At 45.7% G+C, this 143,145-nt stretch overlaps 5 protein-coding genes across 12 annotated transcripts in view; all 5 read right to left on the bottom strand.

The window, feature by feature from the left end:
- Window positions 1–38,304, bottom strand: part of Pcbd2 (pterin 4 alpha carbinolamine dehydratase/dimerization cofactor of hepatocyte nuclear factor 1 alpha (TCF1) 2) — a 49,734-nt gene extending 11,430 nt beyond the window's left edge. The window contains exons 1-4 of one of the 6 annotated variants that reach the window (XM_006517399.4): window positions 37,927–38,257; window positions 32,334–32,465; window positions 31,592–31,681; window positions 24,821–24,945 (exon numbers count right to left, since the gene is read on the bottom strand). In XM_006517399.4, the coding sequence (XP_006517462.1) occupies window positions 24,874–24,945; window positions 31,592–31,681; window positions 32,334–32,465; window positions 37,927–38,028 (396 nt within the window). In that variant the 5' untranslated portion in view covers window positions 38,029–38,257 and the 3' untranslated portion in view covers window positions 24,821–24,873. Of the gene's footprint in view, window positions 1–24,820; window positions 24,946–31,591; window positions 31,682–32,333; window positions 32,466–37,926 lie in introns of those variants that run through there. The other 5 variants (XM_030247422.1, XM_006517398.3, XM_006517401.4 and 2 more) reach the window with 5 other exon arrangements.
- An 869-nt stretch (window positions 38,305–39,173) lies between these two features.
- Txndc15 (thioredoxin domain containing 15) lies at window positions 39,174–50,751 on the bottom strand. Its single transcript, NM_175150.3, has 5 exons — window positions 50,557–50,751; window positions 47,134–47,609; window positions 43,659–43,822; window positions 40,763–40,893; window positions 39,174–39,734 (listed from the first exon to the last, which is right to left on the bottom strand). Exons 1-5 carry the CDS (start codon window positions 50,621–50,623, stop codon window positions 39,538–39,540), a joined length of 1,035 nt encoding a protein of 344 aa, NP_780359.2. The 5' UTR covers window positions 50,624–50,751; the 3' UTR covers window positions 39,174–39,537.
- Window positions 50,752–61,900: 11,149 nt separating this feature from the next.
- On the bottom strand, window positions 61,901–72,277 carry B230219D22Rik (RIKEN cDNA B230219D22 gene). The gene is made up of 2 exons (NM_181278.2): window positions 72,054–72,277; window positions 61,901–66,328 (listed from the first exon to the last, which is right to left on the bottom strand). The coding sequence occupies exon 2, from the start codon at window positions 66,323–66,325 to the stop codon at window positions 65,759–65,761; it is 567 nt and encodes a 188-aa protein (NP_851795.1). The 5' UTR covers window positions 66,326–66,328; window positions 72,054–72,277; the 3' UTR covers window positions 61,901–65,758.
- An 11,856-nt stretch (window positions 72,278–84,133) lies between these two features.
- Window positions 84,134–130,426, bottom strand: Ddx46 (DEAD box helicase 46). 3 transcript variants are annotated; one of them, NM_001282055.1, is made up of 23 exons: window positions 130,206–130,402; window positions 127,187–127,375; window positions 125,467–125,610; window positions 119,934–120,030; window positions 117,609–117,774; window positions 114,835–114,986; window positions 113,244–113,357; window positions 112,323–112,488; window positions 111,679–111,799; window positions 111,222–111,397; window positions 110,271–110,392; window positions 106,303–106,381; window positions 104,602–104,684; window positions 102,018–102,182; window positions 101,460–101,622; window positions 99,021–99,214; window positions 95,552–95,689; window positions 95,048–95,197; window positions 91,284–91,460; window positions 89,287–89,505; window positions 88,487–88,631; window positions 87,807–87,880; window positions 84,134–86,617 (listed from the first exon to the last, which is right to left on the bottom strand). In NM_001282055.1, the coding sequence occupies exons 1-23, from the start codon at window positions 130,220–130,222 to the stop codon at window positions 86,570–86,572; spliced, it is 3,099 nt and encodes a 1,032-aa protein (NP_001268984.1). In that variant the 5' UTR covers window positions 130,223–130,402; the 3' UTR covers window positions 84,134–86,569. The 3 variants fall into 3 exon arrangements, 2 of the variants coding, with proteins under 2 accessions (NP_001268984.1, XP_006517265.1); XM_006517202.4 differs by having other exon boundaries at window positions 84,140–86,617; window positions 91,287–91,460; window positions 130,206–130,425; XR_873437.3 differs by lacking the exons at window positions 84,134–86,617; window positions 87,807–87,880; window positions 88,487–88,631; window positions 89,287–89,505 and adding an exon at window positions 104,932–105,048 and having other exon boundaries at window positions 91,426–91,460; window positions 130,206–130,426.
- Window positions 130,427–132,984: 2,558 nt separating this feature from the next.
- Window positions 132,985–142,396, bottom strand: Caml (calcium modulating ligand). The gene is made up of 4 exons (NM_007596.2): window positions 142,145–142,396; window positions 140,230–140,690; window positions 136,759–136,824; window positions 132,985–133,592 (listed from the first exon to the last, which is right to left on the bottom strand). The coding sequence occupies exons 1-4, from the start codon at window positions 142,308–142,310 to the stop codon at window positions 133,401–133,403; spliced, it is 885 nt and encodes a 294-aa protein (NP_031622.2). The 5' UTR covers window positions 142,311–142,396; the 3' UTR covers window positions 132,985–133,400.
- Between the last annotated feature and the right edge of the window lie 749 nt (window positions 142,397–143,145).

The following is a 143,145-nucleotide window of genomic DNA, read 5'->3' as shown; positions in this document are numbered from 1 at the left end:
TGTATCTGTGTGTATCTGTGTCTTGTGTGTGAGGGAGGCCTGAGGACCATTCTCTGGCCTTGCATCTGTCTGGAGGCAGTTACAGCTCCATCAGTCCTGGAGCAGCAGTCTACCAGCCCTGTACCTAATCTGCTACGGAGCTCACCATTTCCAACAACCTGGGACAAGAATGCCCATCTCTAAAACACAACTGGCTTTCTCACGCAATTGTCTCATGCCCTCAGGTAGAGCCAGCCACTCTACCCCAGTGAAGCCTCCCTTCCCCAGTAGGCGGCTAGCCACAGAAGCACCCAGCTCTAGCCACAGAAGCACCCAGCTCTAGCCACAGAAGCACCCAGCTCTAGCCACAGAAGCACCCAGCTCTAGCCACAGAAGCACCCAGCTCTAGCCACAGAAGCACCCAGCTCTAGCCACAGAAGCACCCAGCTCTAGCCACAGAAGCACCCAGCTCTAGCCACAGAAGCACCCAGCTCTAGCCACAGAAGCACCCAGCTCTAGCCACAGAAGCTCCCAGCTCTAGCCACAGAAGCACCCAGCTCTAGCCACAGAAGCACCCAGCTCTAGCCACAGAAGCACCCAGCTCTAGCCACAGAAGCACCCAGCTCTAGCCACAGAAGCACCCAGCTCTAGCCACAGAAGCACCCAGCTCTAGCCACAGAAACACCCAGCTCTAGCCACAGAAGCATCCAGCTCCCAGGGCAGCAGTCTGAAGACATTCAGTCCTCCACACGACATCCACCTTCACTTCTATCTATTCAGTTAGAGCTCTTCAGAGTCCAGGAAACTGATTTGTACCCCAAAAAGACATTCTACTCAACTTGCTCTTTCCTCAGAAAGACCACCACTATTGCTGGCCTCCTCCACACACAGACCCACTCCTCCCCTATATCCCCTGTGGCTACTCTTGAGCAGACAGCTGCCCAGTCTGACTAGGGTCCCCTTCAACTCTCAAGTTTGCACTCTTCGAAGCAGTGCATGCCACCAGTCTCCTGACCACTCTCGTCAGCTAATGCAGACCAAGGCACAGCTCCAAAACCAGCACAAAAAGAGCGCGAAAAGAGCACTCAGTGGAGTTGTCTAATGTCACAACATTGACTGATACTGATACCCTACCGCTCACTGCCACATGCAGCCCCCTACTGGGGCTTCCTTACAGGATCCTCTGATATAAGCTGATTTCTAAGCTTCAAGGTCTTATGAAGTGAGAATTATTACAAAGATTTCCAAGGATCTTTGGGGTCTTTTGGTTTTCATTGTTGCTTTTAGCAATTTCTGAAAAAAACTGAACCTTAAGCTCCTTGATATTCTCATCATTATAAAAGTCCAGTGTTCTACAGGAAAAGTGTCTCTCTTCACTGCCAGGCTTCAAACCATGTGAATTCACAGTATCATGCCAAATACATTAAAAAGAGAAGATGATGCAAAAGTAGCAGTCTGTTCCTGATTGACAGAAACCCTCCTTTGCCTCAGCCTCCCAAACACCAAGGTCACATGGCCGGCTGCATTTTCCTTTTCTGAGACAGGTCTCATGGATCCCAAGCTGACTTTGAGCTCCCGTGGCTGACTATGACCTGCATCTTCTGATCCTCCCACCACCTCCGTCTCCCTGGTGTTGGGATTACAAGCATGCACCACCACGCCCAGTTTACTCAATACTAGGGACTAAACGTGGGGCGTCATCATCCATGACTCCGCCAAACGAGCCCCAGGTCCACCCCACTTCTCCTCACAATCAATTAGCCACTTTCAAGACACCACTAACACTTGTACGGTCCAGGGCTATAAGAGGTGAAGCCACAAGGAGTCTCCGCACTCTCTTTTCCAGGAGACAGAAAGGGCAGGCTTCTACTTCCTCTAGCACACGTTAAACGGAAGACAAGAGCTGAGGGAGACAGTGGGGGAGGAGAACATATCTCAGGCAGACAGAGCACTCAGAGCAGAAGGAGGGTCACAAATATTTGAAAGAAAAATAACACCAATTACCAAGTACAGTACATACTTCCTGTGGGTGCGCATACAGTATACATTACAGTATATACATGATGTGGATGTATGTACATTATACATCATGTTCTGGTCTGTAGCCTCACACTTCACATCACGGATTATCTGGTAGCACAAACATGTCTGCAGAACACTCACAGATCGACAGATATTCTTTCTTTTACTTTGTTTTAAACCAAGAATCCAATTCCCTCAGGATTTTTAAAGTAGTTTCTACCACATTTGCCAATATTTTCTGTAAGGAAAAATACATCAATCAAGTATCGGGCATCCTGATAACTTCACAGAGGAGCACCAGAGACCGATGATGGCAACTCATTGCTGGAAGGAAAACGGCCACCAGAACCAAGTTCCCGGCGGCAGTGCCAAGCAGACAGCAACCAGGAAAGAGGCGGTCTCAGAAGGGGTAGGCATGTGTGTATGTGTGTGTGCGCGCGCGTGTGCATGTGCATGTGTGGAGGAGCACGCCACAGCGCTGACCATGGGATGGCACTTCCACCTGCCTTCAGACACTGACCTGAAGCAAGCCACCGTGTAGTCAGAATTTGTCACCACCTGTTAAGGTGAAGCTGAAGGAGAATTGAAGTCCCGCCCTTGTGGAGTGGAAGAAGGAACATGGAGTTTTGTGTGTGTGTGTTTCAAACAGCATTACTAAGCAAGTCAAGAGAAAGGGCTCCCGGCCACAGGGAGTAAGAAAGCTTAGCACTCGCTTTATTTTTGGTATCGAAGACTTGGCATTCAGATGGGTAGTGCCACCGTCGTACCCTGAAAAGTTTGAATTCTGGGTATGTCTCCTCCCAGGGTCCCGAATAAACTTCATACCCCTACTAATCACTCTGAATCCTTAATGCCTGTGAGTCTCTTATTGTCACCGTGGGAAGGAAGAGTGCTCATAACGACAGGACTTCAGTGTGCAGACCATGTGCCACGTTCACGGGACCCCGTCATACACAAACTAATTTTTAAGCTAAAACATGTGTTCTTTGTGACCAAATAAACTTGGTAAAGTACGGCTGACAGCAGACCCACATCAAAAGTTCAGAGATGCAGTGTAGCTCAGAAGAGAGTGAAGAACGGAGGAAATACTCAGGGAATGTATTTTTAAGTCATTACTCGTCAATATCCATACATGAATTACTTTAACATCCGACTCTGAGTTAGCAGGGCTTCAGCGTGGAACTTACTTTCTATTAACCATGTATTTGGAGAAAGTGTTTTCCTGACTGTGTACAAACAACGTTTGCACGCCCTTGGGCCTGTCACATCTCTGGGCAGCTGAGGATACGGGCGGGCGGCAGGCAGAGCAGAGGCTAGCCCAGCAAGGAAGGAGCAGGCACGAGTGCCCTGCAGTGCGGACAGAGGCCGGAGGGAGTAGACTGCCGTCCATCCAAGTGCAAGGGAGAGATTCCTCCCTCTTGTTTCGAAAGCTTATTATTTCATATCTTATGCAAATCATATTTTACATATTAGGCAATAATATCTGAGAAATACCGGAGTCAAATTAAAGGCTTCAATAGTCCTGACTGAAAGCACTGTGATTTTCCTATAAAAAAAATTATTCCAATTTGTTGATCTTACATAGGATGAAACATACTGTAACAATCTTCATAATTTATGTCCTGTTGGGACACAATGATTTAAAGTAACATAATACAGAACCGCATCACAGCTAATCTAAACCACCTGACTAGATAAACACCAGCTCTCCTCTTCTCTTCAGCAAAGGCATTTCTGTTTATTGTCATAGCGTTTCCTCCTTCTAGAGCACGAAGAACAAATGCAGCAAACCCGCCTTTCGGTGGGAGGCCGAGCCGGCCCTTCCCTTGTTCAGGGTTTGCGAGCGCACAGGTACCGTGCAATGTCAAGGGCTTACAAGACAGAAAACAATACAAGAATTCCACCCTCAAAATCATTTACAGTGAAGCAAAGGCGGATTCAACCAGCACAATGTGGACCAGGTGTAGTGGTAGGAACCACAGCCTCTCAGCTGGCTTTGGGTTTTAATGTCAGCAAAGAAAGTAATTCTTTTTTTTTTTTTTAAATTATGATGAGACTTACTATGAGCCAAATTTTTACAAATGCCTCAATCATGCCTCTTGTAATGCTTACAGGGGACGCATGATTTGATTAACCAGATGCCCAAGCTAACCACTGTCTTCTGCAGTGAAGAATCCTGGTAGAAGACAGACAAACAGTTGGGCACGGCCTGGCCGTGTTCCTGTCTGGTTCACAGCTACAGTTGAGTCGCACACTTCAAATTCCAGGCTTTCTCGGAGGCCTGCTTCCCTTCACCCTCCAAACACAGGAGAGCCCACGGGCACCAGGTTTCTGGGAGGAGGTGAGGAAAGGGTTTAGAGTTTCATGAGTGAAAGAAAAAGTGCGGGGGTTGCGCAGGCGCCGCCGCCGGGCAGATAACGAGTCACTGAGAATATCTGAAGTCAGAATGAAATGCTTGTCTGCCCGAATCTTTATAAACGTGGTTGGGGAAGAGGAAAACAGACAATAGTCCTAGGGTGGTTTCAAATGTTGCTTTCAAAGCTTTCCACGCTCCATTGGAAACAGCTCTGCCTCACAGGCCGTTCTGGTCGGCCCTGCCAAGGAAACGGTCTGATGCACTTTATTACAAGTTTATCAATGTGCTTACCCAGGCAAATACACATAATAACCTCTGCCCAAAAAGACCAGTGTGAAACAGCTCTGCCATAGAATCACTGGATCGATGAAACACAACGGAGTAAGACAGGACGTCGATGCCCTGCCTGCTTCCCCATCCCAGCTCCACTGTGGTCCACATGACATCACCACCCAGTCCTGCCTGGAGCTCACTTCCTTCCCCATCACCACAGATTGACTGTCACAGGTATCTGTGCAGGAATAGAGGATATAGGTGGTGGCATCTCTATTTTTCACAACCTACAACTTGCTGCTGTGGAAATTCAAAGGAAAAACACAATTTGGGAGTGCCTTATCGCAAGTAACAAACTTGTAAAAGTCTAAGGCAGTCTGCAGTTCTGGTGGCATTTCAAGTTAACACTTACCAACAGAGTGCACGGTAGGACGTGCCTGTAATTCTGTTTTCTGTTTTCTTGAGACAGGATTTCTTTGTGTAGCCCTGGCTGTCTTTGAATTCACTCTGTAGACCAGGCTGCCCTCAAACTCACAGAGATCCACCTGCCTCTGCATGTCAAGTGCTGGAACTGAGGCATGCATCACCAAGGCCCAACTACACCTGTAACACTCAAGAGGCTGAGGCAGATCCCAGCACTCAGGAGAAAGAGGCAGGTGGATCTCCGAATTCAAGGCCAACCTGGTCTACAGAATGAGTTCCAGGAAAGGCAGGGCTACACAGAAAAACCCCATCTCAAAAAAAAAAAAAAAAAAAAAAAAACCAGAGATGGGGAAGGCAAGGAGGGAGAGAGAAGAGAGGGGAAGGGGAAGGGGAGGGGGAGGGGAGGGGGAGGGGAGGGGAAGGGGAGGGGAGGGGAATGACTCAGTGATTAAAAGCAATTGTTACTCTTGCAGAGGAGTTGGGTTCAGTTCCTAGCATCTACGTGCCAGCTCACAACTGTCTTTAACCAAAAATCAGAAGAACTAGAAGAGGAGGAAGAAGAGGTGGAAGAGGAGAAAGAGGAGGGGGAGGAGGAGGAGGAAGAGGAGGAAGAAGAGGAGGAGCACCAGTAGCAGCTGAGGCTGAGGGGAGGACAGGGGGTAAATTTTGAGCTCAAAACCAAACTTGGCTACACGATTCTAAGTCACCTTATTTACACAGCAGAATTCTCTGTCACAACAACAACAAAAAAGCTATGACTTTCCATTACAAGTTGGTTTTCTGAGCCAAGAAAATGGCTCAGTCAGTAAAGTATTTGCCACATACATGTAAGAACCTGTGTTCAATCCCCACCACCGTGAGGCATCCCAGCACTGGGGAAGGAGGGACAGGGGGACCCCTAGTGCTTTTGAGCCAGCCAGTCTACCCAAACAGGCCAGCTCCAGGTCAGTGAGAGACCTGACAGAAAAACAAGGTGACTTCTGGCCTCCACATGCTTGCATGTGTGCACATGCATGTAAACACATATACATGGAGTGAGCTCCCACACACACTTGCTACTTGCTTCTGTGATGTTTTCACTGCATGTGCACCTGCACATATGTTTAGAACCAGTTCAAAACCAGCTAGCGTTGCTCTGACAGTGACAAGGGCTGACGTCACCACTTTGTGTTCATTCTGTGCATCCAATACCCAAGCAGACCCTTTTCCGATCAAGTAGCCCCTGCATCCTCTGGACAGACCTGCTTCTTCCTGGCTGTGGATTCTAACTCGTGCACTCTAGGGCCATCAATCACTCTGACCCCTGCCTGATTCTCCTTGTTCAGTTCTTTTTTTTTTTTTTTTTTTTTTTTTTTTTTTAAGATTTATTTATTATATGTAAGTACACTGTAGCTGTCTTCAGACACTCCAGAAGAGGACGTCAGATCTTGTTACAGATGGTTGTGAGCCACCATGTGGTTGCTGGGATTTGAACTTCAGACCTTCGAAAGAGCAGTCGGGTGCTCTTACCCACTGAGCCATCTCACCAGCCCCCTTGTTCAGTTCTTGTAAAGAAGAAAAAGTCTGGTCTAGGACTGGGGGTCTGCTGGTGGCAAAGAAAGCCCTTGCCTAGCAAGCACATTGCCCTGGGTTTGAGTCTCAGCACTGCTGTGTGTGTGTGTGTGTGTGTGTGTGTGTGTGTATGTGTGTGCAGCACCAATATGTGTATATGTGAGTGTGGTTCATTTGTATTTGTGTATGTGTGTGTAGCGCCTGTGTGTGTTTATAGCATCAGTATATGTGTTTAGTACCACTGTTTATGTATGTGTGTGTGGTATATGTATGTGTGTGTACATGTGTGTATATGTGTGTATAGCACCTGTGTTTGCAGCACCTGTGTGTGTTTACAGCAGCTGTGTGTGTGTGTAGCATTACTGTGTGTGTATGTGGTATGTGTGTGTATGCGTGTGTATAATGTGGAGGGGTGAATGTATGAGTGTGTCCACACGCTCTCTGCCCGTGCCTTACTATTACAGCCTCCACTTACCTGTGGAGTGTACCTAAGTACACACCTTCCTCATGGTCTATGAAGCAGCATGGCTCTCTTTCCCTTACGTAGAAGCTGCACAATCTCACACACAGTGGGGAACTGTTTTAGAAACTATCCCATGCATACGGTTCCCTCAGGTACAGGGCAAAAGGTGCACAGCAAATACATCTCAAACGCATCGTATTTTAAAATTTGTTTTTCCTTTTTTTTTTTTTTTTTTTGCTTTTTTTGTTTTTTTGTTTTTGTTTTTGTTTTTGTTTTTCGAGACAGGGTTTCTCTGTATAGCCCTAGCTGTCCTGGAACTCACTTTGTAGACCAGGCTGGCCTCGAACTCAGAAATCCGCGTGCCTCTGCATCCCAAGTGCTGGGATTAAAGGCGTGCGCTACCACCGCCTGGCTTGTTTTTTCTTTTTTAACCTTTTATGTGCATGGGTGTTTTGCCTGCATGCATGTCTGTGCACCATGGGCATACAGTGCCTGCAGAGGCCAGAAGAGGGCATCAGGTCCCCTGGGACTCAAGCACTTGTAAGTCACCTTGTAGGTGCTGGGAGTGCTCTTAACCCAGAGCTCTCTCTGCAGCCTTAAAGCCAGGCTTCTTCAATGTAAACACTGAACTCTGCCAACACCTGCTGCAGTGCTTCAGGGACAAAATTAGAAGCATAATTGATCATTGGGTGTTTATGGAATAAATGAAAAGTCATTTTAAATCTTTTTTTTTCCCCAATGCCTAGAGAAAGCATAGTATGAAAAAGAGCTCTTTATGGGAACACTAGGAACTAGTCATTTCAGGTGATAGCGGTCAACTGTGCCAAAATGACAATTATTTCTCAGTTTCTAATATTCCTCGAGCAGATACCCCACCAATTTGAACTAGTGACAGCACTAGCCGCACGCTCCATGTGCAGGCAGCACACAATGCACAGACATGCTCCTCTCCTTCCTGAAGCGGGCTTCTCAGGGGACCGCGCTCTTGTGCTCACAGTATTTCCAAATAACGTGGATTGTGGACACGGCCCCTCCCCAACCCACACTCTGCCCATGCACTAGCCTATAAGAGAACAGCTCACAGAGGACGACAGAGGACGCTGTGGAAGTGAGGAGACAGGACACAAAAGTGGCTTACGTCTGTCTGTCTGTCCTGTGCTCAGAAGACACAGTGCTATAACACGTGTCTAAGTCTTCATAGTGAGACCAGCACCTCCTCTCCCCGTTAGGCTGATCCTACACAAGCACCCTGTGCTTGGTGTGCTGGGGTGTACTCTTCTTGAAACCCTGGGGGCTCTGTTCCCTGGTGAGTTCTTCTCCTAGACCGGGAAGGGGGAGGGGCCTCCTCCATAACTCAGCCCACACTGTTCAGGAAACAAGCGTTTGCTTCCAGGGTAGCTGGGAGAGAATCTTGAGTCCTCCGTCTGGCTTACGGGGCTGATTGGGACCTCCGAAACCTCAGAACTGTTTTACAAGCACTAGTAAAACTTTAAGGTAGTCGAGTGTCCAACTTTTCTCAGTTTCAAAGCCTGTGAGGCCAGCCCCAGTCACTGCCCGCCTGCCTGTGTCTGCTTCATTCTCTCCAGAGTCTGGCGCTCTGAGGATATTTCACTTTCACGCAGGCTGAGGGCTGAGCCTCCCACGGATGCACTTAGCGCTGAAGGCCTAGAGTCTGCTTACACCTGATGGTTGCTGCCCCACAGCATTTTTCTCCACTTGGGGTTTTTCTTTGTTTTGAAGACTGGGTTGTTCTACATCATTCTTTCTCCTCACTGCCTCAGGTTTCCCTAAAAGAGGCCTCCCAAGTGCCTTCCTTCCCAGGAGACTCCCCACACACAGACACGGGTACACAAGTCGTAAGTGTAAAACCCTCATGATCCTAGAATTAATTTAAAACCCAACAAAAACTTGAAATTAAGAAAATGGCTGCATTAATATAAGATTTTAATAAAGTGACTGGTCCAGTCTGATATCGCTAAATCATCATTTTAAGGTTAAATTTTTAAGGTTAAAAGAGACACGGGGGTGTGATGGAGAGACGGCTCATCGGGGAAAGGTGCTTGCTACCAAGCCCAAAGACCTCAGTTAGATCCCTAGGACCCAAGGTGGGAGGGGTAACTGACTGCCACAGTTGTTCTCCAGCCCCCACACATACACCCTGGCATGTGTGCAGGAATGCAAACACTCGGTTGCACACACATGCACACAAACAACAAATAAAATCTAATAAAAATCAGGTATACTCGGTCTCCAGTTGGAGTTTTCTCTCAAATTTTAATACTGTTGAGCATTTCTTTAAACAGTAAACATGGTCAAAAAAATTTTTTTTTCTTTACACTAACGGACTTAAGAAAAAAATCTGCTCAGAAATCTGACGACAAGAAAAATGAAGGCCGTTGTAATGCAGCCAGTGGTTGCACTATTTCATTCCAGTAAAATTTCTACATTTTGGATGGGAAAGTAGGCCTTACTTTATTAAAACGCTTAAAAAATTAAAGTTAAATAGATTTTGGGAGTGCAATGGCTTTCTTTTGCCACTTGTAACTTTATGAGTTAGTAATAAATGAGCCCAGCTACGTCAAAACAAATGGGAAACAGTTTAGGTTATAATACAGTATTTTAGAACCTGGCAATAAATCCCTTTAATGGTATTCTAAATGTATACATATATATTTAAAGTAATTAAAATTTCTCAAGCTCTCAGACACCATTCAAGTATTTCGGACTTCATCGCCTTCCAACTCCATTCTGTCCCTTCTGCCGTCACCACCTCCGTGCCAGCCTCCCAGGCTCGGTTCTCACTAAACCAAGTCAAAGACCGAGTCACACTCTTAGCCTAACTCAGTCCCCAAAGGATCCCATGCAGGGTACAAGCTGCCAAGGAAAGACTTTCTCTAGAACCCTGTGCAGGGAATGTGACGTGCAGGGAAATGCGAACAGGCCCGCTGAGCCCACATCACAGGCAGATAGAAAACAGAGTTGGCAGAGAAAGCTCCTTGTGTCTCTGCAGCCATTTTGTAGTAAGAAAAGGACAGTTCTGAAAACAGGGAGCCAGGAGATCCTGAGCTAGGGAATGCTGGCCTCACTTCCAGCTAGGACAGCCTGAGCAAGGGGATGCTGGCCTCACTTCCGGTACCCAAGCTCACAGCCACAGTGTGAGAACTGGAAACACAGGGTCCAAAAATGGCTGAAAGGCCGTGTTTCAGAGGCACAGAGAGGAAGGCATGGCAGGCCAAGAACCAAACCCTCACTCCACATCCACAACGCTAAAACATTTCCTCACGCAGAAACAGAATCGCCACTGACAATTTTTGGAAACAGTAATTGTGTCCTGGGTCCCAGCTGGATAATTCTGTTCTACACCAAAAATAAGTCCTGTTCACAGCCCCCCAACTCTCCAAACTGCCTCGCACCACTATCAGGACACAGCTTCCTCCCAGCCCCAATAAATGAAAGGCAGAAACCGGCAGAAGAAAGAGGATTAAATAACATAGGTAAGGTTGCTTGCCGCTTTATGAAAGACAAATGACTTGCACTCACATCCCACTGATAACTAGGGAGGCTGCCAGCGGCTCTCAGACAGATGTAACATTTTAACAAATGTGATTGTTTGTGAACGAAATAATTCTGATCAAAAACTTAATTGCAGTCAAAGCGAGTCCTGGGCTGTGTCACTGTAATCCGTTGTGACAGGAAGCAATGAGTGGAGATCCTACTGTGAGCGGGGCACATGTGAAAGGTCAGCACTGGCCTGGAACTTCAAAACCGTTAGCGTGTAAAACAGTGTGCATTAGAGCCCGGAACGGCTACCCACTGGATTAGCGGATGTCCGCTGTGCGGGTCTCATGTGCTTTTTGGCAGGTAAGAGTTAATTGGTAAGTAGGCAACGTATTGTAACTTCCTTTTTTCCCTCTTCCTCAAATTTACCCTAGAAACAATTCTTTATAGCTCTACAATACTGCAATATTCCATTGGTAGTACGGTCTCAGGAGAACAAAGTAACGTTTCTTAAATAAAATTCATCTTTAATGATTTACTGAATACTGGCTGTATTTGACAAATAAATGTGTGTGGATAGAATGAATGAAAATTTTCTTTTGTAACATGGATATATACAGACTTATACATAAGTGTGTGTGTGTGTGTGTGTGTGTGTGTGTGTGTGCATGTATTTGTTTAGTCAACTGTGACAGCCAATTTTTTTCCAAGTAAGGATTTCATTAGAGGAAAATATATACTTTGCTCATATACAATAATCCTAAAAGCCAATTATATGACAGAATTTTGCATGGCTTAAAACAAAATTCTAAATAAAAATGCAGTTAATACCACAGTTTTCATTTCCAACATGGGATGTTATTTATGAAAGAACCAAGCTAAATATTACCTTATAAGTCAATGCACGCACAAAATACTCTGCGACTATCCAGCACTGTAAGCTGATCTATTTAACTTTAAATTATAGTCATTTTCCAACATCTAAACTACTTAAGGTAATACAACATTAACTCATGGTAAAGGCAGTTACTGGGCATCGCAATGATTATTTTAAAATTTACTCCATTTCTGTGTTGTGTGGAAATAAACGTCCACTTTAAAAAATAATCAATTCTTCTAAAGCTTTATTTCTGTTCTCAAAACCAGCCTTCTAAAGAAATACCTTGGGCCACTGGACAGATATAGTGCCTGGGCACTTTGTATGGCTGGGAAGGGACTTCTTCAGTGACTTCGGAGTTCCTGCCCCCCAGCAGAACATCAAATGGAATCTTGGGGATAGACATAGATTTGCTTCCAACTGTGACAGACAACTAAAAAGAAGATGGGAACTGGACAGAGAGGCAGGCCATGGTCTCGCTCGTGTCTGCTTTCAGTATAAAGTGTGAAAACTTAGGTGGATTTGAAAATGCCAGTGTCTACTCCCACCCCCAACTGTTCCTGCAAGTCAGAGATGCCCACGGTTACCATCACTGCTCTGTGTCTCTCAGGCATCTCCAGGCTCCCAGTCCTGGATCCCAGTGGCCGCCCCTCAAGGCCAGTGACGCAGAGTCCACAGAGGAAAAAGAGCCCAGAAAAGAAGCAGGCCGAAAGGACAAAACAAGGCTGTCTCAGAGTTACCCATTTTTTCCACCAATAGCCACATGGAAAAACAACCTACAGCACCCAAGGAAATCATCTTATTCTGGGGACAAAAAGAGATGCCATAATTCCCCCCAAAATGTCTGATGGCATTTATCATTAAGTGATTATTTCTACCTGATAAATTTTACCCACTACAAATGATCACTTCTCCTATGATAGTTCACAAAATAATTTAATTTCTATTACATTCACTCAGTATGCATGCATTCGGGCATGTGTGTATGGGTGTACGCATGTGCTCATGCATGGGTATGCCCAGGCTGTAACTCATGTAGAGATCCCTGGACAACTTGTGAGAACTGGTCCTCTTCTTCTACCACATGGCTACCAGAGATTAAACCCAGGCCCTCAGGCTGGGCAGCAAGCACCTCTCTACCCACTGAGCCATCTCACCAACCCTCAGCACAGTGTAATTTGTGAATGCTGTTTCGCTTCCTCGGTGACACGCTTCTTTCCAAGGGTCAGGGATGTAGCTCGATGGCAGAGCACATGCCTACCCCGAGTTCAGTGGACAGTAACAAAACCAACCAAAAACCAAACCAAACAACAACTTCAACTCTGGGGCTGGAAGGAGCTCAGCAGTGAAGAGCACTTACAGGGCCTGAATGCAGTTCCCACAGACACATAGTAGCTCACCCACCCAAAACTAACTCCAGCTCCGAGGGCAGCCCCTATATATAGTTATATAGACATACATGTGTAAATTTTGTTTTGTTTTCTAGTCAGAGCTTCTGTCTAGCCCTGGCTAGTCCTGGACTTGCTTTATAGACCAGGCTGGCCTCAAACTCACAGAGATCCACCTTCCTCAGCCTCTCGAGTGCTGGGATTAAAGGCACTTGCGACCACACCTGGTCATAAATTACACACACACACAATTTGTTTTGTTTGAGACAGGGTTTCTTCATATAGCCCTCGCTGTACTGAATTCACTATGTAGACCAGGATAGCCTCCAACTCACAGAGATACACTAGCCTGAGAGCTGGAAGTTGCCTGGCTAATAAAATAAATCTTTAGAAACAAATAAACAAACCAAAAAAAAAAAAAAAATCTCTTCCCTCTAGAAAATTACCTGAGGGGCTGGTGAGATGGCTCAGTGGGTAAGAGCACCCGACTGCTCTTCCGAAGGTCCAGAGTTCAAATCCCAGCAACCACATGGTGGCTCACAACCATCTGTAATGAGATCTGACTCCCTCTTCTGGAATGTCTGAAGACAGCTACAGTGTACTTACATATAATAAATAAATCTTTTAAAAAAAAAAAAGAAAGAAAGAAAATTACCTGAGCTGGTTGCACATGTCTGTAATCCTGGAACTTCTCAGGTTGAGGCAGGTTGAATGTGAGTTCTAGGCCAGCCTCAGATACACAGCCAATGTGCTGCCAGCTAGCACCTAGTGAGAAGCTGTCTCCTGGAGGGAAGGAGAAACTTAAGAGGGAGCCACAGATGGTGTGGGGGTGGGGACACCTGTTACCTCAGCACTTGGGAGGCAGGAATAGGATGGGCCAGGCCAGGTAAGAATGCATCAGCCGACAGCAATGGTGTGGTTTTAAAGATATCTCAGAAAACTGGGGCGTCTGCTCTCACCCCATTTCTTCCTAAACTGCTAGAAAAAAAACCCTGTGTCAAAAATAAATAAAATAACGGTCTGGAGATGTGGCTGAGGGGTTAGGGGCACTGCTCGCCTCGCCTCACAGAAGAGGCAGGTTCTTTTCCCAGCACACATAGGGCAGCTCTAACTCCAGACCCAGGGGATCCGCCACCCTCTTCTGATCTCCTCAGGCACTCACTAGGCATACACACGGTGCATAGACATATACGCAGACAAAACACCCATACACATAAAGTAAATACATTTTTAAAATAAATAATAAACATCTTTAAAAAGGTCAACCCAGGCAGGAAGCACGTCCATGCTCACTGTAATCAAAGCAAGTGTGTACACCCAGGGTCACGACCCTGCACTAAGAGGCTGCGCACTGCCCAGCCTCAGCACCAATGCTAACATTAATCCTGTCTCATTCAGAAGGCAGGGCTATTGCCAAGGTAATCGCAAGTCCTAATCAAGAAAAAGACTTCTGTTTATTTCTTAATTGGATCATGTTTTTGCTTACATATTTTAGACTCTAAAATGTCCAAAAGGTTGACTTGAATGTTTAATTCGGTTTTGTGCTACGAACTAATTTTTCTGCAAACACAAACACGCTCCTGGTTTCATGCTGAGGAGTCGCTGGAAACGGGAAGAAAATAAAAAACCGTCATTCACATCTCATTTGCAGGAACAGGTTTTCTGTAACTTGTAAATAATTTTGATTTATGGAGAATCATTATTGTATTCATAAATGCTGGAAGGGGGAACAACCTGACTCAATAGCACCCCAAATAATTTTATAACTGCAGGTGTGTAAACCAGGACATATGGAAGAGACTCGAAAGACAATGGGTAACAGAGCAGGTTAGAAAGGGACGGGGTGAAGGCAGGCACCCCAGTTCTCTGAGATGTCTTTGAAACCACACCACTGGTGTAGGCTGGTGCAGCCGAGTGATCCGGTTACATTTAAATAAGCCAACGCAGAACACTTCGTAATTTACAACAACCCCATCACACTGCCCACTCTTTTGAGGTTAAACACTACTGACATGAACTACACCTGAATCCAATCAACGCAGAGACGTGGAGAAGAGTCACACGAAAGGACTAAATTTGTCACAAATGGGTCGGTTTCCGATCTTAATGTAGCCGGGTTGCTTCGTCCTAACCTCCATTGAGCAAATCAACTTAATGGGCGCTGGGGGGGCCGTAAAAGTTAACAATGGACTGATTTTTTAACTTTTAAAATATAGTTATGAAGCGAAACGTTGCATAGCTTCCACGATACTGGAAATCAAATTAAATCTAGATGCTTTTTAGCAGTCCTGACAGATATAATCCTAGTTACCATGTAAATTTATGGTAAGCCGCTCTGATATTAGCCACAGGTGCTACTTTTAATATATGAGCCGCATCTGGCTGGGAATAGGATTTCTCAGAGGACTGAAAATGACCTCGCTATCAGACAATGGAGGGGGGAGCAAGACCACTGTGGCATATAAAAAGCTGAAGATGTGGTCCGCAGCTAAATATCTCGCATAAAACCCGTTTTACCTCTGCCGTCCAGGTTAAAGGATACTAGGCTTTCAATACTTAGAAGGCATAGATGTATTTCAACAAAAACAGCCAAAAGATTCAGAGTGTGCGGACTACATATAATTCTGGTTTTCCAGTCTTTTGATCAGTGTTGGAAAAAATGATGTACTGGGACTTGAAAATAAATTTTTCAGGATTCCCAAGCAGGCAATGTGATCAGACACCACGGAGCATGCCAAAGCAAGATGTCACCGTTACCATGTCTATGGTTCCTGCGCTGCAGCTGCTTGCCAGTGCCCAGGCAGCAGTTCTGGTGCTCTTTGTAAAGGCCACAGACATCATTAACATACCCAAGGAAACCACTGTTTCTTAAAAATCTCTACAAGTGATCATCGTTCCAAGTTTAAGAACACATAACACCACCCAGAGCCTAACAGAAAGGGAAAGCCCTGAGCCCTCCACCTACTTGACTCAAAACTGAAAACACGGCTAAGCAGGGGAACACAGAAGCGTCTGCCTTTAAGAAATCCTTTCCCAACCACTCCAAAGCCGTCATTTGCCAGAGAACTGACACGTGTGGAAATGCGGCAGAGGATTTACAAATATTTAATTTCCCACGAAATAACTCTTCCCGAATTAAACAAGCCCTCTTTATCTGGGGGAAAAAAAAATCTCAGAAAGAGAAAGCTTTCTGTGAAAATATCCCATGGCCCCTTGTGCTAAGCCAAGCGAACAGTAGCTATAAAGCCCTACAGCATGACATGTTCCTCCTGGGCTTCTCCAGTAACTCAAAGGGCGAGATTTGCTTTTCTTAGCTCTACCAGATCAATCCTATCTAGGTGATGATTTCCATTCACTTGTTTCTAAAGGCCGGGTCTTGCTATGTAGCCCACCCTGGCCTTGAATGTGCAATCCTGCCTCAGCCTCTTGAGTCCTGAAATTACAGGCACGTGCCAACACAACTGGCTGGATTTACTTTCTAACTGGATCCGAGCCTAGCCTCGAAGCAATGGGCACCGAGATCCTAAGAACGCAAAAGGGACACGGTCTGACTTCCCGACGTCTCTGTGCTGAGCTGACGGTGTATTACTACGGGTCATTTGGAAAGGGAGGCTGGGAAAGTCTCCCTTAGGAGGACTGTTACTGTATGAAAGTCCTGTCTAGGCTAACTGTGACCTTCCAGTGTCATGAGACACTACTGTCTATCCTACCACTAAAAATCTCCAGGTGGGTCCCGGCAAGGTGACTCAGTGATTAGGGTTACTTGTTGCCATGGCAGAACCCCTGCAAGCCAGCCCTGCTGGGCCAGACAGTGACCCCGTCTCAAACCAGATGAGACAAAAATCACGAGGAAATACAGAAAGTGCTCACAAAGTGGAGGAAGCAACTGAGGTTCCTGCAGCACAGCCCCAGAGCACACGCACACGCACACACTTGCTTCTAAAAGGGCAGGAGGGTTATTTCTTATTTGACTCTTTTGTTCTCCAAATTATAAGATGCATTTTGCAATCAGAGAAAAAAAGCATGCTCATGAGCCAGCCAAATGCACAGTGATGGCGCCACTCCTGTAAGTGTCCCAGGTGAGCCCTGCGGGGCCCAACAAACCACAAAGGCTATACACTTCTGTTGAAAGCTCACACTTGTAAACATATAGAAAGGGGAAGGAATACAAACTCGCACACTTAGGCTGTATAATTACAGATTAAAACATTCCAAACGCAACGGTGACCTTCTCGTCTGCATGTCGGCATCCACAGCCGTGTGGTCAGTGACCTAGGGAGCTGGAGTGTTAGCCAGGCTTCATGGTACACGGCCTTCCCCCAGCACTTGAGAGATGGAAGCAGAAGGATCAGGAGTTCAAAGTCAGCCTTGGCTACATGGTGAATGCCCATAGATTACATGAGACCCTATTGCCTCCTAAACACACACACACACACACACGCATACACACACACACGCACATGAACACAATCACACTCACAGAAATTAGAGGGTTTTATTTCTCCATGGCCCTTCCATTTCTTTTAATGAAGCAGCTTACTTCTGCTCTTTCTCTCCAGACAGAAGCTGAGCTCAAGTCTGCAGAAGATTCAGGACTGATAACTGATGACAAGCATTTTAAGTTAATGCTTTCTGGGCATGGCATATGGAACCAGGTACCAAACATCAGGTCAAATTCCTCCCAGAAGCCGATAGATAGGAAAACTGGCTGCCTTTTCCTTCCAAATCTGCAAACACCACCAGCTCCTGTGGGCAGAGACACTCTTTTTTAATTTTTAATGTCAGATTTGTGCTTCCTGAGACACCCCTGGACAAAGCCATTGCCTATCTCTGAGTTACACTACAGTTCCTCAGAACACAGATGAAAAGCTGTCTCTTTGGCTAGAGGGTCTGGATTAGTTATAAGCTGTATTCCACTTCCTCTGTAAACGAGCCAACCCTTAGCTCCTCTAACTTTTCTGCAACAAGCAATATGGGATTCTAAGAGCCAGTCTTACAAGACTGTTGGGCTACTCACAATGAGCTGTAGAAAAATATATAATTGTGGGCCTCTAACACTTACTGTCCATAAACTACTGTGACAGGCTGGGGGCCATATCAGCAGATTAAAGAGCTTGCCTTGCAAGCATGAAGACCAGAACCCACATGTGAAATAGCTAGGGGTGGTGGTATGGGTGTATGAGCTCAGGACTGGGGAGGCGGAACTGGCAGAGATCTGGGGCTTGCTGGCTGGCTCCACCCAATTGGGAAATGCCAGGCCACCCTGAGGCCCTGTCTCAGAACCAATGTGGATGATTTTCTATGGAATGACACTGGAGGCTGACATCTGGCCCCACAGGCTTTCGTGCACACAGCCAAGGGCGTGGTCAACCATCTCTGATATCTGTTACCTAAAAAATGTTTTCCATCACCTGTGATTGGTTAATAAAGAGCTGATCAGCCAATTAGCTGGGCAGAACACAATTTTAACCCAAAAAGCCACATCTGTTATTTGTGAGGGTTTTTGACCCAAGTCAGGGGTCTGGGAGAGACCAGAGAGGGACCACAGGGTCAGAGTAAAGGGAGAAGGACAAAAAAAAAAAATGTAGAAAGGCCACGTGGATGGATCAGGAGGATTCGCCATAAGGTCTCGATGAAAGAGCAGCCATGAGGATACACATGGACCACAGTGAGCCAGGGCAAGCAAAGGGGCATTCGGCTGGTGTTAGCAGCCTAGCCGGGTTAGAATGGCTCAGAACCTGGCAGCTTAGTGCCAGCGGCTTGCTAATAAAAATACCAGGTCTATCTGTCTTTATTCAGGAACTAAAATAGGCTACAGTGGGTCTAGAAATGTCCTGCGGTTATTTAGGAGCAAAAAGGAGCGTAAGACAAACCCCCAAAGAATTACTTTTACACCCACAAACCTGTGACTCTTTACCCTCACAAATAACATATCTGGCTGTCTGGGTTAAATAACACAACATGGAGAGTCCCTGGCAACCTGATACAACAGCATGCATCTGTAGTCCCAAGCACTAGGGAAGCTGAGATCGGAGGACAGCTTGAGCCCAGGAGTTTAGGACTAGCCTGGGCAATAGAAAAAGACTCCTGCCTCAAAAATCAATCAAAAACTTAAAAATAATTCCTAAATAGAAACACATACTCTTTTTCTTTTACAGAATAAACCTAGAGCCACTAAGCCACATCCAGAGCACTTGAAAACTTTTACTCTGAGATAGGATTTTGCTAAGTTGCTCAGGCTGGCCTTGAACTTGTGACCCTCCTGCTGCAGCCTCCTCAAATTGCTGGGAGTACAGGAATTTATCACTAGCCCCAGCTATCTCATGTACTATCTTTTCTACAGAACACCAGCCAAGTTACTGATTTATGTGTGTGTGTGTGTGTGTGTGTGTGTGTGTGAATGTGTGTATGTGTGTGTGCATGTGTGTGCACCATATGTATGCAGAAGCCTAAAGAGGCCAGAAGAGGACATCAGATCCCCTGGAACTGGAGTTACAGGAAGTTGTGAGACTTCATGTTGGGGCTGGAACCAAACTTGGGTCTTCTGCAAAAAGCAGTAAATGTTCTTAATGCTGAGCCTTCTCTCCAGCACCACATTAGCCAAGTTATGATGGACAGATGGATGGACTGACAGATGGATGAACAAATGGAAAAAAAATATATATATATATAGAGAGAGAGTCCTGGACCAGTGGTCATAGGAAAAGAAAGGAAAAAAAAGAAAGAGAGAAAGAGCAGAAGGAAGGAAGGAAGGAGAGAGAACAATTTCTTTTAAGATTTATTTTATATATATGAGTACACTGTTACTGTTTTCAAACACACCAGAAGAGGGCATCTGATTCCATTACAGATGGTTGTGAGCCACCATGTGGTTGCTGGGAATTGAACTTAGGACCTCTAGAAGAACAGTCAGTGCTCTTAACCGCTGAGCCATCTCTCCAGCCCCCGAAAGAGCAAATCTTACAAGTCAGAGAGAGGGGATAGAGAGATGGCTCCACAGTTGAGAACACTGGATGCTCCTCCAGAGGTCCTGAGTTCAATTCCCAACAACCACATGGTGGCTCACAACCATCTGTAATGAGATCTGATGCCCTCTTCTGGCATGCAGGTGTACATGCAGATAGAGCACTCATACACATTAAATAAATAAATAAATAAATAAATAAATAAATAAATAAATAAAATCAATCTTTTTTAAGAGTCAGAGAGCTGTGTGGGATGAGAAATGAATGCCTACAGGTAAGCAGACAAGCACCCGTGCCAGCCTCCGGCATGGTGCTTTGTAGGGTCTTGGAAGAACATACCACGGGCCCACAGATCACCAATATTCACTACAGGTGAGTGGCTTTAGTGACACTCTGCATTACCCTCATCCTCCCGCCCCCGTGCTTGCGTCACTCTGGCAGAGCACATCACTCCTCCGTCCTGGTCCTCTCCTCCTTTCTAGCTCTGACTTTGCAGAGTCAACACCAAAGCACCAAGAGGCAAATGCTTGGCCTCCAAAAGAAGGTAAAGGATGACATCAATGTGGAAGGATAACTCAAGGACTAAAGCCTAAAAGGAGAAAGAGACAACAGACTCCGAGGATCCAGAGCAGGTCCAATGTGCTCCACGTTGGCTCACAGCTGCCCTCACCCCTGCCCGTCCTTGCCGTGCTCCTCGCTGACAGGCAGCTGCTCCACCCAGCGCCATCCTTTGGTGGTCACTTTTCGTGTGCCTCAAGAGAACGGGTCCCTCCCTTCCTTCTCACTTTGGTCTTTGCTTAATTATCACGTTGTGAGGGTTGGCACATGCTGTGATGCACAGACAGAGGTCAGATGACATCTTTGCGGAGATGGCTCTTTATTTCCATGTCCACGAGCTGTAAAGGTGTGAATGAGAAGAACCCTTGGTCCTCGGTTGGTGGCGCAGCCTCGCTGGAGGAAGTGTGCCACCGTGGGTGGGCTCTGAGAGTGAAAAGCCTCATGAACTCCCAGTTCACTTCCTGCCTCTGGCTTGTGGTTCAGGATGTGAACTCAAGGCTTCCTGCTCCGCTGACTGCTGCCACGCCTTCTTAACCACTACGGCCTCTCCCTCTGCAACCATAAGCCAAAATAAACTCTTCCTTTTGTAAGTTGCTTTTGGTCCTGGCGACACAGGAGAGCAACAGAAAAGTGACTGATACACATGGGCTCCAGGGGCCAAGTTCCTATGGCAGACAGCCTCTGTCAACTGCATTGCCTTGGAATCACAGTATAACCCATGTTGGCTTGAAGTCTGCAGCGGTTCTGTTAGACCCAGATTCAGTCACCACACGGTGGAAGGACGGAACCAATTCCAGCGGATTAACCTCTGACCTCCTCACACATGCAGTGGCATACCCAGGCCCATGCAGGCCCAAATCAGTAAGTGCAATTGAAAGAAAATTTTAATTCTCAGCAATCATTGTGCCTCAGCTCCCCAGCTGCTAGGATTTCGGGTGTAGGATTTCATGGTGCTAGGCTACCACCACATCTGGTTGCTTCCTCCCCTCTTTTGGATCGATGCCCTCTTCAGGATTCTGTGATATGCTACGAACCCATCTTTCTCTATCTCCTGCAAGCTCCTCTTTACCCTGCAGTGAACAGACGGAGTCCCGAGCTCCCCTCGCACACTACAGTTCCTCCCTGGGTAGTGGTCACCTTTTACCCTGGCTTTTTCCCACACATGCCTGTGACTCCCCACTGCGATCTATGACCCAGATCTCATCTGAGTTCCAATCTCAGACATGAAGCCATGTTTACAGCGCTGGCACCTGGACATCAGACAGCAGCTCCTACCCAACAGTGTCCAAACCAGGAAGCACGATCGCTGTATCCAGCTCTATCCAGTTCTTCCCCCAGCTCGGAAAACAGACCTGCAACTGTCTGGTCCCCGCAGGGCCACACTCTGGACGTCACCCCTGATGCTCTCTGTCCCTCTCCTCCCCAGTCAGAGAACTGTGGGGATTTCCCCTAGTTTGCTCTTTTTGTTGTTGTTGTTTTGTTTTGTTTCTTTTTTATTACCCACTTTATTTACTTTACATTCATTTCTTTATTTACATGGTTTGGGGGCACAAGGTCTTGTGTAACTCAGGCTGGCCTCAAACTATGAGTGTAGGTAAGGCTGACCTTGAACTCCAGTCCTCCTGCCTCCACCTCGCTAACTCTGGGGCTTCAGGCACCTGCCACCATGCCTAGCTGCACTTCCCCTCCTTCCCCTCCATGTCAGCGCTGGGACTGAGCCACACCCCAGACCCGTAGCTGCCTTCCCCGCACACGTGTATGGCACCAGCTCCTGCTCACGCCATTCTCAGGATATCCAAGCTCCGCACTTGCCACTTTCCCACCACTGCCCATCCACTGTCCTGTGCTGCGTCCACCCCGGCAGCGACCTCTCCCATGGACAAATCCAATGACTTCCCTACTGCCTTGCTGTTCTTGCCACTGACCCTTATCCCACTGAGCAACTAGGATCTTCCTTCCTCAGTGGCCTTCACCTCAACTTAGGATTCTATATGCATCCTTTCCTATCTGTGCCTCCCTCCCACCACACTGTAAGCTCAGAAAAGACAGGGAAACATCAGCCTTGAGCACTGCTGCACTCCAGGGTCTGTTATGTAACGTAAGTGACTTGTGAATTGGTTACTACGGAGTAGGTAAGAAGATTCTAGAAGTGGGAGGATGTGGACAGATGTGGACAGATGTGGACAGATGTGGGCAGGTGGGTGGGGCAGGAACTGTAGGAAGAACAGCCTGAATACAAGTAACACAACCCAGCTTCCACACATCATTAACTTCCAGTGGCCTCTAAGGACCATATGACCCTGCACGGAGAGGACAACCAAAGGACATTGAAGACCACAATTCTAATCTCTAAACAGCAAGGCTTCTTACGGGGTTTCATGAGCACAGCAGGGTCAGAGCAGGACCCTGGGCAGCTTTAGGAATCTCTGAGAAGATGAAATATGCCCAGGAAGAAACAGTAGGAAGGCACTGGGCACAGCACTGCGGCATTCAGGCTGAGTAAATACGTGGGGAGCCTGCAGGGGAGAAGCAATCAGAGCTGCTGCTGTAACTGCCTGTGTCAGAGGCGCTCGCCCACGCTCGCTCATGGAGGAGGTGGCGGCAGCAGCAGCAGCATGGTCCTGAGGATGACTGGGGCAGTTCCTGGTGTCCTCAACTCTGATCTGGCATTTGAAATGGGTGGTGCTGCTGAGGAGAGATACAAGCAAGTGACAGGAGTCTGCTCTCAGTCACCCAAAGCTCATGACAGTGGGAAGCTGTGTCCCGCAAGGCTCCACCTGTAGCCCAGCGCCCTGAGCCACTCTCAGGGTCCTCGCATCCTCCCTGCCTTCACCCATCCATCCTTCCAGTCCTTGAAGGACAGGCTCCAACCCACCTCTACAGGCACACCTTCTCAGCTTACCAGAGCCCCATGCAGACCCCAGTAAACAGAACAACTGTATAAAATTCACCTCTGTAAAATGTGGACATCCCGCCTCCCCAGCAAATGTGGGCAGCCTCGTGGACAGAGATGAAGCCATGAACTACGTGCTCCATACAGTTTCATCCTTCCACAGCCTGGCTGGAAGAGGCTAGCCCCTCAGTACTTGGCATACAGTGCCTTGTGACACTCACTGAGCCAGACGGCCTACTCATGTGGCCCCCGTCCCATCTGCCAACTGGGTGCCGTTCCAGGCACCTGGGCACTCCCACACACAGGGCTGTGATGGTGGAAGGTGGTACATTCGAGGACAGTTTGATGACCAGCTTGGAAGAAGACACAGCCCTGCCCTTCTGGCACAGAAGCAAACAGACTCAATCATCGTGGTTTGTTTGTCTGATAGGACTAATTGTAACAGTACAACTGAATGACCTTTTATTGTTCAGTGGTGATACGCAGGCTACTCCCAGATGAGTGTGGCTTTGTTTATGTCACCTGGTAAGGATCCCTTTCTCAGGAAGGTATGGTGCAACCAGCTTAAGGAAAGTCATCCAACAGGTTGTCCTTGGAAAACAAGATCCCTGCTAGAAAATGACCACAGTGATGGAAAAAGGAGGGTCTGAAGACATTGATACTGGAGCTGGAGATGTAGGTCTGGCACCTAGTGTGACAAGCCATCCCATAACCTCAGTTTGGCTGGATTCCATGAATGAGCCAGCCAGTCCTATACTACCCTCCCTCAGACAGGCAATACGAGGCAAGGAGGGGATGCTAGCGTGTTCACAGCGAGGGCTGAAGAGGCGCTCAGTGGATAAGAGCATTGGCTACTCCTGCAAGAGGAGTCAGGTTCAGTCCCCCAACACTCACACGGTGGCTCACAGTCATCTGTAACTGTAGTCCCAGAAGATCTGAGGCCCTCTTAGGAGGTCTGCAGGCACCAGGAGTGCACAGTGTGAACATACATACATACGTGTAGGCAAAACACTCACACACATGCGGTGTTTAAAGTAAACAAACCTGAAAGGACATAGCAAAAGGTAAAGACCGCAGGACGGTCAAAGCCGGGAAGAACCTCCCCTTCCTGCCCACACCAGCGAACCAAGTCAGTGGCCAGCCACGACCCAACCCACTGGACTGCAGACACGGTTCTGTCCTGCTGCTGCGAGGATGTGGCTGGCTGCACAGCTGCTGCACCAGCACCCCACCTCCATGTTCTGACACACATGAACCCACGATCCGGTCACAGTTGTAAGGCACTGGAATTCCACACAGACTCACAGACAGCCTGGGGGAGGGCAAGACCCAATTCTGGGGAGGCAGCAGGAAGGGCCTCCTTCCAATTGCTACAGACCAGCCCGCTGTCCCAGCGACACTGTCTGAAAACAAACGCCTCCATAATTCCCTAAGGCCTAAGCGTTATTGTCTTGTCCGTTAAACTTAACGCAAGCCACTCTTGCCCACTTCATCCTGCTAATGTCAGCGCAAGCACTTTACAAACTCTCAACTCTACACTTAGGCCTTAGACAAATAAAAGCAAATTACAAATGTGAAATTTGTGTCAATGAGCTTCATGACAATTTTTTTTTTAATTTGGTCATAATTACGGCATTTCTAGAAGAATGTCTGCTGACAGGATTGTGACCCAGTGCCTCCCGGGCGGTGTGGACATTATCTGCGGAAAGCAACAGAGAAGCAATCAATGCATTCATCTCAGCAGAATCATCTGCAAAGCATAAATCTGAAACGCTGTTCCCGGCGGCTCAGGTTGCTTTTTTTTTTATTCTTCACACACCTGATTTTACACCATCTGCAAGAGGGCAAGACAAACGCTGTTGAGGAAATTATATTTCTTGGCTGTCTGACTTTTATAAAATGCTCAGGCTAATTTCTGTAAACATAAGATTTACTGCACGAGCAAGAAAAACTGATACAGTTAAAAGTCCGTTTTTATTAAAGGGCGGTGTGGTGACCACAGCATTTTTTTTTTACACTGTGCGGCATCATAGTTACCTTATTGACACCTGTTTTACATTTACCCCCGACGAGTCTGTGTGCTTTTACTAATACACACGAGCGCTACACCTGTTCTATGGCGCCAAGAGCAGACTCAAGAGCCCAGGGACGACACTGTTGGCTGGAACTTCCCCTTCTCGGGGGACAGTAGACCAGTGTTCCCGCCAGACAGGCCCTGAAACTGCAGGGAAGAAAGTCCAACGTGAATGCCAACAAGCAGCACAGACAACCTCCATCAGCTTACTGAGTTTGGGGTCACACTGGCTTAAGTGCAGCCATCTCTATCGCGTGCTGGGACCTGTGGAAGCCAGAAGGGGGCGTGAGACCCCCTGGAGCTAGAGCTGCAGGTGCTTGTGAGCTGCCCTGTGTGGGTGTGAAGACTATACCCAGGTCCTCTGCAAGAGCAGCACATGCTTTAACCGCTGAGCCAGATCTCAAAGGACACTCCTCTGCTTCTGTTCTACTTTGGTCACAAAAGCCACCACTGGCCACTTTAAACCAAAGTACTATCTGGGACAACCATGAATTTTTAGCTTACCCTGTCAGAAATTCAAACAGCAGCCTATACTTTCAAACAAAAATGACACATACTACCTACACGGGAAGAGCATCTCTGTGGCTGGGGGCAGAAGATGGGGTACAGAGGGGGTACTATCAGCATCGGATATCCTCTCAGGTGTAACAACAGACTCGAGCCTTTGATGTGCACAACAAGGAGCAAATGGCTGCCAATTCTCCAGCACAATTTTTTTTAATTATCATTTTACTTTTATGTGTATAAGTATTCTGTATATATATATATATGTGTGTGTAAATATATATATATATATATATATATATATATATATATATATATATATACATACCAGATGCAGGCCTAGTGCCTGCAGAAGCCAGACAAGAGCACTGGATCCCCTGGAAGTGGAGTTACAGATGGCTGTGAACCACCACGCAGATGATGAGACTTGAACCTGGGTTCTCTAGAAGAGCAGCCAGTGCTCTCAACCACTGAGCCATCTCTCCTGCCCCTCTTCAATGCACATCTTTAAAAAGAAAGTATGCCACTGTAACATTCAGCGGTGCTCATACCCACTGTTTTGGCCCAGCAAGAGACACATGTTACAAACCTCCAAACCACTGCTGGGTACCCAAAGCACCACCACCACGGAAAGCATGCCTGCCATGAAGCAGGCATTCACTTGTGCTCCCCCACCCCCACCCCCACCCCCACCCCCTCTACAGCTCCAGCAATCTCTCAAAGGCCACAAAGGCCAAGGAATAGGTCGAGAACAAATGAAGCTCGCTGCTTGCCTTGCAAAAGGTGTTATTCCCAACTACTGGGTCAGACAACATAAAAGCGTCCCCTTTGGGAGGGAAAGCTAGGACAAGCCAGTTCGTGGGATTCAACCTCTGGAAGCCAACTGCTATAGCTGGCTGGCAGGCCACTAAGAAGCAGTTTGATCAAGAGGCACGGGACGTCATCCAGCAAGAAACCCCACGGAGCCTCCACCTACAGTGTAGTGCCTGGCCAAGCGGCTTGCCCATTCCTGATGCTGAGTGTGTGACCCACCACAAGGATGGCCCCAGGCACCCAAGGGTGAGGGAGCAGGGACAGCCTGCCCAGGGCCAGCCTGGGCTCCTTCGCTGCAGACTCCACCTGCTGGTACTGACAGAAGCTGCTCCCTGGGTTCTGAAACCTCACAGGCTGCACTTCTAAAACTAAAACATCCTCATGTTGAAAGTTTCCTGCTCACCTCATCATCCATCACCCAGTTTCACGGTCTGGAACCTACACCGACATTTCTAAGTGATATCTCTGTTCCTTCAGGCCTCTGCAGGTGACAGATGCCCAACAGGTTTATGTCAGTTACAGACTCTCCCTCCTTGTGTCTACAGCCGAAAAGCAAAACTCCTTCGGAAACGCCAGCCCCACCCTCTCAGAACCACAGCGCTCTGAACATGGCAACTCCTCGCCTTGAGACCAAAATGTCCCAGAGTGTCACTTACCAGCACCATCATGTGACCACAGCATACCACAGAGCTGACAAAACACACCAAGGGGTAGACAGACCAAAGATGGATGCCTGTGGTCACTTCACTAACTATACCGGAGAAGCGGGGGAATTCTCACATTTACAATCAGCAAGTGTTTATCCCCATTTAAAATAGCGAATGAGTTCAGATTATACAGGACTAAGCACCTTTTAGAATAAAACCTCTGGGGGTGGGGGTGGGGGAATAAGATCAAGTGTATTCTGCTGGCTACTTATTATAACAAAGCCTAGAAGAGCCCTAAGCTTAGCAGAACATGTTTGTATCCAAGGCAAGATCACTGAAGGCACTCTGAAAGTGTGTAGCTCATCTTCCACAACAATAAATGAAACAAAGAACAAAGCTTGTGGTACCACTTGACACACACTAATAAGCAAGCCACTTAAAATCTGTAACCCTCAACCAGGTGTAACCCTCAAAGGCTTTGTTTTGTTTATCGTTTTGAGACATAGTCCCATGTGGTCCCCACTGGTCTTGATCCTTTGGCTTCCGGCTCCCAGCTACTGGGGTTACAGACTGCACCACTGCACCTGGCTAAAAGGCTTCGTGTGGAGCTGCAAGGACAGTTCGGCAGTCAAGTGCACACTGGCTGTTCTTGCAGAGAACCTGGTTCAGTTCTCAGCACTACACAGACGCTAACAACCGGCTGTAACTCCAGTTCCAGGGGATCCATTGCCCCCTTCTGGCCTCTGTAAGCCAGAATGCATATATAGGTGTAGTACACAGACATAGCACACAGCTAAAACACTCATACATATAAAATAAAAATCTTTTTAAAAGATTTTTTAAAAATAAAGTCTTTTTAAAAGACTTCACATAATAAAATGAAAAGACTATTTAAAGAACCAAAACAAACAAACAAACAAAACAAAACAAAACCGTAGGTGTTGCACACCTGAAATCCTAGAACCTGCGTATCAGGCAGCTAAGACAGAAGGATCAAAACTCTAAGATTAGCCTAAGCTACCTGGTGAGATCCTGCCTTAAAAAATTAAAATAAAAATGATGAGTTGTTAAAAATCTGGAAAGTGGAGGTAGGCAGATGCCTCAGTGACTAAGAGTGCTTGCTATGCAAGATCAGAACCTGAGTGGTACATGTGTGGTGGTGTACACTCGTGCACATGTGTGTGTGTGTGTGTGTCTGTGTGTGTGCATGTGTGTATCTGTATGTGTACATGTGTGTGTTTATGTTCGTGTGTCTGCTCTGTGTGTGTCTGTGTGAGTGTGTCTATGGGTGTGTCTATTTGTGTGTATTTGCATACTGTGCATGATGCAGGTACGTCCATAAATACCCATGCAAAGTCCAAAATAAGAATTCCAATGTCTCTCTCTCTCTCTCTCTGTTTCTCTGTCTGTGTGTGTGTGTGTGTGTGTGTGTGTGTGTGTGTGTGCGTTTGTCTTGTGTGTGACTTTGTAAGAGAGTGTTTCTCACTAACCCTAAAAGGCAGGGCCTAGATGCTTATGCCTGTAACTCCAGCACTATGGGGCAGATGGAGAGACAGGTGGACCCCAGTAATTCTCTGGCCCCAGCCAGCCTAGCCCAAACAATGGGCTTCCAGCTCAGTGAATGACCTTGTCTTAGACAATAAGGCAGAAAGAAAAAGAGAAAAACATCCGAATTCCTGTTTTGGCCTTGTGGCACATTTGTATACCCACACCTGTACCTTCACACACATACAATACAAACACACACACACACACACATACACACACACACACACACACACACACACACACACGCCTGAAAGCAGCAAAAACAGCACAGGCCCACGGAGCTTTGAACGACCGAATACCAAACTTGCACATAAGCAGCACTGTATCTAGTAGCTAAACTTCTAGGTTAGGACCACAGAACCTAGGTTTGAAGTTCACAGGCCTAGAGTAAGGCCAACCAGAGACAGTGCTTAAAGTATGCAGAGATAGGATGGCTTAGTGGTTAAGAGCATTTGCTGCTCTTCCAGAGGACTTGAGTTCAGTTCCCAACCCTTACATCAGGGGGTTCACACCCACCTATAATTCCAGTTCCAGAGGACCTCAAGACCATTTTCGGCCTCATCTGGCAACCACACTCATATGCACATACCTCTACAGAGAGGTATTTTATATGCATATTGGCATTACTCTAGGCTCCTCTGCCTCCCAATTCAGCAGAGAAGGCAGGCGATAAGCTAAAGAACAGGCCCATGGTGTGAGCTAGTGAGGATGCCGTGAGAAACCAGGGAGGGGGCTGAATAAAGGGCAAAGGGCAAGGCATTCACTTTCTTCTTTTCTGCTGGGGTTTGAACCTAAGATGCTGAACATGGTAGGCTTGTGCTCTACCACTAAACTATATATAAAATTTAAAAATAAGTCTTTTTTTAATCAAATGTACTTAAAGATATTTAACAGTATATGCAGACACCACACTGTAAATACATATTAGACTTGTGGGAAAAGACTAGAGCAATAATAAGAAGGGGCGTTCTGGTAGAAGCTTCCACATTACATCATCTTACTATCACGTTACACTAACACTATTCCTACAACTCAAAAGTGCCCTGCCATACTCTGTCTCAAAAAAAAAATATATATATACACACATATATACACATATACACTTTTGTATATATATTTATATATGTTCTATATATATAGTGTATGAGTGTGTGTGTGTGTGTATGTGGTGCACTATGGGGTGCAAGTGTGTAGGCCAGGAGACAACTTTAGGGAGCCAGTTCTCTCCTTCCAGCATGAGGGTCCTGGGGACTGAACTCGGGTCATCAGGCTCAGCGGCAAGTGCTCTTACCTGCTGAGCCATCTCACCAGCCCACGTTTTGGATTATTCTCTGAGTCAGAGACCAGGCTGATGTCCCACTGGTGGTCTTCCTGGCCTAGTCCCCGAAGGCCTCCTAAGGTCTCCAGGTGTGCGCCCCACAGCAGATGCTGATCCGCTGTGAGCATAACAGCAACAGCAGCAAAGCTATCCTGTGACCATCGTGAGATAGGAAAAGCAGGAGACTGTGATGATATCCACCCACAGACAGGCATGAGAGGGACCAGTGCCACACACTGAAGTCCCTGCATACCGGCTAATGCCTCCTTCTCTATTTAGCCCTATCTCCTCCTTTGTCTAGCCTCCCTGAAGACGAGATTCATAAAGTGCTGAATCACAGACCTGCCCTTTCCCTAGCAACACCAACCGAGGGCAAAGCTGGTTCCTCGAGATGTTCCGAACCTGCTGGTGCAAACTGAATTTCACCACCAGGTCTTTAACGCTCTTCCTAGGATGCTGCACACAGTGTGTCCTCTCCCTCTCAGTGACCATGAGTGACAGGGTCCTCCTTGCTAGTTCCAGGTGTGTCGTGGTTGTGTGTGGGTAGGGATAGGGTGGTCACACCACCAGTGGCAGCTCAGGCCACTCTCCAGGTAGAAGTCACAGAGCCTGCTGGGAAGCGAGTCCCAGATGTGTGACTGACGCTGGCTCCCCTTCCTAAAAGCCGAAGGAACCATGACAGTGAGCGATGACACAGTCAGTCCAAGATGCCCTGCCCAGCTTTCCTCCCACACCGGCTTCAGTGCACCCGAGGACCAACTCAGGGCAGAGCCCCAGGCAACACCACTCGGTACTTTAAGCCACATGTTCAAGCCCAATAAATTAGCCCAGGCTTAAAGGAGTCAAGCTGTACACATGTAAGAATTTTAATAAGCTCGGAAAAGGCTACCTGGAGCTATGTACAGCTTACTGTACCAGCGAGGCTCCCAGCCACCAGCCAGCGCGCTAAGCCCCTGACGAGAGCCGCAGAGCTCATGAGGTGGCAGGGACAGGGAGTAGTTTTGGTCCATGCTTTCTCAGGAGTTGGGGACTCACAGCAAATGGCTGGCAGCCAGACAACAGAAAAACAGAACAGGGCAGACAACTCAGTAGAGCCTTGGGCATTTACCAGAAAAAAAAAAAAAAAAAAGTTGCTCACACACCCTTTTGAAACCAGCAAACACTGTAATCAATGTCTACATGGTAATCAACGGCTGTTTGCGCTCAGAGCCAGCCATGTTACGCACGATGGAGAGCTAAGCAAACACGGTCTCTGACTTCTAGATGCCAACACCTGACATAAATAAAAACAATAAATCTGTCCAAAGGATTACTAAAGTAACTGGGCAAACATGAACCAGCCCAAAGCAATGACCTCACACAGAAGCAGCGAAGTACTCGCGAAGGCTAGGTCATGGGAGACGACGCTCTGAACAGGGTGGGGCCCGAACAGAACAGTTACCTGTGAAGGCAGTCTCCAAGGCGGAGGCCAGAGTCTGAGGAAATGTTCAAGGGCTGCGGGCCAGAAGGGGGCGGGAAGTAGAGAGTGCAGCTTAGAAGAGAATTTAGAGGCACAAATAAAAGGAGATTTTTTTAAGTGCCCTGAAAAAGTAGAGATAGCAAGCAGGTTATGTTTCTCAACTGGCCTTATCCACACACCCTTCTAATATATAGAAAAACACTCATATGCTTATTTATTGATATTGAAAATTTAGGAAAAGGCTAAATATCTCACCCATCCCTAAATCAAAACTATAGCAGCTTCAAGATCTGATATTCACTCATTCTCATTCTGTCTGTCTGTCCCCCCACCCATCTGTCTGTCTGTCTGTCTGTCTCTCTCTCTCTCTGTGTGTGTGTGTGTGTGTGTGTGTGTGTGTGTTGGATAGAGTCTTCCATCTCGGATAAGGCCAGAACTCACTATGTAGTCCAGGCTAACCTGAACTAACAATCCTGTCTCACTTTCCCAATTGCTGGGATTACAAATGTATACCACCACCCAGTACTGATTTTCTATGTAACCCAAAAATCAAACCTTGCCCAGAGCTAGAACGGCCCGTCAGCAGAGATGGTCTCTGTCATCAACTCATAAGGAAGAGAGGATATGGATCGTAGTCCACATGCCACCAGACAGAAAGGAGCCACAGAAACAGTAACAGGACATGCAAACGGAACCTGGCACATCAGCGGTTCGCAGGAATTACCTGATTGAAATTTTTGAAGGAGAACTCTTTGTAGATGGCATCTCTCTCACTCAGTTCCGACCACCCTGCTGCTTTCAAGCCAGGAATAAGTTGGTCCCTCTCCTCTGCCGTCAACCACTGTGCATCTGAAGACTAGGGAGAAAACATATTTCCTGTCTGCAAGGGTAGGCGTTTATTTAAACTCTTTCCATAAACGGATACCTCTTTAGATTATGATGCTTTGTAGGAAAAAAAAAATCTCAAGGGAAACAAATTCTAGCTATCTCTCATTCCTTTTTTCTCAAGACAGACAAACTGTGGGCTGTACAGAGGATGGCTGGTGTCCTGTCTCCTACTCCAAGTGCCGCCTCAGACGCCACAATTCAGCAACTCTGGTTTATTACAGATATGCCTAAGACTGTCACGAACCTTCCTAGATGTTACATGATTCCAGGATGCACAAAAGAGGCAAACAGCTCTTTAAGGAAGCTGCTGGTGGGACTTGTTTTAACTGCTGGCTTGATGTTCTGTGGATGGACTTCTAGCACCTTCCGTCTCTGCAGCTCACTCACATGGTGAACTACTTAGAACGTTGTGGAGGTTTGAACATGAATGGCCCCCACAGACTCATGTATTTGAATTCTCATCCAATAGGAAGTAGCACTATTAGAAGGTGTGGCCTTGTTGAAGGAAGTGTGTCACTGTAGGGAGGTCTCATATGCTACATCCAGTTGGCTTACAGTCTCCTGCTGCTGCCTGCAGATGGAGATATAGAACTCTCAGCTCCTGCAGCACCTTATCTATCTGCAGGCCACCATGTTTCCCTCCATGATGACAATGAACTAAACCTCTGAAACTGTAAGCCAGCCCCAATCAATCGCTGTCCTTTATAAAAGTTGCTGTGGTCATGGTGTCTCCTCATAGCAATAGAACACTAACTAAGATAGATGCCTATTCTCTCTCTCTCTCTCTCTCTTTGGGTTTTTTTTTTTTTTTTTTTTTTTTTTTTGGTTTTTCAAGACAGAGTTTCTCTGTGTAGCCCTGGCTGTCCTGGAACTCACTTTGTAGACCAGGCTGGCCTCAAACTCAGAAATCCGCCTGCCTCTGCCTCCCGAGTGCTGGGATTAAAGACGTGCACCACCATGGCCGGCTCTCTTTCTTTTTTTTAAGATTTATTTAGTTTATGTCTATCAGTACACTGTAGCTGTCTTCAGACACACCAGAAGAGAGCATCAGACCCCATTACAGATGGTTGTGAGTCACCATGTGGTTGCTGGGAATTGAACTCAGGACCTCTGGAAGATCAGTCAGTGCTCTTAACCCCTGAGCCATTTCTCCAGCCCATCTACTCTCTCTCATATATAATGAAAACCTTCTATGGGAGGTGGGGGGGACCAAGCATATACATCCATGAAATTTCGTGTAAGAGCCTCTGGAGTCCACAGCCCCTCTACCACAGGCAAAAAGGCTTTGCCTTGCTGTTAAAAGCACCTGTAAAACAAACTCCCTCTGTGTGTCACCGGACCAGCCAGAGCATCCACGGTACCTGCCTGCACTGTCCCCTCATTCCTCACTCATTTCTGGTAGTCACCACTCAGACCTTTGGCCATTTGACCAGTGTCTTTCATAGCTAACTTAAAACACTGAACACCATAGACACACTACTATAAACTGTGAACACAGCTTCTCATTCCAGCTTAAGAGCCTCAGCTCCTTACAGGGCAGCTACCAAGCTCCAGTTAGACATTCTTTTTTTTTTGGGGGGGGGCGAGTGAGGGGGTGGGAGGTTGGTTGGTTTTTTGGGTTTTCGAGACAGGGTTTCTCTGTGTAGCCCTGGCTGTCCTGGAACTCACTTTGTAGACCAGGCTGGCCTCGAACTCAGAAATCTACCTGCCTCTGCCTCCCGAGTGCTGGGATTAAAGGTGTGCATCACCACTGCCCAGCCCAGTTAGACATTCTCATCTAGACTCTCTCTGAAAAGACTGAGCTAATGCCGAAGGCCCTGGGGGTGGAAGACAGAGCTGCATGCTCCAGATTCCATATATGAAGCTGCAACTCACTTCTGCTTCTGGACTCCTCAAACTTCTGATCACAGACATTAAAACCGTCAAGGCACAAAAACTTGTCCTGTGCCAACGCCCGTTTTCTAGTTTGTTCTCCCTGATTCAGCAGCTATTGCCTCCCACTACAAAGGGAAGAATGACAATGGATCGTAAGCAAAAACATTCAAAGGCCTGGAATCCAAAATAAGCACTTAATGTTCAGAATTAAGAGCCAGGCGTGGTGGCACACGCCTTTAATCCCAGCTTTCAGAAGAAAGAGGCAGGTGGCTCTCTGAGTTTGAGGCCAGCCTGGTCTACATATCAAGTTCTAGTACAGCCAGGGCTACACAAAGAAATCTTGTCTCAAAAAAAAAAAAAAGAAAAGAAAGAAAGAAAAAGAAAAGTTCTGAGTTCTCTCTCTCTCTCTCTCTCTCTCTCTCTCTCTCTCTGTGTGTGTGTGTGTGTGTGTGTGTGTGTGTGTGTGTGTGTGTGCGTGTGTCTTTGGCTGGGTAGCCGTGGTAAGTTCTCACTAGCCCAGGTTTCACCCTGCCTCAGCCTCCTCAGTACTAGAATCATAGATAAACACCACCAAACCCACGGAGTTCGGATATTTTCCACACAGGGGTCGACTATAGAAAACACTCCCACCTGTCTATCACTTAACTACTTAAGGCCACTCAGAGCATTTCAGGAAAGAAACAACTGTTAGATTTTCACAGGGATCTGACATCAAGGAAAACCATGAAGCACACTATGGGCTATGCCAATGTTATTCAGAGGCCGTAGAATGGACCGTACTGTGGTCATCCAGAGGCCATAGAATAGACTGCCGTGATCATCCAGAGACTGTAGAATAGACTATGCCGTGATCATCCAGAGGCTCTAGAATGGACTATGCCGTGATCATCCAGAGGCTCTAGAATGGACTGTGCTGTGGTGATCCAAAGGTTCTAGAATAGACTATGCTGTGGTCATCCAGAGATTGTAGAATGGACTGTGCTGTGTGATCCAGAGGCTCTAGAAGGCACTGTTTTTCTCTGATGCTAGGCTATCCACAAGCTTATGGAGATCAAAGTATGCAGGCTCACTCATACAGGATGTCCACCCAACAACAGGGATCGTGGAAAGGACTGGAATGGGGCCGCTTCGGCTACATAACACCAAGGGCCCTGCAAAGACGTGCCTTCAACAGAACCCTTTGCTTGCTTGTTTGTTAACTGTTTTATCTTCTAAAGAGTTATTTACTTCTATTTTATGTGTTTTGCCTGGGCATATATATGCACTGTGTTGCTGATAGAGGCCAGAAGAGGACATCAGACTCCCTGGTACTGAAGTTACAGATGGTTGTGAGCCACCGTGTTGGTACTGGAATGGAACCCAGGTCCTCTGCAAGAGCAGCCAGTGCTCTTGACTGCTAGGCCATCTTTCCAGCCTCCAGCACAGTCCTTTGTAACAGTCTGGGAATGCTTTTCACAGACATGGAGGGAGATGTAAGGAACCACAGGAGGTAGACAGTGTAAGCGATTGGCTTTCTAACTTATTACTGTTGCATGCTAAGCTTGGCCTCTCTGGCTTCCAGGTTCCTTGAGTCTATACAGGGTTGGACAGTATCGAAATGCTAAGAAATGGTTTGGTTGGTTGGTGGGTTAGGTTTTTTTGTTTTGTTTTATTTTGTTTTGTTTTATTTTGTTTTTCGAGACAGGGTTTCTCTGTGTAGCCCTGGCTGTCCTGGAGCTCTCTCTGTAGACCGGGCTGGCCTCGAACTCACAGATCCACCTGCTTCTTTCTCCTGAATGCTTGGATGAAATATTTGGTCTTTGAAAGACTTAAAGAGATCTTTCACGGGGCTGGTGAGATGGCTCAGCGGGTAAGAGCACTGACTGCTCTTCTGAAGGTCCTGAGTTCAAATCCCAGCAACCACATGGTGGCTCACAACCACCCATAATGAGACCTGATGCCCTCTTCTGGCTCATCTGAAGACAGCTACAGTGTACTTATATATAATAATAAATACATCTTTAAAAAAAGAGAGAGAGATCTTTCACTAAGCACAGTAGTATATGCTTTAGTCTCAGTTCTCAGGAGAAAGAGGCAGGGGGATTTCTGTGTTTAAGGCCAGCTTGGTCTACATCCCCATTATTAGGTGGAAGGAAAGACAGGGATGAGGAAGGGAGGAAGAGCTGAAAGGAGGGGGAAAGGTCGTAAATGTGATGGTGCCCAAAACAGACTCTGACACACAGCAGCCATTCCAATCAATCTGTCTACTCATTCCTTCCCAGGCACCATGGTTTTGTAAGGTCACCAGCACCTTAGGCAGGAGCAGGCCCTAAAACTCACCTAGGTTGCAGCAATCGAGTTGTACAGAAATCTGAGCTAGTTTACATGTTTTATAGTAAAGCAATTTCACATCGAGGGTGGTGGCACAGGCTTGTGTTCTCAGGACTTGGGAGGTGGAAGCAGGAATGTATCTGAGTTCAAGGTCGGCCTTAGCTACAAGAAACTCATCCATTAAAAACAAAGCAAAATGAAATGTCATTCCTTCTTTTATTGGAAGAAAAGAATCAGGTAGGAAAGGGAGCAGAGTTTAGTGTACCTGAATACATCTGTATGAAAATTATTTTAATTAAATTAATTTTTAAAATGTTAACCAAATGCAATGACTAGTCCTGGATTACACCAGGAAACAAAAAAATCTCTAAAGTCATTAGTCAAAAACAATGGACGTTATCAGCATAATTTTCTGACTTCAACAATTCTACTGTGTAATATAAGAAAAATATTTATTTGGGGAAATTCATTATAGAAATTTTACAGGAAAATAAATTATGTCTACGAGTTCTTCATAAAAACGTTGTCAAATAGGCTCTAGTGAGCGCCCGTAAAGGAAACGGTGAGTTTCATGCTGCATTTTCCACTAGATGGAGCTGCGTGTTAAAAAAAACTTACCCTCGGCTAACTCTCTCTCCCCTCTACCCCTCACACTCTCAAAGTACACCTCAGACGGTCTCCCAGCACTCCTCGCCGGCTGCGCCGTAATCCTCCTGCCTCAGCCTCGCCAGATGTAAGAATTACAAGCCGCAACGCACAGGCAAAATTCTAAAATCTGACAGAGTAAGAAAACGAAATGTCCTCTTTAAAAGTGGTGAGGGAAAAAAAAATCGATGTGCCCTTCAAAAACGGGAAAAGGGCGTGGAGGGGTTACTAACTCTTCTAAAGCCCCCTGACCAAGAACAACACGGTTAGCTGGTCACTTAGGTCCTGGTCACCCCAGGACTGCTCGCAGCCCACAGAATGGCTTCGCAACTAAACGTCACATTTGGATTTGTTTTTTCCCACGATAATGTTTCCGGTGAGCACGCTCAAAAACTACGGCAGAAGCTGTCTGGGTGTTCTGTTTTGTTTGAGGCAGGGTCCACTACGGAGCCCTGGCTGGTCTCGAACTCACGGATGTCTCCCAGCCTCGTCCTCCCCCGCGCGGGGGCTATGGCGTGTGAGCTGCGGGTCTGCGCGCGCAGTCGCCCCCACGCAGCAGAAGGAACGAAGGCCCGGTGGCTCGCCCGGGCCGCACTCACCATGGCCGCCCTGCTCGCGCCCGGGCTGCGCAGCGCCGCCAGCCACCGCCCCGCGCTACGCGCTCCCACCGCCGCTACAGCCACCGCCGCTGCCGCCACCATGGTCCCGGGCTGCCCGGCGTGCTGCCTGACGCGGCGCAGGCACCGAAGGCCCCCGAAGGGGATGGCCGCCGCGCCCGCGGGAACTCTTTGCAGACCGAGCGCCCTCTGCGCGCCGGGCCACCGCTGCTGTGCTCAGGGCTTAAAGACCCGGCTGCCGCGACCCGGAACGCCGCGCTGAGCTCGCTCCTCTCTGCAGCTCGACCATGCTGCATGCACAAGTGCATTACCCACCCAGGACGGGTGGAGACAACTCTGTTCCCTTACATGCAGGTCCTATGTGTGTATATTGATCTTTATTATTCTTTTGTCATTTTTTTTCTTGCGATGTAACTGACAATAAAATTCATTTTAAAACCCATGCTGGGTGGGGGGGGTAGGGGCGGGGCTTAACTTAGTGCTGAGTTTTGAGTAAAATGTTGCAGCTTTTAGCTCGATTTGTATCTTTTTGGTTTTGGGTTTGTTTTTTTTTTTTTTTTTAAAGATTTATTTATTTATTATATGTAAGTACACTGTAGCTATCTTCAGACACACCAGAAGAGGGCGTCAGATCTTATGACAAATGGTTTTGAGCCAGCCACCATGTGGTTGCTGGGACTTGAACTCAGCAGTCAGTGCTCTTAACCACTGAATCATCTCTCCAGCCCCCTCATTTTGGTTTTTTTACTAGGTAACTTTGTTGTATTCCTTTCCTGAGACAGTTTCATGAAGCCAGGTAGAGTTGCAGAGGCTGGCCTGGAACATCCATCTCCACCTCCCAGAAGCTGGGGATTTTGGACGTGTCACCATGCACTATCCTGTTAGTTTTTCTAAATTAGCACATTAATATTACCAATTTGCCAGTTCTCTCCTCCCACCGTGTGGAACACAGGGATCGAACTCAGATCTTCACACTTGGTGACAAGCACCTTTATCTGCTAAGCCATCTCAGCGGCCCATGTCATCTCTTTGCTGTGTCCTAAACTAGACCAGACTCAACCTCCAGGCAAGGACAGGGTTCTTAACTTCCTTTGGATCTCAATCTAGCTGTGTGCTAGTATATGACTGGGCAATGTCTGTGCTCTAGCACAGAATTAACATGTTTTAATTAGAATTAGGAGTTTCTCCTAAAGTCTGCCATTCCCAGAAACAAGCGAAACCACTTTGAATTGTTTCAGTGACTTTATTTTTCACCTGGTCCTGTAGTAGACCTGCACTTCCCGTCCTAGCCCATACTTCCCATCTTAGCTCCTCTTCTGAGACAACACTTTCCTGTTTGACGACACTAGAAAAGAAATTCATTATGTTCAAGTATTAAAAAGCAACAACAGTCAATTCTAGTGGACATTTTTGTACCTGCTAGTTGTCATAGGAAAAACACATTTATATGAAATCTTTTCAGCTTTTCAGTAGTCCAACAAGAACATGATTCTTGAATCTGATTTCCGTTGCAAGTCCACACATTTAGCGACTGTAATGCTAAGTCCACAAAGGAGGGGCTGAGACCCCTCTTGTTCCAGTTCAGTTCTGTCTTTACTCTGCGTGTTCCTGTTCTTGTCCTGGAATCAGCCACCGAATACTCTCAGTGCGGATGGTAGCATACATAATGAAACTAATTAAAAAGAACAAGGAAAACACCAGCAACCAATCCACAGTCTTTATCAAAGTGCTGGGGAGAGGGCCCATCTGGTCAGCCTGCGTTACCACCACATTTTTCTTGGCTTCTATACCTGAAAGAGAAATTAATTGTTTCAAATCAGAAAGAAAACACATCTGAGGCTTGTCTGAAGTATGATGCACGGCATGCAAAATGACAAGCGACCCTAAAATAAACACCATCTCAAGCATATCTTGGAAGGATTTCACTTGTGTGTCAGTGTGATTTTCTTTCCTCCCACCACATCAAAGGATCGGGAATCCTTCCAGCCTTTCAAAGCTAAAACTCTAGAATTTCTGACTCCTTGGAGCTTTTCTGGTCAATGTACTCTTAAGAGTCACCTTCTGTTCTCTTAAGACCAAAGTTCAACAAAATAAAGCTACTCTCAGAAGTTCCCACAGGTTATCAAGATGCCTTTAAATGAGTTCATGGAAGACAGTTACCCACCACTGGACAGTGATCAAAGATGCCAGGCACCTAGAACTCCTCTGCAATCACCAAACACAATGGCTTTCTCTCCCAGTGGACTGGTGAATCAGGGCCCAGCATGAGGCTCAGAATTCCCAGCAACCCTAAGGCACTCAGTTACTCTGAGATAACCTGAAATAAGGAGAGTCTTTGCTCTTTGGTGTCAGAAAGAAATGAGAACACCATGCCCTGAGGAGCGTTCCAATCTGCACTCATTTCTAGTAAGTGCCCCTCAGGGGGAAGAGGGAGGCTGGAAGTCACGGCTAGACAGCTGTGAGAAAGAGGAGTTTCCCAGGAACACAGTTCTTCCACTCACCACAATCAAGCCTTTACAAGGAAGAAACAATAGGGCCATATGTTTTGGCAAACACTAAGGAATTAAAGCAACTTCTTCAAATGGATTAAAAAATGGAACTCAGCATAATAAAAATAACTAAGTCATAAGCACGCCCAACAATTCAGCTAAAGTTTATAATCACAATAGCTAGCTGCAGTGCTGCAACTAACAAAGATCCTCATGAGTTCCAGGCCAGCCAGGGCTACACAGAGAAACCCTGTCTCAAAAAACCAAACCAAAACAAAACAAAACAAAAAAAAAAAAGCCTTCCTCCCCCGGATGTTATTTCTACATACCCGTCTGATTGAAAATGAAGATTTTCAGTGTTTCCAGGGTGCGATCTGTATGGTTAAACCTTGCCATTGGTTTAGCTCCTTGAAATAACAAAATGTTAGGGACAGCTACAGTGCCAAATCTGGTAGAAAGGCTGTAAGACAAAGAAGGCAGTTAAGTTAGAAAGCCCTACAACGAATGTCCTCACGTGGCTTCCCTGGGAGAATTGGTAGATATCAATGAAAAGTTCCTTATGACCTGTGGTTTTGGAAGTCAAACTTTTGACTTTTGCTCTGTTCCTTGCCACAGCCTTATGGTTCGGGGCTGGGGCAGTCCTGTTCTGCAATCCAAGTCAGTTGGTATTAGCACATAATTCCAGCCATGACCCAGCAATTCCAAATGTCAAAACAACACAGACCAGAAAATTCTAATTCATGGATGAAGCACCGTGTGTCAATTTTCTTGACAGGAAAAAAAAAAAAACAAACTTCAAACTTTAGAATGGCCATCCCTTCCTTCCAAAAAGATCAGCATACAGTAAGCAATTCTTTCCCAGATTGGTGCAAAGAAATTCTGACTCAATCTACACAGCGGAAGGCTCGAAACTAGGGAGGGAGGACTTAGCAGAGGTGGCCTGCAGGCTTCTTTTGCCTTCACTTGGCCAGTCCGGGTTCTGGCAGTGGTCTGAGGACAGAAGCAGCTATGACCTTTGGGGACACTGCTTAACCCCGCCACGCCTCAGTTTCTCCCAGCACTAACAAGCAGTGTTGGATGAGCAATGTCACTATGTCATTCTGATGCTGCCATACAAGCAAGCACGTGGTCCACCCCCTGTAATGACAGTGTCCTCCATCATCAAGGCGAGAAGAGGATGCCAAAAGCTTTAGGAAGGGAGAGTGGGGAAGAGGGCGACCCAGTCCCAGAGGAGGGCTCACTTCTGAGCTTGACAAACAGTGCCATTCCTCAGGCCGGCCCACGCACACACTTTCTGGAAGCAGACAGAGGAGTTACTCAGGACGAAAGAGACTGCTCAGGAGTTCAGAGCACACACAGATGGCGCTCCTGGAGGACCTGTATGGGGCAGGTCACCGCTTCCCGTCACCTCAGCTCCGAGTATCTCTGCCTCAACATACATGCAGGCACTCACATTCCGTGTGTGATGGCTAATCTTGGTTGTCAATTTGACCACATGTGGCATCAACTAAAACCCAGGCAGCTGTGTGAGGTGCCTTCCCGTCTGGATCATTTGAAGAGAGAAGACCCACCCTAAAACTGGGTCGTACCTTCTGGTGGCCGCCTACATGAAGAACATGGAAGGAGGAGGCTTTGCTTTTTTGCCTGCTTGCCCTCGCTCTAACTAACAAGTCCTTCCAGCCTGCCTGGGAGCCATCCCTTCACTGACGTTTGCCTGCCTGGGAGCCATCCCCTCACTGACGTTTGAACGGACTTCTTTGGGATTCCCATGCAGGCTGGAGAGCAGCTGAGACATCTAGCCCTGGAGACTAACAATTAACGGATTCTTGGCCTTCCTATCAGGAGAGTGTGTGTGTGTGTGTGTGTGTGTGTGTGTGTGTGTGTGTGTGTGATATATATAATCAGCTCTGTTCCTCTAGAGAACCCTAATACACCATAAATGAAAAAAAAATCTTTAAAAAATGATAATTACTTGAGGGACAATTGATTTCTTCATAAACAATAAAAACACACAAATAAATAATATGAAAAAAATAAGGTTAAAAGGCAAGGCAGGCATATTGATGAACAGCATATAGCTGTTCTCTTGTCTCCTGGGTAACAGTGCAAACTCACTGATCTGCCTAAGGAAGAAGAGATTAACAAGCTCTGTGAACTATATAGACGTATAAGCAAGGATAATGTCACTACAAAGGGATACATTCATTTATTAATATATTAAGTGCGTGTTATACTAATACATAACCTGTAATATGCACACAAGAGTAAATACACGCGTGGTGGCTCACGCCTGTAACCTCAGCACTTGAGAGGCTGAGGCATGGGGACGGCTGAGAATTCAAGGCCAGTCTGGGATGCAGAGCGAGCCTGTCTCAAAAAAGGAAGGAAGAGCAGATGGATGGATGGACGAATGAACAAAAGAAAGAAAGAGAAAGAAAGAGAGAGGGAAAGAAAGAAAGAGAGAGAGAGAGAGAGAGAAGGAAGGAAGGAAGGAAGGAAGGAAGGAAGGAAGGAAGGGAAAGAAAGAAAGAAAGAAAGAAAGAAAGAAAGAAAGAAAGAAAGAAAGAAAGAGACAGAGAAAGAAAGAAAAGACAAGACAAGACAGGGAAGAAAATGAGAAGCTGGAGAGACAGCTCAATAACTAAGCACGCATTCTGCTCTTAAGAGAAGCAGAGCTGGGTAGGAGAAATGGCTCAGCAGTTAGGAGCACTGACTGCTCCTCCAGAAGTCCTGGGTTTGATTCTCTGCATCCCACACAGTAGCTCACATAACTCTAGTTCCAAGGGATCCAGCACCTCCTTCTGTCCTTCATGGTCATATAGCATGCAGCCATCTATGCAGCCAGAACACCCACATACATACGTTAAAAATAAATAAAAGTACTTTTAAAAGATGACAATTAAAAAAAAAAACATGCATAGGCACAGCACAGCACAGGGCTGGCAACTGCACTGCAGGCTATGGCACAGACAGATGCCCTACTGTGGTACCACGGGTACTAGTTTAGTCTGGTCTAGACCATCCAAGGTCCTCTGTCCCTGTGACCTGCCACTCTTCCATCCACCAGAACTGATACAGAACTGGACGCCACCAGCTCCCAGGAGCCTGATGACCAACAGCCTGTTACAAAGCTCCATGGCCGTCCCTACTTGCAGCTTAAACAACCAGGGCTCCCCCTAACCACGACATCAGCTGCAAAGACAAGCCACAGTCTGCCAAGGATACCTGCTGTGCTGAGATGCATCCAGAGCCAAGAAGCCAAGTGTTGGAAACGCCCGGGGCAGGGAGTTAAAATGAGGAGCCAGGCTGGCAGAAAACCGGCACCACGGGGTGTAGAAGAGGACCAGTGTACAGTCACTACCATTTGGGTTTAGGAAATCCATGAGGTCCTACAAAGAAAAGCACAATAGTTAAAGTCAGCATTAAGTACACATGTGCCGGCTAGGCAGGGAGTTGGGAAGAAACTCTAGGTTCAAGGCCACCCTGGTCTACATAGCAAGTTCCAGGACAGCCAGGGCTACAAAACAAAAACAAAGCACCTGTGTGTGTTTCTGAAAGGCTCCCCCATAAAGAGGACACACTGCTGCTCTAGGGAGTGGTCAGCAGGAGGGCAGAGAGGACAGAGACTGATGAAGACCACAAGTCAGCAGGAAAGCACTCTGAATGACAGGGCACGCTCATCTCTAAGCTTTCCCATGGATACCTGATACTTCGGTGTTTTCTTAAGCGGTCAAGTCAAACACTAAGCACTCACAGCACACACAGACCACCACAGCACCTGTGCATCGTGGCATTGAACTGTACATCTCAGATGCTATGGTTTACAGATTTTTTTTTTTTATTTTTTTTTTTTCCAAGACAGGGTTTCCCTGTATTGACCTGGCTGTCCTGGAACTCACTCTGTAGACCAGGCTGGCCTCGAACTCAGAAATCCACCTGCCTCTGCCTCCCAAGTGCTGTGATTAAAGGCGTGCGCCACCGCACCCGGCTGGTTTACAGCTTTTAAGATTTATTTTTGTTATGTGTTTGTGAGTATGCATGCACGTTTGCACATATATATGTGCAGGCAGATGCCCATGGAAGCCAGCAGAGAGCATCAGACCCCTGGAACAGGAACTACAGGCAGTTGTGAGATGGCCAACCCTGGTGTTTGGAGCAGAACTCAGGTCCACTGGAAGAGCAGCAAGCATCATAACTGCTTAGCTAGAGACGTTTGCTGGAGGCTCACCCACACTCTGTGGAGCCACTGAAAAGTAGTTCCAGCATTAGAAAGTAAGCTCTCCTGGAAGGTCATATAGATCACTGGAGCACGACCAACTGCTATGAGTCTTCTGCTGCGTGTTCATGCACCACAAGTGTACCTGGTGCCTGTGGCAGCCAGAAGAGGGCATCAGATGCCCTGGAACAACAGTTACAGACGGGTGCTAGAAATTGAACCTAGGTCCTCTGTAAGAGAAGGCAAGACTCTTAACTTCTGAGCCATCTCTCCAGTCCCCGGAGCATGAAGGGACTGTTGGACTTTGATCTCGTTTTGTTTCATTTAAAGGGTCTCACTGTGTAGCTCCAGCTGACTTGGAACTCACAAAGATCTGCCTGCCTCTTCCTGCCTAGCACTGTGTGTGCAGCCGTACAAACCTTGATCTCTTCATTTTCTTTTGACTTCCCAGTCCCCAGGAGGCGAGGGATTTTTCCAATATGAGTTCTACCAGGGTGTGCTGCCTCATCACAGGCCCAGAAACAATGGAGCCGAGCAGTGGCTCCAAAACTGTGAGCTAGAACGAGCTTTTCCTCTTGTTAAGTTGGTTACCCCAGGTATTTTAGAAGTGTGTTACAGTAATAAAAAGATAACACATCTGAGGTGGGTTGAACAGGTTTGGCCCCTGAAGACCCATGTGTTTGATGCCTGGCCCAAAGGGAGTGACATTATTAGGAGTTGTGGCCTTGCGGGAGGAGGTGTGAAACTGTGGGGGTGGGATTTAAGGTCCTATGCTCAAGCTCCATATGGAATTCCAGTGCCCTTCTGCTGCCTTCAGATCAAGAACTCTCAACTCCTCCAGAGCCATGTCTGCTTGCACACCACCCGCCATGTTGATAATGGACTAAACCTCTGAACCTGTAAGTCAGTGCCATTTAAATAAGAGTTGCCTTGGTCATGGTGTCCCTTCACAGCAATAAGACCCTAACTAAGACAATATCAAACACTTTCAGACTGTCATCTTGCCAGAGCTAAGATCAATGTGTAAGGCCAAAGGTCAAAGGTTGGTGCAAGTCGATGGAGCCAGGTCAAGGGAGCACTGCTCCTGCCCCAGGTGTCCGAGCCGTAACCCAGACTGGCTCGGTCATCCGTGTGACAACAAAACAGCCCTTCAGGGCCTGAGGACAGTGTTCTGACCCCAGATCTGGAGAAGCTGCATGAATTAACTATGTCATGCCCTCCATGACAGTGAGCCACCACTGCCCTCAGAGCTAAGGTTTGCAAAGCAGGCACAAGGCTCCCAGTCTTGAGAGAGAAGAGAAACTTTAGCACTGTAACACTGTAATATTCCAGCGTAAATATCAAACTGCAGTTTCAGACATTCGGATTTTCTTTTCTTTAAAAAAAATCATTTATTTTTATTATTTTTTTAATCATGTGTGTGTACCTGAGCGAAGGCACTAGAGGAGGCCAGAGAGGACATTGGATCCCCTGGAGCTAGAATTCCATGTGATTGTGCACCATCCAAAGTGGGTGCTGGGAATTGAACTTGGGTCCTCTGGACGAGCAGAGCTCCCTTAGCTGTTTAGCCAGCTCTCTAGCCCCTCGTTCAGACTTCTTTAAAAACTTGGGTTTTTTGGTGGTGCTGGGGATTGAACCCAGGGCCTTACACAAGCGAGGCAAGTGCTCTATCCCCGAGCTAGTCTCAGCTCCAGAAAAGGAAACTGCTGTGATTCTGATCGCAAGTGCCTGGGTGTCCGTCCAGTAGGACGTTTTCCATGGCCTTGTTAGTGGGAGTAGTCTAGGAATGACTGGCTTTTGGTCACCTAAACATCATCTTTTCTTTTAAGACAGCAGGGCTGCAATACAAATCCCCAGCACCTCATAATATTAAGCGTGGTAGTGCAGACCTAAGACCCCAGCACTCCACAGGCTGAGGCAGAAGAATCAACATCTAAAGTCATAGGTTGGGCTGGAGAGATAGCTCAGTGGGTAAGAGCACTGGCTGCTCTTCCAGAGGTCCTGAGTTCAAATCCCAGCAACCACATGGTGGCTCACAACCATCTGTAATGGGATCTGACAGCCTCTTCTGGTGTGTCTGAAGACAGCTACAGTATACATACATACATACATACATACATACATACATACATACATAAAAAATCTATAAAAAAAAATAAAAATAAAGCCATAGGTCATCTTTTGCTACACAGCAATTGAAGGCCAACCTAGGATACCTAAGACCTGTCCAAACAGAGTGGCAGCTGGCTGCACTGTGGCAGTCATCCGACACCATCCTCACGGAGTAACAGGGAAGAGGCTGAGCAGAAAGGATGCTGAGGCAGCATGCTCTGGTCACGCCCAGGGGTTGGAGACCAACCTGGACAACATCCATCCGAAAGCTGATGAGTATTAGATTATAAGGTGAGCTTAAAAAGAAAGACAGAGACATAGAGACAGATGTAGAGACACAGAGACAGACAGACATTAACACGTGCTTCCTACCTGGGACATATTTAAAATCTTCAGAGTGAAGTTTTCTAGCCCAGTCACATTCCTCTCCTCACAATTCACCTTGGGGGACTTGAGGCTGTCAGTGCTGTTGGCATCCTCGGTGGCTACAGGCTCGGCCTCAGTCACGCCAGGCTCAGCATAGTACTCCTCTTCCCGATCCTGGAAGCCGCCTGCCCCCTGCAGCCCGAAGAGGTTCTCTCGGCCACAGCTCGGGTCCTCCTCTCCCTGCGCACTGCAGGTGCCATCGTGGGCCTCGGGGCTCCGTTGGTCCTCAGCTGCCCCAGGGACCACTGACAGCACCACCATGGGATCTCCGCGCGGACCCAGAGAGGCCTCCATGGGTTCCGCCGCTCTTGCCTGGTCCCGATGGTCCTGAGCAACCTCCTCTTCATGCAGATACACAGCTCCTACCTGGAGAGCAGGGACAGGCCGCTCCTCCCGCCAGGGGTGACCACTGTCCTCTGCAACTAAAGCAGGGCAGCATACTGTCACATCTGACTTGAAAGCAAATGAACCCCAAAAACTTACAATTGTCTTCCAAAATGAGACTCACCCGGATGGTGAAAATTTTCCATTTTACTATAAGAGAGCCACTACCATCTCCAGTTCTGGAGACCACAAGCAAAGATGCTGTAAAAAAGATGCCAGGAGCCGGGCAGTGGTGGCAGACACCTTTAATCCCAGCACTTGAGAGGCAGAGGCAGGTGGATTTCTGAGTTCGAGGCCAGCCTGGTCTACCAAATGAATGAGACTCTGACTATGGTTATTTTATTTGGCTTTGACAATTACTGGGGGTGGGGGGTAAACCCTAATCTACTCTCCTAACTAAGCTGGCACTCCAGATCCGTAGTTTCTCCTGGGCACCCGCTCTTAGTCCATCTCCCTTCAGACCTGCTCAGACCTGATCTTGCTTCTCCCCAGTTTAAAACTCTTTGAGCGGCATCCCCTGCCCTGTGTGATTGCCTGGTCCCTGATCACTCCCACTGTCCCCCATTCTGCCTTGGACCGTTCCTGAGAATGGTTTCTCAGCTAAGAAAGTCCTCTGCACCACCTCTCCATCTCCAGGCAAATCCAGGATCCTTCAGATGGAAGCACTAACTTTCACTTCCACAAGGACATCCATCCTACCCTTTACAGCAGGGTAAGCAGTCTCCAGATGGCACCCAACAATGCTCTGGGCTTCCCTTGATGTATCCCCCCTTAGAATTCACTTAATAATTTGTATCCATTTGATACCTGCCTTGCTCTCCACATTGGAAGGCAGGCCCTCCACTTTGTCTAACCCTCCTATGCATACTGGGGCCCAGCAGTCCAATGCACAGAATTCATGGAAAGACTCAGTGAACTGAGCGTGGTAGATCACTCCTAAAATCCCAGTTACAGGGAACCTGTGGTAGGGGGATTTCTGTGACTTCAAACTAGAATGAGCTACATTGTGACACATGCCCCCAAGAAAGTAACAAAATAGCAATCCACTGACAGACTCCCTAGTAAAGATGACTACAGGATCTTGGAACTCAAGGGCAGTTGTTCACTCTCATTCCTAGGTCCCTGGGCAGCACCCCTAAAACCAGATGCTAGTCCCTCAATAGTAGCTGGGGGTGTGAGGGAGGGGGAAGCCTTGTATTTTCAGCCACTCTGAGGAGGAACCAGCTGTGAAGGTTCCTTTATGCCCAGGCTATAGCCTAACCACGTGACCAATACCCTAGTCAGTCTGTGGTATCTTCAGGGTCTGTACGAATGTGTGAAGGAATAGTGCATTTTGCAAGGAGTTCACAATGACTACTAACTCTGGGAAATCTGAGTATTTAGTGAGGAACTATTAATGTATGCACTGAATGTAGAGAAACTAAAAACCTAATATTGTTCTGTTTCTTTTGTCTGCTACAGGCTTTGAACTCCCCAGCCTTCTGCCTCCACCTACGCTGGGGTAAGATCACAGGCCTGTGCCACCACATCTGGTGGCAGCTGCTGAACCCGTCTAGAACCTTCAGACAGCTAGCACAGGCCAAAGGGAGCAGTTTCCCAGCCTTGCTGCTTTCTGGTCAGGAACACCACAGGCCTGTAATAAACACTGATGGAGGGTGCCGAGACTTATTACAACACTCTGACCCCATTCTCTGCTTGTTCCAGTGCCTTCTTTTTGAGAAAGAAGTCTAGAGAGCCAACTATTCCATATATCATCTTTTTTTTTTTTTTTTTTTTTTTTTTGGTTTTTCGAGACAGGGTTTCTCTGTACAGCCCCGGCTGTCCTGGAACTCACTTTGTAGACCAGGCTGGCCTCGAACTCAGAAATCCGACTGCCTCTGCCTCCCAAATGCTGGGATTAAAGGTGTGCACCACCACTGCCCCACTTACATCTTCATTTTAAAGGCTAGTGATTAAATAGATTGAAAATTTCAATTTTTGGCTGTGAGATCTGACAGACACTGGCTTCCATCTCAGGCCCTCATCTATGGCTGCATAATATTGAAAGAGGATTTAGGTCCTGAGTCTCAGTTCCAGGTTGGGCATCCCTAAATGGAAACAGCCCTAGGCAGGCAGGAGGATTGGGGGGAGGGGGGGTCGGTCTGAGCTGTCTCAAAACAAAGGACAATAGCAACAAAAAATGTTTGATGTAAATCAGGCAGTGGTGGAATTTAATCCCAGCACTCGGGAGGCAGAGACAAGCAGATCTCTTGATCTCTGGCCTACAGAGTAATTTCTAGGACAGCCAGGTTCCAGAGAGAAACATTGTCTCAAAAAAATACTAACTAATCAACTAAAAATAAATAAATGAATCCAAAAGAAAAGAAAGAAAGAAATGGTCTTTTAATAGGAGTGGATAAAAGAGCCATGAACTAAGAAGGCCTCTCTCTGCTCCCCACTCTAGCACAGAGTGGCTCCTTTACCCACTTAAAGGGGTCCCCACATAAACACGGGCCCCAGGAATCTGATGTTGGTTTTTGGTGTTTTCTTCAGACAGATCCCAACTAATCTAGAGTGGCCACTTTCAAACAGTGGCCCAGCAAGAGCGAACTCCAGCGTGAACTTTGAAGTCGGAGAGACCTCAGGCTCTGATATTACTACTAAGTGCGAACAGGCAAATAGCTTATTCCCTCCGAGCCTCCTCGTCTCCAGCCTGTGAAATGAAGGTATTAACGGAAGCAGTCTCCCGCGGCGGCTGGAAGGACTGGAGGAGATCTGAGCTCTGGGATTCTAATCAGGACACAACAAAAGTCAGGTGTCTGCGTTTGACGGCTGATCATAAAGTGCGCATCGCAGAGGGTATCGGGCCAGGCCCGCCGAGGGGCCTGGGCAGGCTCGGCCTCCGCCGCCCAGCACCCCCACCGCCACGCACCGTCCCGCACCGCCCGCGGGTGGCAGCGCGTCGCCCCACGCAGCCGCCTTCGCCGGACCCCGATCCGCACTCACCCTCCAGGCCGTGGGCCGGAAGGCCCAGCACCCACAGCAGGACTTGCCACCAGCAGAGGAGTTGCATGGCGCGCGACAGGGAGCCGCGGCGACAGCCACCGCGGTGGAAGAAAATCGGCGCACCGGCAACCGGAGTCGCACCCCCCGCCCCAGGGAGACTACGGGGAGGAGAGCCCAGAGCGCAGGCGTGGCCGCGGGCCGCCATCTTGACTCCTGGCCGACGCTGCAGACGCCATCTTGGAGTCGGGCGGTCGGCCTCTAGCCAGGCCTGTGCGACCTGTACTGGAAGCCGCTTTTGGGGAACAAGTATCAAAGTAGGATTCGAGCAGCCATCAATAGCCATTCCCATGAGAACTCCTCGCTGCTTGCGACACGTACTGAACCTGTGTGCGGAGTTAATACCTTTCATTTCAAGAGACAAAAAGGCCAAGAAACTTGTGCACAATGGAGGAGGGACAGAACCTTGGGAAATCACAGATAGTCTGATGTATTACTTCAGCATGTTGCACTAGCTTGTGTTGCCAGACAGAGGATAGATCCAGTTAAATTTGAACTTCGCGGGCTGGTGAGATGGCTCAGTGGGTAAGAGCACCCGACTGCTCTTCCGAAGGTCCGAAGACTGAAGTTTTAAAAAAAAAAAAAAAATTTGAACTTCGCATAACTGCTGTATGTGTGTATGTAACTGTCTATCCTATAATTTGCTACTTCTGGCAAATTGGTTGGTTGGTTTTAACACTGGGACTCCTAAGATAATGACACTTAGGGGGGCTGGAGAGATGGCTCAGCAGTTAAGAGCAATGACTGCTCTTCAAGAGGTCCTGAATTCAAATCCCAGCAACCACATGGTGGCTCACAACCATCCATAATGAGATCTGATGCCCTCTTCTGGCAGGAGAATTACTGTGGGTTCCAAGCCAGTCTGGGCTACATCATGAATTCCAGAACTGGCCTGGGCTTCAGAATGAGACCTTGTCTCAAAAATGAGAGGTGGGAAAAGGAAGGAGAAAAGAGTGGAGGGGAAGGGAGTTGAAGAGATGAGAGCAGAAAGGGGGAGGGGAGAGGGGAAGATAACTTTGAGATTAAGAGTACATACTGCTCTCGAAGAAGGCCAAGGGTTATGAACCAAAGGTCTTGGCAATCTGAGTCAAGACGCTGTAATACTTAGTAACTTAGTAGCTGGGTACTAGTCCACTGTCACTCAAACTCCAAAGCATGTGCCTCTAACCTGAGTACTTAAGTCCTGTAAGTGTCTGGCATTTAAAGCTCAGAGCCTGAGCCTGGAGGAGTGACTCACTCATTAAGAACACAGGACCAGGGTTTGATCTCCAGCACCCACATGGCAGCTCACAGCCTTCTTCACCTCCAGCTCCTAGGATCCAGTACTGCCTCCATCAGTACCATACTGTGCACACATATATACAAGCAAGCAAAGCACCCAGAAACATAAAATGTAAATAATTTTTATTTAAATAAAAAATTTTAATAAAAGTTTAATTTTTACTACAATCTTGACAAAATGGGAAATTACGGTCATCTGAGGAGGGAACCTCAACTGAGAAAATGCCTCCATATGGTGGGGCTGTAGGAAACCTACAGAGCATTTTCCTAATTAGTGACTGATGTGGGAGGGTCAGCCCATTGTAGGTGGGGCCACCCAGGCATGTTGATTCTGGGTTCTATAAGAAAACAGGCTGAGCAAACCATAAAGAGCAAGCTAGTGGGCTGGAGAGATGGCTCAGCGGTTAGGAACACTAACTGCTCTTCCGAAGGCCGAGTTCAAACCCCAGCAACCACATGGTGGCTCACAACCATCTGTAATGAGATCTGGTGCCCTCTTCTGGAGTGTCTAAAGATGTCTACTTACATATAATAAGTAAGTCTTTTTTTAAAAAAGTAAATAAATCTTAATCTCAGCACTCTGGAGGCAGAGGCAGGAGGATCTCAGGGTTACAGGCCCAACCTGGTCTATATACAGGGTCCAGACCATCTAGGGAGAGATAGTGAAATTGTCTCAAAAATAAAGAGTAACTGGGCGGTGGTGGCGCACGCCTTTAATCCCAGCACTTGGGAGGCAGAGGCAGAGGCAGGCAGATTTCTGAGTTCGGCCTGGTCTACAAAGTGAGCTCTGGGACAGCCAGGGCTACACAGAGAAACCCTGTCTCGAAAAACCAAATAATAATAATAATAATAATAATAATAATAATAATAATAATAATAAAATAAAGAGTAAGGCTCCCTGTCACTACCAGCCTGTGCCAGCTCTCTTGAGAAACAAGGGGCATCTCGCTAAGCTCTTCGCAAATGCATGATTCATAGGATTTGTTTCTAGTTACGGTGTTTTCAGGTTTATTTTTTAAATGGATTTATGTGGGTTTGCATGTACTTAAATGCACCACAGGCATGTAGATGCCTGAGGGAAGCCAGATGACACTGGATCTTCTAAAACTGAAGCCATAGGCAGCTGTGAGCTACTTGCTGTGGGTGCCAGGAACGGAACCCAGGACTGTTGCAGGATTTTTCCCTGCCTAATCACATTAGGGCAGCAGAAGGCCTGTGGTTGGACAAGGAAAAGGGAGGCAGCACTAAGAGTTGCAGAGACACAGAGTCTGGGGGAGGAAAGAGGGAGGAGAATGGAGGACATAAACCAGCCATGGCTTTACCCAGCCACAGGTAGTTATGATATCATAAGATCAGAATAACTGGGATAAAGCTTTTATCATTATCAATTGGTTCTAAATTATTGTATTGGCTTCTTATAAATTAAGGATTTACTGATACACAAATCTGACTGGTTAATTATAAGCTTCAAGAGTTTTGCCTTACTTGGTTACTGGAATGTGGGACCACCGATAGTGGGAAGGGAACTAATGGTTCAGCCAGATGTTGCAGGAGGGGGGGGGTAGCTGGAGAGAGTTGCTGGTGGCTGGAGCACAGGAGCATGGTCCAGCCCAGCCGGGGAGTTGGGGGATTGAGAGAAGGAGCACGGAGAGTTGGCGTGTTAATTTTTAATATTTCCTGCAACATAGGACAGCTGCAGTAATAGTAGTAGTACATGCTCTGAAAGCCCTTGTTTGCTTTTTTTTTTTAAGATTTATTTATTTATTATATGTAAGTACACTGTAGCTGCCTTCAGACACACCAGAAGAGGGAGTCAGATCTCGTTACGGATGGTTGCTGGGATTTGAACTCAGGACCTTCTGAAGAGCAGTCAGGTGCTCTTACCTGCTGAGCCATCTCGCCAGCCCCTTTGTTTGCTTTTTAAAGACAATTTCTCTGTGTGTAGCCAGCAGGCTTTGAATTCTTGATCTCCTGCCTTGGCTTCCCAAGTGCTATGACTGTGAGTGTGACCACCATACCCAGCAGAAAGAGAAACAGCGTGGGTGCAGAAATGTGAAGTGACTACCTTCTGGTTTTGTAGTTGTTGTTGTTAGTTTTTTTGGTTTTTGGTTTGTTTGGTTTGGGGTTGTTTGTTTGTTTGTTTGTTTGTTTGTTTGTTTTGAGACAAGGTTTCTCTGTGTAGCCCTGGCTGTCCTGGAACTCACTCTGTAGTCCAGGCTGGCCTTGAACTCAGAAATCCACCTGCCTCTGCCACCCAAGTGCTGGGATTAAAGGTGTGCACCACCACTGCCCAGCTTACCTTCTGTTTTATAACCAAGTCATTTCATTTTGCAATGAAAGATATTTAAATATATCCTGAATTTGTTTAATAAATGTTGGGGAATATATTCAGTAATTTTATCATCTTTGTGCTGTTTTTATAATACTGACTCAATGTATTCGTTTCAGGTTCTACTTTTGCTTATGTGTATCTATGTGTGCCTTTGTAAATTTACCTGTACTAGATGTATGCAGTTGACTGTGGAGGCCAAAGGGCATAAGATTCCCCTGGAACTGGAGTCACAGGCAGCTGTGAGCCTCTTGATGTTGCCCTCACAGTTACAACAAAGATCCCAATGAGGTCCTTCAGTAATTTATAATTTACCCAAGATGTTTACCATACAAGACTACACGGTGAGTTCCAGGCTGGCCAGCACTAGGGTTACATAAGACGACTTTGTCTCTAAGGAAGATATTTACTCCAATTTGACACACTAGGAAACAAAACTTAATGTTCAGGTCTCACGGAAGATTCCAACAAGGCTAAGGCTACAATATTAATCTGAATTCAAAACCTTTCAAACCATGCGGTGTTGATCGCCAATTCACTTCATATGCTATGCTGGACTGTCCCCCGAAGTCCTCTGAGGTAAGGACATTATCCACAGCTTGGTATTGTTGCGGTGGAAGAAATGCTGAAAGAGGTCTCCTGGGAGATCACTAGTTCAGTGGAGGTGTGCCCTCAGTGGGTACCCCAGCACCCCATGTCTTCCCCCTTTCTCTTCCTGGCCACAAGCCGAGCAACTTTGCTCTACCCAGTAATCCCCGCAAGAGCTGCTGCCTCAGCACAGGCTCACGAGCAATGGAGCCCCTGGGTCTGTGAGCCACAGTGAACCTTTCCACGTTATATGCTTGTCATCTAGGGTAGCTGACATAGCAGCAGAAAGTCAACATGTGCTAGTAACCATGAGAACCGCTTTTATAAACATTTATATAAACTAATTTAGGACTTGTACCAGTGGTGCATACCAGTCGACCCAGCCTAGGAATTTAACACCAGTGACGGAAGCACAGGAAGGTCCTGTCACAAAATAAATAAGTTGGTTCATCTTATACACTAATAAGGTGCCTTTAGAGAGGGGTTTAAGATTACCAGAGGCGATAATCTCTAAGATTAGCTTCCAGGGAAGGATAAACTAGAGAAAGTAAGATGAGCACCCCCTCCCTTGTTATCAGAGAGAGTGAATGCAGACAAGCTGCTCTCTCTGCAAAGAAGGTGGCCATGCCAAGACTGGTTGTCATACCCACAGATCCTGGCCCCGAGGCAGGCTAAGCTCAAATTCAAGATAGTATACATAGTGAGTTCATCCCAACAAATGAAAAGCCAAAACGGAGCCTCTTAAAGTGTGCGCTGGTTACTTTTTGTAATAAAACACCATGACCAAAACCTTATGAAAGAGTTCATTTTGATTTATGGGTCCAGAGGGGAAGTCCATAATAGCACCAGGCAGCCAGGTTAGGAGGCTGGACGTCACCTCTTCAAGCACAAACATGAAGCAGAGTAAGCCAACTAGAACAGCAGCAAAGCATAAACTCTCAAAGCCCACCCCCAGTGACATAGTTCCTCCAAAGAGGTCCAAGGCTGTAGTTTGACAACAAAAGGAACGGGTTTGCTGCTAGTGGTGGGTCTGGGTGGTCTGAACAAAATTCCCAGGGTCTTGGCATCTTACACAAGAAAGAAAGTTGTACTCAGATTGCAAAGTAGCAAAGTTACCTTATCCAAAGCAAAACAACAGATTAGAAAGGTTATTCCCTTGGGCTTTTTATGGCGTGTAAAGGAAGGAGTGGCTAGTTCCTAAGTGTGGTAGGTTTCTATTTTGGTTGACAGATTATTCTATAACCATTTCCCAACTGTGTACGTCCCTTCCCAGAGAGAATCTGACTATAGTCATATGCATGTCCAATTACACACAGGCATAAGAATGGTAATAGGGGGTTCTCCCTAAAACTCCACTTTGAGGACAAATTGAATAGAACCTATCAAATGTGGCAGTGTTGTTAAGAGGAATGGAGATTTACCCCATTGTTCAGAGTGGTATGTGCATACAGGCAGGGGTCCTCTTTTGCTAGCAGGTTGCTAGCCACATTGCTAAGAGAGGGATGTGGGCATGGCATATGCAGGTAAGGGTCCCGGGTTGCCACGTGCTTTACAGGAAGAGGAGTGGGCACACAGTCCAAACCAAGTGGAGTCCTAGGCTGCTAAACTACTCCCTATGTTCACCTGCTTGACACTTGGTGGTATTTCACAACTCTTAATGTCTGCAAAGGGACACCCTGAAATCAGACGTTAACTTGAAATGCCCCTTAGAATAAATGCATCACTTCAAACTGGAGCCCTTGGTTATATCTGATTTCTCTTACTTTTTTTTTAAGACAAGAGTCTTTGCCAGCCATGGCAGCACAAGCCTTTAATCCCAGGACATAGAGGCAGAGGCGTGTGCATGTCTGAATGCAAGGCCAGCCTGATTTAGAAAGAGAATTCCTGGACAGCTAGGGCTACCCAGAAAAACCCTGTAACCATACTTATTGGCTACTTTATTGGGTTCTTGTATGTACCACCCTCCTCCACCCCAATCCCTTCCAACCCCCAACACCAGGGAGGCAGGAAAGGTTAGAAGGGAAAGGTCATAGATCTCTTTAGACTACTTCTGGCTGATTAGGAGTGTAGAGTTCCTTGGGGCAATGTTGATCCTCATTGTCAGGGGATCTCCAAGCAGCAACTTAGCAAAAGCAACCAGCATCCAGCAATGCAGCAAACAGCAAAGACAGCAGCATCCTCTCTGGCCCTTTTATACCCTCTCAAGAGTCCCCAGATGCAAACTATCTGTAAAATGTAAACAAATGTAAAATATAACAAAACATACTCACATATTTTTTAGTGAGACCAAAAAATCTCACTGCAAAACCTTGTCTTGAAACAAAACAAGAGTCATGTGTATCCCTGCAGGGCTGCAGGGCTGCAGGGCTGCAAGGCTGCAGGAGTGCAGGCTGCAGGCAAGTACTGGTACACCTAGTCTTTGTGTGTGTGTGTGTGTGGTTTTTCCAGACAGGGTTTCTCTTTATAGCCCTGGCTGTCCTGGAACTCACTTTGTAGACCAGGCTGGCCTCAAACTCAGAAATCCGCCTGCCTCTGCCTCTCAAGTGCTGGGATTAAAGGCATGCCCCACCACCACCTGGTCCATCCTCACTCTTATCCAACTGGAGATTTTAGTATGTGCCCTGGGCGGTAAATCACAAAAGAACAAAGATGTTGAAGCTGTAGGATAAACAATATGCAGATAGCACGATCTGTATGACAGACACCCCCCCCCTCCAACTTATACTGGCTCAAGTTATGACACATTCACTCTAAGCTGCTCTTTGAGTTTTTGTCTTCCCAGATATTGCTATGTAATGTGACACTCTAATGTGGTGTTGGGCAGCAACCACAAGGCAGTTCCCAGCCACACTTTTTATAAGTTTTAAAAACTGTATGAGGGGCTGGTGAGATGGCTCAGTGGGTTAGAGCACCCGACTGCTCTTCCGAAGGTGCAGAGTTCAAATCCCAGCAACCACATGGTGGCTCACAACCATCCGTAACAAGATCTGACCCCCTCTTCTGGAGTGTCTGAAGACAGCTACAATGTACTTACATATAATAAATAAATAAATAAATCTTTAAAAAAAAAACTGTATGACTATGGACTGGAGAGATGGCTAGGCAGGAAAGAACGCTTGCTGCCCCTGCAAAGGACCCAGGTGGTGTGGGTCTCTGCACTTATATGGAGGCGTACAACCATCCATAATTCCAGTTCCAGTGGACTTGGCGCCCTCTTCTGGTCTCCAAATACAAGCATACTTGTGGTGCACATACACACAGGAAACATTCACACATATAAAACAAATCTAAAAATATATTAGCTGTGTATGTGTGTACAGAAACATACATGGCACATATATGTGGAGATTAAAGGACAACTCTGGAATCCGTGTCTCCTTGAGCCAGTATGTGGTTTCTGGGAACGAGACTCAAGTTGTCAGGCTTGTGGTGGAGCGAGCACGTTACCTGCTTAGCAATTTCACCGACCTTCCATCAACTATTTAATTATCATGGTGAACAGCCAGATCATAGCATGCTGAGTTGCTAGGATGCTTGACAGATTATGCCTGCCTGTTCAGTAACTTTCCAATTTACAATGCTTTGCCCTTTCAAAGCTGTAACTTCATTGTAAATCAAGGAATATTTTACATAGAAAACCCTTAGGAGGAGGGTAAAGTACTTCCTGTCGGTCAGGAAGGCACCAGAAATCCCCAAAACAATACAGGCAGTTGCTACTGCTGTTGGTTGCCAATCAGAACTAAATGGAAAGACCCTATGCACAAGACACCACAAGTTCTGGTGGCAGTACATGGGGTATCAGACAGGCACTGATCATCTGGAACTTTCTTTCCTGTGGGTTAGCGCTCCGTGTGTTATGGCCCCTGCTTGGGGAGAACGGTCGTCACTGGGCTTCCTCAGTTAGGGGCTCATTCCAGTAACTAGACAGGCAATGTGCTCCCAAGGTTGCAGTGCTGCCAAGTCTGTTATGGGGAGGACCAACTGCTTTCTGGTTAGATATGAAGCCGGATGCATTGGAGAGAATTCATAGCTGGGACTGTAAACCTGGTCAGAAGCCTGTGGCAAGGGAGGTCATGGGGCCTGGGGATGAAGCTTCTGCCGCCTTAATACACAGACATGTTGTGCCTATCAGATTTCCTTTTTATGTCTATGGCAATATTGTTCTTAGCTTTGGTCAGAGAGACCACTCTGCAGCAGGCAGCCGCAACTGCAGGGATTCATTGCTGGTCAAAGTGAAGAAAATACAAGGCTCTTGGATGCTGTTGTGACGTGAATACAAAATATCTCCCAGGAGCTCACATTTGACCACTTGGTCCCTAGCTGATAGCACAAATTCATAAGGTTACGAAATATTTAGGAAGAGGGCTTTGAGGTTGTACAGCCTGGTCCCGCTTCCCTCTCACTCTGCTTCTTAACCAAAAGGCTTAGCCTCACCCTCTTCCTGTTCTGATGGATTCTGGGATTGTAAGCCAAAACACACCTTTTCTTCCCTGGTTTGATATTTTCAGGACATTTTTATCACAGCATCAAAAAGTAATGAATACAGATGCTCAGCCACAAATCTGTTCGTCCTGGTAGTTTTCATGTCGACTCATCTCAATTTAGAAAACAATTCCATAAGGGCAGGCTGTAGGCAAGCCTGTTGGTGAATGACAGGGGAGGGGTCCTGTTGGTGAATGACAGGGGAGGGCCCCACCCCCGCCCTTTGTGGGTGGTTGCCACCCCTGGGCTGGAGGTCCTGGGTTCTACAGGAAAACAGGCTAAGCAAGCCATGAAGAGGATGTTCCATCCCTGACGGTCTTTGATGAACTGTGATGTGGAAGTATAAGCCAAATAAAACCTTTCCTTCCCCAAAGTACTTTTTTCTTTTCTTTTTTTTTTTTGGGGGGGGGGGGTGCACATTCAGTGGTTGCCGGGGAAGGAAGAGACATTTTCTTTTTTTTTTTTCCTTTGGTTTTTCGAGACAGGGTTTCTCTGGCTGTCCTGGAACTCACTCTGTAGACCAGGCTAGTCTCGAACTCAGAAATCCGCCTGCCTCTGCCTCCCAAGTGCTGGGATTAAAGGCGTGCGCTACCATGCCCGGTCCAGTCCTTCTATTACTGTTATTATAAATTGATCTGAGATGATTAAGCCTGTGAGTTAAGGGCCAAACAGGAAATTCATGGCTGAGTTTATTGTTAGGGTGTTTTCAGAGATTTTAATTAAAAATAGCTGAGAACAGTTAACACAAAACAGTCCAGATTACTTTACATACATAGCTGGTTTTCAAAAATGTCAGAAATCCACAGAATGTGACATTTAATGTTATTTATTCACTTGTTGTTCAGACAAGTCTGCTCCTGACACCATTCCCTTTCTTGGATTCAAAGAAGAAATTGAGCATCAATGGAGTTTCTCCAGTTGTGGCAAGACAGCTCCTAGGCAAGAATTATATCTCATTTCATCTACAGACATAATACTGTTCAGAAAAAGGTTAGGATTTACAGGTTAGGACAGCTTTGTTCTGCCGAGACAGGCTAGTCGCTAATCTCCTATTTCTCTAAGGTCTGTCAGATGATCCTGGGTTAAAAGATTAAAGGCAGATGGATGCTCCAATTTACTGACTTACTGGGGCTGTATAGGTATACAGCTGTCTCTACAATTTGTCTCAGTTCTGGAAGCTGTAGGCTTCCCATATATTTTCAATTAATGTTGGTCACTCTCAGATTTCTGACAGGGTTGAAGACTATAGCTTCATATTCAACCCAGGCTATTTACATTGAGAGAACAGATTTGAGAGGATGGTTTTCAGACGGCATACAATCTAAAGCCAAGACCTAAGTCAGGTGTAGAAGTTTAAGTCTTTTAAGTTAGGATAGAGGACAGTGTTCTATTTTATTGACAAAATGGACTGGGTGTTAGGTGTATCTTATACTTTATAAGTTACACAATGGTAATAGTTGTGCTCTATTTATATTTGAGGGAAAGGTTTTGTTTTTATTAAAACGGAAAGGGGGAAGTGTTGTGGATGGACCTGATGCTGTTTGCAAGCTAATTCTGCTCTCCTGGGAGGGGCTTCGGACAAGAAGTGAGTCACACTTACTCAGGGGAATTCTTGCGAACCAATCCCTTGATGAATAAAGGAGCCAATCACTGGGCAAGTTAGGAGGGACTCCTGGTTGAATGGAGGAAAAGAGAAAGCAGGACTTAAGTCCTTTGGAAAGCAGACAGCAGAGGTGTAAAATGTCATTGCTAGAGTTTCCCAGTATCATGACAGATCCACAAGGATTCGCCACTGTTAATAAGGCTTACAAGATTAAGTTTTAGCTGTTGGCCCAGAGACTGAGTTACCCTTATTTCTGAACTAAGTTTGTGTTACATATTCCTTCATGTGGCAGCTCGTCTGGGTTAAGAGAGAAAGGTATGGTGGCAAAGTGTGGGTTTGCCAGATATACATCACAAAGGCCCTGGGGGATTTGAAGTATGGGGTTGGCTTGGTAGCGACCCCCCAGTAGGAACCTAGAGAGCTGGGTGGAGAGATAAAAACTGGTCAGCCATTGCCCACCAGTGCATGGCCAGCCAAGGTGCCAGGGCAGAGTTGGAGGTGGGAACGTGCTAGTCCTTTTTTAAAAAAATATTTCCCGAAACATTAATTAGAATGCAAAATTCAGCCAGATGTAGGGGTGGTACACATCTTTAATCCCAGCACTCTGGAGGCAGAGGCAGGCAGATCTCTGAGTTTGAGGCCAGCCTGGTCTACAGCATGTTCCAGAATAGCCAGGGCTACACAGAGAAACCCTGTCTGGAAACAAAACCAAACAAATAAAAATAATAGCACACAAAATCCTAAGATATATATACTACCAACAAATGATGAAAAGGTCTTCCTTTTCATTTACGGCATCTCTACTGTGCTAGGAGAACAAGCAGCAGGAAGAGAAGGCATGGTGGATCAGGCACTGCAGAGCCTGACACACTTAGCCTGATTCCAGGACCACAGAGCAGTGTGAGAACCAACTCCCAAGGCTGTCCCCTGACCCTGGCATGCATGGGACTCCTGAATCCCCATATATAAAATAAAGAAATAGAAAAAATAAAGTAGTACAGAGCTGGTTTTAAAGTGATGACTTTATTAATAAATATACATCCATATGATGATGTAGATACAAATCATGAACACTACTCCATTCCATACACATAATTGCACACGAGTAGCTCAAGTTCATGGACATTAAAACATACACAGTATCTATTCAGACTTTTTACAGCAGAGGACAACGTGCTTATTATCAGTTAACTGGCAATTATTTGTTTCATAATTGTCTGTGGAAAAAGGAAATTGTGAATCAAAGAATCAGAGTGGCCTGATTAAATCACACAATTGACTTACTACAGTATCACTTCTAAAAAACTTAAATACATTGTATGTGAGAGCACAGGTCTGTCTACTTGGAAGGAAAGGGGAAAAAGCAAATATTAGATACATCTTAGATTTGAGCGCAGTCATTGGGCTTGAACAGACAAAAACAAAAGAGCATCAAAACTTCTTATGCCCGAGACTACTGTGAATTGTTATGTTACTGTAACGGATCATAAAATTTTACTGCATAAAGACAAGGAACTGACAGAGCAATCATCGTAGTATCCCCTGAACTGTTCTCTTAAAGCTTCTTAAAGTATGAAGAAGTTCACCGTTTAAACTTAAACACTGTAGTCATTATTACACTGGATGAAGCATCTTTAACCTCATAATAAATGGATCCAGATTTTACCTCAAAGAATTATATTCTTATTTCGTGAAAATATATGTAAATTCACACAAATACCAGTTTGGAATGACTAAATACCATTTTTCAGATGTTCCTTTTAAAAAAGTAATTAAAAATACAAAGAATTGTTAATCTGATTTAAACACTAATTAAAAAATGTTTCAAATACTAAAAATTAAACCAAATACTATTTAATTTTTCAATATATTGTGCCAATATATATATTTTTAAATATCCAGTGCAAAACTCCAAAGATAGTATCAAAATCACCCCATACTAAAGATTAGTTAGGCAAGGTGATACCTGTGGAAAATGACGTTTTCATCTGTATTGACTCCTTATTTGTTTTGATAACAATAATAAATAAGGCATGTTAAAATATCCTTTTAAGAAAAAAGTAAAACAAACTTACTTGAATAGCACATCATTTTCTGACAAAGTTTTAATATAGAATAGTGAAACCTATTTATGAAGAATAGAATCACACAGTATAAAATTAGCAATTTACCTTTTAAGGAACAATTATACAGTGGGGGTGGGGCAGGGGAGACGACAGTTTTCCCCAACTGAATATACTGGCATCTAGGCAACTGTTTCACATGCTATTTCAGTGTCTGTCATGACAAAAGACCATGTTACAAAAGATGCAGAATGCAGTCTTTAGATCATGTAGAAGTAGAAATATTTGTATGTGAAGACTTCACTCCCGTCCTCACCGTGCCTCTCCAGCTGACACTAGTAAACTGTCCACAAGGAGAAAAGTAGGATCAGGTGTTCACCAGTGCACACGTCTAATATTCCAGGTGACTGCTCACAGGAACAGTGAATTCAGGCTCCAGTCACAACTGTAGCCATCCATCCATCCCCCTTTCCTGGGATAGAGCTCCTGATAAACACTGTTATAAACATATCGCCTTACACCAATGTCCCATCTCATGAACACGTATCGGAAACGCATTATGCAGTAGCCCACTCTATCTTCTGACGCATTATACAGTAAACGCATTATGCAGTAGCCCACTCTGTCTGCTGACGCAGCGCAGCACAGCACCACTGAGTACATGTGCGGCAAGCGGAGGGAAGGGGATGCGTGTGGGAAGGGCAAGAAGAAATGACAAGGTACAAAGCCAGGAATGAAATCAAACTCAAAAGGATGCCGTGTGGACTCACCATGAAACACAACATGCACCCAAGTCCTTAACATTTGGTGGTGAGATGATACCACACTAGACTATTTCAACTGTATTCAGGAACTAGCTGTGCAAGGATTTTAAAACAGCCAGCTGCTGAACAACTTCAGAAACAGCTAAGTGACAGATACTGTGACCAGATGAACACATCAATGAAGATGCAAGCATTTGCCTGTGTCAGAAGTTACACTGTCCTAAGTAAATTATTTTTATATTCTAGGCTTCTGCAAGAAGAAACTCTTTGAAGCACTTTAGTGGTTAAATGGTCACCCAGCACTGCTCACTGTCTTCTATGGTTTGTGTGAAGCTCTACCACTGAGGTTACTGAACCCACATGCATTGTAACAGCACTTCCTGTAGGAGCAGGGGTCCAGCCGCTGTGTCAGCTATCATGGGCACCTGAGATTTGCTGCTTGTCCCCTGATAAAGGTCTGAAACATGGGATTTACAGTCAGTCAGTTTGCATGGACTGAGCAAGCCTAGCCAACCAGTATGTGTCCTTTTATATTTCTGATTATTTGTAAAGTTTTTAAGTCATGTAAATCTATATTTTAATCTCAAAGGCATTTTAAAATGCAAGTAAAATCATTTTTTAAGTTCAGTAAAAAGCTTTTCTTTTGTTTTGTTTTTTTAAGACAGGGTCTCTCTCTACCTAGCATTGGCTGTCCTGGCACTATATAGACTTCAAACTCAGAGATCTGCCTGCCTCAGCCTCCCAAATGCTGAGATCAAATTCATGGACCACCACACCTGGCCCAGGGAAAGCTTCTCAACTTCAAAGTTCATAATATTTTACTTAGAACTCAGAATAAATAAAATGTGTATTAACACTAGGGAGACTTCTTTCAGAAGAGGCCATGATGACATTTTTATGCTAACCAGCACTCATTTTACAGGTTTCATGAATAATGAGTTGCATTTATCGGTATTTGGGTCTCGATAGCCAGGAAACTGCTTTCTGCTTAGATCAGTTGTGCAGTCAACCACTCAATTTGTGTCCTTTGGTAGATATAAACCTGAAAATGCAGTTATGTACTAACGCAGTGTAATAACAATTACTCCGAAAAACTAAAAAAATTCCAAATAAATGAACAATAGTAATAAATGTTTTTAAATATAATACTTTGAAACTCACTAAGTATATGAAAGACAAAACAGAATGATTATAGTTACATGCAGACTTTCAAGGGTTCTCTTTCCCATATATTAACTATAATGTGTGGGTTTTAAGTCTGAGTTGTTTGTAGTGTTTGCTGCCTATACTCTTTGTTTTTGTTTTTGTTTTTGTTTTTGAGACAGGGTTTCTCTGTGTAGCCCTGGCTGTCCTGGAACTCACTTTGTAGGACCAGGCTGGCCTCGAACTCAGAAATCCGCCTGCCTCTGCCTCCCAAGTGCTGGGATTAAAGGCGTGCGCTACCACGCCCGGCGCTGCCTATACTCTTAGGCAATTGAAAAACACACATCCTGTAACTATAATCTCTGCAAGGCAGATACTAAACAACGCTTTAGTATTAATGATCAACTAATGTCATGCGAATCAATAAATAAGAAGCTGTGTTTTAAGTTCCAAAGCATCCAGACAGCTGCGTCTTATTTCAGAGTTCTAAACTCACACAGCCATCCCTCTGATCTGCTCACTAGTTGCTGTTCTGCCCCTTCAGTTACAATGCCTCACAATGGATTACTCACAAATAAAAGTTAACTTGGGCAGCTGCTTAGCATGGGAGGAGTCCACTTAGAACAGCACAAAGGGAAAACAAAAATGACTTAGCTGCTGAGGGTTGTGAGTGAACTGTGTACAATACAGACACAATGTACTACTCCTGCCCAAAGTGCATCTCTCAATTGTGGCAACTTCTAAGCCAAAAAGAAAGAAAAAGAAGTGCAGGGTGAGGGAGAGCCAACAGAAACAGCACTGGGGAGTCCACGTGGTAAGAGCATGTCAAATTAAAACAAGACGCTTTGGGGTAACTAACAACCTGCTCCTAACGCCTGCTCTCCTGCCTCGCTCACTCGCTGGGCGGCTTGACTTCACCACTCGTTTCCTGAAGCCCGTGCACCACTCTACTATGCATCATAGGGTAAGGAAAGGCAGCAGTGCCACAGCCATAGCCAAGATCTGCAAGGCGGGACAGAGCTTTAATGCTACCTGGAGGTCTCCCTGGGCTGACTTTGTATCCTGCAGCTTTGGTTGTACCCAAAGGTCTGCCTGGACTTGTTTTAAATCCAGCTGCTTTGGTAGTTCCCAGGGGTCTGCCTGTGCTGGTCCGGTATCCTGCTGACTTGGTAGTTCCCGAAGGCCGGCCTCGCTTACCAGATCGATTGAGGTTTTTCTTTTTCTTTAGTTCATCTTTTATCTCTATGTTTCTGCCACTGGTAGGCTGCAAGTGTGTTTCATTTAATGGGTCTTGCCTCTGACAAACCATTGGTTTGTGGCTGACTGTGTGGCTGTACTTGTTTTGCTGGGAGGAATACAGATCGAACTGATCAGCAGCTCTCATGGCATCTTCATTGAGGCAGGAAGGCTTGCCAGGCCCACAGAACGCTGGATTACTGCCGGCAACGGGGTGCATCATTTTCTACCAAAAACAGAGACAAATGCGTATGAATACCTATCTGTATGATAGCATGCAATGGGAAAACCATCTTTTAACAACTATGTAGACTACCTAAAATTAGGGCAATAGGGTAGACTCCAAAGCATACTGTTCCACGACAGCGACAGCCTCCCTACTCCCACCCAACTACAGCACTCCTTACTTTAGGACAGAGGCCCAGAAGAGTCAATTAGAATATTTACTCTCCCTTCCCCTACAAGTTTATAAAACCAGTAGCAGACCCAGGAGTTCCCAGGTGGACTGGAGTTCTAGGGATGAGGCTTTTATATGTTGTGCCCCATGCTGGGTAGCTTGTTCAGTGATGAGTTACCTACCTATACAGCTGTAAGTAACCTAACTGGCTGGTTCACTAAGCCAGCCTTGTCTAGAATTCTTTGATTTGCTGGTGCCTGACCTAGAATGCATAGTGTTGTCCATGCCTTCCCCAAAAAGTCACACCACAAACAGCATCAAAGAGTCATGTTTTTCTCAGTTATAGGTAGAACAACTGTCACATAAGGTCACTCAACTAGAGGATGAAACGAAGGCTCAGCAGAAGACCTGCTGCTCTTGCAATGGACCACAGTTCAGGTTCCAGCACCTACATGGTGGTTCACACCCTCAGTAATAATTCCAGTTCCAGGGGGCTGACATCCTCTTCTGATCTCCTTGGACACCAAGCATGCCCATGGTAAACATACATACATGTAGGCAAAACAGTCATACAATTATTTTTTAAAAATCTAAATTCTTGAGGGCTGGAGAGTTGGCTCAGTGGTTAAGAGCACTGACTGCTCTCCCAGAGGTCCTGATTTCAATTCCCAGCAACCACATGGTGGCTCATAACCATCTGTAGTGGGATCTGATGCCCTCTTCTGGTGTGTCAGAAGAAAGCTACCGTGTACTCATGTACAAACAATAAATCTTTAAAAAAAATCTAAATTCTTCTGAAAACAGAACTCAAAACACTAACTTAATACCTATAATATTCTGATTAAGGCTGATGCAAGTAGAAAATGAATATTTTGTAGGCTTTTTTTCCTTTTACATTATTAAACCCTACAAAGATAAAATCTAAAACAAGGGCCAAAAAGATGTCACAGCAAGTAAAGCCCCTTGCCACCAAACCTGACATATAAAATCAATTCCCATGACCAGAAAGGTAGGAAAATCTACTCAAGTTGTTCACTGATATCCACATACTTGCACAACATACATACATACACACACACAAACACAGAAATAAATGTTAAAAAATTTTCAACACAAATAAAACCCCAGAACTCGTATAAAAATGGTTGTCCTTGTATAACCTTGGCATGCCTCCTGGGTACATTCTCACTTGTGTGCTCTTAACCCTATCAGTTTCCACAAGGGGGACACCTAGTCATTATGGTAATGAATAATTTATACAGAATCCTTAGTGTGAGTTACACTTTTCAAAACCAGATAGCGTCAAGCAAGGAACACAATGTCTTGGCCCAGCACACAGATGGCCTCTATCTAAACAAAAGGCAGTATCAGCACAGAGGCTAACCGAAAGCTCTGATCAGCTAAAATAGATGAGCACAGTCAAGACCTGAACATCAAAAATATGGGCATCGTCTGACAGTGGGGGCACACGCCTTTAATCCCAGCACTTGGGAGGCAGAGGCAGGTGGATTTCTGAGTTCGAGGCCAGCCTGGTCTACAGAGTGAGTTCCAGGACAGCCAGGGCTAACGCAGAGAAACCATCTCAAAAACAAAAATATGGGTAACAATCAAATACCATTTCTTCCCAAGACATATACTTAATGTCAAACAGGTCATCTGCTTTACAGAGCTCTGAACAAGTCCAAAGTCACTGTTTTGTCTGTGATTTTTTTTCTTTCTATACAAGTCTGCACCACATGTGCAACAAGTTTTCAGGCTGAAATACTACACTAAGGCAAGAAAGACAAGGCCGTGAATGTGCATATGAAGGTCCCGCCTGAAATGGCATCCTCCACACACATAGAGCTGCACTCCTCCCGGAGCAGAGACTAAGGCACTTGGCTCCTGACAGCACAGGAAAGAGGTCTCATACTGCAGAGCACATGGTACTCAGCTCAGTTTCTGCTGAGAATCAACAGAATTGTTGCCCAGGTAGTTTAAGGTTTCAATTATGAAGTAAAAAATACATTGAGAAGCTATCTGTGTATGATCAGAGCAACACAGACTTGAAATTATAAAACTAGTCAAAGAAAAACAAAAATATTAAAAGGAATAATTTTTACTCACTTCTCAAAGATATAAGACCTAACTATCAATACTTACTTCACTAGCTCCCATTCTAATTTCAGGAAACAAATAAGAGTTGGCACATGCCTTTAATCCCAGCAAAGAGGCAAAGCAATTGGATCTGTTTCTAGCCAGCCGGGTCTACAGGGGTTCCAGGAGAGCCAGAGAAACCCTGTCTTGGAAAACAAACAAGCAACAACAGAAAAAAGAAAAGAAAAGAAAAGAAAAGAAAAGAAAAGAAAAGAAAAGAAAAGAAAAGAAAAGAAAAGAAAAGAGAAATCCCCAAGGTAAGTTTTAAACATATTGGCCTAAAGTTGTTCTCTGAGCATTCTATCTATATCAGCCACTTTGCACGGAATCCTCAGAGTATGTTTTGTTAAAGAAACAGCCGGGCGTGGTGGCACACGCCTTTAATCCCAGCACTTGGGAGGCAGAGGCAGGTGGATCTCTGAGTTCGAGGCCAGCCTGGTCTACAAAGTGAGTTCCAGGACAGCCAGGGCTATACGGAGAAACCCTGTCTCGAAAAACCAAAAAAAAAAAAAAAAAAAAAAAAAAAAGAAAGAAAGAGGAACAGGAGCTGGAGACTGGCTCAGCAGTTAACAGTGCTGGATGCACTATCCTAAGGACTAGGATATCAGCACCTACCCTACTGACCAGTTTTGCCTAAGCACACAGCTCACTGATAGGAGTGGTCAGGAAGATCAATGGTGCTTGAGATTCCAACTTAGCTGAGAAAAAAAGCTACAGGTTCAGGGAGAGACCCTTGCCTCAAAAGGACAGGTAGAGCCTTGCTGTGGTGACTCATTTTTAATCCCAGAACTCAGGAGGCAGAGGCAGGTGATCTCTATGAGTTCAAGGCCAGCCTAGTCTACAGAGCTAATTCCAGGACAGCCAGGGCTACACAAAGAAAACCTGACGGGGGGGGGGGGGGGGGGGGGGGGGGGGGCCAGACAAGGGGAGGGAAAGACAGAGAGACTGACAGAGGGCACTCAATACCCTGGCCACTGCCCACTGCATCAACACAAATAGTCACACACACACACACACACACACACACACACACACACACACACACACAAGGCTGTTTTTCCTTTCTTTAAAGAAATGGGAATTGACTTCAAGCAACCTGACAGGACACTCATTAGGAGATTACAAAGCAAATAGGAATTCAGATAATCTGAAAAGAGAGCCAACAATTGGTGTTGGCATGGCATAGTCATGGCAGCCAGGCATGTCTTCTCTACACTGAGCAGCCAGGCATGTCTTCTCTACACTGAGGCTGTTTAACAGAACCCCACTGGATGTAATAGTGCTTTTCCCCAAGTTTATGACAACCAAAATTTTCTCTAGATATTGCAAGCAAATTCCAGAACAGCCAGGGCCTCAAAAAACAAAACAAACAAACAAACACAAACCCTTGGCGCTGGCTCAGGTTTGGATCTCCAGCATACACAAAACTGTCAAGTACAGCGCCCTGTGTCTGTAGCCCCAGGAGGGAGGTAGCAGAGTCCTATAAGGCACTGGTCAGCTGTGACACTGAGAGCTCCAGGATCAAGCTCAGTAGGAGACTTTATCTCAAAAACCAAGATGGAGTGCAGCAACCAAGGCAGACGCCTGGCACTGACTTAGGCAATACGAATGCACACACATGTGCACACACAGATGTGCAAGAATGCCTGCAAATCTTATCTGGGAAAGCTGAATCAGAGAATCCAGAGGCATAGCGAGCCCTGAGCTTCATAGAAAGCAAAAAATGAGGTAGTAAGGTGGGAGTTCTTTCTCTTACACACGGGACTTCCAGATATAGAAAAAAATATTCTTTTTAAAAAGCTTACTTATATACATATGCGTACTCCATTTGCATGTATGTCTGCATGATAAAAGAGGGCATCAGATCCCATTATTTAGATGGTTGTGAGCCACAATGTGATTTCTGGGAATTGAACTCAGGACCTCTGGAAGACCGACTAGTGCTCTTAACCACTGAGCCATCTCTCCAGCCCAGAAAAAATATTCTTACAACCTATTTCGGCACTATAAAGTCCGTTGTGTATAAAACCACCACATATATTTACATGCATGATAAATTTCAGCATTTGGCTAACACATTAGCATTAATGCCTACCTCTTTCCACTCTAAGACCTACCTGCTGATAATTCTTTGGTTTGCTTTTGGGGATTTTTAATTTTTGAGGTTTGTCTTCATAACAATCCTCCTGCCTCACCAAGAAAGTAATGGGTGTAAAGGTGTTAACCAACATGCTTGGTCAGCTATTACCTTATGTTTTAAATTATGCTTGTCTACATGAGAACAAATGAGTGTGAGTCCCCCCGGGGTGCAACACATGGAGTTACATTTGGTTCCCAGTGCACCGTAGTGCAGGGAGCCAAACCCTACTTCTCTTCAAGCCTGGTACACGCTCTTAACTGCTTTTTTTCCCAGCTATTCTTGGATTCTTTCCATGCAAAGTTCACTAAAATGATGCAGGTTACATTTGAGAAAAGTGGGCGGAGGAATTTCTCTTAAGACGTGGGTGGAACATAAGCTAGGAGTTAACAGAACAAATCGTGTTGCAAAGCAAAGGCTACAGTTGGTTTTGTTTTGTTTGTGGTACTAGGGGTGGACCCCAATGCCTTGCACACATCAAACAAACGAAGAAGCATCTTTTAAAATGGTGCACCGGTAAGTTTAAGGAAGCCAGCGAGGAGTTTCACTGTGACTAAATTAGTAGTTTTGAAGGTCTGCTGCGACCTGCTTTCCCTTAAGTTTTACTGTGGGTGTTTAATCCTGCCGTCTTCCAATGAAACAATCACATTTCTTTCTTTTTTTTTTTTTACCTTGAATGTGGCAGACATTGCTCCCAAAAAAACTATTTTTAGTAAATTCACAAGGCACCTTTAAGCTTTGTAAATATAGCAAAGCTTCAAAGGCCCACACGCCGTTCTCCTCCAAGGATCAAATATCCCACAACCCTCGGTGTTTTGTTACTATCTAGCTAACTACTGTATATAATCACATATGATTTTATAATTCTAAACAAGTGTGGGAGGCCGTGTCAACCACTGAGGATGCTGCTCCGCTCCCGCCTCCCGAGAAGTTTACACAACATAAATAACGGTCTCCTTTGTCTTCTCTGCGCTCCTTAGCCGTGCCCCACGGCGCTTCCCCAAGTCAGCATCCTAACGGGACCCCGAGGCGTTCCCCGCCGCGCTCTCGGGATGCGGGGACGACCGCAGCTCCAGGGCGAGACTGCGGCCCCGCGCCCACCCTGCAGCCCTGGCTGCGCGGCCCGCGCCGTGACTTCCGCTTGCCGCGAGGCCGGCGGGCGCCCGGGCGGAAGTACCGCGGGGAAGGAGGCCGCCCCGGAGGAAGGAGGCGCCCGCGCTCGCCGCCGCATCCCGCATCCCGCTCGCCGGGCCCCGCGCCAGCCGCCGCCCCGCGCCCTACCTCGGCCGCTCGGAGCCCGGCCCTCAGAGCGCCCAGGGGCCGCCCATAGGCAGGAAAGCTCCCGCCCGTTCCGTTCACTCCGGCCGCGCCCGCTCCGGGCGGCCCTGTCCAGTCACGGCAGAGGGCCGGCGGCGGCGGCGGCGAAGGCCACGCCAGCGCCCGACTCCCTGGAGCCCTCACCGCGGGGCCCCGGACGCGGGAGGAAGAAGCCGCCACAGCCCCGGAATGTGAGCGCCGCCTGCGCAGGCGCAGGCACGCCTAAGTATCGCGAGACTCTTCGCGCGGCCCGCGAACGGAGTGCGCAGGCGCGCGCGAAGCGGACGGTCCCTGTGCGGAGCTCCAGTCCCGCCAAGATGAGCGAGCGGATGGTCGGCTCGGTGACTTCCCAGAATGCAGGGTCACTCCGTGACGCAGGCATCGTTTGAAGCCCGCTGCAGTTGTCCAGAAGCCGTTTACACAGCTGTTTGAAAACGATGTTTGCTCATGCCTGTCTGCAGCCCTTAAGACTCATTCATTGTCTGGGGGCTGGAGAGATGGCTCAGTGGTTAGGAGCACAGACTGCTCTTCCAGAGGTCCTGAGTTCAAGTCCCAGCAACCACATGGTGGCTCACAACCATCTGTAAAGGGATCTGATTGCCCTCTTCTGGTGTGTCTGAGAGCTACAGTGTACTCATATACATAAAATGAGTTTGGAGTCAACCTGGGCTACAGAGCATGAACAAACAAAAATAAACCAGCAGAAATGTTAGGCACGGCAATATGAGTAGGCACACGGGTGACTCATCATGGTCAGGGTTCACAGCAGAGGTACCAGTAAAGCTTGCTTCTTTCCTGCAGCTAGCATCTCAGGGGTAAGGTGGAGCTCCCAGCCTTACCTCAGTCTTTGAGAATTTTCTAGCCATGGTACTTACTATCCTTGGGCTTCAAGTTAGCTCATCTCCAGGCAGCAGAAGTATTCCCAAATAAATCTAAAAGAAATGTTGAAAATCCTTAGTCATCATGGAAATGCAAATAAAAATGATTCTGAAATCCCACAATGGCTAAATAAATAAATAACCAACTCAAAACTGGGCAGTGGTGGCGCACGCCTTTAATCCCAGCACTTGGGAGGCAAAAGTAGGCGGATTTCTGAGTTTGAGGCCAGCCTGGTCTACAGAGTGAGTTCCAGGACAGCCTGCCTTGAAACCCTCCCCAAACAAACAAACAAACAAACAAAAAGACTCAGTGTCTGCCCTTTAGTTTCTTAAGGGTGGGTAGGGCAGGACTGCCCATATCCAAACATGAGAATATTCAGATGGTGATGGTGTTAGGGCTCTCAGATGTAAGATGTGTAATAATTAAGGTATTTTATGTGGGGTGCCCTGTAGTATTTAGTTTTTTTTTTTTTTTTAATCCCTGACATCTCTACAATGTGCCATATCCTTTATCCTAAAAGGCGGAACCACTAGCCTAATTCCATTTGGCGGTATTTCCTTCTGAGTCGCTTGGTTGTAGAATTATCCTGGATTCAGAGTTCTTACTATAAGCCCGGAACATGAAATTGATAGTATTGGGCTGGAGTTATGGCTCAGTGGTTAAGAGCACTGACTGTTCTTCCAGAGGTCCTGAGTTCAATTCCCAGCAACCACATGGTGGCTCACAACCATCTGTAATGAGATCTGATGCCCTCTTCTGGTGTGTCAGTGACAGTACACTTACATACAGGAAATAAATAAATAAATCTTGAAAGAAAGAAAGAAAGAAAGAAAGAAAGAAAGAAAGAAAGAAGGAAATTGACAGTCTTCTGTCTCTAAATAGACTTCTGAGGGAAAACCAAAACCTCCCCAGCAGGAGGCAACAATAACCCTAGATTCCCCATGGTACCCAAGGAGCAAACAGCCCCTCTCTTCAAAGGTACTAAAGCGGGCATTAACAACATAGTTTTGCTATTATTGTTTTTTTTTTAATGGAAAAAAAAAACCCACAAATCCCAGAGCTGCCAAGGAGACTCCTGTCTGATAGAGAGAACCACTGGCAGCTGCTCCAATGGGCCTTACTTCGGCCACAACTTAAGAGGAGCCAGCCTAAAGCTTGGAGCTGGCAGCCCAGAAGCAGCTTAGCAGGTGGCTACACTGTAGCAGCTAGACTGCAGAAATCTGGGAGTCAGAGAGCTGAGAGGTGAGCCTGGAAGTCCACCTTCCTGCTCATAAAAAGGAGGGCACTCAATTGCTAGCTCTGGCTGCTGAGCTGTGACATTGAGGGTACTGATGTGTCCATTTTTTGAGCTTTAACTAGAGGCTGGAAACTAGGCCCCTGGCACTTAAAAGATTTATTTATTTCATTTATGAGTACACTGTAGCTGTCTTCAGGCACACCAGAAGAGGGCATCAGATCCCATTACAGATAGTTGTGAATGTCCATGTGGTTGCTGGGAATTGAACTCAGGACCTCTGGAAGAGCAAGCAGCCAGTGCTCTTAACTATTGAGCCATCTTTCTAGCTTTTACAAGCTGCTCTTAGGAGGGTCCTGGCACTGCATTTAGAGTTACTGGCTCAAGCCAGTTTCTTTTTGAATAGAGCTAAAGGACCTTCAGCTCCGGCTGAAGCTTGGAGGTGATCTCTATGCCATGCTTCATTGTGTTTGTCTTAGTCAGGGTTTCTTTTGTTTGTTTGTTTGTGGGTTTTTTTTTTTGGTTTTGTTTTTTGGTTTTTTTGTTGTTGTTTTTATTTGTTTTGTTTTATGAGACAGGGTTTCTCTGTATAGCCCTGGCTGTCTGGAACTCACTTTGTAGACCAGGCTGGCCTCGAACTCAGAAGTCCACCTGCCTCTGCCTCCAGAGTGCCGCCACCAAGCCCGGCTTTCGTCAGGGTTTCTATTCCTGCACAAACATTATGACCAAGAAGCAGTTGGGGAAGAAAGGATTTATTCAGCTTACACTTCCACATTGCTGTTCATCACCAAAGGAAGTCAGGACTAGAACTCAAGCAGGTCAGGAAGCAGGAGCTGATGCAGAGGCCATGGAGGGATGTTACTTACTGGCTTGGTCAGCCTGCTCTCTTATTTTGTCCCCCACCCCCCGCCCAGAGCTGAGGACCGAACCCAGGGCCTTGGGGTTGCTAGGCAAGGGCTCTAGCGCTGAGCTAAATCCTCAACCCCTCAGCCTGCTCTCTTATAGGACCCAAGACTACCAGCCCAGAGATGGTCCCACCCACAAGGGGTCTCTCTTCCTTGATCACTATTTGAGAAAATGCCCCACAGCTGGATCTCATGGAGGCATTTCCCCAACTGAAGCTCCTTATTCTGTAATAACTCCAGCTTGTGTCAAGTTGACACAAAACTAGCCAGTATAGTGTTTGTGCTGGCCTGGGGCTTGGAGACTTGTCTATCAAAGTGATTCAGCCAAGGTCTGCCACGCTGCACCATATCAGTACCATCTCCAGTAAAACTGGAGACAGATTAGCCGCAGGACAGTGATCTGCCGACTTGACCTCCAGTAAAAACTCTGAACAAAAGCCAGACTTGGTGGAACATGTCTTTAATCACAGCACTGGGGAGGCAGAGGCAGGAGGATCTCTATGAATTCAACAGTCTGGTCTACACAGCCAGTTATAGGACAGCCAGGACTACAAAGAACAGTGGTTCACAAGCTTCCTATTGCTATGACCCTTTAATATAGCTCTCCAAGTTGTGGTGACCCCAACCATAAAATTATTTTGTTGATACTTCATAACTGAAATTTTGCTAGTGTCATGAAACCCTAAAATGTTTTGGAGATAGAGGATCTCCCGAGTCTCCACCCACAGGTTGGGAACAGTTGACAGTGTTGTGCCAGGGAAATGTTAGTGATCCCCCAAAACACACACAAAAGCTGATCTGATGTAGCTCATAGCAGGATCTCTATTCTATTCGTGCTAGCTTGGGCCCACCCAACACACCACCATCACACAGGATGGTTTTGGGGGGGGAGCCCCGAATGTCTATGGGGCAAGGCTTTAGAGTAAGCATAGAGTGCATGCACGAGCATCTAATTGGAAAGCTCCTGTGCCCTTTAACACAATTGGCTGGTGCTGGGAGTCATAGCATTTGTTTTTTTTTTTTTTTAGATTTATTTGTTTTATGTATGTGAGTACACTGTAGCTATACAGATGGTTGCGAGCCTTCATGTGGTTGCTGGGAATTTGAATTTTTTTAGGACCTCTGCTCGCTCTGGTCAACCCCTCTCACTCCAGGTGGCCCTGCTCACCCTGTCAACTCCAATCGCTCAGTCCCTGCTTGCTCCAGCCCAAAGATTTATTTAATTATTTATTTAATTATTTTTTATTTTTTTTTTGAGACAGGGTTTCTCTGTATAGCCCTGGCTGTCCTGGAACTCACTCTGTAGACCAGGCTGGCCTCAAACTCAGAAATCTGCCTGCCTCTACCTCCCAAGTGCTGGGATTAAAGGCGTGCGCCACCACGCCCGGCTTTATTTATTATTATATAGAAGTACACTATAGCTGACTTCAGACACACCAGGAGAGGGCATCAGATCTCATTACAGGCAGTTGTGAGCCACCATGTGGTTGTTGGGATTTGAACTCTGGACCTTCGGAAGAGCAGTCAGTGCTCTTACCCACTGAGCCATCTCACTAGCCTGGGAGTCATATCATAAACTTAACTTCTGCTCCTCTCTGCATTGGTGATCGTTAGGCAGGGGGTGGGCTTGTAACCTGGGGTGCAGGTTTGTTGGGGAAATAACCTGGAGACACTGGTCTTGTTGATGGTGTAACCTGGAAACTCTGGTCTTGTTGGGTATTAGCCTAGAGACTAGAGTTAGGCTTGGGTTTTGTTGGAGGGCAACTTGGAAACTAATACTAGCTACCAGCCTGCTAGTTTACCTGAGTTCAAAATTAGGTCAACTTCTCTAAAATGGAGTCTGAACTTGAAAGATTTGGTATCTCAACAGAGCAGCTTAGTCTCAAACAAAAGCAAACTGAGTAGACATCTGGGAAAGTGACTGTTTAGCAGGAAAGCAATTATAGATCTCCAACTCAGCCTGAGGAGAGGCTGCGCTTGGCTCCTTGTTCTCTGAGAAACCACACGCATGCAGCCTTCAATGGTCTCTGGAGAGCACTGCTCTCAATAGGACTGAAGGCTTGTCTTAGGGAATCCTAACTTCCAATGATGTCAGACACAAAGGCAGACTCATAGGAGGTATGTAGTGTGGTTTATTTTGTGTCCCTGGCCCTTTAAAAGACCCCCAGTTGCTAAGCAACTGGCCCATTAGAACTGCTTGACCCTATGACCTTCAGTGCCAGTTGCCTCTTGGACTTCTGGGAACAGGAGAGGATATAAAAAGCAGGCAGAAGCCAAGAGAGGGGAGTAGGGTTAGCGAAGACAGTCGGTGCAAAAAAAAAAAAGAGAGAGAGAGACTGAGCAGAGTGAAAACAGGAGAGTGTTGGGCAGAAGCTGAGTTGTGCCAGAGACGATATTGTTAGGAGACAGTGAGTGGAAGGTGGACTGGGCTGGCAGAGTGAGAAGAGTGAGAGCCAAGCCAGGAGAAGCTTAGCTGAGTAGACATGCTAGAATAGTTGTGGTGGTGGTAAATATTAATTGGGAGTTTCTACCTCATCCTAAGGAAGAGACACAGAACATATTTATGATAAGCCCGACAAGCACTAGGCCTGAGCAGACACCAACCCTCTATGTTACTTTGTCGGCTTCCCTGTCAACTGCCCCAAGATATAACTCGCCATGCTCCGCCTGGGCTGCTCCTATTCCAACTGGCCAACCACCCCTCGTGGCCATCTGCTCACCACCCAACCACCCCATGGCACCTTCCTCCTTCCCTTCCTCCCTCTCTCCTCCTCCATCTCAGACCCCAAGCTGGGGAACCAAAGCCCCACCTACCTCTCTTGTGCCCAGCTACAGGCTGTAGGCATCTTCTTTCAACCAATAGTTTTAAATTGAGAAGCAAAGTTTGCACAACAAGTGTGAGAATTCACTCTTTTTGAGCTGCAAGTATTGGGGAAACAGAAGGGACTGTTCCTATTTGAGCAGACTGCTGAGGAACTGAGGGACAACCAGTCAGGAGAAACATTTGAAGGGCTGGGCTAGAAACTGGGAGGAGGGCTGACAAGGAGTTAAGAGAACTGGTTACTGTTTGTAAGAAAAAGAGACATTAAAAAAAAATTAGCCGCCGCCGGGTGTGGTGGCGCATGCCTTTAATCCCAGCACTAGGGAGGCAGAGGCAAGTGGATTTCTGAGTTCGAGGCCAGACTGGTCTACAAAGTGAGTTCTAGGACAGCCAGAGCTATACAGAGAAACCCTGTCTCGAAAAAACAATAAATAAATAAATAATAAAAAATAAAAACCGGGGCTGGTGAGATGGCTCAGTGGGTAAGAGCACCCAACTGCTCTTCCGAAGGTCTGGAGTTCAAATCCCAGCAACCATATGGTGGCTCACAACCATCTGTAACAAGATCTGACGCCCTCTTCTGGAATGTCTGAAGACAGCTACAGTGTACTTACATATAATAAATAAATCTTTAAAAAAAAAAAATAAATAAAAACCAAGCTGGGCAGTGGTGGCACACACCTTTAATCCCAGCACTTGGGAGGCAGAGGCAGGCAGATTTCTGAGTTTGCGGCCAGCCTGGTCTCCAGAGTGAGTTCCAGGACAGCCAGGGCTACACAGAAAAACCCTGTCTCGAAAAACAAAACAAAACAAACAAACAAACAAACAAAAAATAACCCCAAAACCCCCATACATTACAACTTCACCACAAAGAATTTAGGGAAAGTGCCAGAACCTGTAAGATAGAAAGTGATAGATTTTAAGAGACAGCAAGGTCTAACATCTAATTTCAGATTTCTTTTTTCTCTGTGCATGTAAGTAGAGGGCTGAGGACAAAGCAGGCGCTGGTCCTCACTGCCGATTACCTCATTTCCTCAGTCTCTTATTGGCTAAGCAGGCCAGGCTGGCTGGCTAGCAAGCCCCAAGGGACCACCTATCTCTGCTTCCTCAGCACCGGAATCACGAATGTGCTCCACATTTCTGACTCAGTGTCTTAGCCAGGTGTGCTATGGCTAGGAAGAAAACTGCGACCATGTTGACTCTCACAAAAGCATTTGAGAGCTGAGCGCTGTGGCACACACCTTTAGTCCCAGCATCCAGGAGGCTGAGCGAGATAGATATATCTCAGGCAGTCTGAGGCCAGCCGGTCTACATAGAGAGTTCCAGGACAGTCAGGGCTACATAGTAAATCCCTGTCTTGCGGGATGGGGAGAAGCATTTCATTGGGGCTGACATACAGTTTCTGAGATTTGGTCCATTATCACAATGTCGGGAGGCATGGCAGCAAGCTGGCAGACACGGTGCTGGCAGATGTACCTGAGTTCTACATCCAGATCCACAGGCAGCAGCAGGAAGAGCAAGCCACTAAGCCTGGCCTGGGCTCTTGAAAGCCCCAAACCTAGTGCCAATCCCTCTAACAAGGCAGCACCTCCTAATGTCACTCCCTAAGCCATTGAAAAATGTGAGTCTATGAGGCTATTCTTTTTTTGTTGCTTTTTTTTTTTAAGATTTTATTCATTTTAGTGTTCTATCTACACATACACCTCTAAGAAAAGGGCGTCAGACCCCATTTTAGATGATGAGCCACCACATGGTTGCTGGGACCTGAACTCACAACCTTTGGAAGAGCAACCAGAGCTCTTAACTTCTGAGCCATCTCTCCAGCTTGTTGTTTTCATTCTTTTTTTGTTTAGTTTTTTTTTTTTTTTTTTTTTTTTTTCTTCTAAGACAGGGTTTCTCTGTATAGCCCTGGCTGTCCTGGAACTCTCTGTAGACCAGGCTGGCCTTGAACTCAGAAATCCGCCTGCCTCTGCCTCCCAAGTGCTGGGATTAAAGGCATGCGCCACCACTGCCCGGCCATCCTGACCATTCTTAACCCCCTGTTGAGATCATTCCAGGAAAGTCTGCTACAGAAAGGAACAAGGCAGGACTGAAGCTGGTGTGGTTAGGGTTTCTAAAGGAACAGGAACGACAGAAATACACGCGTGGGAGGGATTTATTATACTGTGTATTAGGGTTTCTAGAGTCACAGAACTTATGGGTAGTCTCTATATAGTAAGGGATATATTGATGACTTATAGTCTGCAGCCCAACTCCCAATAATGGTCAGCAGCAGCTGTGAATGGAAGTCCAAGGATCTAGCAGTTGCTCAGTCTCACATGGCAAGCAGGCGAAGGAGAGAGAGGGAGAGGGGGAGAGGGAGAGTGAGACTCCCTTCTTCCAATGTCCTTATATAGTCTCCAGCAGAAGGTGTAGCCCAGATTAAAGGTGTGTACTACCACATCTTTAATCCCAGGTGACCTTGAACTCAGAGATTTCCCAGTCTTTGTTTGTTTTGTCTTTCGAGCCAGGGTTTCTCTGTATAGCCCTGGCTGTCCTGGAACTCACTTTGTAGACCAGGCTGGCCTCAAACTCAGACATTTGCCTGCCTCTGCCTCCCAAGTGTGCCACCATGCCCGGCTGAGATTTCCCTGTCTTAATCTTCTGGAATCCATAGCCACAATGCCTCAAGATCTCCATACCAAGATCCAGGTCAGAAACTTGTATGCCCCAACCTCCAGATTAGGGTCACTGGTGAGCCTTCCAATTCTGGATTATAGTTCATTCCAGATATAGTCAAGTTGACAACCAGGAATAGCCACTACACCCCGCTTTAACCAACACTGGCTGAGATGTACAATGGCTGTCTGCATGCTGGAATGGCTGAGCACCCGAGGGGCTGGTCGGACCATGAGGATGATGCCTCCCTCAGCAGTCCCAAGCTAGCCCAGAAGGCCCGTGGGTGGGTTCGTATGTGAGAGCAAACCAACAGTGACGGTAGTGGCGGTGCACTGGCCAGGAAAGAGCGAAGGAGCGGGCAGCACTGCTGGTTCCTGGGCTCCAGAAGCTGAGCCCACCACACACTCTGCACACAGCATTTCCCAATTCTTAGAGCTAACATTCCTTGGATGTGCCCTCAAAGACCCGTCCAAAGGTGTCTCTGTTGATTACAGACCCATTGGAGTAGGACATCAAGAGTCACCCCTACAGGTACTCCTCAGTGTATTCTAGAATTCACACCCCCCCAAACAGCGATAAAGAATAGGTTTAATGGGGGTTGGGGGGGAGGACTCTTCAGAGCGCTCCAGGACAGTCAGGATGAGATGATGTTGAAGGTTACGGGATTTTGAGCTGAATATATGGCATTCTTCTTTTTATTACATTTTAATTTGGAGGCATGGGTTGCACACGTCACAGAGTTTGTGGGAAGGTTCTCTCCTTCATCATGAGGGTCTTAGGAACCTTATTCAGGTCTTTGGACTAAGTAATAAGTGCCTTTACCCACTGAGCCATCTCTTCAGCTCTCTACCTGGAATTCTCTACAGAAACAAAGCATCATCCTTCAGGTCTTCACAGCAAACACTGGCTGTGCTGGAACTCTCTGTTCTCCGCTGAAGATTTCAATCAGACTCTGGGGGAGAGAAGATACTTTCTTTGTGCCTGGGGAGCAGCTCTGGCTCATTCCCACATGAGACAGTCTGAGGTCAGTGGAGGGGAAGGCTGACTCACAAGCCTTCAGGAGATCAAGGTCCCCTCCCTTGCTCCATAAGGATCATGTAAGAGGAGACTCCTCAATACTGCAGCTGCCTTTCGGCAACCTATGCTCCTGTACGTAGCAGTGAATTTGTTAAACCACTCTGGCTTCCAGTGAGTCCAGTGTGTCCTGCACCCAGCCAGGAGCCTTTTGGATTCTTGAAAGAGACACATACACCAGCTAACCTTGATAACCTTGACTAGCTCAATGGCTGGGCACCGAGTTGTCTTATCTTTGCTGCCCTGTTGCCTCTGGGGAGTCCAGCACCCCCACCCCCACCCCTGGACCACTTTCCCTTCCCAGCTACATTGCTAATTTTTCTTCTGCAGCTCTTAAATCTCATCCCTCTCTCAGTCCCTTGCCCATGCAATCTAAAAGTCCCGCTTTGTCAATGGCTGTACAGCAATTCTTTATTATCAATCAAAGCCAGCTCGGGGCAGGGACCCTCAGGTCTGGAAGCACAGCTTTTGGGAGCCAAAATCAGACACAGCATTAGAACCAATTTCCAACACCTGTACGGAGCCAACCACCTGCGGGCCAACAAGCTTGTTTGCTGTCCCTACAGTTCCTTCTTCCAAAGCAGCATGCAGATAGCAAAAAAGCCCAAAACTAAAACCAAACAAACAAAACACCCCAAAACAAACAAAAACAACAACAAATAAAACAGTATTAGCATGTTCTTTTTCTGCCAGATGTGTTGCTAGGAACCCAGCACCTCACAAATGCTGGGCTCTACCACAGACTTCCATTTCCAGCCCTGCAGTGGCATATCCTAATCGGAAGCCAAAGTGGAACATCATGCATAACACAGGACTTGAGTGACAAAACACACCTGAGCCCTAAAGGTTGCCTCTTGCTATGTGTATCGCCTTGGACACACAACTCAAGTCTGTAAAATCAAGCATTTACTGACTGTAGGCATTGATAATGGAGGACTACACGGTCTCTAGCCTCAGGAAGCTTACATTCTATGGGGTGGGCAATAAACACGAGTACAGCTCTGTGTAGCAGGCTGTGCCTCGTACCTGTAATCCTAACACTCGAGGGAGCAAGACATCAGGGGTCCATGCCAGCTAAGACTACAGAGGGTACTGGCACCGTCTCAAAAACAAAACAAAAAAACCAAAAAGTAGTATTGAGTGCAATAAAAATGGCCAGTGCTTTTCATTTGTGTGTGACGTGCACACTGTGCTGAGCCCAGTGGCAAAAGGAGCTCAGCGCGAGGAAGGCAGCTCAGGTGGCAGGAACTTTGTTCTCTAGTTTTCCATTCTTGAGAAGTTGATGTGGAGCAGCACACGGCTCAGTGGGCAGAGGAGCTCATGGCTGTAGTTCAGACGCCTCTGGCAGAGGCACAGTTCCAACTCCTGGGACCCGTTTCCCAACCCCCACATCCAAGCCACAGCGGACACATATGAAAGAACAAACAGTCACGCACAGAGTATATGGAATGTAAAGTTTAAAAAAAAAAACAAAACAAACCAAAAAGCAGCCGCAGACTCTACAGAAGGCTGGGCACATTCATAAACCTCAAGTCAAGACTGCGCTTCCATTTACAACAGCCAAAAATCAACTCTAGGGAATTCCTTACATTGGTTTGTGTGCGTGATGTCAACGAAACAAACTCGGGATCTAGAAACTGCTGCTCGCTCCAAAGACTCAGAAGTCACAGAGGCGCTGTGGTCACTACTTAGAATGTGTACTCAAACAAGGCCAGCTACCCACAGAATCACGTAAAGGAGTGTGTGTGCGCAGAGCGAGCTGCTGGGGAGCTTGGTGATGTGATTTCATCATATCTGTACCCCCTTTTTCTTAGGATGATGAAGAACAGACCCAAGACTCACACAAGGCAACCAGGTTAAAAAGACTATATATATATTTGATAACCAAAAATGGAAGAGGATTTTTTGTTTGCTTTGTTTTGAGGCAGGGTTTCCTTTCCTGTGTAGCCCTGGCTGTCCTGGAACTTTGTAGATCAGGTGGGCTTCAAATTCAAAAATTCACCTGCATTGCCTGCATGTGCTGGGATTACAGGCATGCACCATCACTCCTTTTTTTTTTTTCCTTTTCTTTTTCTTTTTTTTTTTTGGTTTTTCGAGACAGTGTGTCTCTGTGCAGTCCTGGCTGTCCTGAAACTCACTCTGTAGACCAGGCTGGCCTCGACTGCCTCTGCCTCCCAAGTGCTGGGACTAAAGGTGTGTGCCACCACACCCGGTGAGAATTTTTTGCTAAAAAAAAAAAAAAATGCACGCCATGTATGCTCTCCTGCACTTGGGAGACAGAAACAAACATGTAGATCTCTGTGAGTTCAGTGCCAACCTGGTCTACAAAGCACGTTCAAGGCCAGCTGGGGCTGCACAGTGAGACTGTTAAGAAATGCAGAAAGATATACCAACACTAATATTCCCCTTAGAGGTCCACAAATAAAAAGGTTAGAGAAAAAAACAAAAGACAAAGCATTCAAGGAAAGATAATCTGAGACAATGCCGACTGAATCAACTTTATTCTGTAAGGAATTTATAGAGAGCCTGAGGAAATATTGATATTGCATTAAAAAACAAATTAAACTCTGTACATCATTAAAACTTTAAAAATCAGTCAGTGTTGACACTAACAGATATACTGGGCAATATTCCATTTTAGGACAAAATGCTCTCAGGGCTTCTTAGATACACAAACAGAAAACGTGATACGATGTAACTTCTGAATCTCCAGGGAGCCAGGGAGTTGAGGGAGCACTACTGCACCAGTATGGAGTTTCCGGGAGCACCACCGCACCGGTGTGGAGTTTCCGGGAGCACCACTGCACCGGTGTGGCTGCTGTGTACTCTGAAATTAACAAGCTACACCTGGGCGATGAGACGCAATAAATAAACCAAGGCCGGAAGAAGTGCTGGTGACAGGGATTCCAGTGTGATGTTCTAGTTCCTCCTGCTGTAATTGCTCTTTTCTTGAAGTGAAGTAACTGGGTATGTGAAGATCTAAAAATATTTCCCAAGTAGTTCTTACTTTTCTAGTACAAGTAACCTTACACTTAACAAGTAGGATAGGTGGCTGTCACTATGGCTTTTAAATATGTTACACTGGTTTATTTATTATTTATTGTTCTTTAGACTTATTCACTGGAATTACAGACAACTGTAAGCTGCCATGTGGGTGTTGAGACCTGAACCTGGGTCTTCAAAAAGAGCAGCAGATGCTCCTAACCTCTGCGTCACTGCCCTTGCCTTAAAAGTATTTAACAACTCTAGTATGCTCTGACTTAAAATCAACCTCTAAATCAACAATATATACACATATATTTGCTTGTTCTCTTTTTATAAGACTGGTTCTCACTGTAGCTCTGGCTGGCCTGAAACTCACTATGTAAAACCAGATGCAGAGGACAACAGGCTGGTCTTGAACTAAGGGACCATCCTGCCTCTGCCTCCCAAAGGCTGGATTACAGGTGGGTGCCACCACACCTGGTTTAAATCGAGACTAAAAAACTGTTCTGTCTTTTTAGGTAATCCAATTATTCAGAATTAGACCTCAAATGCTCTAAAGAGGAATTTTTGATTCTTTGTGCACCAAATTTTACTAAGAAATGCTGTGGTCTGAAATGTAAATACCAGTATTTGATGTAATTTCTTTATTTCGATTTACTACATTTATTTACACCTGTGTGTGCATGAGAGAGCACACACGCACAGTAATGCGAATCATAGAACAACTTGCACTTTCTGCTATATGGATCCAAGATATTGAACTGAGTGATCAGGTTTGAAAGCAAGACTCACATCCACCAAGTCACCTCGCCTGCCCAACAACCAGTAGTAACAAAAATGCTTTGTTTTCTCGTATTAGACCTGGGGCACACTTAAGCAAGTGCGTTACCACTGAACTATATCCTCAGCCTTGCCTGCACGGTTTTTCCACATGAGGCTTTATTATATAAGGCCAAACTGGCTTCAAATTCATCATCTTTCTACCCTTGCCTACTAGGTGCTATGATTACAGGCATGCACCACCTTGCCTCGTTTTAATAAAGGGGAAAATTCATAACTCCATCATCCTGAAGGAAAGTCAGATTAGAAGTATTATGGTAGAGAATGTACCATAATATCAATGCCTAAAGAAACACTTGAGGGACAGGATTAACATGGAGTATGTATTGGTCATAATAACTTTCTCTAAAGGAGTCAATAAAGAAGTCAGCACTTAGGCAAAACCAGGGGCGAGAGAAAACCTTAAATAGTAACACTAGCACAGTAGAAAGACGTGGAGAGCCAAGTGTGCTAAAACCAAGCACTGGAGAGACAGCTGGAGGAGGATCACAAGTTCAAGGCCAGCCCATGCCCCACAGTGACTTTCTCAAAAGTAGGAAGAAATAAAAAAGAAATGCAGAAATCCCATTATACTACTTATGTTTAATTTTATAAGCCAGGGCTTGACTATTACTCGTTTCAGATAAAATTAAAATAAAAACTCTGAGCCTGTTTTGTAAACTTCCATCACAGCACTCTAGGGTCCTGCTCACATGCTCCAGTCTGCGAGGTGTAAGCTCAGCAGGCTATGACCAGAGCTTTTTACCTTTCTTAGGTGATGAGCACACCACAATTCCACTGAAAGGACAGGTCAGTGGCCCTTAGTGCCTGACAGACTTTATTACAGCATTCAGTACAAAATTCCAATGTCTTCCAGATATTTAAAGTGTTGGTATCTAAGGTTTACATTGAAGAACATCACATTCTGAAAACAGGTCTAATGTAGATGGTTTTGGATGGGTATGGGGTAGTACTTACAGACGACCTCTTGAACAAACACTGGTTTCTTGTATTTAAAAAATAAGCAAGACAGAATTTTAAAAGCCTTACTTTACAATACACTGTAAACGTCACAGACAGCAAAGGTACAAAGTGGCTCCGATGTTTATAATACTTTGTATCGTCCTTTGTTGGTTGGTTGGTATGAATTTTGCTATGATGGAAAATAAAAGGCAGAAGGTTAGAAAAAAACACACAAAGAAGTCAATGTTTAAGATCCCTTTAACAATCTGTAAAACTGCCCTGTCTTGGAAAACCAAAAATAAGTAAGTAAATAAATAGGCTACTGTTAGCCAGTGTAGTTGTGCATGCCTTAAATCCCAGCACTCTCCACAGAGAATTTTGGGACAGAAAGAGCTATGGATAAATCCCATCTCCAAAATCATGCTACTGAGTGGAGGGAGACAGAATTGTTTAATAAAGAACTCTGCACCCACTGAGGAACAGCCAACCAATGACTGCCTCAACTTGAGACCACCTCATGGGAGAGAGCCAACCCCTGACACTATGAATGATCCTCTGCTATGCTTACAGGATTCTAGTATGACTGTCTTCTGAGCAACTTCATCCCCCAGATACAGATACCTAGAGACCCACAGCCAAGCATCAGGCAGAGCTCTGGGAGTCTTGTGGAAGAGTGGGGGATGGAGGGGAGCAAGCAGGAGGGGTCAAGGACACCACAAGACCCACAGAGTCAACTAACCCGGGAGCATAGGGGCTCACAGAGCCTGGGCCACCATCCAAGGAACGTGCAGGAGCTAGCCTAGATCCTACATATCTGCAGCAGATGTAGGTTCCCTAACAAGACTGGGGACTGTCTGAGTCTCTGCTCCTGCCATTGGCTCCCCTTTTCCCTCCCTGGACTGCTTGGCTGGGCCTAGATGCCGAGGATAGTGTGGTAGTAAAGGAATGTATTGTTGCAACCTACAACAGACTGGCCTCCTCAATATAAAACTGATATAAAACCAGCGGACAGCACTTAACTGCCACAGAGTGACAACACACAGAACTAGTCTCCAACATTACAGCCACGGACTTGTTGTATTTGAGGGCGAGGAATAGTGATGTGGAGGTCAGAGACCAAGCTTCTAGAGAGCGCAACAGTCTGCACGTCTTCGTCTGGAGAGTGACTACAGGGCTGTGCCTACTCTACAAATCCATCAAGGTATCTTTGTTGGAGATAGGGTCTCTAAATAGGCCAGCAGCCCGGCCTTGAATTCTACTTCCCAGAGTGCTGTGGTTACAGGTGCTCCGCTGGCAAGATTTATGACCCCTGTGCCTGTCTGTATTGACGTTCAATGGAAGAGTAACTAAAACAAGGGAGGCCTTCAGGTTCCACTCACCAGTCGGATCAGTTCCTCTTTTATGAGCCTGGTGATCTCTGCCTTTGCTTTCTGCACAGCCAGCTCGTTGGCACCTGAAGATTCATTAGAAAACAAACGGTTCACACTGCTGCACCACACTGGCTGTTTCTCCACATGAAGGAGGTCCAGAAGACAGCACCTCAAGTCATGTCGGAAGTGCACTGCCCTCCAAGGTAGTGAGCCAGTACTGCTCGTTTACCTTCTAACTTAAACTCCAACCAAAATACCTAATTAGGGAACCCTGTGTCAGCCCTTAGCTCACTCGGACAGCATGGGTACTAAAATTAGAACCATGCAGAAACGGCAAGCACACAAAATCATGAAATGCTCAGTATTTAAGAAGAGGAAGAAGGAAGAAAGAAGAAAAAAGAAAAGAAGAGAAAAGAAAGGAAGGAAAGAAGGGAGGAGGAAGAGGAAACATGAATATCCTTAAAATTCATACTTTCTTTATAGAAATTTTCAAACTTAAATCCCATAAATCAATCTTTCTGATTTATTATTTATCTGGTTACTAAACTCCTAGTAAGACATCAAGCAACACAAAACTTAGTTCTTAAAGGTGTTCCTTATTTTCAATCTTTCCTATTAACAATTTCACACTGATGGTGTTCTGTCTATACCAACTGTGATCTAATTCAAGCAGAAGCAACAGCACGCACTTTCGATGGCCAGGTAGATCTTGCGCTCTCCTTCCTTGGGCTCCTTGCCGGGAGGGAAGTAGGTGCCCCTGATGGTGATGGCGGCCTCAGAGTACTCGCTGATCCTCTGCAGGGCTTCCTTTGAGGTGACTTTCCACCTCGCAGTCTGAAAGAAAGGGTTGGGGAGTCACATTACCACATAACCATCTGGGCTCAGAGCAGGGGGAGCCTCCGTGGATAAAGGTCACTGCTGCCCAGCGGACGGGCTGAGTGCAACCCCTGGGACCTGCCCAGTGAGAGGAGAACTCCTGCAAGCTGTCCTCTGACTTCCAATCCTGATGCCTGTGCCCCTCCCCCAAATAAACAAGATATAATATACAAGCAGCCTAAAATCCTGAGCTGAAATGTAACAATTCAGCACCTATACAGGTAAACCCAAACAGTTAATGCACACGGGAAGATAACCCTGTTTCAGGGGCTGGAGATACAGCTCAGTGCTAAAGTACTGAAGTGCCACACGCCTGGCACGTATCAGGTCCTAGCTTCTCTCTCCAGCGCTGAACAATGAATGAGCACACCCAAGTGTGGTGGTGCACCTGTGATCAAGCACTCAGGTAGGAGATCAGGCAATAAGGCCATCCTTAGCTGCATGACGGCTTTGAGGCCAGGCTGTACTACGAAGCCTGCATCAAGAAATAAACCCACACAGACCACCACCACCTAAAGCCTAGCAAACAGGTTCTATACTTTAAGGAAGGGATTCTGTTCGTAAAGAAGTGTCTCTACCGCACAATAGGAGAACCTTTCAATCTGTCACTTGCCTGTGGGAAGTCATTAATTTCTAATTCTTCCTCGTATCTCTTGAAAGACTCGCTCTGCCCACCCTCCTGTCTCTCTTCCTCCTGCTTCTCCAAAGGCACGTAGTTGAGCTTGGCATTGATCTTCTCAGCAAGCTGCTCTGCAATGGTTTTCGCAGACACAGTGGGAGCCAGGATAGTGCCACCTCTGAGGATGGCGTTGGTGGCCTGCTGCATCACATCCTACAGTTAAGGAAGAGCTCCAGTTAAACCTCCGCTGCAGCCGGGCGTGGTGGCGCATGCCTTTAATCCCAGCACTCAGGAGGCAGAGGCAGGCGGATTTCTGAGTTCGAGGCCAGCCTGGTCTACAAAGTGAGTTCCAGGACAGCCAGGGCTATAGAGAAACCCTGTCTCAAAAAAACAAAAACAAACCTCGGCTGCAGAGAGCACCTCGGCCTCAGCACAGACGACTCCCCCAGAGCCCCACATGTCCTGTGTAGAGTGTCCATAGCTATGCTGTCACTTACCCCTCTCTCATCTAGGTCAGAGGATACTCATCGGCCCACCTCATCTCACTAGATAGACACTGGTCATGAGCTGACTCTCAATATGACACACAGCACATGACCACTAGGCATCTCTACTGCAGTATGATGCTTGTGCTAGCACCATCTCTGAGCCTTCCCACCCACAACAATCCATCCAAACACTCAATACATTACAGTAAGTGACTCACTCAGAATCTTCAAAATACTGTCAAAATTAATTACATATCCTTTGGGCATTCTAGAAAAAGTCTATTTTACTTAAAGGTGATAGCATACTCCTGTAATCCCGGCAAAGGAGAGGCAAAGGCAGTCATCTCTGAGTTCAAGGCCAGCCTGGTCTACAGAGTGAGTTCCAGGACAGCCAGGGCTACAAAGAGAAACCCTGTCTCCCCCCAAAACAAACAAAAAAACAAACAAACAAACAACAAAAACAAACCACAAAATCTTAAAACCTTCCAAAACACAAATCATGTGAAATGTTTAAAGAAAACATCACACTCTACTGTTTAAACAAACTATTTTGAATGAGAATTAGGTGTTCATATATCAAGGAAATTGTTGCTATACCTGAAAAACCCACCCAATGAAACAGATTAGGAAAAAAAAAGTAATTAAATTTTTTCATTTTTTGGTAAGACAAAACTGCAGTACAAACTGGATTTTTTTATCCATAATTTTTGGGGAGTGAAACATTTAGGAGCTTTAAATTTTTAAATTTTAGAATATTTGCACAGACATTATCAATTGAAAGCATGCAGTACAGTGGTGGGCCATGCCGTGATCCTAGCACTGGGGCTTGAAAGACACATGTTCAGCATCAGGTCACCAAAGCAAAGTTTCAGATTCGAGCCTGGGGATGCTTGTCTGCTCCATGTAAACCATGCATGGCACCGTGGATCGGGATGCTCACTGCTCCGTAGAAGCCATGCATGGCTAACATGACTAATTGGTTTTCTAAAAGAGGCACACAGAGATCTTCTGAAGGAAAGTATCATAGAATCCTGTATTGGATTCTTTTTTTTTGTGCTCAATTTAACTCCTGGAAAGGATCTACATTGAAATAGTGTCTGGCCGGGTGTGGTGGCGCACGCCTTTAATCCCAGCACTTGGGAGTTAGAGAGAGACAGATTTCTGAGTTTGAGGCCAGCCTGGTCTACAAAGTGAGTTCCAGGATAGCCAGGGCTACACAGAGAAACCCTGTCTCAAAAAAAAAAACCAAAAAACAAAAACAAAAAAAACAACCAAACAAAAAAGAAAGCAGTGTCTGAAGCACACTTTCACACAGGACACTTGTAAACTTGGTGTGTAGGAAGTAGACAGGAGGATAAGCAGTTCACAGTCCCCCGTGGCTACCCAGAGAATGCAAGGCCAGCCTAGGCTGTGAGAAACCCTGCTTTTTAAAAAAGAAAAAGACTCTTTCCATTTCTGGATCTTCACGGCAACAGCAGCAATGGCTCGGAACAAATTACTTAATACCTGAGACTCGATGCCCAGGTTCTTCTGAGCGTTGATTCTGAGAGCCAATCTCTTGGCGATTTCTAGCTTCTCAGCATTGCCTGCAGTGGGCGCGGGCACGCTGGATGTGCCGGGTGCAGCCATGTCCTTTACTCTCTTCTTTGAATTAAACATGCTTTCAATCTGTTCATCAATCTAGGACAGGAGAGAAAAACAAATCAAGGATTAGTAAACACCGCATTAGAAATACTAACCGAGGGCTGGCGAGATGGCTCAGTGGGTAAGAGCACCCAACTACTCTTCCAGAGGTCCTGAGTTCAAATCCCAGCAACCACATGGTGGCTTACAACCACCCGTAACAAGATCTGACACCCTCTTCTGTGGTGTCTGAGGACGGCTACAGTGTACTTACATATAATAATTTATAATAAATATATAAATAATAATATTTAAAAAAAAAGAAATACTAACTGAGCTGGGCGGTGGTGGCGCACGCCTTTAATCCCAGCACTTGGGAGGCAGAGGCAGGCAAATTTCTGAGTTTGAGGCCAGCCTGGTCTACAGAGTGAGTTCCAGGACAGCAAGGGCTGGGCTACACAGAGAAACCCTGTCTCGGAAAACAAAACAAATTTTTTTTGTACATTGTATTTATGTGAGTTTTGAGGGCTTATATGTCTGTGCACCATGCCTGGTGTATTTCACATGGTTGGGGCCTGACGAGGTCAGAAGAGGACGTAGGATCCCCAGGGACCATGATTAGTGATGCTTGTGAGCCACCATGTGGATGCTGGGATTAACCCGGGCCCTCTGGAAGAGCAGTAAGTGCTTTAAACCAGTCACCTCTGCAGCCCAGATCTTGACCTTTGACTCTCCTGCCCCGTCTTCCAAGTGCAGGGGCTACCGGGGATACAGGCTTGCATCACCGCACTCAGTTCACTGCTAGAGATCAGACCAGCAACCACTCTACCAACTGAGCCACATCCCTGGCCTATTTTTTTGAATGAAGAAAAATGGGTTGATGTAGTGGCATGTACTTCTAATCCCAGCACTCCAGAGACTGGGACAGGAGGATCACCAGTTGGGAGGCCAGGGCAGGCTACGTAACAACTCCCAGTCCAACAAATAAACAAAGACAGGGATAAGGAAATGAAGACTGGCTTCCCTATGAGCAAGAGCAACAGTGAAGCCTTCAATTCTCAGAAGTCATGCGAACCATAGATACTTAGCTATACTCTCACCAAAACAGGAAACGACAGATCGCTTGCTATTGATGTGTGGGTGTGTGCGTCTCAAAGGACACATGGTGGAGCTGGCTTTTCCTCCCATCCTTACATGGGTTCTGGGGAGAGAACTCAAAAGTGGCCAGGGTTACATGGCAAGCGCCTTCTCCAAGTCATCTCTCCAGCTTCCACATCTTTTGTTTTGTTTGTTTGTTTTTGTTTTTTGAGACAGGGTTTATCTGTATAGCCCTGGCTGTTCTGGAACTCACTTTGTAGACCAGGCTGGCCTCGAACTCAGAATCTGCCTGCCTCTGCCTCCTGAGTGCTGGGATTAAAGGCGTGCACCACCACGCCTGGCACGTCTTTTGTTTTAAAGGATGTCTTTCAACAGGGCTTGGTGAGGTGGCTCAGAGGGGTGAAGGCACTTGCCATGAAACCTGGTGATCTAGCAGGGCCGTGGTGGTGCATGCCTTTAATCCCAGCACTCAGAAGGCAGACAGGGCTACATAGAGAAACCTTGTCTTGAAAACAAAAACAAAACAAAACCAAACCAAACCAAAAAAAAAAAAAAAAAACCAAAACCAAAACCAAAAAAACCCCCACCAAACAAACAAACAAAAAAGAAACCTGGTGACCTGAGCCTGAGCTCCAGGATCTACAGGAAAGGAGAGAACTGAGTCAACCACACTGTTTTCCGACTTTCGCATACATGCCACGGTGCGCGCACGCATACACACGCACGCACACACGCACGCACACACCCCATCAAGTTAATAGAACAGAACTACAAAAACACAAAGGACAAAACAAAAACCAGCTTTGCCCACAATGAGCTGAGGCACCATGACGGAGGTCGCAGAGCTGCCCTCTTCAGAGCAGCTCAGATGTTGTGGCTGTCTTCTCCAATGAAATGGTCTGCATTTAGCTTCTTTTTTTTTTGGTTTTTCAAGACAGGGTTTCTCTGTGTAGCGCTGGCTGTCCTGGAACTCACTCTGTAGAACAGGCTGGCCTCGAACTCAAGAGATCCCTCTGCCTCTGCCTCCCCAGTGCTGGGATTAAAGGAGTGTGCCACCACGCCTGGCAGCTGCTAGCTTCTTTTTAAAAAAGAAATCAGTGAGGGTACTTGTTGAAGTGAACATTTAACTGAGTGAGGCTGGTTTAACTTAAATAGCATATACGCTATTAAAAATCTAAATATGTAAGATCAGAAATGAGGAGTGTATATGGTACAAGTTCAAAGTTTGCTTTTGACACTGTTAACTTTTTATAATTCTACCTGTGTGTGGGGGTTGGGGGTATACAGCACGCATGAGTGAGGGTATTACCAAGGAGGTTAAAAGAAGACACTGCTGCTGCCTGATGTGGGTGCTGAGAACGAACTCTGGCCCTCTACAAGAATAGTAGATTGCTTCACCATGCTGAATCACCTCTCTAGCCCCTGGCTTAAGCTTTCTTCTTTCTTTCTTTTAAAAATCACATTTATGGGCTGGTGAGATGGCTCAGTGGTTAAGAGCACCAACTGCTCTTCCAAAGGTCCTGAGTTCAAATCCCAGCAATCACATTGTGGCTCACAACCATCCATAACAAAAATCTGATGCCCTCTTCTGGAGTGTCTAAAGACAGTTACAGTGCACACACATATAATAAATAAATAAATAAATCTAAAAAAAAAATCACATTTATATTTATTTTGTGTGCATGTGTTTGACAAATGTTTTTTTTTTTTTTTTTTTTTTTAAAGATTTATTGATTTATTATATGTAAGTACATTGTAGCTGTCTTCAGACACTCCAGAAGAGGGAGTCAGATCTCGTTACGGGTGGTTGTGAGCCACCATGTGGTTGCTGGGATTTGAACTCTGGACCTTCGGAAGAGCAGTTGGGTGCTCTTACCCACTGAGCCATCTCACCAGCCCGACAAATGGTTTTTAAACATGGTTAAAGCTATACGTGACTTTCACCTTGAAAATTGGGTGGATTTAATGACTTGATCCTCATTACCTTTTTTTCTTTTCTTCTGAGACAGGATCTCACTCTGGAGCCCTGGCTAGCCTGCAACTTACTCTGCAGAGCAGACTAGCACGTGAGTCAGAGGGATCCTCTGCCTCCCGTATGAGGTGAAAGGCTGTGCTACCAGGCCCAGCTCTAGCATGTGCCTTTTAAGTTGACTCACTACAATGACCAAACAGGCACTTTACCTCACGCTAGGCTCGTGTGGAACATTACATGCATGTGCTAGGAGACCCGCCCCGTCCGTGCTCAGTGTGGTCTCAATGGCATGGTCAGGCTGGACACTATTCTCAGGGAGGTTATCTGTAGCCATTATATGAGAGTTTGCTCTACTGCCCAGGCCGACCTTGTACTTTGGCCACAGCCCTCTGAGTGCCATAGGACACAGAGCATCACCACATCTAGCCTGAGATGGCGTTTACTCTATGAAAAGCTGTCCTATGAGCAGGTATGCTAGGCAATTGCTGCACTGAACAAGTTAAACAGGTTGCTGTGGTTCTTCTTCAACTTATCATGAACCACCCCATCGCGCACGTGCAGACTCAATACTTACATCAACTGCAGCATCCTCGTCATCAGAATCTTGCAGGCCAAGAGCAGCTTTCTGCAGCTTTTTCCTCTCATTGGCTAAAGCCTGTTCTGTTTCATCAAACTTGAATCCCTTGCCAGAGAAGCCACTACTCTTTTTAATTATTTTTCCTTCCTTTTAAGAAAAAAGTTAGCAAAGTTAATTTTTAGAGAAATGCTATTAAATATTTTCAAAGTAGAATATGCCAACTGAACAAAAACACTTATGTAAAAGAGAAGATTCTATTTTCACAATTTTTCTTTCCAAACATGCAAGATATGTACCCTTAACATGAGCATTTGGGAGGCAGAGGCAATAAATTTCTGAAAGTTTAAAGCCAGCCTGGTCTATATGGCAAGTTCTAGGACACCCAGAGCTACACAGAGAGACCCTGTCACAAAAAACAAAACACCAAAAACTAAATACAGTTATCATATAATGACCTCACAGTCGTGCTAATGATTCCTCCAAAGAAAGTTTAAAACTCACAGCTTTCTGTTGATCTTTGAAGTCACTCCAGAGTTTTTCTAGGTCAGGAGGCACTGCGGTCCCTGACAATTCAAGAGCTTTAATGATGTCACCAGCATATCGAGCTTGATCCTCTGTGATGAAGGTGTAGGCATAACCCTGATGACAATGAGAAGGACAATGAGACAAAATGAGTCACAGTCAACAGGAGAAACCCAGGCCTTTCATGGAAAACAATGATGACAAGCTTAGGAGAAAATGAGGAGCATCTCACTCACTGACGCTTAAAAAAGTAGTCTAGGGGGCTTGTCCAGCATGCACAGGTCCCTCGGTGCTATCCCAGCACACAGCTACAGACAGCTACATGAAGAGAAACTTGGAGCCCATAAAGCTGTGTCACTTGCATGTCCTTACCTGAGACATTCTTAGGAGCCTGGAAGGTTAAGGAGTGGCTCTGGAGAGATGACTACAGCTTAAGAACACAAACAAACAAGGAGTAGCAAGTGTATGTTTTAGGGGCCACATACACTCTCTCACTCTTTGTCTTTGTGTATGTGTGTTTATAATGGTGGAAATCAGGACTCTTAGCCCATGGGAAGTGCAGCAGCTGAGCCTGGCTGGAAGGGGTGGCTGTGGCTTCTCCTGACATTGGGGATAGGATGTCTGTAAAGGTAAGAACCCAAGTATGGTTTGCTTCCCTTCCCTGTCCCAGGCTTCATTTTGCTTGAACTAAAAGGTTGCAGGGGACAAGTGAGGGTGAACACACTCTCTGTACACTAGAAACAAGAGCAGAGCGTGAACATACATCCTCTTAATGCCAGCAATTGGAAGCAGAGTTAGTTCCAGGCTGTCTTGCGCTGCACAGCTGTGGAAGGCTTTGTATACAAACATCCTAAAACTAAGACATTAAAGCTGAGAACGCCGAACGCTGATTTGTGTACACAGTCTCAGAATGTACAGAGCCCAGGCAGGAGGCCCTGCCATTAGTTCAAGGCCAGCATTTGCTATAGAAACTGTGCTTCAAAAAAAACCACAAAACAAACATCTTGAAAGGGGCTGGAGAGCTGGGGCTGCTCTTCCGGAGGACACTGGACTCTCATTCAAGGGATCCAGCACCCTCTGCTGGCCGCCAAAGGCAGTGCCTCTATGTGGTGCAGACATACATGCAGGCAAACACTCATACAAAAGATAAATATTTTTTAAACATTTATTTTTTTATACGTATGACTGTTTTCCTTGCGTGTATATGTGTGTACTATGTGCATGCTTGGTGCCTGGGAAGTCAGATGAGGGCTTTGGGTCCCATAGAACTGGAGTAATGGATGGATGTGAGCCATATGTGGGTGACTGGAATCAAAGCTGGGTCCTCTGCAAGAGCAGCAAGTGCTTTTAAATGCTGACCCATCTCTCTGCCCTGGAAGTATTTTTGAAAACTAGTATCCACTAGAGTGTTTTCATTATGGGGGTTTAGTGTGCATTCTTATTGGTAATTCACTTCAGTCCCTCCTCCCCACTGCTCTTTCTTCCCAGCCCTTCTGCTCAAGCTCGGGTACTCTGTGTCTTGACTTTCCCCTTTCTTCCCCTCTTTCTGATTTCATGACCTACCCTCACCCCACATGTGTGCATACATACATAAATAGTAAAGAGAGGATCCTCATTGATCTTTTCAGTCTGTCTGTCTTCATTTAACCCCTAAAACATACACTTGCTACTCCTTGTTTGTTTGTTTTTCCTGACTGTACCCCGGCTGTCCTAGAACTAGCTCTGTAGACGGGCAAACCTTGAACTCAGAGATCACCTGCCTTTACTTCCAAAGTGCTGGGATTAAAGATGTGCGCCACCACTGCCTTTTAAAAAACAAAAACAAAAAACTGAACACCATCACCACCACCAAACCCTTTATTCATGTACATATATTTGAAGTATGCCTATGTGCCACCACATGTGTGCAGGAGCCCACGGAGGGCTCAGGGCCCCCTGGAAGTAAGTGGGTAACAGGCAGCTGTGAGCCATGATGGGCATGCTAGAAACCCTAACTAGGTGTTCCATACGAGGAGTCAGTGTTCTTAAGCTGTAGTCATCTCTCCAGAGCCACTCCTTAACCTTCCAGGCTCCTAAGAATGTCTCAGGTAAGGACACGCAAGCTTTATGGGCCCCAAGTTTCTCATCTACAAAATGAACTCATAGCTACCTCACTGGGCCACTGAGGACGAAATCATGGATATGAAGACCTGATAGCACTACTGCTACCCCAGGACGCAACACCTAAGGTTAATCACCTCATTTCTCACAACAAAGTATTCTCATGCCTTCAAAAATAATTATTGGGGGAAGGGAGACTGAGATGGCTCTGTGGCTGAGAGCACTGACTGCTCTTGCAAAGGATCTGGGTCCATTCCCAGCACCCACATGGCAGCTCACAGTTGTCCTAACTCCAGTTCCAAGGGACCCAACGCCTTTTTCTGGCCTCCTTGGCACATGATACATAAACATGCAGGGATAACATCTATGTAAATAAAAACTAATATATTAATTTTTTTCTTTTTAAAAAAGGAATAATTAGCTGGGCACATAGCTTAGTGGTGTGAGGGGCTTGCTACAGTTCTGGGTCCCACCCACAGCTATTATTCTGCAAAATAGAATACCAGAAAAAAAGAATTGCTTTGTTGCACGTGGTGTCACATATACAGTCTGTGGATAGTCCTGACAAAGTAAGATCTGATTGCTCAAATGAAACAGCAAGGTTAGAATGGTGGTTCTCACCTGTGGGTCCTGACCCTTTTGGGGTCACTTATCAGACATCCTGTATATCAGATATTTACAATTCATAAAAGTGGCAAAATTACAGTTATGAAATAGAAACAAAAATGATGTTATGGTTGGGGTCACCACAGCATGAGGAGCTGTGTTGACGAGTTGCAGCATTAGGAAGGCTGAGAACAACTGCCTCAGACGCTATACTGACTAGATGACAGTCAAGCCCTGAAATACCCTGAAGTACACAAACAAGCATCTCTATGTGCAGAACATGCTAGGAAGAGAGAAGAAAATCTGGAGACACACGAGCTGTTACCACTACCTGCTAGAGAGCACGAGAGCTCCTAATAATGTTCGTTTTGCTTTTAAATCTCTATGAGTGTTTTCCTGCATGTCTGTGTGCCACCTCACGTAGGCCTGGAGCCTAGAGGGGCCAGAAGAGGGGACTGAGATCCCTTGGAACAGAAGTTACAGACGGTTTGGAGACACCATGTGAGTGCTGTAAACAGAACACAGGTCCTCTGCCAAAAGGAGACAATGTTCCTAACTGCAGCACCATCTCAAGAGACCTGCACTTGATAATTTTAAGAATACAAAGATACACGTATACATGATTAACATCCAATATGTCTTGCTAATTTAAAGATTTTCAAAATTATCACCATAACCTCTGTTACCCACCCCTCACACTGGGCGCCTGTGCTCTAACACAGACGCGGTTGTAAGGGCTTACCTTGTTGCCCGCTCTTCCAGTCCGCCCAGCTCTGTGCACATAATCTTCATAATGATTGGGGCAGCTGTAATTCACTACAAGAATTAGATGTTTCACATCGAGACCACGAGCTGCAACAGATGTGGCAACGAGGAGCTTGCAGGTTCCATTCTTAAAGTCATTTATGATACTGTCCCTGTCATATTGATCAATACCTGCAAGTAAATTAAAGAGACAAATGTTGAAAATTTTCCATTTCCACTGAGAAAGTCCTAGATGCAGAAACAAGAAACAAATTCTGGGCTGGAGAGATGGCTCGGGGGTAAAGAGCACTAGGTGTCTTCCAGTGGATACAAGTAAACTCCCAGCACCGTGACACAGCTCACAGGTGACACAGCTCACAGGTGCCCACAACTCTAATTCCAAGGGCTCTGAATCCCTGTTCTCATCTCCGAGGGAACAAAGCACACACATTAGGTCCAAACACTCACTCCCATAAACTAAACAAACCTTTTTTAAAAAATCAAATGATCGGGCGTGGTGGCACACGCCTTTAATCCCAGCACTTGGGAGGCAGAGGCAGGCAGATTTCTGAGTTCTAGGCTGGTCTACAGAGTGAGTTCCAGGATAGCTAGGGCTACACAGAGAAACCCTGTCTCGAAAAACCAAAAAAAAAAAAAAAAAAACAAATAATCCCACCTTTACTGTAGACAAAACCAACACAGAGTTACATATTAACCATGAAATGTGGCTACATTCCAGTCTCAGAAGGTAAAAGTGGCTAGGCGTAAAGTAATCCTTAATATTTCTATGCTCAAAAATACATTGCAGTTCTAGAGACATGGCTCAGCAGTTAAGAGTTGCTCTGGCAAAGGACTCAAGGTTGATTCCCAGCACCCACACGGCAGCTCCTACCATATAAACCACAACACAGCATACAGTAACATAGTTTATTGTTTTCAGGATGGAGAAACTAGCACCCAAGTACACTGGTGGTAGGAATGTACAATGTAATCCCTTAAGAAATCAATCTGCGCCAGGCAGTGGTGGCGCACGCCTTTGATCCTAGCACTTGGGAGGCAGAGGCAGGCGGATTTCTGAGTTCGAGGCCAGCTTGGTATACAAAGTGAGTTCCAGGATAGCCAAGGCTACACAGAGAAACCCTGTCTAGAAAACAAACAAACCAAAAAACAAAACAAAACAAAAAACCAAAAAACCAAACAAACAAGATCAATCTGATAATTTCTCAAAAATTTAAGCTCAGACTTCACTACTTCACCATTCAGAAGGAACTGGAAGCCATTAGATATCTACATTATGTTCGTATCATACACAACAGTCAAATAATAAAATCACCTCAGGGGCCTATCAATAAGTGACTCAAAAGTTAGTAAGTATATTGTATAAGTATATATAATATAAGTATATAAGTATATTGTATATTGATATAAGCATATTGATATATATTGATATAAGTATATTATGAAAGGATATTTATTTATTTATTTATTTTTGGTTTTCCGAGACAGGGTTTCTCTGTGTAGCCCTGGCTATCCTGGAACTCACCCTGTAGACCAGGCTGGCCTTGAATTCAGAAATCCACCTGCCTCTGCCACCCAAGTGCTAGGATTAAAGTCATGCGCCACCACGCCTGGCTGTAAAAGGATATTGTATCCTTCTTTTAGAAGAAAATCTAATACAGTTTAAAATATGATTCTTAGGGCTGGAGAGATGGCTCAGCGGTTAAGAGCACTGAATGCTCTTCTCAAGGTCCTGAGTTCAATTCCCAACAACCACATGGTGGCTCACAACCATCTGTAACGAGATCTGACCTCCTCTTCTGGAGTGTCTGAAGACAGCTACAGTGTACTTACATATAAGAAATAAATCTTAAAAAAAAAAAAAAAAAAAAAGACTCTTAAAGTCACCATGACTGCATGAAGCAGACCAAACATGAAAGGATACAGAATGCATTACACATCATGCAGTACACAGGATAAGGAATTCATGATGTTACAATGACAGGTGAAGGGGAGAAATGCAGAGTAACTGCGGCTTAAGAGGTACAGTTTCTCTTTGGATGATGAGAAAGCAAGGAAGCAGGGATATGCTTCAGTGGAAACTTCTTGCTCCATAAAACAAAGACCCAAACTCAAGTCTCTAATGCCCATGTCAACAGTCAGGCATGCCTCTTTGATCCTGTAACCCTAGTACTAGATGTGAAGACAGGTCAATTCAGACAGCTCAATGGCCAAAAAGCCTAGCTGGTGCAGTGAGAGACAAGACCTACTGGCAGCTGTGAGAAGCCACCGAGAGCAGCCTCCATTAGCTACAACTGGATGTTGCTGGGCCAGGGGCTGACTACCTGATTCCTTCTACCTCCATTACAGACAACAAAGCATTATTATTATTCTGAGCAAGCTCAAGGCAATGACATGCTAGTAGGTAAGTAATCGTCACCTCCGTGAAGAGACATGCAAGGGTACGATGCTCTCATCAAGTCCTTCAGAAGACCATCTGCGTGTTCCTGCTTATCCACAAATATAATGACAGATCCTGACTCCTGATAATGGCCTAAAAGCTCCAGCAATTTCAAGAATTTCTTTTCTTCTTCAATCACAATCTGAAAATACCACAATGTAGCAAGTTAATGTAAGAAACACAAACACGTCCTAGAACAAAATCGTTGTTTAATCTCGAGCTTCCTGCGCCTTAAAGTGATTAAGTAAAAGCAGCAGACTTTTAACTGGCAGGTTTGTAACCGTGGCAACTGGTCACTGGTTTTCTCTGTCCCTCAAATCTTATTAATCAAAGACAAGAAAGATGTACAATGTTTCCGCCAGCTTTCAATTCTGGTAGGAAGCACTAAAAAGAGCTTCCTGAGGTCAGCTCCATGTTCTGGCAACATGAAGGTTGTAAGTGACTTAACTTCAGAAGTGTCCCGCCTACCTCACACAAAACCAAATGATATACTGCCTAACCACCAAAAAATGGCGCCTTCCTGAACATGGTACCTACCACCTGCTGTTCCACATCGGAGCAAACCACACTCCTGCCTCCAACCTGCACTTCAATAGGTTTGCTCAGGATCCTGCGGGCCAAAGCCTCCATAGCTCTAGGGAAAGTGGCTGAAAACATAACTGTCTGTCGGTCAGGACGAACGTTATCCACAATGCGCATGACCTGAAAAATGACATATACAAATACGGTGAGTCTCCAAAAACTTGCCCAATGCTCAAATTAAGCAGGAAGAAGTTAAATTCACTATCTTAGAAAACCTGAACTTATTGTATACCTGAACTGGCTGTTCTCACTTTCACTTCCCCACCAAAGGAGAACCTGAGCAGGGGTGAGGATACAGGATGTGCTGAAGAAGCCAGAGAGCCTGAGCCCCACGCCCAGGCCCAGGGCAGATCTCCAGGCTCACTGGCCAACATCTGCAACGACAGGTCACAGAGAAACACCCCCCCCCCTTTTTTTTTTTGGGTTTGTTTGTGTTTTTTGGTTTTTCGAGACAGGGTTTCTCTCTATAGCCCTGGCTGTCCTGGAACTCACTTTTAGACCAGGCTGGTCTCGAACTCAGAAATCCGCCTGCCTCTGCCTCCCGAGTGCTGGGATTAAAGGCGTGCACCACCATGCCCGGCCTGAGAAACCATGTCTTGTAAAACCAAAAAAAAAAAAAAAAATCCAGAGGTCATGAGTTCAAATCCCAGCAACCACATGGTGGCTCACAGTCATCTGTAATGAGATCTGACGCCCTTAAAAAAAAAAAGAATGCAGTTCAGTTATGCCTGCTCCTGAAGCCATGCTTGCTGCTTGTCACCACGCCTTGCTTTGCCATCATAGATGCCAAAACATAAACTCCTTCTTCCTGAAGCTGCATCAGTCATGGTGATTTATCAATATCCACGTAGTGCCCCATGACATCAGAAGCCCTACTTACCTTATGTTAATCTACAAGTAAATCTCACAAAAATCATCATCACTCCTAATTTTCCTCTCCATGGATTTTTAGTAATAATAATAAACAAAGGAACAGCTTGGCTCAGTAGATTAAGGAACTTGCCGCCAAGCCTGAATGCCTGGGTTCCATGCCTGGGTTCCATCCTAACACAAAGCTTGTTCAGCCCTTTTCACGTTAAACCGAGTTCAAGTTTCCTCTAGGTTCTTCACTTGGTTTCAGATATACTCATAGAGACCAGAAGACTATGACAGTAAGTCCTCTGCTCCAAGTTAACTAGCCTGCTTCTCTTCAACTGTTAAGTGTTCAAGTATTCCAGAATCCTGGTTTAGGCTGCCTGCTCACATTTCACTTGGAACTCAGTTTCTGATGCTAAATACGACACTTAATCTAAGACAGCCGATGCATCCCTGGAGGATACTAAAAGGGTAGCCAGCTACCCACTCCCACTGTTCTCCCATGCCCAGTCTGTCCTTTCATGAGACAGGATTTCACTATGCATCCCAGAACCACATGCAGACTGACAGTATACTCACAACTCACACCTGCTTTCTGGGCCTTTGTCACCATGCCACAGGGTCTCTCTCTACCCAGCCCTGACTGACCTGGAACTATGTAGACCAGATTGGCAAATATCTGGTCAAATGCAAAAATCTTCCTTCCTTGCCTCCAAAGTGCTGAGATTACAGGTGTTAGCTTTCAGGTGATGTCACAAGGTTCCTGCCAGGGACTTTTGTCATCACCTGCCACCATTACCCACTGCCACCAAGTACAGGCTGCAAATAAAAAGACTGCTCACCACCCCAACTCTCTCTCTTCTCTGTATTCCTTCGTGTTCTGCCTCTCTGTCCTTTGGCCTCTGGGCTCTGCTCCCGTCCGTCTGCCTCTCTCCCTTCCTAGGCTCTCACTCCCCTCCCTCTTCCTTGCACCAGGGCTGCCACGTGGCATGGCATGTCATGGCATAGCATAACATCTCAGGGGCACCCCTCACAGCACTGCATTTCATAACAATAGGCATGTGCCACCATGTCCAGACAAAATATCCAATCTTTTAGTAATCTTAGTATCAGAATTCTAAACCCAGCTTGACCAGTGATATTTTCTAACTGCTGGGGGCTGTCTGAAGAAAACCCCTCAACAACTTTTAAGAAGTTAATCTGAAACATACATATTGACTGCAATTCCTTGTGCTGCTAACACAAGTTAACAGCGGGCAACATGGAATGGGTATGGATTTCAAGACCACACAAACACTTCATTCTCATAGCAATCACAAAAATCAAAAACTTAGGAGTCTTAATGAGGAGATGGCCAGAGAGCTGGCTCGTGGAGAAAACCCGAGTCCAGCTGTGTGTGCCCGCCCAGCACCCACATGGAACAGCTCACAGTCCCCGGCAGTCCAGCTGTGTGTGCCCACCCAGCACCCACATGGAGCAGCTCACAGTCCCCGGCAGTCCAGCTGTGTGTGCCCGCTCAGCACCCACATGGAGCAGCTCACAGTCCCTGGCAGTCCAGCTCAAGGATGATCTGACACTTCTGGCCTCTGCGGGCGCCTGCGTGCATGTGCACACACCCAAACACTGACACTTACCACACACACAATTATAAACCTTTAAATTTACAAAGAAATTGAATGATTACCTGTGGTTCAAAACCCATGTCAAACATTCTGTCTGCTTCATCTAAAACAACATATGTCACTCTTCGAAGATTTGTGACCCGACCTAACGTGAGAAGAGAAAAGAGAGACCAAAAGAAAACTAACTATCAGCCACAGTTCATGATGACAGCCAAGAACTTTAAAAAAAAAAGTAAAGGGAACTAAAATGCCTGACTTAAGCAGAGGGGTAGGTTAGCTTTCTTTAAACAGTGAAAAGAAACTTTGGTCTCAAAGTCTTAATCTAGTGGCAAGTACTTTCTGGCAATGGGTGTATGAGGCCCTTTATTTTGTCAAACTCGTCTCTTGCATACCATCATAGGGCCTGAAGAACCTGTAAAATTCAGAAAACAGCCCTCTCCAAAACACATCATAAAACTAAGACTGAGATGGAGCATCGAGCCACATCAGCCATTATCTGACCGCATCACCTAGAAAAAAACATATTAGAGATTACAGCGCATGTGTGGAAAGCAAGTTCTAGTGCTAACTACGGCAGGCAGAGCCTCTCTACTACTCTACAGCCCACTTCCATACAGTTAGAAGCACCTTAAGTGGGCAGGTCAAACCAGTCACTGGGCAACAAGAGATTACACAAACTTCAAAAATAAACGCATCCCATATAAATATATTTTTCTATGCAAAGAAACACTTTAAATTATTAATTTCTGCCACTGATTTAAATAAATAGTCCTGACTTCTTATAGTTAAAAACTAAAAATACAGAAAATTCTTCCTCAAAGATCAATATACTAATAAGCATTGCTACCAACTGTAGAACCTGGCAAAAATATGTATAAAATAGTTATTAAAAGATAAACAAAAAAGACAAATAAAGGGGAAAGGTAATATTAATCAAGATGAATTTCAGGAGGTTTCATTAATACAACAGTGAGAAAATACAAGGGATTACATTGTCAGCCTTCATCCCCAAACCACCATTTGCTACACAAGCGCAAGGCCTCACCAAACAACCTCAGGGAGGATTCCATTTACCCCAAGCTTCAGGCGGACACGAGTACAAACATGCACTTCTGGGATTCCAGCACTCAGTTACATACACATTGAACGCTGCAATGGAAACCTCCAAAAGCTGTCTCTTCAGAAACTAAGAACAGCTAGTGTTCGCACTAACATCTCCAGCCGCCAAGAGCCTCGAAAGGTTGGAAACAGCATTAGGTCACCTACCTTTGACGGTTACCGTCTCGGAAGCCCAGGTCTATAATCCTCAAGGGCCTTTCTCCACAGAAGTTAAATAATGTCAACAGTTTAGTATCAGTTTTGATAGGGAATATTTTAACAAACATAACATTTGAGCTAAAAACATGCAGTATTTATAAAAGGCATAGTTCTTGAAGCTGCAATAACTTAATTTGCCTATTACTATAAAATACTAGCTCCTGGGGAGAGTTTTATAATAAAGACTTGGATGCCACTTTTTTAATACAAGAATAAAGAAAACAAAAAGAGTAAGTCAAATGCAGAGTTAGTTGTGAACACAAATCGACCTGCCAAAGACTTATTAGTATGTTCAACAATATGTGTGTTACAGTTCACAGTTTAAGATATTACAGCTTTAAGAAGAAATATAGAAACCCTCTGTTGGTTTCTCAGATCTGCTTCAACAAAAATCATGTCAAGTACAAAAAGTAAAGAAAACAAATAATAAAATACCCGTGACTTACCACTGTTAGCCGCTAACATGTCAATCATTCGACCAGGTGTGCAAACAATAATTTCAGCACCTCTTTTCAGCTCAGCAATCTAGTGAGACAGGATGAGATTGTATAGTCTAGTCATCGTTACTTCTTACAGATGTGAAAGCAGTGCATCTGGCCCTTGCCTGGCTCTACCACATAGGACAAAGCCTAAGCAGGACTGGAGGCTGGCACATGACCCTCGGGCTGCTACAGTACTGATGGAAGGGGACAGCAGGATGACCCAGGGGCAGAAATTTAAAACTAATAGAACAAAAGAATTCCACAAATGTTAATTTGGAACTATTGTTCAAAACCAAGGAAGGAGGGTAAGAATAAGCAGTAAGTATATATTCTAATACAGAGATGAAAGCTTTCCAAATTTAGGAAACCACGCCAAGGGTATTTTTAAGCCACAACCAGCAGTTTTACAAAGAGAACAGACATTGAAAGGCACTCTGGACATGGTAACCTCTGCTTGACCCCTACAGACACATATGCCTGCAGCAGGTTATAGTGCGGGCATGCACTAGGCCATTCTCTTTCTTTCGGTCCTTTACTAGAGGAGCAGACAGTACCCCTAACCACCGGCCCATCACTCCAGCCCTAGAGCAATTACAATCTCTGGAGTCTCTACCTAAAAGTCATCTACTAGAGTTACAGATCCACCCAGAGTGAATCCTTCTGTGGCAAATATTCCAGATGCCCTACCATTTCCTGTTTCTTACATGTGTTTTAAGGTCTTTAAGAAAGTATAGCCAGGCGTGGTGACGCACGCCTTTAATCTCAGCACTTGGGAGGCAGAGGCAGCCGGATTTCTGAGTTTGAGGCCAGCCTGTTCTACAAAGTGAGTTCCAGGACAGCCAGGGCCATACAGAGAAACCCTGACTCTAAACAAAGAAATTAACATACAAAAACAAAACAAAAAACAAAAAAAGAAAGAAAGTATATTATAAGGCTAGTGATATGACGTAGTGGGTAAAGTACTTGCTGCCAAACCTAGCCTAAGTTCCGCTTCCTGATCTCACATGGTCAAAGTAGAAAGCTGACTCCTACAAGCTGTCTTCTGACCAAAACACACATGCTGTGGCATGGGCACATGGGCAAACATACACAAACAAGCTGACACACACACATGCACATGTGCACACACACATACAATCAATAGTTCCTTTCTGGTAGAACTGAAGCTGTACTGATAGCAATCACAGTCACACACAGGCTGCTCCTGCCCACGCTGTAGCTTCTTTCCTTTTTCTTTTCTGAGCAGGGCCTGAGAGGCTATGCTGATCTCCAAGCTAAGGTGAGCCTGATACTATCGCCCTCCCCGGCCCCTGACTCATGCTCCCTGCATAGACTCTAAGAAGTATTCCTGTTGTGACTGCTTTAGTATTTGTTTTATTGACAGGTCTGGTGGCACATGCCAGTTTCCCAGGATTACTTGGAAAATGGAAGAAGATAGGCTACACAGCAAGTTCAAAACCCGCAGGGCTACCAGCGATCCTGTCACAAACAAATACACCCAATCTGTTTCACAGAGGGCAGTGGAGGCTCACGCCTTTAATCCCAGCACTCTGGAGGCAGAGGCAGGCAGATGGATCTCTGAGTTTGAGGCCAACCTGGTCTACAGAATGAGTTCGAGGACAGCCTGGGCTACACAGAGAAACCTTGTGTTGAAAAAAAAAAGGTGTTTTATAAATCTTTTTCTTTCTTTTTTTTTAAAGATTTATTTATTGATTATATATATGTAAGTACACTGTAGCTGTCTTCAGACACTCTAGAAGAGGGAGTCAGATCTCGTTACAGATGGTTGTGAGCCACCATGTGGTTGCTGGGATTTGAACTCCAGACCTTCGGAAGAGCAGTTGGGTGCTCTTACCCACTGAGCCATCTCACCAGCCCATAAATCTTTTTCTTAATACAGACCACACAAATGAACTGGCAAAATGAACAGCTCAAGTATTAAAAATATCAGAAAAGTGAAAATTCCCAAGATATGCTCTTACAACACTAGTTCTAAAGTTTTCTTGCTAGGCATGGTAGTGCATGCCTTTAATGCCGGCAGTTGGCTCTCCATGAGTTTTGGCCAGCCTAGTCTACACAGTGAGTTCCAGGCCTAGTCTACACAGTTAGTTCCAGGGCAGCCAGGACTGCATTAACAGAGAGGTCCTGTCTTGGAAAAATGCCACATAAGAGACAGTCAAGGTTGGCTTAAGTTTTTGTACCACCATTAGGAATAATGATGACAGGCTGGCGAGATGGCTCAGCGGGTAAGAGCACTGACTGCTCTTCCAAAGGTTCTGAGTTCAAATTCCAGCAACCACATGGTGGCTCACAACCATCCGTAATGAGATCTGACACCCTCTTCTGGAGTGTCTGAAGACAGCTACAGTGTACTTACCTATAATAAATAAGTAAATCTTTAAAAAAAAAAAGGAATAATGATGACGGAAGCCTAACACTAGAAGGGAACCTTAATTAGCATCCTTTAAAGAGGACAGCTTGCATTAGACAGGAATTGTTGGTCTGGAAATCAGGCCTCAGTTCTGAGGCAAACATCAGCTCCAACCTAGTTGGTCAACTTATTTTAGCATTCTGAATAATTTTCGCTTATAAAATGGAAAGACTGAAATGTGCTCTCAGGCAGGAGAACATGCCAATGCTAAGAATTTAGTTACTTTCAAACCTCTGTACCTGACATAGTTATGTTTTCTTTATTCCCTAGGTTTTCTGAGAAATAATTAGTAACAATAAAGTGTATGTATTGGGAGCCAGAAGGCTATAGCTCACTGGAACAAAACTCCCCTCCTAGCACTCAAGGGATCCTTGGTTCAATAATCCTCAGCACACACAAAAATATTGTATTTTATGTACACCAATATATGTGTTCTAATATACACACATGGCTATCGAGGGATTTTAATCCAGTAACATGGCTACTCTGGCTGGAATACAGACATGCCCTCAGTACACACCTTTTATCTCAAACAATGAAAGTATAGTTAGTTTGTAGAAGGAAACATGGTGTTTGAATGTGAATCTAGTTGAGTGGCAGACAAAGTGACAAATCAGAGAAAGATTTGACAGAATAGGATATGCCCAACTCGCACAAGTTAGGGAAAGAGAAGCTACTTAAAGGGAGCATACCGTCAGTCAGACACACGGATAGACAGGCATGCAGGCAGGCAATTTTACCCAGACAGTTATAGGGAGACAGGTCACAGAGAGAGAATAAGCTGGACACAGGTGAAGACAGAAAGAGCCAGAGAATGAGAAGGTGCCAGAAGATCAGAACAGATTGCTAGAATTAGTTTGAGGCCAAGCAGAGCTATTCAGTCAGAGGTTGAGAGAGAAGCCAGATTGAGTCAGTCAGCTTAGACAGGAGTTTGAGCCAGCTGCGCTGACCAGTCACAACAAGAAAGGGAGAGCTTATTCAGCAGTCACAACAAGAAAGGGAGAGCTTATTCAGCAGTAAGTCTCAGAGGCTGAAAACATTCTCGGACTAGATTAGATTGTACGGAGGCATATATTCTTAGGAGGTCAAGGGTGTAAGACAGAGTCTTGCCTCATATACCTAGCTGGCCTAGAACTCATTATATATGAAGCTCTTTTCAAACTTGTAATGATGCCCCTGCCTTTGCTTTTCTGAGTTCTGGGATTATAGAAATGTCATATGTACGTACATACATACATACACACAACCTGTTAGGGACTCTATGTAGTTTTAAGGTCTCAAGCTGCTGAGCCTCCCTCCTCAGTACTAACACCGGGTTACAGAGGCACACACAGGCACACAGGCACGTACTGTATTCTACAATTATTTCCCCACCAAACACCTTGAAGATTTTTAAGGGCAATCACTTACATCAAACACTAAACAAAAGAATCGCGTAAGTCACCGGCTCATTCACCCTGCAGACAGACAGACAGACAGACGAGTGCTTTATTCTAACTACCTGCTCGCTGATTCCTGTCCCTCCATACACACAGACCACTCTCAGTCCCAAGGTCTTCGAAAACTTCTTACATTCTTTAGTGATTTGTAAAGCCAGCTCTCGAGTTGGAGTCATGATGACAGCTGAAAAGAGAAATATGTCAAAGCCGAGCCATCCAACCCTTGAGATGCTTTAAAGCGTGAACTTTAACCTCTGCACAACAGTTTGTGTCTCACAATCAAACTTGTTTGTCTATGTGAAGTCTGAAAACTGTTTCAGAAGCTAAGCAATGGCAGAGACTGAGGTGAAGGGCAAAGAAATTCTTAAGAACATGCTTCAAGAAATTAAACCCTACTTAACCCTCAGAAAAATACTTGAATGGAATGCAAAAAGATTTCAACAGCAAATCACGGACTAGAGAATTAAGTGACTCCTTGAGCTACAAAGCCACACAGCAGCTCTCAGAGAGCACTTCCTTCTGAGGCACTGACGAGAGGACTCCGTGCCTTGTAAATGCATGACAAGAGCTTAATCACGGTCCCTACTCAAATACACAAATAGGAATTGCAAACATGAGAAGAAACCAAGTCCAAAGACCTAACCCTGCATGAAGCACCAGCACTACCGCCTTCTGAGGCCAGCCATCGCCTCGGGAGTGACATTTCTCCTCATACGCTGGGTCTGTGGTGCATGGATCTGGACTAAGAGCACACCTCAACATGATGCGCGAGGGCTCTACCTGCTGGGTCAGAGCATTAAAACTGAGCTGGGCCAGCCTTGCTTTTGTACTTCTGAGATGTCACTCCAGAGCTCTGAGGGTTCTCACTCCACCTGCTGTAAGGGGAAATCAGCCCCAAAGTGCCGTATTGATAAAGGAAATGCACATAAAGACATCTTATTGTCATAATCAATAACTTTCTGATGTAACAACAAACACATCTTCAAAGAATGATGTAATGAGAAGACTTGTACCTATTGGTCCCTCTCCTTCTTCTAATGACCTCTGATCCATGATGTGTCTAAACATGGGCAAAAGAAAAGCAATGGTTTTTCCACTTCCTGTCTTGGCAATGCCAATCAAATCTCGTCCAGACATTATAGCAGGAATCGCTTGAGTTTGGATTGGTGTTGGCTTTTCATAGCCATGCCTTAAAAAGAAACAAAAAGAATGCAATGTAAGATACATGGAGTAAACAAATGAAAAAGAAAGTACTTAAAGGCCCAGTGCGGTGGCACACAGCTTTCTCACAGCACTTAGGAGGAAGAGGCAAGAGCATCTGTGAGTTCAAGGCCAGCCTGGTCTACGTAGTGAGTTCTAGGATAGCCAGGGCACATAAACAGATAGAATTGAAATCCAAACAGATATTTGAGTGAAGGGCTACTCTGAGCAGCAGGACATTGAAAAACGCAGATAACCACCAATACTTACTTTTTGAGGGAATTTAGTATCTTCATGGAAATTCCACACTGGACCCATGATTTAATTGGTTTCGGGCAACCTTTTCCTTTAACTGTAATGCCCTCCATTTCCAATCGAAACACATTCACCTCTAGAAAACAAAGCTCCAGTTAGAAGCTCCCACACTTTGTTCCACTGGTACCATCTAACTACATTTACTAGGCAGCCAAGGGTCAACGGTTTTGCCTCCCTGAAGTGCTATCAAATAAAAGCCCACAGCATACAAGAGAACACTAACACCCAGAGACACAGTAATTAATCACTGCTGCAATAAATAAGGATAACAGCAAGTGCCCAATTTCAACATTTTGGTTTTAATATTTTCTTCAATTGCAACAGAATAATGACTGACAGTCCAACCTCCTGTTGTAGCCGAGTTGCTTGGCTCACCTTTCAACAGACTGACAGTTGTCAGTCATACCAACAGGGCCAACACAGTCTGTTTGAATCGGACATGAACAGTACTTTCAACTCAAAGAATTGCCACTGAATCCATTCTGCTTTTTTAAAAACACTTCCAACCCAGAACCAGAACCAACCCAGGCCTGTCCACACTCCCCTGCAGATTTGCTCTAAGCTCACAATAAAGGAATAAAACTCACACAGCATCTTACCTTCTTGAGACATTTTTGCTAATTCTGGAACTTCAACATAAAAGTTTTTTCTGAATGGCTCATATTCAATTTTTCCATGATCAACTGGCTCTAGAAGTTTTCTCTGTTTTGTCTGGTAGCCTGTGAGGGCCGTTTGAAGGTCAACTTCCTCCTCCTCTGAGGAATACTTGAATTTTGGGGAACAAAAAGTAAAGTCTGTTATTTATTTTCCCTTCCAGGAGACACGGAGTCCTCGTTGTCAAAGCTCCCCTCTCTCCTAGGAACCAGTCTGTGGACTGCTGTGTGCTATCTTACTCTGACCCACTGGGCTGGCATGCAACCCCAGGAACCCGAAAACCACATCACCTAAAAAGCTCAAGTAACAATGTCCATGATTTTGAACATAAGTAAATCAATTCCTTAAAAAGTTTCCAAGTTAATTTTTTTCTTTTTCTTTATTCAAAGTTCAGTAACACAGACCTCACACAACTCTCAGAACTGTCATTAAGTTCTGCAACTCTTTCTTAGACAGACCTTTATAGTGTCACTATTTTGTTTGTTTTGTTTTTAGAGAAATGGTTTCTCTGTGTATCTCTGACTGTCCTGGAACTCACTCTGTAGACCAGGCTAGCCTTGAACTCAGAAATCTGCCTGCTTCTGCCTCCCCAGTGCTGGGTTTAAAGGCTTGCGCACCACTGCCCGGAGTTCAGCACTTCTTTTCCCGTGTTCCTTCCTGACATGGGCCAATAAAGAGGAGGAGATGAAAAGGTAGGGTACAACAAAGGAGGAAAGAAACTAGAATCCTCGACAGCCCCACCCAGTCGGAGCAGTGCTGATCTGCGAGCGGCAGGGATCCCCCAGTGTCTGAGTGACTGCAAAGCTCAGTATCAAGGCTTTGCTGTCGTGGTCATGGACATGGCAGACTCGGGCAGGCGGCCTCACCTCCATGGCGTCCTGGTCATTCTCCATGAGTTCCCCCTTCTTCTTATCCGCGTCTACTACTGCTTTCTTGGTGGTCACCACAGTGACAACTTTTGTGACTGTTGGCCCAGACTTCTAAAATAAAAAAGAAGGATTAAAATATTTTGCAAGTCAAAAAAATAAAAATAAAGAGGTTTAAAAATATAAGAACACTAAATCCAAGAAATGATAAATCTCACGATTTGTAATGCCAACTACCATGTTTACGTTTTTACAGGAGAAGAGCTCTGCACTTGTCTTGTGGGAACTTTCCAATGCGACTGTATGATAGTTCAGATACACTCACACACATACCCAGAACTGACTGCACGACGTGTATGTGTTCATAACATTCTTAAAATGTAATTTTATATGCACGGGTGCTTTGCCTGAGGAGGACAAAGGCCAGTTTCCTCTGTGAGTCACCGTATGGATACTGAGAACTGAAGCTGGGTTTGTTGCAATAGCAGGACGTTCTCTTAACCACGTCTCTAGGCCCAACATGAGACACTTCACTATAAAAACAGGCTCATTTCTCGTCACATATATTTTTAAAATTCTACTAAATGTCATGTTTCCCTCATTAAGACAACCCGGCCTGTTCTGAGGAGCTTAAATCAATCAATAAAACACACTGAGGCCCTGCTTCCTTGAGGCCCTAAATGAAACTTTTTTTTTTCAAGTGCCCTTCAGCCACAAAAAAACCGGCATCCTTTTAAAAGTGGTATTAATTTATGTGTATACTTATGTCTGTGGACCATGTGTACATGTGGTCCCTGCTGACACCAGAAGAGGGGGTGGGAAACCCCTGGAACTGGACTTTCAAGTGATTGCGAGCTACCATGTGAGGTCTGGGAATCAAACCTGGACCTGGAAGAGCAGTCGGTGCTCTTAACTGCCTTAGTCCTCTCTCTAGACCTAGGACTGCATTCTTAACTCAAAAGACTGGACTGTTTGGACCAGGCAGATGGCTCAGCAGATAATGGTACTTGTTGCCAATCAAGAGAGGAGCATACTGCCGGGCGTGGTGGCACACGCCTTTAATAAACTTGGAAGGCAGAGGCAGGCGAATTTCTGAGTTTGAGGCCAGCCTGATCTACAAAGGGAGTTCCAGGACAGCCAGGGCTTTATAGAAAAACCCAGTCTCAACACCCCCCCCAAAAAAAGAGAGAGAGAGAGAGGGGGGAGCATACTCTTGCAAGTTATCCTCTGACAGCCACACCCCCAGGCACACTGTGGTATGCACATGTCCCCTTCCCCCCAAACACATACCACTTAGGAAATAAATGCAATGAAAACAACTTAGTACAGTGTTCTCTTTTTTGGTTTTGAGACAGTCTCCACACATAGTCCTGGCTGTCCTGGAACTCACTATGCAGAACAAGCTGGCCTGAAACTCAGAGATCACCTGTCTCCCTAGTGCCAGGATTAAAGATGTACTCCACCGCCCCCCCCCCCCCCCCCCGCACTAGAGCCTAGGTTTCTTTGTGATCTCTTAAGGTAAAAATGCTATTAACTTTGACCTCTCAAGCTCAGAGGAGAGACAAGTGAGCAATGCCGGCTGTCCACGTACCTTCTCATTTCCTGCGCCGCCTTTCACGCTCCTCATGTTAAACTTTTTTACCTCTTCCTTCACTTCTTCCATGTAGGCGTCTAATGGGTCCAGCTCCTCGTCCTCCATTTCAGTCCCTTCCTTCTCAGCCTCGGCAGGATCATCTTCATCATCTAAAACAGCAGAGCCACTCGCCCATGAGATGCTTAGTGGGTAAAAGGGCTTGCTGCACAGCCCGACCACATGAGGCAATCCACGGAACACAGTGGAAGGAGAAACAGACCCTGCAGGCTGCCCTCTGCAGGTCATGCACAGGCATGTGAACACACTTGCACAGAAGCACACAAATACATTTATAATTATTTCTTAAAGAGGAGACAGCCACGTGCGCCCGTCCCGTCCCTCCATCACTTCTCTCCCACTGTGCAAACATCGCTCGGTGGCTGGCTTCTTGTACAGCTCAAGTGCTCACACCTGGAAGGTCTTACATTTTTATTGCTCCATGTATTACTGTTATGTGACAGTGAACCAAAAAAAAAAACCCAAAAAAACAAAAAAAACTAGCGAATCACTTAACTGAAGAGTAGTAAAAGAATAATTATGCTTGCAAGTATTTCTAGAGTTGAGGACACACAGCTAGCGCACCAGTAGAGTGGCTTTTCTAGTATGCATTAGGCTGGGGGCCAGATTTTCCAACATACAAAAAACACACCCACACCCCACAGTTCTAGATAGTATATTAAATACTTTATCTGATACAGTGACATTCGTTTCTCTTGCTCCCCACTCTGTACACATATATGGTGGCCACAAGTCAATTTAGGCTATCATCCTTCAGGTATTATCCATCTTCGTGTTAGAGATAGTCTCTTGTTTCACTTGGCTGGGAACTTAGCATCTAGGCTAGGCAGCTCGGCAGTCCCAGGGATATGCTGCTCTCTGGGCCTGTAGCACTGGGTGCCAGGGCATCGCTGGGTGCCAGGGAAGCTCTAAGCTTTTCTCACATGGGTTCAAGGAAGGAAACACATCTCAGGTCCTCATGCTTGCACAGCAAAACCTACTCTGACAGCCATTGCCAAGTCCTCAGAGGACACTTTCATTATTTTTCCTTCAAGTATCTTTTGGTGACGCTCTTCCCATCATGATCACTTATATACAGAAAATGGTTCACAGTTCTCTTTTTTTATCTTTGGTAAAGATACCACTTTACCAAAACCTTAAGAGTCAACATCAGGGGCCAGGTGTGGTGGCGCACGCCTTTAATCCCAGTACTGGGGAGGAAGAGAAGCAGGTGGATTTCTGAGTTCGAGGCCAGCCTGGTCTACAGAGTGAGTTCCAGGACATCCAGGGCTACACAGAGAAAGAGAAACCCTGTCTCGAAAAAAAAAAAAAGAAAAGAAAGAAAGAAAGAGTCAAAATCAGAAAGGAAATGAGCTAGGGTGTAACCCAGTGGAACATCGAGCGCTCTAACAGCACAGGCTAAGCCTGGGTTCATGCCTCAGAACCACAGAAGGCAGACAGGAGGAGAACGAACGGTCTCTCCTCGTGTATAAATAAGAGACTGGTTCTCTCCTCAGGTATACATGCAGGAGGTGCATTTACAACAGATGAACCCGTCTGTGCAGTGCCTCAGTAGGCGGGGCTGATACACTGCTGCTCTGGACAGCGTTGAGCCCTTCCTCTCACCGACAGTCCTCTGGCAGCAGAGGCATCAGCACCGCCCACTACATCTATAAGTGCAGAACTGTGCTCCCTGAAATCAAATCGGTGATTCTTACCTGAGGCTACTCTACAATTGAAACATTAGCATCTACTGAAGGAGCACTTAAAAGTCTCCATGCGGCAAGGCATAGTTGCTTACACCCATAGTTCTTACTGCTCGGGGGCCTTGAGTGCAGGAGCTCTAGACCAGCTTAGACAGCAGTCAGACACTGTATCTAGAACTACAAGAATCTCAGTACGAGTCTGACACATCTTCAAACGTCTAACAGCTGCACAAGCCATGATCCCGGAATTTGGAGACTGAGTAGGAGAATCACAAACTCAAGGCTTTCTGGGCTAGGAAGAAGAACTCTGTCTTAAACTGGAAAACAAAATACTTCCAGGTACAATGGCACCCCCTTCAATCCCAGCACATGGGAGGCAGAGTTCAAGGCCAGCCTGGTCTGCATAGGGAATTCTAGGGCAGGGAGAGCTAACACAGTGAGGCCCTGTCACATACACATACTGAATTACTCAGCCATGTAAAACAGAATGGAACATGCTACAGTACGAACCTTCAAGACAGGATGCCAAACTAAAAAGTCAGACACAGAGAGCCAGGCGTGGTGCCGCATGCCTTCAATCCCAGCGCTTAGGAGGCTAAGGCAGGAAGATTTCTGAGTTTGAGGCCAGCCTGGTCTTCAGAGTGAGTTCTAGGACAGCCAGGGCTACACAGAGAAACCCTGTCTTGGAGGGGTAAAAATAGACACAGGAAGAAACCAATAGCATGACTGCACCTGGGGGAGATAGGATGGCGAGATCTTTAATGCGCAGTTTCTACCTGGGATGACAAAAGAGCTCTGGCAGTGGACGGCAGCGGTGGCCACACAGTGCTGAACACGCTGGGAATAAGTACACAGCACTCTATGCTTGAAACGGTTACAGCAGGACTAGGGAGGTAACCTGGTGCTCGGGCATCGGCTGAACACGCACAAAGCACGGGCTCTAGCCCTCAGTTTGACAGGGGGATGTAAACACAACATCTGCAGATTTGCCACAGTGCACAGCAGGCGCCACCCGCAGCCCAGACCTACCGTCGTCGTCCTCCAAGCTCCACTTCTTCCCCTGCTTCATCTCCTCAATCTCCTTCTTCAGCTCTCCTATGTTCTCCATAGCCTTCTTACGCTGCTCTTCGCGCCATTTTTCAACTCTTTCTTTCCGTTTTCTCATTTCTTCTTCCAGTTTATTCTGGTCAAAGTTCTTTTGGGGAGGGAAGAGGGAAAATCAAAATGAGAATCAGCAGGTACGCTCCACATGCGATTTTAAATAAACTCTCCAAAATATAAAAAAAGAAAAACAGACTTATATAAATCCTTAAACGCAAAATAGATTCAGTGTTCACCATCCTTATTATGCTCCTATTATACTAAAAGCAAGGCTGATGGGATGCCTCACTAGTAAATAAAGGCACTTGCTGCAAAGCCTGAATCTGAATTCAACCCCAACCCCTCACATGGTGGAAGAAGTAGAGAACTCTTTGAAGGTTAACGGACCACCACACTTATGCAATGGCATGCCATGTGTGTACCTCCCACAAAAAAATGTAATTAAAAAAAAAAATTAAAACAAAGCCGGACCTGGTCATTAGCACCTGTAATCACAGAGAGCTAGGGCTAGCCTGAGCTACATACAAGACCCTGAGAGAGAGAGTGAGAGAGAGATGCAGTGAGGAATAGAGGGACGGAAAGAAAGTAAAGAGTCACAGGAAAAAGTACTTTCATAGAGAAAGCCGAATGGTTGGCTGGAGAGTTGGCTCAGCGGTTATGAGCACTGTCTTCTTTTCCAAAAGACTCAAGGTTGATTCCCAGCGCCCACATGGTAGCTCACAACCATCTGTAACTCCAATTCTAGAGGACCTGGCACCCTATGCAGGTGGCACCAGGCACAAGTGTACAAAGACATACACATAAAATAATACAAAACTTAAGACAGACATTCATATGATTACCTGCTGCAGTTAACCCCAAGATTATGTCATTTAACTGAATAAAACCCTGTTTTCTAGTTGTGGCGTGGCTCAGCCCTTGCACCCAAGTTTGAAAGTGATGTCTAATTGATTGGCAGACAAAGTGACGAATCAGAGAAAGATTTGACAGAATAGGATCTGCCCAACTCTCACAATAAGAAAGGAAAGAGAGCTACATGAGGGAGCAGTGCCCAGGAAGGAAGAGACCGACAGTTTTACCAGCACACTTGGACAGAGACAGGTTGAAGAGAGAACAAACTTGACACAAGTGAAGACAGATGAGCCAGACAACGAGAAGGAACCAGAACATTAGAATAGATACCTAGAGTTAGTTTCAGGCCAAACAGAGCTATTCAGTGAGAAACTGAAAGAAGCCACATTGAGTCAGTCAGCTCAGAGAACAGCTGAACTGAACCAGCCAGCCAGAGTTCAGAAAGAGCTTACTCAGCAACAAGTCTCAGAGGCTGAAAACATCCTAGGCCTAGATTAGATTGTATGGGGGCTAGAAGCTTCCAGGACTAGGCCTAGGATATCAGACGGAGGCAGTAAGCCCCGGAGACAATTACACCAGTGGAGGGCTAGAGAGATGGCTTAGGGGTTAAGAGTACTGTCTACTCATCCAGAGGTCCGGAGTTCAATCCTCAGCAACCACATAGTGGCTCATAACCATCTGTAATGTGATCTGATACCCTCTTCTGGCAGGAGGTGTACATGCAGATAGAACACTTATATGTAAAATAAATATAAATAAATAAAACTTAAAACAATTACACCAGTGGAATAAAAGTTACTTTACAATTATCATCTACATCCTATTATATTGATGAAAATAAAATTTGGCATCCCCACATTGGCACGGGCGTAAGGAAGAGTACACACATACATACAAGAGTATGTCTTAACCCTTTTTGCTTTTATTTATTTACATGTGACTATCTATGTGGGCACATATGCTCGAGTGTGGTGGTCAGGGAAAGTGTGAAGTAGTCCCTTTCTTTCCTCTTTCTTCCCTTCACATGGCCTCCTTGATTCAATCACAGGTCTCTGTGACAACTGCTCTCCTGTTAAACCACTCTGCTGATCCTCCATGCCTAGATTCTTGGGTCTAAACTTAGATGTACCAGGCCAATCTCATACCATACACACTGACTGATCACACACTTAAGTAAACTAGGTAACGTAGAAGTCATTCTGGCTGGGTGAGGTGGCGCAGACCTTTAGTCCCAGCACTCAGGAGGCTGAGGCAGGTGGATCTCTGTGAGTGAGGCCAGCCTGGTCTACAGAGCAAGTCCACACAGCCAGGGCTGCACAGAGAAGCCTTGTTGTGGAAAAGGAAAGAAAAGAAAGAACTGTTGTGCAAACATGTCTGCGGCCCTGGGGCCAGCTGACCTACCCCAGCATCCTTCTCTTTCTCGTCCTCCTTGTCATCCTTGTCCTTTTTCTTCTCCTTGGAGCTGTCCCCACCTTCTGCTTTCTCTTTGGACCTAGACCTACCGAAGAATAGAGAGAGTAAGAGAACGTCCACTCGGCAACCATCTGGTCATGTGTGTTGTGGAGGTCAGGGGAGAGCGTGCAGAAGTCAGGTCTCTCCTACGCCTATACCAGGGACCAAAGTCAGCTCGAGCCGCAGCAGCAAGCATCTTCTCGCCAAGTCATCTTGAAGTTCTATGATACTAATTTTAAGATTATTTAATAGAAAAAAATTTAAAAATAAAAAGATTATTTAATAGATATGGATCTCATTTTCTTATTTCTCCAATTATCAACACATTTCCATATTCAATAACAAATATCTTAGTACATGAGAAAAGTGAGTCTTTTATAGTAAATATTACTAAACATCTGGAAATTTGTCTGAGAAAAAAAATTACAAAATTTAGACAGGATAGAAAAATTTTAGTAATTCACACATATAGTAATACTCAAAATAACAAGGGGCTTTCTTTACATTTGCCTCTAATAAGAAAATGGCTGAATTTTAATGATATAAAATTAATCATTGTTGGGGTAGAGAGATGGCTCAGCCGCTAAGTGTACTGTTGCTCTTAAAGAAGACCCAAGTTCAGCTCCTAGCAACCCTACAGATCATACATATAACCACTGGAAACAACAGTTCCAGGGGAATCCCTGTGGCCTCTGCAGGTACTGCATGCATGTGGAATGCAAATGTACATGCAGGCAAAATACTTATATACATTAAAAAAAATAAGTAACTAATCTCTCCCCTTCACAATTGGTGTTTCTGAGTGATTTCTAGATAACGCTTCAGGTTTGAAAAGGCTACTCAGAGATGAAAAAGATATTCTTCAAAATAAAATTCCCCTAAGATCATCAGGTAATATATACCCCCCGCCGCCATTGAATTTGTTCTTTGTTCTGCCCAGGACAGCTTTCTGTGAGCACAATGAAGGCAGTCCTATTTTACTATAGAACAGCAAACAGCCCTAGCATGATTTATCTTTAGTTTTCTCAAGACAAGGATTCTCTGTGTAGCCTGGGCTGTCCTGGAACTTGCCCTGTAGACCAGGCTGGCCAGATTGCTATCTTAAGGTCACAGCAATGTAAGCTGACATTCACCAAAGGCTGTGTGAATGCATCTGTCCACAGACTCGTCATGTTCCCTCACTGATCTATCTGTGCTTCTCTACACAGGCACCTGACACTGTTCGAGACTGCAGCCTTGCCCTGTGTCCCTATGGGCGAGCACAGGAGTCCTCCTACCTTCTTTTCAGATAATGTCTTTTGTACTTCTAATGTGTAGTCACGAGTAGTATATAGGTGTGTGGCACTCATAGAATAAAATAAACAAGTTATGAGCTATGCAGGGAACAAGCCAAAGATTACAGCCTCATCATTCGTTCAAATAATAAAATCTCAGAGTCTTATTCTGGGAGCAGAAACTGGGAGGAAAAACACACCCTCGCCACACTCAGGGAGACACTGTCAAAAGGCCATTTGGTAAGACACTGGAGAGCTGGTCTTTACATGTACACACAGACAGTCAGACAGACAGACAGACAAACACACACACATACTTTTTTTTTGGTTTTTCAAGACAGGATTTTTCTGTATAGCCCTGGCTGTCCTGGAACTCACTCTGTAGACCAGGCTGGCCTTGAACCCAGAAATCCACCTGCCTCTGCCTCTCAAGTGCAAGGATTAAAGGAATGTGCCACCACTGCCTGGCACACACACCACATTCTAAAAGAGGAAACTGGTAGGTGGTGGTGCTGGGAGGTGGAGGCAGGTGGATCTTTGTGAGTTCAAGACCAACGTGGTCCACAGAGCAAATTCCAAGACAGCTATACAGAGAAACTCTGTCTCCCAAAAACAAAAACATTGATTAAACCTTTTTTCTAGACTAAAATATGACTTTTCTCCTTACCTCTTATTAATATATAGTACTGCACTAATTCTCCAATTTTCTAATGTTAAAATAATTTTCCTTTCTTGAAGTAAACTCAATTTGCTCTTTATGCTACTTACCTGCTTTTTGTTTTATTTTATATTTTATTTATATGAGTACACTGTAGCTGTGTGTGTATATACATATACATATCTACATATAGAGGGGGAGTGTGTGTGTGTGTTGTATTTCCCCTATGCCACCTTTGTCGGGTGCTTATTTGTTTTTGTTGGCTTTTTTTTTTCTTTTGAGACAAGGTTTCTCTGTGTAGCCCTTGCTGTATTCAGCTAGTTCTGTAGACAAGATTGGCCTGGACCACACAGACCCCCTCAGTGCTGGGATTGAAAGTGGGCACCACCAGACCCAGAATCAGGCGTATTCTTAACTCCTACCATCGTTATATATCACAAGTACAAACTGAAAACCCCTAATCTGAAAGGCAAACTCTGAAACTTTGTGTGTACACAACATCTCAAATAGGAAATTTCACATCCCACTGCACACACCAGGTTGCAGCCCCACACACACACTAAAAGCACAGTATAAAGCTACCTTCCGAGGGAGGGGTGGAGCCTGGTGGGAGGGCACTGTTCAGCCTGTGCATGGGACTGCATCAATCCCCAGCAGTGTAAAACCACACGGTACAGAAACCCTATTCCAGGGAGATATGCGTAAGATGTTCAGAAAAAATAAACTCTGGGGCTAGACACGGAGATCATTCCCAAGACCTCTCTCACTGCACACAGACATGTAACGGAACACAGAAGTCCCAAACTGAAGACACAAGTGAAGTTCAAGCCTTCTAGACAAGAAATATTCAACCAGTAGCAAGTTAAAAACAACAAAAACATCAACAACAACGAAGTCCATATAAATGAAGTTTTCTAAGAGAAATAGGCCAAAAGGAAGAAGAAAAAAATAAAAATGGTATTCAGCCTGAGAAAGAGGATCAGGGTCGTCAAGAGCACACGTTGCTGTTACGGAGACCCTCGGGCTCGGTTCCCAGCACCCACATCAGGGAGGATGACTCCTGGTGCAGAGATCTGATACCTTCTTCTGACCTCAGCACAAGGCACACACATGGTACGCGCGCGCAAACACACACACACACACACACACGCAGAACACTGCATACATAAAAAATTAAAATAATAAAAAATTTTGTAAGCTTTGAACGTACACGTACTTCAGAAAAGAAATCAAATGGCCAATAAAGATGCAAAAATATCCACCTTCACTAGCAATCAGAGAAATGCACATGAAAGCCACAGGAAGCCCTCAGGAAGCCAACAGTCATCTCTTGAATACTTCTCTCCATAATAAAATTTTTTCCAATTCTCAAAATAAAAAAATCTACAATATAATCGCATATCTAACCAACTGGCAGAAACACAAAAGTCTAGCAATTTTAGACACTGGGATGGCATGGACCAAGAGAATTTTCTCACGCTGTGGTAGGGTAGAAGGGCAAACTCTTCAGAAAGGAACCTGCGGCCATCACCAAGTTAAAGCAGAGCTGTGTCTATGGCCACAGTCTCCCTTCTAGACGTAATGCCTAGGAATGCTCACGCACAGATATGCTATGGCACTCAAAAAGCCATAAGCCATGGATATATCTCAGGAAGAAAGCACCTGCCTATAACATAAAGCACAAGATTTTGGGTTTGATGACAACATTACAGAAAAAAGAAATGAGAAAAAAAAAGCTGAGGGCCCTCAAAGTCTAGCTGCATACAAGTCCATTCAATGGCATAGTAAGCTATGTATAGTATGCAGAACACTATTCAACAACAAAACTGAACCAGCCCAGGCAAACCTCAACACTGAGCGAAGACTACAGGATTCCAGTCACGTGCAGCTAAAACACAAAGTACTCTAAGGGGCGCACACAGGTGGGAGGCAGTAAGGAAAAGCTCCACAGTGGCTTCCCCAGGGGAGAGAGCTAACAGTGAAGCTCGCTCAGGAGGCAGAGGGAGCTTGTGAGGGAGCCAGCACCGCACAGCAAGAGCCCCTCAAACAATAAAAGGTAAGTCAGGCGAATGGGGTATGAATTTGAAGTAAGTATAAAATGGATGGCCACATCCCCACAAGCAAGGTCAAGAGAGAAAACGGGCTAAAGACAGCTCCTGGTGAAAGCATCAATCACTGTTCCAGGAGTGGTGATCCACCTGCCTCTGCCTCCTAAATGCTAGGATCCAGGATTATCTTTTAATTTCAAGAAACCTCAACAGTATTACACTGGCCTTGGTAAAATAAAAGTACAACTTACAAAGTCAAACAAACAACCCTGGAGAGATGCCAACACTGGATAAAACAGGAAACAGGTGAGCGTCAACATAGCACACTTGTGGTTTCAGTAAGCAGTGTTACCGGGTGGTAGGAGACTGGAGAGCAAGCCCGCTGACCTGACAAGAGGCTTTCAGCCACGTGTTAACCAGCATCACAAGAAACATACACACTAACTCTCACAAGCCAAGGCCACACTTCCCCAAACAGCAATTCAACAGGCGCACAACGAATGTTAAGAAGCTACTGTTGAGCCGGGCGTGGTGGCGCATGCCTTTAATCCCAGCACTCAGGAGGCAGAGGCAGGGGGATTTCTGAGTTCGAGGCCAGCCTGGTCTACAAAGTGAGTTCCAGGACAGCCAGGGCTATACAGAGAAACCCTGTCTACAAAAAAAAAAAAAAAAGCTATTGTTGGGCTGCACAGCTTACTCAATGGTTAAATCACTACTGCTCTGGCAAAGGAGTTCAGTTCCCAGCACCCCCAGCAGGTGGCGCACACCACCACAAAAGATGCTTACAAAGTTCTGACCGTTAATAACATGCATTAAATAAGGTACAGTGTAGAGTATAAAACCAATAGAGCCGGGTGTGGTGCCCCACACCTTTAATCCCAGCACTCGGGAGGCAGAGGTAGGCGGATTTCTGAGTTCGAGGCCAGCCCGGTCTACAAAGCCAAGGCTATCCAGAGAAACTATCTCGAAAAAAACCAACCAAAAAAAAAAAAAAAAAAAAAAAAAACCAAAAAACCAAAAACAAAACCCAATAGAATCTGCCAGTGTCTAAGTGAATAAGATTCTTGTACCTCCAGCTCCTGGGGATCTGAGGCCTCCTGCTTCCACTGGCACCTATGCGCCTGTACACACCTACACAGGCATGCATAAATCAATAAAAAGAAATCTTTAAAAAGTTGTCAACCAATATCTAACTATCAGAAAAAAGAATCTCAAAGAAAAAAAAAACAAAACTGAGGCCAAGGATGGAGCTGAATACAGAGGGCTTACCTCAAATGGTGACCAGCATGCCTGAGACAATAGTCACTGCCCCACAAAAGATGATAACAGAAGTTCTGACCGTTAATAAATAAGAAATAAGGGTTCAGTGTGGAGTGTAAAAACAATAGAATCTGCTATTCTCAACTGAAACATAAGCCCCACAGCCTAATAAACACTCTGCCAACACTTCCCAGCGAGCGTCAAAGCCTGTAGCAGCAGGCGCAGTCTGAGGACGGCGTTACCTGTTCTCAGTCTTCTTGGTTTTGCTGCCAGGACTGGAGGACCGGGACCGCCTGCCCCGGCTTCGACTCCTTGAGCGCCTTCTATCTCTGCTCCGAGATCTTCTCCGCTCTCGGCTTCTGTCTCGCTCTCTACTTCTGGAGCGCCTGACGGGAAGAGTTTTCTTTTATTTTGTGGCCAAAGAGAATTACTGCAGACCGTGACTGTCCCAACCCGAAAAGGCCTTACAATTATGATCACTGCTGAGGCCTTACAGAGCCTCACTTAGCTACCAAATCAGCCAAACAGGAAACAAGGGACGCCAGTTCCCACGAGAATCGAGGGAAATGGGAGGACACTAGTTCCCATAGTGACCTTAGCTAACACAGCAGGCTGTAACAGATACTTTAAATTTCAGGCAGTCTCCAGCTAGAGCTGCAGCTCAGCCCTGGTCACTGGCTGAGCTAATCAAACTCCTAATCTCAGCAAGGGGGAAGTGTTGCCGAGGGGAGGCCTGGGCCTTCATAAGGACACAGACAGACCTGGCTCAAAGATCAGAATCTTAAGACTAAGAGGTGACACTTCTCCCCTAGAGCTGCTAGTTACCACGTGACAGAGGGCAGACCCCCAACTCCCTGGATCCCAAGTTCCTCAACTAGACAATATGAAGAATTCACTATATAATCTCCAGTCTTGTTTCTGTTGTTGTTTTGAGTCTCACTGACTTGAACACAAGGGATCCACCTGCCTCTGACTTCCTAGCATTGGGATTAGAAACATGTGTAACCACACCCAGCCTCAAAATCCATGACCTAAAATTTGCAATTTTATTCTCACATAAAGTCAGAGATAAGCATATGGGGGGGGGGGGTGCGCACAGAGGCAGGATGGAGCTCTGTGAGTTCCAGGCCAGCCTAGTCTACAAATCAAGTTTCAGGACAGCCAGGGCTACACAGAGAAACCAGGGAGGGGGGTAGGGGGGGGGACTGGGGGGAGGGGACCGTGAATGTTACTTATTGAGTAACTGATTTACTTAACAAGCGCTTGACAGAACTGTGAGAGCTGTCTGAGGGACACATGACAGGAAGGTGAGCAAGCCTACACTCTAAACTGTCATGGGTAACTGCTTCTCTGGAGTGCCAGGTCCTAAGACCACAGCATTCTCACCTTCCAACATCCTAAGAAGACAAAGTCCTAGTTTAACACTGTCATGCGTTCTGTTTTTAAAGACATTTTCATGGAGAAAAGCTGTAACTATTGACATTGGTGTGAATAAATATGTAAGTAAATAGAAAATAGAAAAGTGGAGTGGTTTTCAGTTTAAATCTAAGAACAGTCATTAAATTAGCTTAAAACAGCAAGGAGAGCCCACAGAAACTCTGCCCTGTTTCTTCCCAGTGTCTGCTTTAGTGGCCACTCTTCACACAAGGGTCAGCCCTCTTGGGCAGAATCAAATAAAATCTGCACGAGCAGAGCATATTATCTTACTTTTATCTCTCTCAGGGACTTCAAGGTTCTCTCTGGATTACAGAAAACACAATCTAAAGTTTCCAAGCTTAAAGATACCGTTTAAGACTCTCTTTATAGACAAGTCCTGTGCTTAATCAAACAATGGTTAAAAAAAAAAATAGCAGGAGGCCCACAAACGGGCCACTAATTTCCAAACTAGAACACAGCTTTGGAGAAGCCCAATTTATCCGGGAAGGCCCAGTATCACTGGTTCTGCAGAACTGGACGTCTTACCTCAGGCGCTTCCTGTCCCTTGACCGAGATCTTCTCTTGTCCCTACTCCGAGACCTCTCTCTCCTCCGGTCTCTGTCTCTGCTCCGAGAGCGTCTGTCATCCCCACGTTTGCTTCTTTTGTCAGAGGGTGAGCGACTCCTCGATCGACTTCCAGAACGACCTCGAGATGCTGAGCGTTTTCGGTAGTGGCTACAACAGTATCAAATCCAAGATCAAACTTAGCATCTGTATAGTCCTGACTGTCCTGGAACTCACTCTGTAGACCAGAGTGGCCTTAAACTCAGAAATCCACCTGCCTCTGCCTCCCGAGTGCTAGGATTAAAGGCATGCGTCACCACTGCCCGGCTGTCTATTTCTATGTTTAAAAAAAACTCACAGAAAAGATACAGCCAAGATGAAGTGACATTTTAGAAACCACAGAAGGAAACATAAGCAGGAGCCATGCAGACAGGCAGGGGCCCTTCCAGGCGAAAGGCACATGGGCAAACTCATGGGAAGGAGTCCAGACCGGCACATGAAGGAAAAGTGGCAAGAAGACAGTTACACAAACTAGTCAGTGGGCCAGGGGTGGGGGCCATGCCTCAATCCCAGCACTCAGGAGACAGAAGCAAGCGCATCTCTGAGATCACAGCAGTCTAGTCTACACAGTGAGACTCTGTTTCAAAGAAAAGATGAGAGAAGTGGAAAGAGAAGAGGAGAGAAGTGGGGAGGGGAGGGGAGGGGAGGGGAGGGGAGGGGAGGGGGGGAGGAAAGGAGAGAAGAACTCAAGAGAGCACCACGAGACAAGATCAGAGAAATAGCAAAATACTTAGATATGGAGAACCTCACCGGGTCTTACAATGACTGTCTTTTACTCCGAGTAAGATAAAAAGCTATAGGGCCACATATGGCAGCAGCCCCCTGTAGTGTTATTAAGGTGTCTAAGCTACTGAGGAAAGATCACTATGTCAATCAGGCTAAGATCAGTATGTTCTCATCTCTAAATAAATATTTTAATTAATTTATGTGTATATGTATATGTATATACCTGAGGACAAATGTGTGTGTGTGTGTGTGTGTGTGTGTGCGCGCGCGCGCACTCGTGGAACTGGAGTTACAGACAGCTGTGAGCCACGTGGATGCTAGGAATTGAACCTGGATCCTCTGGAGCAAACCCAGGGCTTTGAACCACTGAGCCACCTCTCCAGCCCCATGAGTAAATATTCTTACAATAAATAACAAAAAAGGAAAAAGTTACCGGAAGATGTTTAAGCATGACTATTTTTAAAGTTATCACTCAAGAATCAGGTATGCAATGCCAGCACTCAGGGGTGGAGGCAGTGCCTCTGGCAGTTGGAAGCGCAGCTTGTATCTATAAAAACGAAAGTATTGTCTTGTTGCTGAGCACAGAACAGATCAAACGGAGGAGGCAACAGGAGGAGAGAAACCATGAGACTGAAGCAAGCATCCGGCTTCAGAGAAGCCCCGCTTAGGTCAGAATAGCGAGAGTAGATGCTGAGAAATACCAAGATCTCCAGTGGAGATAAAACATAGAAGCCCAAAACACTAGCACTGACTCATCTTAATTATGAATTAAATACCAAGTATGAGGGCAAGAGAGAAGGGCTGGGTGTCTCCACATGGGACCAGAATAAGCAGGAAAGGGAGGCTGTGCTGAGGGGAGAGGCCATGGTCGTCCAGCCCATGTTCCGAATGTGTGAGGCCCTGACATCAGCTCATAGCAGCCTTCCTCGCCATCACTGAAGGCTGCCATTACTAGGAATCAACAATCCATTCGCTTTCTGAGCCTTCTCAGGATCTACCTAGAAAGCTCCAGATGAGCGGAAGCCAGGCACCACAGGAAGTCAACTGTACGCAGGTAAATGGGTGAAAAGGACCTTCTGCGAAAGGTCTGGGGAGTCTGAATTTCCTCTTGAAAGTAACAGGATCCAACAGATACTAAGTCAAAAAATGGCAAGGTCTTATTGTTATTTTGATTCCAGCAATACAAATATAATAATTATAACAGCAAGATCAAGAAAGGTAATTCAGGCCGGGTGTGGTGGCGCACGCCTTTAATCCCAGCACTCAGGAGGCAGAGGCAGGCAGATTTCTGAATTCGAGGCCAGCCTAGTCTACAAAGTAAGTTCCAGAACAGCCAGGGCTATACAGAGAAACCCTGTCTCGGACCCCCCACCCCCCCAAAAAAAGAACCATGGTCACTGGCAATACACCCTTTATACGGAAGATGCTACAGGTTTTTTTGGTTTGCAAAAATTTCAAGCTGCTCCACTCACACTTGGCTTGTTTCCCTGAACCTAAGTTTTAACCCAGTACGCCAAGTTTTCATTCTCCCTACACAGTGAACCACAGTACCTTTCAGACTGGCTACATACATACCAGTCATCTCATCTTTCAAGATGATGATTATAATAATAGTAGTAGTAGTAATAATATCATCATCATCTACCTCAAGGTCCTAATCCGTTATTAAAACCTAAAGTTTTGAAGACACCGTAAGGTGCCCGCGTGAAAGGTTTCACAAAGAAGCAGGCAACATAGTAACAAAATGTATCCGCGGAATAAATGGCCATGGAACAGGTGTTTTTGTTGTAACCCAATAAAAGCCGGTCCTGCACATATAGCAGGTGCGTAAAAAAGGCCTGCATACGCTCCTTCTAAATGACTTAGGCAGAGAGGCCCACGTGCGCACGAAAGTAACCCAGAGTGGAGGCAAACAATGTTGTGAAGACGAAGAGGAACGGGAGTGAACCGGCTCTGGGTTGACCCGGGGGATGAGGCGGGAGGCTCCGTGATGGGCGGGGTGGGGTCAGGGGGACTGTTCCCGCTCAGGGCTCGACCGGTGGTCGCAAGCTCACGGCAATCGGCTGCCCTGCATGCCAGCTGCGCCTCGTCACAGCCCGGGTGACCGGGTCCTCAGCAGCCACACGCGCGGCCACCCGCACTCTACCCGCAGCGCCGCTCCCTCCACCCGCTCGCTCCCCTCCGAGCCCAAGAAGCCGCTCGCCCGCGGACTCACCGAGACTCCCGGCCCATGCTGCCGGCCAGCAGAAGGCCTGCGCCCTCGGGGACGATGCGCAGGCCTATGAAGAGGACAAAGGAGGGAGGCAGCAAGCTCTCACGGTACCGAGCGAGGACCGGTCCTACGAAATGGACAGAGCTCCAGCAGTGACCGCCATCAGAGCGTGGCCAACGAAAACAGGATGTGCTGGTGCCGGGGTGCGGAAGGAAGGAGCGGGCGGAAGGAAGCGGCTGCTTCTCCAGAGCGCCACCAACCGACTGGAGGCCGCGCGGCGCGGGCTGCGCCGGCAGCAACAACTTACTTTTCTAGCGCAACCCGCAGCCCTTTTTGGCGCTATGGAGTGTGCCATCAGCCAGGTCAGCCTTGCAAAGGGTCTTCGCTGCAGACCACCGAGGAACCTAATGCAGCCTGCGGCTCTCCCAGGGAGTGTGTCTGTTTGCCTTAATCTGCATTAACTAATGCTCCTGTCTCCTTATATGCTCCGTACTGAGTCACTTATGTGTATGCCAGATCCTGACAACTAATAGTAGTGATGTGTCTTCGACACAAGGAGCATCATACTGAAGAGGAAAGACTCTTCAATATGAGATGTGAAGACTTAGAATCTACAGAACAGAGATAAACTGCACTAAGGATTATAATAGTTCTTAACACTGGGAAGCTTTCGGGGCAGGGGGGAATACATGATCCGTTCAACCGCTCAGGAAATGGGGCCCAAAGGCACCAGACAAAAAGCACGGGCCTCCCTCTTGCTCTGGCTCTTTGTCTGGATCACTCCATTTCTGCTTATTATCTTTATATTCACATTTTGACCTGTCCTTTAAGTGTTTTACTTACCGAACTTACCCCTATACTGGAACAAAGAAGCCCTCCCAAAGGATTTCCTATGCCTACAAACACCTCAAATGACCAATCAGATTAAAGACAACCTGGCCTTGGTAGAACAAAGCAAAGCAAGAGCAAATAGATTCCCTACCTACAGAGGTCCTCCAAGACTGCAAAAGACTAACTTCATGACTGCAAAAAATGGAGGCGTCTATGCCTTCCTAGGAAAAGGATGTTTTCATGAAAACCAATTAGGCCTAATAAAGGGAACCACTGAGCAACTATTTTAAAACAAACTCAAAACCAGAAAAGGAACAGACAATGCATTCTAGAAGAACACCTGGATGCCTGGGGCCATGCATCACACCATTGGCAGGTGCGGTCATTGGTTTTTGGTTGGCTGGTTGGTTGGTTGGTTGGTTGGTTTTCTGAGACAGGGTTTCTCTGTGTAGCCCTGGCTGTCCTGGAACTCACTCTGTAGACCAGGCTGGCCTCGAACTCAGAAATCCATCTGCCTCTGCCTCCCAAGTGCTGGGATTAAAGTCATGCGTCACTACTGCCTGGCCTATTTTTGTTTGTTTGTTTGTTTGTTTTCTTTGTTTATTGAGACAGGCTTTCTCTGTGTAGCCCTGGCTGTCCTGGAACTCACTCTGTAGACCAGAATTTTGGTTTCTTTTTTTTTTTTTTTTTTTTTCTTTTTTTCAAGACAGGGTTTCTCTGTAGCCCTGGCTATCCTGGAACTCACTCTGTAGACCAGGTTGGCCTCGAACTCAAAAATCCACCTGCCTCTGCCTCCCAAGTGCTGGGATTAAAAGTGTGTGCCACCACTGCCCAGCCAAATTTAACATTTCTGTTCGAGTTTGGTTTTAAAAGATACTCTGCATAGCTAAAAAGATTTCTCAGAGGTAAAGAGCCCTTGTTGCTCCTGCGGAAGATCTGGGTTCGATTCCCATTACAGACACGGTGGTTCAGAACCATTCATAACTCTAATTCCAGGGGCTCCAATGCTCTCTTCTTACCTCCCTAAGCACCAAGCACACATATGGTATAAATACATACAGGCAGGCAAAACACACAAGATAAAATGAATAAATCTAATAGGAACAATCTTAAAAGACATGTAGCTCAATGTCAGACCACCAAGCTGGTGTGCACAAGGCCTGAGTTTGGTTGCAGCACAGAAAGTCAAGGCAAAAGACAAAGACACACTTGTGAGAATGTACAAGAGAAAATTCCCAACTATGACTGTGACTAGAGAAGCACATTTTTGGTAGAGCTGGAGAGGCAGGTACACAGTTAAGAGCAATTGCTGTCTGCTCTTGCAGAGGACTTTTGATTCAGTTCCCAGTCCCCACAGGGCCGCTCGCAACTGTTTACAACTCCAGGGGATTCATCTGACTCCCTCTTCAGGCCTCTGCAAGTACCAGACATGCACAAGGTACACAGGCAAACATGCAGGCAGGACACGCAGACACATCAAATAAAACTAAATCTAAACAAAAAAGAGATGAATACAAGATGCATAGAATATAAACCTTTAAAAAAATGCATAGGGCTGGAGAGATGGCTTAGTGGGTAAGAGCACTGACTGCTCTTCCGAAGGTTCTGAGTTCAAATCCCAGCAACCACATGGTGGCTCACAACCATCTGTAATGAGATCTGATGCCCTCTTCTGGGGTATCTGAAGACAGATAGTGTACTTACCTATAATAAATAAATAAATCTTTAAAAAATAACGTATAAATACTTGGGTAACTGCCCACCCCTCAAACGTCAGCGTTAGTGCTAGGCAGGCATCCTGTCTCCAAGCTCCACTACGGCCCACGGGTACAAACTGTAACCACGTCTCCCTTTAAATATGTACGTGTACATCGACTCAAGAAACGATACATCTAGCTACCTCTTTCAGGCTTTGTGTTCAAATTTTTAAAAATAAAATGTACAGACTTCTATTAGTCAATCTAATTCCATTCGCTTTTATTTTGAGGATGGTTTCATTTCTCAGGAAGGAATGACAGAAATACAAAGTGCAGTCTTTTAGGCAGGCTGAGACCTGTCTATCTAGTCGCCTAAAAGGACTAGCCTGGGCCTACAAGAGGGATTACAAATCTCAGACATTAGAGGAAAAGTGGAAGATTGGACTTCTAATTAAACAAGAGAAATCGTTAGTGCTGTTCGTTAACCTAGTTGGTTACTCAGACCAGTACTGATACAAAGTCAACCCTTTTAAATCAGGGAAACGATTACATTGGATTTCTGTAAAGCCAAAGATTTTGATGAAGGTATAAACCAAGTTGCCCCTTTTAGAGACTCTGCAGTGTAAAAGAGAAGTTGTTGTCATTTGTAAACTTCTAAGTTCCTCGGGTTTCAGGGTACTTCAGGACCCCAGTAATCAAGCAGTTCATGACAGAAAATGAAGGTGAAGAAGTAGACGCAGAGGTCCGTGAAGACCTCGCCCATCTTGCTGTAGGTGTCCATGGACCGGTTGATCACCTCAGCGGGAATCCCAGACAGCAACAGCGCAGCTGTCAGCACCGTCGTCTTCACCTTCTTCTCGCCCTGTACAGATGAAAGGGAAGTTAATCGTTTGCTCTCAGCAGACTACGCCTGCGCTCTACAGACAGGACAGATGCCGTCTCTCCTCAGTTGTCAAAACTGCTAATGAACTGTCAGAACAATAACATGACAACACTTACTGGGCACAATAGGTAAATCCGAGGATTATTAGGCAATAGGAGACATCAGGATGCCCAGCAAAATTGTTTTATAACTATGTCATTTTGCCTAGCCAAGATGCAGCACATCTTTAATCCCAGCACTTGGGAGGTAGAAACAGGCAGATCTCTGTGAGTTCAAAGCCAGTCTGGGATCATAGTGAGTTCTAGGACAGCCAGGGCCCTGTAGAAAGTCCCTAATTAATTAACTGTGTCATTTTGGAAACAAGACATAGTAACAACTTTTGAGATACACAATGACAACAGGGTAAAAAAAATGAGAAAAAATAAAACTGGATATGAGGCTATGAATGAAATGATAGTGTGTAACATAGGGATCCAAATGGCACAGAGACTGCACTGGTGTCTTATGTAAACAAAGCACAGGGAAGGGATCTGGCAGTTCTGATGTCCAGTATATCACCACATACAGAAACATATAGGGAAGGGTTTCAGAGGAGAGAGAAAAGAAGCTTTCAGAGATGAGTAGCGTCCTGTCAGAGCAGCAGAGAATGATATCATATGCTGAGTCTCACATATGAGATCCCACATATGTGATATCCCACATATATCTCATATGAGATCCCACACTGGCTTCAAGTTTGCTACACGTCGAAGACTTACTGACCCTTCTACCTCCCCTTCCCAATGGCTGGATTCATAGGCTCTAAGCACGATGCTCAGATCCACAAGATGCTAGGTTCAGATTCAGAGCCTCACTCCTGCTAGAGTGCTATCCCCTGACACTAGGCTTTTTTTCTTTTAAGTTTTCAAGACAGGGTTTCTCTGTATAGTCCTGGCTGTCCTGGAACTCAAAGATCTGCGTGCCTCTCGGCCTTGGAGTACTGGGATTAAAGGTGTGCGCCACCACCACTAGTCTTGTTTTTGTAAAATTATCTTTAGTTTATGTGTATGGGTGTTAGCCTACATGTATGTTCACATACCACATGCATGCCTGGTGCCTGCAGAACCAGAAGAGGCCATCAGATGCCCTGGCACTGGTGTGATAGAAGCTTAACCACTGAGTTGTCTCTCCAGCCTCAGATTCAGTTTTTTTTTTTTTGTTTTGTTTTGTTTTTTTAAGGTTTATTTATTATTATTATATATAAGTACACTGTAGGTGTCTTCAGACACACCAAAAGAGGGTGTCAGATCTCAATACAGATGGTTGTGAGCCACCATGTGGTTGCTGGGATTTGAACTCAGGACCTTCGGAAGAACAGTCAGTGCTCTTACCCGCTGAGCTATCTCTCCAGCCCCCAGATTCAGTTTTTTAATGGAATTCAAAGGTGATCTCTAAAATTTATTTATTTAGTATCACTAAATAGCTACTGGTAACTCAGCAACTTTAAATATATAAAAAGCTATATAGTTAACCAAGAGCAATGAAAGCTTATGTCCACATAAAGACTCATACTAGGATATTCTTGCCGGATGCGGGTGGCATATTCCTTTAATAACAGCACTTGGGAGGCAAAGGCAGGGGAATTTCTAGGTTCTAGGCTAGCCTGGTCTGTAGAGTAAGTTCTAGGACAACTAGGACTACACAAAGAAACTGTATCAAAACAACCAAATAAACAAGATTCCCTATCAACAGGGTTCCTGGCTAACATGGAACTCCTTCTGTAGACCAGGCTGGCCTCAAACTCAAAGATCCACCTGCTTGTGGCTCTCAACTGTTAGGATTAAAACATGGACCACCACCACCTGGCAAATAAATAAACTTAAAAAAAGAGAAGAGGGCTGGAGAGATGGCTCAGTGGTTAAGAGCACTGACTGCTCTTCCAGAGGTCCTGAGTTCAATTCCCAGCAACCACATGGTGGCTCACAACCATCTGTAATGGGATCTGATGCCCTCTTCTGGTGTGTCTGAAAACAGCTACGGTGTACTCATATATATGAAATAAATCTTTAAAAAAAAAAAAGAGAGAAGGAAGATCTACTGCAGTTGTGGATGGTAGAGTGAGAGCTGAAGAAACCATATGTAGATGTTTCTTCAAGAAAAACAAGAGACTTGGACTATGAAAGCTCACTTTGGGTTAGATATTCCTCACTTGGGGCTTCGAGGGGAGAAAATACAGGTTCACAGGCTGATGAGGTTAATAGGTTTTGATTTCTTTTGTTTTGTTTTTTTTCCTTTTTTGTGTGTGTGCTGAGGGTTGGACACAGCACCATGCTCTGTGTCCTCTCCTTCTGAGTACATGTTCAGCCCTGGGCACAAGCAACTGTCATCGTGCCAGGAGAGGACATCAGGCTCTCTGGAGCTAGGATTATAGGTACTTGTAAGCCGCCAGTGTGCCTACTGGGACTGAATCAGGTCCTCTACAAGAGCAGTAAAGGCTCATAAACACTGGGCTATCTCTGTAACCCCGGGCTGGACAGCATGTTACTGTTTGTCTGTCTGTCTGTCTGTCTGTCTGTCTGTATGTCTGTATTTATTCTCCTGTAGCACTAACTCAGATCAGTGTAACTGTTTCCCTTAAGGTTTGTTTGGTTTTTTTTTTTTTTTAGTTTTTTTTCAATTAAAAATTATTTATTTGTATTTTTTAATTCTGTGTATCTGTGTAGGCATGCATACATGAGTGCAGGTACCCACAGTGGCCAAAGAAGTTAGGTCCCACTGTAGCTGTAGCTGGAGTTACAGGTAACTGTTAACCCCCTGACGTGGGAGCTAGGCATCGAACTTGGGTCCTCTAGAGCAGAATGTATTCTTAAGCACCGAGGCACCTTCCCAGCCTTTAAGTTCTTACAGTGAGTCAGCCGCCATCAAGGCGGCTCAGCAGGCAAGAGCCTGCTTATAAGCTTGACAACTGAGTTTGATCCCTCAAAGCCAAGGCATGAGAAAACCATCCGGAAAGTTGTCCTCTGACTGCCACAAAGGCAGGTCCACACTCTCGTATCCTACACATACACACAAATGCATGCACACACAAGTAAATTAAATTGTTAACTGTTATGGAGTCACGAGTCAATCTAAATACATCATAATTAAGAAAAGACTTAAAATTTACCTTAGGAAAATATTTGTATAGTCCCATGTATGCAAGCTGCAAAGTGAGAAATGGAGCGAATATAGACTGTAAAAATAAAAAATAAAATTAAGTATTTCCAGTAGAATTACTCGTATCATGATAAATCAACTTAACAGCGGCTATAAAGGCAAAACAGGACAGAAAAACATCTAGTGCAGCAGGCGAGGGTATCTGACTTCTGTAGAAGAGTAAAGCTAATAACATGGTCTGAGTCTCTAACCATAAAACACGCTCAAACGTAATTTTTCAGTGTGCTCCCTCTCCAAATGTGTTCTCTTACACAACAATCTATTCTTTTTTTTTTTTTTTTTTATGAGACAGAATCTTATTATGTAGAGCAGCAGTTCTCAACATGTGGGCTGCAAGCCCTTTGAGGTTCAAATGATCCTTTCATAGGGGGCACCTAAGACCTTCAGGAAACATATTTACATTACAACTCATAACAGCATCAAAACTGCAGTTATGAAGTAGCAATGAAAATAATTTCATGGTTGGGGGTCACCACAACATGAGGAACTGTATTAAAGGGTCCAGCAGGAAGGTGGAGAACCATGACTATAGAGGCTGGCCTTGAACTCATGATTCTGCTACCTCAGACTTCAGAGTCCTAGAAGTGCCCTAAAGAGCCCAGCCCAAAGCTTACCTTTTTTTTTTGGTTTTTCAAGACAGGGTTTCTCTGTGTAGCCCTGGCTGTCCTGGAACTCGCTCTGTATACCAGGCTGGCCTCGAACTCAGAAATCCGCCCGCCTCTGCCTCCCAAGTGCTGGGACTAAAGGTGTGCGCCACCAAGCCCGGCTCCAAAGCTTACCTTCTTTGGTAACATTAAGTGGTACAGTAACGGGCTGGTGAGATGGCTCAGTGGGTAAGAGCACCCAACTGTTCTTCCGAAGGTCCAGAGTTCAAATCCCAGCAACCACATGGTGGCTCACAGCCATCTGTAACAAGATCTGACGCCCTCTTCTGGAGTGTCTGAAGACAGCTACAGTGTACTTACATATAATAAATAAATAAATCTTAAAAAAAAAATATCCAGGTTTCTCTTGAGACATCTTTGACCTATGTGACATTTAGAAATAAATTCAAAAAAAAAAAAAAAAAAAAAAAAGTGGTACAGTAACATCTCTCTCCCCTGGAGGAGACTGACAAATGACTAAAAGTCTGCATAAACCCAGCTTCCGAGGGAAGCCACAGATCCCTCTGACAACAACAACCTGGCTTTCTTGAAACAGAGTAGGGTGGGGGCCTGAGAGATGACTCAGCGAGTAAGAGCACTGGCTGCTCTTTCAAAGTACCCAGGTTCAAATCCCAGCACCCACATGGCAGTTCACAACTGTCTGTAATTCCAGTTCCAGAGGATTTTACACCCTCACACAGACATACAAGAACACCAATGTAAATTAAAAAAAAAAAAAAAAAGCTTGGCAGCTTGATATCTCATTTTCAACAAAAGGAAAAAGATCAATATGGCACTTATTCTACATAATTATTACTAAGATGTAAAAGGTCATCAAAGGGGCAAAGGAACAAACATTGTCCTGTGGCAGAGGCAAGAAACAAACAACTGAATATCTGATATGAGTAAAACCCGAAAACCAAAACAACAAAAATCCTTACGTAGAAATGAGGCACTGGGCCTGGATAGATGGCACAGTGGGAAAGAACACTTCTTGCTCTTGCAAAAGAACCGGGTTCAATTCCCAGTGCCCACATGGCAGCTCACAACCACCTATAACTCTAGTTCCACAGAGCTCTGTCACCCTCTTCTGACCGGGAAGGTACTCTGCACACACGAGTATACATACATATATGTAAGCAAAACAATCACACAAATACAATAAACAAATCTTTGTTTTTAAAAAAAAAAAAAACAAAGCCGAGAGTGGTGGCGCACGCCTTTGATCCCAGCACTCGGGAGGCAAAGGCAGGCGGATTTCTGAGTTCAAGGCCAGCCTGCTCTACAGAGTGAGTTCTAGGACAGCCAGGGCTACACAGAGAAACCCTGTCTCAAAAAACAAAAAACAAAACAAAACAAAACAAAACAAAAACCAGGCATAGCTTTTGAATCATGACAGCACAGAGCCCTTAAATAAGAGCAGCTCTTGGCTCGCAGACTAAAATCATCTGGCCTCTGTTATGGTGAGAATTTATCATCAGAGAGACAATCAAATCTGTTGAACAGATTCTATTTAAGAAAATATTTGCATAAAATCAGAGGTTTTGTTATTGTTGTTATATTGTTTTGCTTTGTCTTTGAGACAGGGTTTCTCTGTGAAGCCCTGGCTGTCCTGGAACTTGCTCTGTAGACCAGGCTGGCCTTGAATTCGGAGCTCTGCTTGCCTCTGCCTCCCAAGCGCTGTGATTAAAGGCATGAGCTACTATGCCTGGCTGCATAAAGCACATTTTAAAACTTGTTTTGCCTTACGATGTTTTGTACATACCCAATATACAGTAAGCATTCTTAAAATGACTATTGAATGGTCCTACTTCAAATCAAGACATTGGGAGGCTGGAGCAGTGGCTGGTTGGGTAACAGTGTTTGAGTTCAGTTCCCAGCACCCCCATGGTCGCTCACAGCTGCCTGCGATTCCAGTTCCAGAGGATCTGACACCTTTTTGTTTGGTTGGTTGTTTTGTTTTTTTGTTTTTTGTTTTTTTTTTCGAGACAGGGTTTCTCTGTGTATCTCTGGCTGTACTGGAACTCACTCTGTAGACCAGGCTGGCCTCGAACTCAGAAATCCACCTGCCTCTGTCTCCCAAGTGCTGGGATTAATGCGCCACCACCGCCTGGCCTGACACCCTCTTCTGATCTCAGGAGGCACCAGGCATGCACATGGTACACATACATACATGTAGGCAAAACACAAAAATAAACTAATAATAGATCTTTTGAAAAAAGCTCTCACCAAGACACTGAACTGTAACTGTGTCTTTCTGCGCTCTTCTACGTCCCATCAGGAACTGTCGTTATGAGGCTACTACATTACATACTGCAGAAACCCTTTCTGAACTATAGACAATGCCAATCTACACTGAACCACAAGGAGTACATTTCAATGCCTCAAACTACTTGGAAAACTACTAGCTAATACAGAGTATATATAAGCATCTGGACTTCCGGTTCTGGGATGAAACTGCCTGTATTTCACCCCACCTGTCAGCGGCTGTGTAAGAGAATTCATCTGAGTCCTTGTGGGTTCAAGCAGCATATAGTGCATAAAGATGGAATTTAAATCAATGAATAAAAGACAAGCATATAAAGTGGTACCTGGCATGTAGACAGATGTTAGTTATTACCATAAATAGGCTCTCATTCTCTAACTGGGATAATAACAGAATTTATACTACACTTTCAAACAGCCTGATGATAGATCTGGTAATGCTGGCAAGAAATCCCTATCACGACAACTCAACTTGCATTCTTCTAGTTAATAACTGGAAGCTCTTGTCTTACCAAATATTTGCAAACAAAGGCTCTGACGCCAAGAGCGAGCAGAGCGCACCCCACCAATCGAAATATTCGAAAAGAGTCAAACTCTTCCGCGGTACTTCCATCTTCCTGGCTGGGTTTCTCGCTGATCAGCTGTTTGCGCAACTTCATCGCTTCTTCGAATCTGGAAAGGTACTGTTCTAGGCCGTGGTGAGAAGCCCTCTGGGCCGGGTCTGCTGTCAGGTCACCTCTGGTCCGCTGCCGGAGCTCAGCTCCATCCTTACTACTGCACTCTGGTGCTTTAATGAATGAGTCCAGTTTGTCTCCCAGCTGGGTTCCCCTGACTTCTGCCACACCACCGAGCTGGTCAGCTCCTCCTCCATCGACTGAATCACCAAGCACTACCCTCTTTGAAACTGAAGGGATGCTGAGGGAGTTCAGTTTGTCACTGTCCTGTGGCTTTGATTTTGTTTGATTTTCTTCTTCTGAGGGGGGAAAAAATAAAGCCTTGTGTATTACATATTCACAAACACCTTAAACACTCCCACTGCTGCTAGAACTTGGTCTCTGAATCCAGACAAATACTGATGCAGAAAACAAAGCCAGCTCCTTCGTCTTCACCTTCAAAATACAACGCCGCAAAACTAGCACTCTGGCAGAGGGGAGTTCAAACAATGAGGACAGAAACTACCAAAGTTAGCACGGGATGTCCCAAGGAATAAAGAATAGCTCTTTCACAGACAAAATACTCAAGAGGTGTGCCTCAGTTTCTTTCACTAGCTAATACTGATAAAAATACAAAATCATTGAAGTCTTTCAAGGTTTCTATTTTACAGTTGCATTTCTAACTGTGAGCACAGGGTGTGGCGCCGCCTGTACCCACTGTTGCTGTTCCCGGGCAGCTATGAGCAGGCACTTTTAGGATGCTGTTCTAGCTTTTAAAGAGAGAACTCTAAAAATGATAAAATTTTTCAAGCAAAAGAACAGAATAAGAAAGGGACTTGAGAAAGACAAACACCAACACTTTAAGAATATCTTCAGAATGATCACTACAAAAAAAATATTTTCTGTACTGTTTCAGATGATTTTGAAAGTGGTAGCCATATCTCTCATTTATATTGTCTAGAAGTTCAGAACTATATCTCTAACGCCTCAGAGAAATTCTTGAGTTCTACCAAGCTCACAAAGAGCAACTAAAAAGCCAATTACTAAAGGAAACACCCAAATCGAAACTTAGAGAGGCCAAGCATAGTAGAATTCAATTGTGTCCACAAGAAAACAGTGTCCTGGACACAAGGTTGCATGAAAGATGAATTTTCTTAGGGCAAATGCAGTTATTGAAACGTGATGTATGTATGGTAATGAAAGGAAATCTCTGCAGGGACATCACATCTTTCGGGAGGACCTGTGTGACAGGTGATAATTTTGAAAGCAATGAGCATAGCCACCAAGATAGGGAAATAGGGTCTCTAATCCACAACGGACGGACCAGCCAACAGTTGAGTAATGACTGATGTGGTGGACGAGAGTTACGAAGCAAAAGGCAAAAGCTATGTCATGGGGAGTAACTGGGAATAAAGGCATCTGGAGCTTATAGGAAAATCTCCCTGGGAGGTCTGGGGATAAAATGCACAGCCTTCAAGAAAGGCGAGTAATCAGGAACATAGGGGTTGTCTCAGATAACCGTACACAGAGACTCAGGAACGAAGGCTTTGTAGCCAGGGTGGAGACGACCTCCGGGCAAGGATCCAAGAAAATAGGAAGCAACAAGGAGCGTCCTGGGGTTAAGCGACAATATAATATGGGTCGTCACCTAGGGAGCGGTGACAGAGTTCGGTCAGAATGCATTTTGGGGACAAAATGTTTACGAGCTGGAGTGGGCAGAAGGAGCTTGAAGACTCAAAGAGGTGGGCGGGAGACGGGAAACCGAAGCTCTCACCCGAGCCGCTCCCGGGCCTGTGAAAGCCCATGATCCGGTTGATGCGTTGCTCGGAGTTCATGAGCAGCTTTCTCCTCCGCAGCTCCGCTCGCCGCTGAGAAGCCGACAGGCCCGACGGCGTCGCGGGTCTTTCCCCGCCGTCCGTGGCCGCAGGCACCGGCTCCATGCTTTCTCTACGGTCTAGATCAGGCTGACGGTAAAGGCAAGGATGACTTATGGCAGGGCCGCAGAGTTCGCTCCCACTCCCACTGTAATCCCGCCCTCTAAGGGGCGGGAACTGAAGCGTGAGCATGCGCTAATCGGCTGCGCCAGGCTCTGCCGCCATGTTCAGTGAGGGCAAGCCCAGTTCAAGGGTTCCCTCTTCCTAAGTTGGCTCGCAGTGCTCAGGTTTCTCGCCACCAGGTTACCTCACAGCTGCTCTCGAAGATGAAGAGACGGATGCCCTCCTGATGAGTGAAATGACAGTGAGGAGCAGGTCCATTTTATTCTCTGCCAGGAAGCAAAATGGAGGTTGCAGCGGCGGGAGCTTTTTACCAGCCAACGCGTCTCTGCTCCTTGGATACGTAATTGCGGGTGCGACGCTCTCCGGGAGCGTGGCCCTGGGATTTGGTGGCTGTGGTGATCCTAGTTCTTTACTGAAAATGTCTGGACAACAAACGAAGGAGCCTCAATCCACTATCCAGTCCCAGGCCGTCCACTTCTCTATGGAGCTGCAGAAAGAGCTCTCTCTCCTTCTTACTAATCCGGGAGTCACACTGCGGACTCTGGCTACACCTAACAGCCTTGCCTCGGTAGCCAGAGAGCTCACGTTAGGAACAGACAACGGGCCTGGGCTCGGTTGTATACTCTTCGTTTGTTTTTGTTTTTCGAGACAGAGTTTCTCTGTATAGCCCTGGCTGTCCTGGAACTCACTCTGTAGACCAGGCTGGCCTCGAACTCAGAAATCCGCCTGCCTCTGCCTCCCGAGTACTGGAATTAAAGGCGTGCGCCACCACCGCTCG

The sequence above is a fragment of the Mus musculus genome, chromosome 13, assembly GCF_000001635.26.
Source record: "Mus musculus strain C57BL/6J chromosome 13, GRCm38.p6 C57BL/6J".
Taxonomy (NCBI): Eukaryota; Metazoa; Chordata; class Mammalia; order Rodentia; family Muridae; genus Mus; species Mus musculus.
Note: the sequence above shows the minus strand (reverse complement) of the source record. Positions and strands in the feature narration are given on the sequence as shown.

What these genes read in the sequence shown, in the direction of transcription:
- Txndc15 (NM_175150.3), bottom strand. Translation starts at nt 50,623, where the DNA reads ATGCAACTCCTCTGCTGGTGGCAAGTCCTGCTGTGGGTGCTGGGCCTT. An exon ending in AGATTTTAAATATGTCCCAG is followed by an intron (nt 43,823 to 47,133) that starts GTAGGAAGCACG and finishes TTTTCTTTGTAG; the next exon opens with GACCTCATGGATTTCCTAAA. An exon ending in GATGCATCTCAGCACAGCAG is followed by an intron (nt 40,894 to 43,658) that starts GTATCCTTGGCA and finishes TTTGTCTTACAG; the next exon opens with CCTTTCTACCAGATTTGGCA.
- B230219D22Rik (NM_181278.2), bottom strand. Translation starts at nt 66,325, where the DNA reads ATGATGCACCCCGTTGCCGGCAGTAATCCAGCGTTCTGTGGGCCTGGC.
- Ddx46 (NM_001282055.1), bottom strand. An exon ending in TTGCATGTCTCTTCACGGAG is followed by an intron (nt 99,215 to 101,459) that starts GTGACGATTACT and finishes ATTTACTTGCAG; the next exon opens with GTATTGATCAATATGACAGG. An exon ending in CTGGAAGAGCGGGCAACAAG is followed by an intron (nt 95,690 to 99,020) that starts GTAAGCCCTTAC and finishes CATTGTCATCAG; the next exon opens with GGTTATGCCTACACCTTCAT.
- Caml (NM_007596.2), bottom strand. Translation starts at nt 142,310, where the DNA reads ATGGAGCCGGTGCCTGCGGCCACGGACGGCGGGGAAAGACCCGCGACG. An exon ending in CAGGCCCGGGAGCGGCTCGG is followed by an intron (nt 140,691 to 142,144) that starts GTGAGAGCTTCG and finishes TTCCCCCCTCAG; the next exon opens with AAGAAGAAAATCAAACAAAA. An exon ending in CCTTTGTTTGCAAATATTTG is followed by an intron (nt 136,825 to 140,229) that starts GTAAGACAAGAG and finishes TTATTTTTACAG; the next exon opens with TCTATATTCGCTCCATTTCT.